Source organism: Mercenaria mercenaria, chromosome 9 (assembly GCF_021730395.1).
Source record: "Mercenaria mercenaria strain notata chromosome 9, MADL_Memer_1, whole genome shotgun sequence".
In the NCBI taxonomy this organism is placed as follows: Eukaryota; Metazoa; Mollusca; class Bivalvia; order Venerida; family Veneridae; genus Mercenaria; species Mercenaria mercenaria.
Genome location: NC_069369.1, coordinates 4688792 through 4820276, shown reverse-complemented (window position 1 = coordinate 4820276; position 131485 = coordinate 4688792). Strand labels below are relative to the sequence as shown.

The following is a 131485-nucleotide window of genomic DNA, read 5'->3' as shown; positions in this document are numbered from 1 at the left end:
AACCTGTGAATAATATCATGAGACTTTCGAAAGAAACAGCATTGTGCAAATGTACACAGTTACGTTTAAATGAATCTGTGTTCTTCTTAATGTATATTCATGTCATTTTTTATCCAAAAATTACTAAAATAGAGTACTCCGATTTTTGCTTACTTACAAATACACACTATCTCCATGTTTTGTATATATGTTTTGCTACTGTAGTTTTAGTTTGATCTTTGTTGTATTAAAACCGCCACACACAGTTGTTAGGTATTGAATAAATTCTGTAGTTTTCATGTACTGGTACTGATGATAAACCCAAACAGAAAATGAGGTTTTCTACCTGTAACTTTTTTACTTCTGCAAATTGTAATCAATGGTCGGTATCAAAATAAAGCTTAACATTTGCTGAAAACTTTACATAATTCAAAGTTATATTTAGTAAGCAAACTCGCACGAAAAGAGGCCCTGATAGAGGTTTGTAAAATGGGGACTGTATGAATGTTGACTGATGATAAATTCGACCACTTTGTCATTTACAAAATTTTCTTCGTAGTATTATATTGAAACTTTCCCCGAAAAGCTGCAACAGTCATTCCTGATCAAGTAATGAAAAGTGACCCAGGGTTCTAGCCAGGCTATTATCGCCTGTCGCGTGCGACATGCCTTTAGGCTTTGAGTTGTATATTTGTCATCCCTTATTTCCCCCGTCATCCCTTAATTGCCAAAGCGCCATGTCTTAAACGCATTCCAATAAACACCTCGATTAATCCGACAGTGTATTCGAAAGTTTACCATGTGCTCACCCGATAGTTCAGGTAAAGCGATGTCAGTTATGATATACGATAAACCAATGACAGCTTCCTATGTAGAAACGTGTGACGTAAATTTCATCGTAGCTCCGCCTTTAGACGGTATCTTGTGATGTGTACATGAAAGTGTTTTAAGATTTTTTATGTAATCAGAGATAATGACAGATGACTTTCAACAATTATTGTCCAAATGTTTTTCGCAATCAAGGAAAGACAATGGAAGGTACTAAGTCAAAAATTGTGCAACACGTTAAAATGATTTTGAACAATTCTCGGCCAAATATTAATGTTTTTCACATGTATGATATATATCGAAAAGACAATGCCAGAATTAATGTTTTCTGTCGTCACTTTCAAAATAGAACTTGTAGAGAAAAGTTTGAAATATTGTGGATTTATTACTTAATTATTGATGATGCCTGGAAATAAACGTAAATCAGAGAGTGGGACATTGTTAAATATGAACTGTTTCAAGAAGAAGGAGAACAGTGTTTTATATACTCAGTAATAGAGGAGCAGTGAGATGTGAAAAGCGAGACGAATCTGTGAATGACATTCTTCCTGGACCAGGTACACCTGAGAAAACGGTCACAAATTCAGAATCCCACCCAGACACGCCGGATGGCCAAAGGAAATCAGGCATTGATCCAAAATGGAAACAAGCGTTTCCCTGGATGACAGTCTCAGAGAATGGTAATTTAAATCATTTTTAGTAATCCCAAAAATACTGAACGGTCTATTGAATGTATCATATCATATGTATCAAGCGATCTGTGAACGTATTTTAAAAAAGTGCAAACTATCAGTTGTTAAACAAATTATAAGAAGACCACATTTTATTTTTCAAATCTGATTCCTTTGGGGAGAAAAAATATTGGACATGCATACTTAGAAAATAGGGAGGAAGAGTTGATGACTAACTAGAAATTACGTTGTCATGGCTTTACACACAGGGCTATGTTTTATGTGTTTGTGTCTTTTTTTACATATAAGTTCTTGAAATTCATTAAAAAAAAAAACAATTAGATCTCTTATCATAGCAGTGACAGATCCCTTTGGCTATGCAAAAAACAAAATTGTTTTAAATTCTTTACTTCAGGCCAAGTTATGTTGTGTTCAGTATGTGTAAAGCACCAGAGAAGACCAAAGGAGTGTGTTCCTGATAGAGCCGTGTGGGTGGACATTCCATGTATTTCAATAAGGCAATCATCTTTAGTAAATCATAAGGACTCGGACTCACAAGAAAGCAGTGGTATTTGACGTTGCAGAAGCAAAAACAGGTGGTAGGATCGAGGCTTGTTTTGTGAGGGAAGAACATGTGAACAGTGAGGCAATGACAGCATGTATGAATATTGACACTGCTTTACTTTCCGTGTAAGGAGGAAATTCCCCACACCACCAAACACAAACCTTTAGTTGAGACATTAGGAGTGAATGTTCTAAACAGTTTGGAGAAAGGGGATAACACCAAGTACACAAAATTTATAATTTAACGTTGTCATTCAGCGAATAAATTCCACAGGAATAGAAGACTGAAACTTTAAAGTGCAGTGCTAAAATTGTGTTGTTGTATTTAAAGTAAAATAAATAGTGAACATTTTCAGAAACTTAAAATGGATAAGTTTACATTGTCATTCAGCAAATAAACTCCAGAGGAATTTTTTATGACACATTATCTCTATTTGTTCTTGTTGAGCATGTAAATGATGCTTATTAAACATTGAAAATCACACTGTGTTTTTCACTCTGAAATGCACCAGAATGCACCAAAATGAGTTGTAGTAATACCAAACAGGAGGGGATACCCCTCCCGCACCCACCCCTTTGTCGTCTACGCTCTTTTCAAAAATACCCTTCAGCAACATGCCTTCAGAAAATCCTGGCTAGAACCCTGTGACCCAATGTCAGGCCTTCATGTGTCGACAGTGAGCATGCGCAAAAAACACCCTCGTCCCTAGTAATTTTGGAAAAATAATTTTTATACAGATAAATGTAAGTCATTTATTTATACAGAATATTAACCAATTTTGTTTTTGTTTACACCAGTTGGTGTTGTAAGTGGAAACTATTAGATGGTGTGTTCAATTTTATAAATAACTGATTGCCATCGAATATTTCCAAGGTGTTCGACTTTATCATCTGTCCGGGTTTATCATCAGTACCAGTATATATTACATCTGTTTGTCTATAAATACAACAAGAGGGCCATGATGGCCCTATATCGCTCACCTGTTATCATTGCACTTGAGGACAAGAAGGTCCTCAGAAAAAATATCGAAGTCCAAAGGACAGGAACAACAAAGGGAACAAAATAAACCAAAAAGAAAAAAAAAATCTTACAAGGTATAGATATGTCAAAATACACCTAAAAAGTGGAGGTACCATCCATGTTGTACCACAGAAAAGTGGTCTAGGTTTTTCCCTATGGCCAATAATAAAAAAGTTACTATAAATAAGCTATTTATAGTAACGTAAAAGAGAAGTAATTAAAAAAAAAATGATTGTAAGTGAACAAAAGAAGGATCTGCCAAATAAATCTGTTGACATAAATGAAATTTCAGATCAGTATCTTCATTAGTTACGGAGATATACCCATTTTAATTTGAAATAAAGGGAGGTAATTTGACATAAAATCAGTCCATAGTTATCTACCCTCATTGACTCAGTCCAACTAATGACAATAATGAAATTTCAAATAAGTCCTATAAGGACTTACTGATATAAATCCATTTTGATTACAATCAGGGGAGGTAATTAGATATAAGATAAAATAACTCTGGAACCTACGAATGGATCTGATTTGTCATGGAATCCAAGATTTATTGTTGTTGAAGATATTTTGGAAGTTTGTATCAAATAAAACAATAAATGAAGTCTCTATATGGCTGCAAAAGCCAAAATAGCCAATTTTGGACATTTAAGGGGCCATAACTCTGGAACCCATGATGGAATCTGGCCAGTTCAAGAAAGGAATCGAGATCTTGTTGTGATACAAGTTTTGTGCAGGACTGGTTAAAATCAAATCATAAATGAAGCTGCTATTGTGCAGACAAGGTCAAAATAGCTAATTTTGGCCCTTTCAGGGGCCATAACTCTGGAATCCATTACGAGATCTGGCCGGTTCAAGAAAGGAATCGAGATCTTATGGTGACACAAGTTTTGTGCAAGTTTGATTAAATTCAAATCATAAATGAAGCTGCTATTGTGCAGACAAGGTCAAAATAGCTAATTCTGGCCCTTTCAGGGGCCATCACTCTGGAACCCATAATGGAATCTGGCCAGTTCAAGAAAGGAACAAAGATCTTATGGTGATAAAAGTTGTGTGCAAGTTTGGTTAAAATAAAATCATAAATGAAGCTGCTATTGTGCAAACAAGGTCAAAATAGCTAATTCTGGCCCTTTCAGGGGCCATAACTCTGGAACCCATAATGGAATCTGACCAGTTCAAGAAAGGAACCAAGATCTTATGGTGATACAAGTTGTGTGCAAGTTTGGTTAAAATAAAATCATAAATGAAACCACTATCGTGCAGACAAGAAATTGTTGACGGACGCACGAGACAGACGGACGGACGCACGGACGGACTGACGACGGACGACGGACGAAGGGTGATCACAAAAGCTCACCTTGTCACTATGTGACAGGTGAGCTAATAAAGCATTTCTTCTTCTTTTTTGTGTGTTTAATATAATTATCCCCCCTCCAAAGGCGAAGGGGATATTAGAAATGCTCTCCGTCCGTGCGTGCGTGCGTGCGTGCGTCCGTCCGCAACGATCTTTGTCCGGAGCATAACTCCAAAAGTACTGGAGGGATTTTCTTCAAACTTCATACACTGATAGAACACATTGGGAGGAAGTGCAGTGTGCAAGAACAATAACTCTACCTTGCCTATTTTTTGAGTTATTCCCCTTTATCTTATTTTCTTAAAAAATTTTGTCCGGAGCATAACTCCAAAAGTACTGGAGGGATTTTCTTCAAACTTTATACACTGATAGAACACATTGGGAGGAAGTGCAGTGTGCAAGAACAATAACTCTACCTTGCCTATTTTTTGAGTTATTCCCCTTTATCTTTTTTTCTTAAAAAATTTTGTCCGGAGCATAACTCCAAAAGTACTGGAGGGATTTTCTTCAAACTTTATACACTGTTAGAACACATTGGGAGGAAGTGCAGTGTGCAAGAACAATAACTCTACCTTGCCTATTTTTTGAGTTATTCCCCTTTATCTTATTTTCTTAAAATTTTTTGTCCGGAGCATAACTCCAAAAGTAATGGAGGGATTTTCTTCAAACTTCATACACTGATAGAACACATTGGGAGGCAGTGCAGTGTGCAAGAACAATAACTCTACCATGCCTATATTTTGAGTTATTCCCCTTTATCATATTTTCTTTAAAAAAAATTGTCCGGAGCATTTCTTCTTCATGCATAGAGGGATTTTGATATAACTTGGCACAAATATTCACCACCACGAGACAGAATGTCATGCGCAAGATCCAGGTCCCTAGGTCTAAGGTCAAGGTCACAATTAGAGGCCAAAGGTCAGATACAAGAATGATGTTGTCCGAAGCATTTCTTCTTCATGCATGGAGGGATTTTGATGTAACTTGGCACAATTATACATCATCATGAGACGAAGTGTCATGCGCAGTTCCCTTCTTTAGAATTACCTCCCTTTGTTGTTACTTTAAATAGCTTTTATTGTAACTTTTTCATTACTAGTCGTAGGGGAAAATCGAGACCACTTTTCTGTAGTACAACATGCATGCTACATCTAATTTTGAGGTGTATTTTGACCAATCTCTACCTGGTAAAGATTTTTTTGTGGACTTACAATTTTTTTTTTTTGTTTTTTTTTTTTTGTTTTTTTTTTTTTTTTAAGATTAACTTCTCTTAGTTGTTACTATAAATAACTTATATTGTAACATTTTTATAATTGACCGTAGGGAAAAAACAAGACCACTTTTCTGTGGTACAACATGGATGTTACTTTCCAATTTTAGGTGTATTTTAAGATATCTCTAACTGGTAAGGAGTTTTTTGTGGACTTAGAAAAACAAAAGACTTACAATGATTACTAAACAACCACAAAATTAAAATTCCATTTGCAAATACAGCTGCTAGAGTAAAGAAATTTGCTGTGACGGGCATATATTGTGACATTCTGGCACTCGTGTTCCCTGTTAGCTTTCCATTCCTTCTTTTTACAGTAGCCATATAGAAAAACATCATAGCTATACTGTTCATGAAAATTAATAAAATTTAGCAGTAAACCACCTCACCACTGACTTATTTTTTCTTCCACATCTTTAAAACCCCTGATGCGGACCACAACTAAATGGTTCTTCAAAGCTTCCACCAAAATTAATACTTTCAGACACTAACTTGCCAGGAACTTTAGCCTTCAATTATAATATGCCCGGCGGGGGGATTGGCCATGTCTAACATGGCTCTTGTTATGCTTACTACTGTTATCATTCTCCAAAACCTCAATACCGCATAAATCTCCCCTATCTCAAGTCGTAATTCTCAATGGACTGCCTTCGCTGATACCATGGACTTCTATACCCTTACATTTGTATATCAGGTATGCATTGAAACAACCTATCCAAGGGGATTATAGAATAGTGTGAAAATGTTGAAGCTCCATGTATAATTTAAATTTAAATTTCTAAATGTTCAGCAAAATGCCTTCTTCTGAGTAATATAAGGCAACATTTTTTCTGTTCAATGGGCGTGACTTAAATGAATTTCTTGCTTGAAATTCCTCTAAAGAATATATCTTGCCGAAATTTTAGAACTTAAGTTTAAATCATAAATTTTGTACACGTACATGTACAATGTATCTTCCCTACAGAGGAGCCAAATATCTAGATTACTACCAGAAAGATGTTTTTACGACGCCGGTCCATGGTGCATTTGGTATACATATAGTTTGTCACCAAAAGACAATTAGGTTTGCTAGTGGTGGAGCGGGGGCCATGCCTGGACCCCTGGATTACCGAACATGAATCAGTAAACAAGAGGGCCATGATGGCCCTATATCGCTCACCTGAGTGAAAGAGAACATATGCAATACTTAATCAGATCTGTGTTATTGCTAATAATAACTGTGCCCAGTGATAATCCAGAGGGTGACTGTTCATAACCAACAGGATATCATTTCTATGGCAAGCAAAATTTTAAACATTTCAGACCTTTTTGACTCAAATATGACAAACTTCATTTATCAATTTATATTATTTTATTTATAGACAATTTAACATTTTAAACTTATCAACATATTCACAGATGACACTAAACTTTCAGAGACATACATGCTTGTGGTAAAATATATTTGTTAGTCATAAATACTCAAGAAAGTAGGTCAGTAGGTCAAGGTCACAGTCAGGTGACCCCTAATTACTTGGGGTCATCAGGTAATTATAATTAAACAGTCTAGGAAATATGATCTGATAATTTTTCGAAGTATTTTTTCCTATATAAATCATATAAAAAGTGACCCCTAGGGCAGGGCCTCTTTTCACCCCAGGGACATAATTTGAACAATCTTGTTAGAGATCCACTAGACAATGCTACATACCAAATATCAAAGGCCTAGGCCTTGAACTTTCAGACAAGAAGATTTTTTTTAAAAATTCCTATATAAGTCTATGTAAAACTTGGGACCCCTAGGGCAGGGCCTCTTTTCACCCCAGGGGCATAATTTGAACAATCTTGGTAGAGGACCACAAGGCAATGCTACGTACCAAATATCAAAGGCCTAGGTCTTGTGATTTCAGACAAGAAGATTTTTAAAGTTTTTTCCTATATAAGTCTATGTAAAACTTGGGACACCCTGGGTGGGGCCTCTTTTCAACTCAGGGGCATAATTTGAATAATCTTGGTAGAGGACCACTAGGCAACGCAACATACCAAATATCAAAAGCCTAGGCCGTGCAGTTTCAGACAAGAAGATTTTTAAAAAAAATTCCTATATAAGACTATGTAAAACTTGGGACCCCTGGGGCAGGGCCTCTTCACCCTAGGGTAATAATTTGAACAATCTTGATAGAGGACCACAAGGCAATGCTACATACCAAATATCAAAGGCCTCGGTCTTGTGGTTTCAGACAAGAAGATTTTTAAAGTTTTTTTCCTATATGTCTATGTAAAATTTGGGACCCCCGGGGCAGGGCCTCTTTTCACCTCAGGGGCATAATTTGAACAATCTTCGTAGAGAACCATTAGATGATGTTACATGCCAAATATAGAGGCTCTACGCCTTGCGGTTTTGGACAAGAAAATTTTTCAAAGTTTTTCCTTTTGGTTGCCATGGCAACCAGAATTCTGTATGGAATTCAATTCTTTGAATAATTTTTAAAGAAGACCATCCAAGGAACATCCCTGTGAAGTTTCATCAAAATTGGCCTGTTGGTTTAGGAGGAGATGTTGTTTAAAGGAAAGTGAGGACGGACGACGGACGGACATACAACGGACGTTCCTACATATGGATACTTATGTGGCTACTCTTTTGTTCTCTCTATTGTTCTTTTAGCCACGTTAGAGAAAAATAGCCACATAAAAGCCTTACAGAATGAATGACATCAAAGGAAAAGTACAGTTACCTATTGTTCCTATAGCCACCTAAGTATGCAAATGTGAGCTCGGACAGACGGACGCACGCTGGACGGTGAGCGATCACAGTACCTCACCCTGAGCACTTTGTGCTCAGGTGAGCTAAAAAGCTAATAACTGTAATTAACCAACAATTAGTCTAAACAGGTGTAAATGAACAGAACACTACAGTTATCAAAACAACACATGCACTGTACATAGTGTTTGATCAAAAAGCATATAATTATAATATGCAGGTATTTACGTGTTCCATTATCAAAAGCAATAATCAAATTCAATTGACTTTGATTAAATCAATTTCGTAAATATTTACAGCTCTTAATTATGGGTATAAATTGTGTATATAATATTTTCCAGTGTAAGAACGACAAACTTTTAATGCATTTAAGTAGGATTTAAATTGAAGTCTAACTTTGTGTAATTAACTTGAATTTAAGTATCATTTAACGAAACATTGGATTTGAGTATCATAATGAAACAACCTTTAAATAGCAAACATGCGAAAATGAACTGAAATTGAATGAGAACTCAAACATGCAAACAATGATAAAGAAATTATCAATTCAAACATGCGAAAACAATTGAACGAAACAAACCAAAGAAGTATAAAATACACAGAATGGCAACTGGCTGTAATCTCGCGTCAGAGCGTGAATCGGCATTATCTTAGTAATAACAAACATCGGTGAGCATGGAGTTACAATTTGTACCTTTAAAACTATAGTTAAAATACATGTTAGCTTCTAAAACAACATTAGTTTAATGTGAAATAGTCTTAAGACACAAAGTACACGTTTCTTACCATCAAAAGAAGCGTGGTCATACGGTGATAATTAATTTACCGATGAATAATTGCTTTCACATACAAAATGGCGCGTGGAGAACGCGTCACTTCCGGTAAACGAGATCTCATTCAGTAGTCACAGGATGTTGACGAGATTTGCTCTATATGCCTTTCAATTTGCTGATCTATTTATTTTTATAGCTCTTTGAACAAACTTAAAACTATATGAAAACTCAAACATGATAACGAAACTGTCAAATAGCAGCAGACGTGAAAGCTTTTACAATTAGAACGGAAATTGTACTAAATGTACATAATTCAAATATATCTATTAAAAATTATGCAAATAAAGACACATTAATTGAATGCGCGTTAAACTGTGAATATTTTCATTTCACGGCGGCTGCTTAACTCCAATACACTTGTAATATACCGTACCCCAATAAAAAAGAAATTATAAATAACTTTTTTTTTTAAAAAAAGCCAGTTAAATATATTTGTACAAAGCACTTTATTTATCTTGAACTATTTTTTTTCTAACAAAATAATGTATTCATTTCCTATAGATATAAACCTCGTGACCACCGCAATTCCACCGCAACGGACACCGGAAAACCACCACGGTAATTTATTTGACGGTCGTGTTTATATAACTGACCGTGGTGGTCAAACGGGTGTCCGACCACCGCAGTTTGACAAAATGAAAAACAACCACCACGGTCGGGCGATTTATGTAGAGTACACGCTGCCTGTAGTGTACCTTGAATTTGTAATGTGCATTTGAAATTATGTCTACCAGCAAAACTTTAAAATTAATGTGCTACTTGTTTAAAGTCAACAAATATATTTTTCCTTTAATAGGTTTTTGAGGTTAAGGAATAGAAATAACATAAAATTTGGGATTTTGTCTCCAAGTTTTGCATTCACACCTTTAATTTTTTATGTCAATAAAAATCTTCCAGTTTTGAGACCCTAAGTCCCACTGTAAAATGGCAAACCTCCAATTTTAGGATTCTAACCTTATCACATGAATGGCTTCACCTCCATAGGAAAGCATCTTAGCCCACTCAACCACTGCATCCACAAAAAGGAACTATAGTAACTACTTGGCGAGTGCATGGTGTGAATTTTTTTTAAGATACAAGATACAAATTTTTATTTATAGTCGGGTTGCAAACAACATAACATTAGCTATGAACAGCTATTAGCCGACTTACACCCCTAGTTAGACGTTTACTAACCATTTACCAGTAGTCCAAATAATTAGATGAAAAAGTTGTCATTTGACATTCAATATTCTGACATTTTACATTTATACTATCAAAGCATTTTTCGGCATGGAAGATAAAAAATGTAAAATATCAATTAAAATGAACTAAATTATAAAGTGACATAACTAACGCTTCAGCTGTTCAGAGACTTGGTTATGTAGTGTACGCCTACAGATCACCAATAAAAACCCGTAAATAAAATGTAGTGGAAATGTGTATACTAAAAAAAAAACAAAGAAAATATCAAACGGGATAAAAGCAGACCAAAACGCAGCCCTCATATAGATACCCCCCAGAGGGAAAACAGACGAGTCAGCTTTGAAATCAGGGCAAAGCAAAAACACAATATTTAACTTCAGCAAACATTTTTAAGGAAAATTCAACAAATGATAATAACGCGATAAAAGTCAAATTCATTGTTACATAAACGAGAAAACAAATTAGACATCAGAGATCGCTGAATTTAAGGGGCAAAATTCACCATGGGGCTTCGTTTTGCTCCTGAACCCAACTTATATTGTATCCCACATGCAAAGACATAGGATCAGTGTAAAAAAAAGAAACCCAACCAGAATGAATTTTCTAACACACGTAATGTGAAACAAATAAATCATAAAACTGCAAAATGCTCGTATAAATTTCTTCCAAGTGTTTCCGCGTCCGTAAATCATATTGTTGCCGGTTTTCTAACAAACATAAAAACATAAATTTTCACTACTTATAAATGCTAGGTTCTTCCCTTTCACCATTAAAATTTTGTCCTTTCTGTTAATTAAAAGAAAATTGATGACTCAAACTAATTATACCATTATATCCCCATATCGAGTGTTTTCACCTTAGTAACAGTTGTAACCTGTTTTTAACGACAAAAACATTTCGTTATAATTAAAATTACATTATTACTAACTTACGATTATGACTATATTGTTTATTTTTAATTACATTAATAAACACTTCATTTCACTTACGTTAATTACGTTTGATGCGTTTTCACGTAGCTAACTATGGACTGGCGTATTACTAATTACAAAAAAACTTAGCTAACTTTTATATATGTGCACAACTAGTCCCGGCAGATCGCATATATTGTAACTAAAGTCTTCATTATCAATTACATAAAAATGATTTACATATTATACAATTGCACATATTATCATTGTAGCGGTTTTCCTATGTAAATACGTCTGCGTTTCCTTTAAAAACAAAAACAGGGGTCTTACTCACTCATTTTTAAATTACTCGATAAGCACTAGTTGCCTACGTCCATATTTCATAATATAATTTATCGGCTGCATTAGCTAATTAATAAAATGACTAACTGATATTTTATTCACCCGTATAAAAAGATCACGTTGCGTCCATATAACTATTTGTCTGCGTTTTTACACAAAAACCTACAAACTTTATTACGCATTAAGTTACAGATATATGAAAATCTAGTGCCTTTTCTATTTTGACATATTGTTTTTTCACAAAAGAAACTAATTTCTGCGTTTGAAGGTGTATCGTCTGCTACTAATAAACGACATGTAGCCTTAATTTTAAAACCCCTAATTTTGTCCTGCGTTTCCAATTAAAAATTACACAATAACGTTTGCGTTTTCATGATAACATACGAATTAAAATTTTTCTGCGGAACTAATATGAACTTTATCTTGCTTTCCAAAACAAAGGGCTGTTTTTAAATAATAAAAAATTTACTAATCGCAAATGAGCGTTTACCGGGGTATGTGACTACTCTGTCGGGGGTTCTTTCCCTATATAATTAATGCTTTTTCTAAAAAAAAAACAAAAAAAATAATGACTGCCGTTATATTTGGGGTCTACGCCCTACCATACTATGGACACTGTGCTCATTTTTAACGTACGGGATTCTGTCTGGTTCCTAACTTATGATAATCGCCATATACGTGAATAGGCGTTTTCATCTGACATTCAAACTGTTTTTTTTTGCTATCGGAATGCTTTTTAAGTATTTCAGTCGTAAATAATTATTGACTATAGTTTAAAACCTCAAGGGCCATATTTCTGCGCACCGCACTGTACTGGCATTTGCCCAAGTTGTACAATCTCTTTGTATCATTACATTAAGTAAGTATGAAACACAATACAAAAAAAATGGGTCGAAATTGATTTTTCGCTGTTTTAATGCGACAAAATCAGATCGTTTTTTATATTGTTGTTGGTGTGTTGTTATAGGTGTGGTGGAAAATATTGGGATCCCAAAAAAAAATCGGGAACCTTTATACAAGCACAGAGCACCAAAAAAATCAACTTCAACACACACAAAACAAAACACCATTTCGTATAGTAATTCTGAAAAATGTCTCCTTTGTCCGAATATCCATAATAAATAAATCCAATTTTCAAGTTTATCGCATATTTCTTGTAAGAAATGTTTTCCCTTTTTAATAAAATTCTATTAATATCGATTTTCATGCAATCAACCCACTGGCCACTTTTGGTCGAATACGGAAGTAGGTGATTTCACGAGAGCAAAAATGCGCCTTTTTAGGGGCAGACCCAACTGACGTCATTTCACTCCAAACTAAAACCCGAATGGCCTTTTTGCTTAATTGTGATTAGAAAGAATAAATATAGGAAATTGATGTATCCTAAAGTCATATAATTTTAACGACCCGAATTTTTTTTTTAATATGCAACTCAAGGAAGATTTGAATTACACCTTTAAAACTTTGAAGAGCTAAATAAGACTTTCTTTAAAACAATCGAAATTACTAAGAAGATCGGGAATATGAAGAAAAAAAGGGGAGTTTCATATGCAAAATAACTAGTAAAATTTGAAAAAAATTTTCGAATTTTATATATTTTGGTAGCATGCGTTATTCAACGATTTCTGGATTAAAAGCCAATTTTAGTCTAGAAGAGAAATGCACGAAATGATCCTTTTCCCTTTTTTGCGAAAGGATGTATGTTTCTGAATCCAAGTTGAAAAAAAGTAAAAAAAACACCAAAGACCCAAATTTAAAAAATATTAGTGCCAAAATTTAAGTGGCATTGGTAGGGGTTTGGTTTTAGTTAAAGTATGATTATTTTCTACAAAACCAAATTTCAATAAAAAATATTGGATATGTTGGTATCTACAGTATCTTTTCGATTATTTTTTATTTTCCTTTATTAAAATATTATATTTTCGCGTCGAAAAAGTCATCGTGTTACATCGATAAATCCAAAAAAACAAACCAACCCATTTTTTACGCATTAAAACACCGAAGTGTATATACCAATTTTACAACAGAATACAATTTGCTTGAAATGATGACTTTTAAATGTTTCAAAACCAAGTTTTGCGATATAAACCGGTATAGGGTTTTTCTGACAGACAATTACAAGGATCGAGACCCCAACGCGGCCACTGGTATTCATCATCTCCCTTGTTCGTTGATCACGGTGAAAACTGGGATTGGCACTTTTTGTGTTGGTATTGAAACAGTCATTTTTCATTCTAATTATTTTATGTCATTTATGTTTTAAAACAAAATTAAACGAACACCAATTTTTATCCAAATCATCTTTTCATGATACTTAAATAATAATTTTAAAAGCACAGTGCGTACAAATATAAAAGAATTATTAAGCCAAATAATCCTTTTTTTCTTTAGTAATACAATAAAATAGAAATGCATTTACAAATTATTAGTAACTTGTCATTTAATTTAGCTTAGCAAAACTTCACTGTTCAAAAGAAAGGGGGCTCTCACGATACGATCGTTTAAAATAGTTTGAAAACAAGCCTATTTCTTTCATTTTTTTGTAATTTTGGTGATGAATTCATGAAAAATAGGTTAGGAACAAGTTTTTCTAGACACATTCGACCCGATTGGTTTTTATGATTGGAAAAGAGATGGTTTGTTCTTCCTTTAATTAAAGGCCAGAAACAGGAAAGAAAATATAACATTTTCTTGATTTTAAAATGATCGGTTCAATTTATCAACAGGAACGCAAAGACCTTAAAGAAAGCTGATATTTTTATTTTTGAACGCTTAACTTAATTCATTTTAAACTTTCAAAAAATCTACAACAAATGGCATGTAACAAAATTTTTTAAGAAGCCCAAAAAAATTCCAATGTAATTGATGTTATACCAATAAATATTGTACTTTTAGGCTGTAAATTCCCCTTTTTTTTTAAATAAATCCAATTCAAAATGTTTAATTTACTTCAGATTTTAACACTATTCCATTGAAAATGCATTTGATCAGAAAGCGTTTGTTTCTTATATATAGTAATGCTGTCGTTTCACTACCCGTCTGCGTTTACTCTTTCTTCTATATTTGTCTGTCGTGAATTAAATCTTACGCCCCCTTTTTATCTGCCAAAATAAACATGCGATTTAGCCACGAATGCAAAAGTGAGCCTCTCAAAACGCGCCAGGGACGCAAAGGGGCACTACAACAACACTGAAAAGATTTACACTTATAGGACTACTGGACTAGACCGCACTACACTATTTGAAGGATCAACACATAAGACAAGACCAAATAATAAGCATACACCCACACCGTTGCCCTGTTTTGACAATCAACACACACTTGCAAATTAACATAAAAAGTTAAACATGGTCACACCTCTTGGAAAGAATCAGTGGCAAAAAAAAAAAACCCACAAAGTGAAAACCGGTTTTTGGTGGACCCAACCTCATCTCTCAACCCCACTGCAAAGACATTGTCATTTCTAAAATAATAAGTAAACCCCCCAGTTCTCACATCACTTTGGACAAAAGATTTCAATTTTTACCAAATGTCAATCTTTAGAAGGAGGTTAATTAAACAAAAAAACTTAAATTTAGTTGTTGTTCTTTATTCATATATAAAATTGAACCCTATTTCCAATGGGCCCCTACCAGCACAAAAACCAAAAGGGCACCCATTTTTAAATGGTCTTTGTAACTTTCTAATAATACTATGAAAAATTTAAGATACCCCAAATTTATTTATAGTCGGTGTTAATTTCTGACTGCGAATTACTTTATGTAAATAGCCGTACTTGACCGACATAAATAACAAATAGCATTTTAAAAAAAACCAAAAATAAAAATGGGTTTTCCCTAACAAAAGAAGTTAACAACAATTAGCCCCAAAATTCAGTTTATTTTTAAATAGTTTAACATGAGGTTTTAAAAATTACAAAACAAACTGGTTTAAACTAACTCGATGATACAAATTTTTTCTGTTTTAATCTTGGCCTAGGAAAAAAAAAACCTAAAAACTTAGTTAAATAGCAAAAGAAAAATTTGGGTTTTAAAACAAAAAGAAACTGAAAAAGAACCCCCCTAATGCGATGTTTAGAAAATGGTTTTAAAAGTTAAGACATCTACCAGATCAAATCAGATTTGTTATGGACTGATTAACAGCTGTATTTCAGAAGTCAATAAAAGAAACTTAAGGACTACGTAAGAGCAGACAAACATGCTACAGACCGAAAATAAAACAAAACACTGAGCAACTAAAACGTGCATAATTAAATACAAGCAATCAGCACATTAATAATACTGAATAAACTAAACACAACATGTTTGACAGAGGGCGGAAAAAGCAATAGTGAACATAATAGAAATTATATGGGAGCAACAAGAACAAAGCAAACAGCACATGCAAAATATTAAGCACACTAGGAAAAACAAGAACAGAACCATATTGGTTTGCAGAGGGCGAAGTGAAAAATAACAAATATAATTTAATTAGAGCAACAAGAGCATCTACAATTCTGCCCGTCCCACGAGCTAATCAGCCTCCGGAACTGATTTAGCCCCGTAACATCTCAGAAATGTTGGGGTAATGAGTTCCAGAGTCTGGGTGCCGCGGAACGGAAAGATTTGAGACCATATCTTGTGCTTCTTACCTGTGGAATTTCAGCAGTGTTGGTATATCTAAAAGAATAAGAATTACTTTTTTATTTTAACTAAAACATGAAGATAAGATGGTGACTGCTTGTTAATAATCTTGAAAGTTTCTATAGCCATATATCTTAGACGTCTAATTTTTAAAGTTGGGAGTTGGGATTTACTTAATAGCTCTTCGTAATCTGAATGATAGTCGTTGTAGATGAATCTAAATGCCCTTTTCTGAATGTTTTCTATCTTTTTTGGTATTTAATTCCCACAGAAATGCCATGTTAAAGGACAAAAGTTGAAATTTGATAGAATGAAGGAATAATACATATTTAGTTTCCCTAATTTGCATAGATGCCTACCAAAACGTTTTAAAAACATTTAATTGTCTGGAAGCTTTCTTACAATATTTGAAATATGAGTCTCAAAGTTTAACCTAAAATCAATAGTAACACCTAACAGATTTACTTCATCATCACAGTTTATTTTATTTTCAGCCAAATCGAAAGTAATATTACATTTCTTAGTTTTAGGTCCTATAGCTACTGCCTGAAATTTGTCTGGATTGGCTTGCATTTTATTATTTGAAAACCATTTTATCAAAAATGTGCTGTCACGCTCTAAGGTGGATTTAACTGTGTCTAGGTCATGATTTGCAAAGGATAACGTATTATTATCAGCATAATTATAAAGTTGACTATCTTGAACAAAATGAAATATGTCGTTAAAAAAGATATTAAAAAGCACAGGACCTAATACTGAGCATTGAGGAACCCCTTTATATGTTTCTTGAAAATCACTTTTGACCTGACCTAATTTGATACACTGTTTACGTTCACTTAGATAGCTAACAATCAAGTTCAATGAATTACCAGATACACCATAGCTTTTTAATTTAAGAATAAGTAAATCATGTGGTAAACAGTCGAATGCTTTGGAAAGGTCATTAGAACTGATGCTATATATTTATTGTCATCAAGTGCTTGTTTCCAGTCCTCAATTAGCCTGAGTAGGGTTGTCTGACAGCCATACCTGATCTAAATGCTGAGAGATAAGTATTGAAATGTTGGTCAAAAAACTGAGATAACTGTGTATTTATTGCTCTTTCAAAGATTTTTGATATAGCAGGTAGTATACTGACTGGACGATAATTTCCTTTGTCTAAAGTACTCTTTTTCTTATGTAAAGGTGTCACTTGTGCTATTTTTAAATTATCTGGGAATGTTGATGTTTCAAAGGACTTATTTACCATAGAGGTAATATGGCTTGAGACAGTTTGCTTTGATAACTTAAGCAACTTTGGGGAGATACCATCAATGCCAGTGGCTTTTTTTATACTTAGTTTATCTATTTGTTTATCTACAAAAGAAGGTTCAACTGAATGGAAGCAAAGTTCTGACTGAACATTATTATTTGATTTTATTGCTGTTATACTAGGGTGTTTTCATCTACTGGTATTGTATCATTCCAATATTTTGGGCAACATTTACAAAAAACTGATTTAAAATATTACTACTTCTTGTTGGTCTGTAATTATATTACCTCCCTCACTTAAATAGTACCTTTTTGAGTTTTCATTTCCTTATTCGTTAAGAAAGGTTTTACAGTAGACCAAAAGTCAGAAGATTTACAGCCCCCCACACAACGATCAATGAAATATTTATTCATGGATTTTCTCCTGATGCTAGTTACCAAGTTTCTCTGTTTTCTAAAGTTTTCCCAGTTTTTCGATGTTTTGTGTTTGTTATATTTATTTAATAACATCCTCTTTTTGTAAATTGCATTTTTTAATGTTTTGTTCATAAAAGGAGATGGTCTTTGTATTACTCTCTTCTTTTTTATGGGAGCATGTAAGTTTGCAGTTTCCAGAAAAATATCACTGAATTCACTGTACATTTTGTTTACATCCACTTGAGAAGTATCTAATTTTAAAAGATTGGCTTTAAGATCAGAATTAAAATTTTCTTCGTTAAAATGCTTAAAACTTCTGTAGGAACACGTTTTTTTTACTTTTGGATCTCCTGTTGAAATTTAATACCAATAAAATTATGGCAGTCACTTAGTCCGCAGTCAAAGTTACAAGAATTACCTAAAAGATTTTTACTGTTTGTCAATATAACATCAATGAGAGTAGGATTAGCTTTGTTTGAAAAACAAGTAGGTTCTGATATGATGTTCACCAAGTCAAAAATATCACAAGAGTTTTTTAGAGTCTGACATTTTTCATCTATTGACATGTTGTAGTTAAGATCACCTATAACCATTACATTATCATATTTACAAAAATCTTTATCTAAGGTATTATCAAAATTTTCCTGAAAAACTGAATTTAACATAGATGGTGGTTTATTTGTACCAAAGATTAACCATTTAGTTTTATCAAAATACGTTTTCTTGAAGAATATTGTCAGTGCTAACTAAGTATCAAAAGAAAAGTGGGGGCCATGTTTGATGCAAGAAAAATAGCAAAATCAGCTAAAAATTAGACCCCAAATTATACTGGTGGTGTATGATCTAAGTTTCCATGAAAAGTTTTGTCATGCTGTTTGTAATGTATCGGAGTGTTACGTTTTTACTCCAAGATATAGGAAGACAACATAGTTGGTTTATACTGGTTTATTTACATTGTTTCTAGTTCCGCATTTCATGACTACCACCGAACTCATTAACTCTGGTCAGTGGCATGCATGCATTACATTTAAGCCACGCCTGCTAGTACATGATTGGCTATAGAGATATTACATCCTTCTCTTGTTTTAAATGAAATGACTATCATTTGTTTTTTATATTCCACAAAACGAAGTTTGGGGGGGAATATAGGAGTGAGCTTGGTGGTCGTTCGGTCGGTCAGTCGGTCTGTTGGTTTTGCATGGTTTCAGGATGATAACTCAAGAAAGGCTTGACTAATTTAAATAATTTTTGGTACACAGGTGTAACATCAGAATATACAGGTCAAGTTCGAATTTGGGGTTAGCAGGTCAAAGGTCAAGGTCACAGTGACCCTGAACAGTTAAACGGTTTCCGGATGATAACTTGAGAACGCTTGGGCCTAGGATCATAAATTTTGGTACACAGGTGTATCATCATGAAATGCAGGTCAAGTTCTACTTTGAGGTCTGTAGGTCAAAGGTCAAGGTCACAGGGACTCGGAACAGTTAAATGGTTTCCGGATGATAATTTGAGAATGCTTGGGCCTAGGATCATACATTTTGGTACAAAGGTGTAACATCATTAAATGCAGGTCAAGTTCGAATTTGAGGTCTGTAGGTCAAAGGACAAAGTCACAGGGACTCAGAACAGTTAAATGGTTTCCGGATGATAACTTGAGAACGCTTGGGCCTAGGATCATAAATTTTGGTACACAGGTGTAACATCATGAAATGCAGGTCAAGTTCGACTTTGAGGTCTGTAGGTCAAAAGTCAAGGTCACAGTGACACGGAACAGTTAAATGGTTTCCGGATGATAATTGAGAATGCTTGGGCCTAGGATCTTAAATTTTGGTACACAGGTGTAACATCATGAAATGCAGGTCAGGTTCTACTTTGAGGTCAGTAGGTCAAATGTCAAGGTCACAGTGACTTGGAACAATTAAACGGTTTCCGGATGATAACTTGAGAATGCTTGGGCCTAGGATCATGAAAATTGATAGGGAGGTTGGTTATGACCAGTAGATGACCCCAAATGATTTTGAGATCAGTAGATCACAGGTCAAGGTCACAGTGACCCGGAACATTTAAAAGGGTTTCGGACAATAACTGGAGAATGCTTGGGACTAGGATCAGGAAACTTAATCTGGAGGTTGGTCATGTCAATTAGATGACCCATATTGATTTCGAGTTCCAAAGGTCAAAGGTCATTTAAACCTTTTACGGACAATAACTTGAGAACGCTTGGGCAGAGGATCATGAAACTTCATAGGGAGGTTGATCATGACTAGCAGATGACCTCTATTGATTTTGTGGTCAGTAGGTCAAAGGTCAAACAAGTTGATTAAAGTGCAGGTAATTGTAAACCATAATAATGAATTAAAACATTGTGCACTTGAAGAGTCTTATAAAGTTTCTCTGGATATTATCCCGTGTCTGGTTTTGATAAATTTTGCACTTCTAGAGTTAATGTCCTGTAAACATAATACATTAAACTGATAAACTGTCTGTCTTTAAACATTTCTGGATTTGTTATCTGTTTATTTTCCTTCTTTTAACAAGTAAAGATCACAAAAGTTCGGTTCGCATGTCCATACGTTGGTGTAATGGCTATTAGTTTAATTATTTCCATATCTTTGAACATGAAAATCTTTAAATTTTGACGGCAAATTGGTTTTGCGTTGTAACATTCTGCTGTTTGACCGGTCATTTTGCCTGTTCATGCGATGATTCCCGCCATAATAAATGATAAAGTTTTTCACAAAACGGTCTGACATGAGATACGTGGCATCGGGTAACCGTGCCATCCGCTGATTTTATGACAACACATGTCCCTTTTTGACTAATTATTTCCATTGATTTGTTTTCCCACACTGAAGAGGTTTTATTCCTTTGTTGTTTTAAGATTAAATTTTTTTTGTTCTAGATTAAGCATTGTCACTCTACAGTTTTTTGTTTTGTAAGCATTTTGATTGATTTTTTTGTTTGCGCTCTTTGTCTCTTGACTTTAACTGTTTTTGGCACTTTATTATCAAACCAACTGCTAAATCTTCGAGAAAATTACCGTTCAAAATCAGAAAGGATTTTAAAAACAAAACTGATGAGTTAGAGAATGTACTCACGTGTCGCGCAAAACAATAAGGCATACTACAGAACTATTATTCAATAAGAAAATAAAAAACCAAGTTACCAGTGTGCATTGATCGACTGATCGATATCGATTTAAATTGAACATCTTTCAATTTTCCTATCCCCTTGAATCTGTCCTGAAATTACTTTAGGATTTTATCTGTGTTTGTTTGACCCGAGATGTTCCGGTACTATTGAACTCTGCACATTGTTTAACATTCCGATGCGTAATAATCCCATTAGCATCCTAGTTCAGGTTGATTTATGAGTTGAAACTCAGTTTCACGAAATGTGTTATTGAACTGGACCTGCAACTTTGTTTTCCCAAGAATTTTCAATGGTGACCTGCTGCCATATGGATAGATTTTTGCATTTGCCTTTTCAATGATTGGTTTCGGCTTGATTAAGCTGTCATAAGTTTGTTTATCTATAACATTGATTGAGCTATCTGAATCGATTAAGATATTTGTAATTTTACCGTTTATACATAAATCCATAGCAGCGGGAGTGCTTGTGCCCGACATGTTGAATAGCTCATATTCGTCGCACTGTTCCCGATTTCCAAGATTATTTACTCCTTTTGTTTTACACATTTTTGCGAAGTGTCCGATATTTTTGGGACAGGGTAAAACGCAGACCACATACAGATAGAGTGACTGCAGACCATATACACAAAGAAGGGTTTTTCTCTAATGCAGGCCAGATAGGTAAAGAAGGGTATTTGAAAACGCAGACAACATAGAATGTGTTAAGGTGTGAAAAACTGACACTATGTCATTCTTTTATAAAGAATTTTATTTTTATGCATTTGAAGTTGTAAAAGTATAAATTTTCAATATTAAAAAAAATCTATCATCACTATAACTTGATCAATTCGCATTTATTTCAGTACTGTGCTTTTTAATTCCGATTCACTGTATTCAATTATTTTCATGAATTAAATAAGCAAATATTTCGAAAATGTCAGAATTGACTACCTTTAAAATTATTTTTGACTTCTACGCCGAGGAAATTAAATCACTTGATATTTTTTAACTCTGTTTCCTACAATTTTCAGCAATATGCGATATTCAGAGAAAAAAAAAGATTTTGCACAAAATTTGTTTTAGTTAAAAAAATAAAGAAATAGAGTTATAAGACTGAACAGAAAAGCAACGGGATGATACATTTCAAGGCCGTAGTATGTCTATATTGCCATTCAAGTAAAGAAAAGATAACTTTTTAGTTATTATTATTTATTTTTTTAGTTTTTCCTCGGGCAGTCGAGCAAGGGGACAGATGTTACATACACATATTAAATGTTATATTCTGAAGAGGTTTTCTGCTGTTCAGATGTCAATTTCTTACTTTTGTTGTTATATGGGTTCTCCTTAACAAATAAAACAGAAATATTTCTGATATTATATTCAATTACAAATATTACTAAATTAAGTTAATTTTCAAATTTCAATAAAATATCTTACTTCGTTTCAGTTTTTCTCTCTGGCGTCTCTTTTATCTCTTTTTCTCTTTTAGCTTGTTGGTCAATGTTTGAGAACTTTAGTAATACTGTTTTTTCAAACATATGAATTTATAGGCTCTTAGCTTGATGAAAAAAGTGTAAAAAGATAGTATGATTTCGAACGGTATGTTCATGCAAATAATCAATTAAGAAACAAAAAAGAAATTTAAACTACAATAAAATGTCTTCATTATATGCCTATTAAATAAGTGGACGGATGTTACAAAAAAGGGACAGATGTTACATTATTTCTATGTCAAAGTATTTTTCAATTAAATCTATATACTTAAATAGGTTAAAGCCATGCAATTATTTCCTATGAATTTTAACATTTTAGTCTTAATGAGGCAAAAAAAATCAAATTTCTCGGGGCAGAAAAAGTTTCAGATTAATAGGTGTTAAAAACACCTTATCAATTAGTTATAAAAACATTAAACTTCAGGGGCATGAACTAGTAAACAAGTTAATCCCCTCTCATAAAATTGAGGTCAAATGACCTTTTTTATTCGGCGACGCCGTCTAAATTCGTTTTCGTTACCTATGCCACGTGACTTCAGTCTGCAAATCAAACCTCTTGATAACGCATTATAGATAATTTATCAAAATGGAAGATTTATGCAACACTCTGCCTGATTGGACGAGAGTGTCAATTTCTTTCACTCTGTTGATTGTGCTACGCTGAGTGAAATGTAGACAAAGTGTTTATCCTAAACGACGCTGTTCACAGTTTTAAAGCTAACTTTGGCTCAGTATATTTAGCAAGAATATTGATATATCTCATAATGATAAGTAAGTTTATTAAGTATGATAAAAACCTGTTCAAATACCAACATATATCAAATTAAAGAAAGAGCTGAATACGGTCTGCGTATCACATGAATAAGGGTGTGATAAGAGTCTTTTATGTAGAAAAGTGCTTTTTAAAAGATTTTCCTGGTTACAGTTGTCGTCTGTATATGAAAAGGTTTCTTGCTTTTGTGACTTATTCAGATTGCATATTAAAATGAGTATTTGTTTGTTTTGATATATTTGTTATAAATTATTTAACTGATTTATTATATATGAATATTTTTCTTTAGTATGATATGCAAATATTGAACTCAGTTGAAATCTGTTTTATTATATATATGCTATATAATGACTGAATCTCATTACTCTCAAATGAAGGTACGCTGCATACAGTTTATCTATGTGATATGACTACGGTCAAACTTTGCTTATGAAACAGAAATATTGAAATAATTACAATTGTATGTTTCGCTTGACCTTCACTTTTTTATAGGTGTGACGTCATTGTCGAAAGATTCATGAATAGCAGCGAATATGCATTTGTTAAAGCGGGATCAGTTGGCCTATTTTAGAAATAAATAAAAATAATAAATAAAAAAATCCTTTAATTGATTTTTCTCATATATTCTAATCAAACTTGATTTGTAGCATCTTTATAAGGCCCGCAGCCAACTTTGTTCAGCTGGAACATTTAACCCCTTTTAGGGGCTGCTAGAGCTAAAACTAGAAATGCCGTTATACAGCGTCTCATGAACAGCTAGGTGGATCTTTGTCATACTTGGTCTGGAGCATCATTATAAGGTCCTCTTCCAAATTTATTTATATAGGAACTTGGGCCCTATTAGGGACCACTATAGCTAAAAGTAGATATGCCTTTCTTCGCATTAAAAACTAAAATGTAATGGATTTTTATCAAACTCGATGTGTAACAATATCGTAAAGTCTCCTGCTATTTTGTTACAAATGGGGATAGGGACCAATTTAGCTAAAAATATAAACACGTTTAATGACCTCTTCTCATGAACCGCTTAATGAATTTTCATCAAACTACTGCTGTAATTATTCGTCTAAGGATAAACGAAACAAAATTGCAACCCTACGAAACCTTTGCGAAATATTAAAAGAGAACCATTTAAATTGTTAAAGTGTGGTGTTTAGTTTTGCAATTTGAAACACATCGTCTTACTGTGTCACACATTCATGCATAGTTATTTTAAAATCCATGCATGAATGACAAAGATATGGACCGGACATCCCCATCAATGCACTATCATGAAAAATGATCTTTAACGTCTAAGTGTGACCTTGACCTTTGAGCTACGGACCTGGGTCTTGCGTGTGACACGTCGTCTTACTGTGGTACACATTCATGCCAAGTTACTTGAAAATCCATCCATCGATGACAAAGATATGGACCGGACACGCCCATCAATGCACTATCCTTTAACATCTAAGTGTGACCTTGACCTTTGAGCTACGAACCTGGGTCTTGCGCATGACATGTCGTCTTACTGTGGTACACATTTATGCCAAGTTATTTGAAAATCCATCCATCGATGACAAAGATATGGACCGGACACGCCCATCAATGCACTATCCTTTAACGTCTAAGTGTGACCTTGACCTTTGAGCTACGGACCTGGGTCTTGCGCACTGCACGTCGTCTTACTGTGGTACACATTCATGCCAAGTTATTTGAAAATCCATCCATCGATGACAAAGATATGGAACGGACACGCCCATCAATGCACTATCCTTTAATGTCTAAGTGTGACCTTGACCTTTGAGCTACGGACCTGGGTCTTGCGCACTGCACGTCGTCTTACTGTGGTACACATTCATGCCAAGTTATTTGAAAATCCATCCATCGATGACAAAGATATGGACCGGACACGAAAATTGCGGACAGACCGACAGACTGACAGACCGACAGACCGACAGACGGTTCAAAAACTATATGCCTCCCTTCGGGGGCATAAAAATTCATAAACTTCTTTCCTTATTACAATTCGCCGACCATCATTTTTAAAGATATTTCTTGTTACCTAATTGGATTATGGTTAACAATAAATGGACCCTGACCTTGCTCCTGTAAAAACAATATTAAAATCTTTGATTAGACAAATGGGTCATATCTCACCAAAGGAGGGGGAGGAGCTACCTGTCGAAGTAAATAAAAACCCCACCCCCTAAAAATGTATTTTTTAAATTTGATTTTAAATTGCTAATTATTTTTTAATGAGACATTATGACCACAAAAAAGTTATCATTTTGATGTATTTTCTCTTGGTTTTGTAAACATAAGTTAAACAAAGTTAATTTAGCCTTTGAAATAAAGTAGATATACAATTTATTAGCTGCCATGCTTAGATTATGATGGATGTTACGGGGACAGATGTTACAGACAACTTTTACACATTAATAACAAGACAAGTCAAAGTCAAAGTCAAGTTTATTTGCAAATCGGCAGTTATCTGCCTTTGGCAATATACAATTATGAATATGGCAAACATACAATTCGTACAATATAAAATAGTTTTAAAGTGTTAACAAAGGCTAAACACGTAATATTTCGCGATTTCCGACATTCTTTTCCATAATGTCCCTTGTTTCCACAACGATAGCTAATTGCTGTGTGTGCACTATATAATTGTTTTTCCTGTATCCTGTGATTTCCCAGACTATTTACACTTTTAGTTTTACACATTTTAGCGAAGTGTCCGATTTTGGTACAGGCAGAACACGTAACATTTCGCGATTTCCGACAATCTTTCCCATAGTGCCCCTTGTTTCCGCAACGATAGCAAACTGCTGTTTGTGCACTATATTGTTTTTTCAAATGTCTGTCTGTCTACTTGGTTTGATATTTTGTCTGTTTGGTTTGACAGAACTGTATTCTGAGTTCCGTCTTGTTTGCGTTTGGATGTTGTTTACTGCGAAGTTGTTGTTTTCTGTCATTTTTTCTGTATGTTATGCCGGCAGTTCAAATGTTCTTGCAATTGTTTGGACTTTTTCTAAGGTCAGTTCTGTTTCTTGTAATAGTTTTCGACGCAATGCACTACTTGAGCATTTTTCAATTATTTGATCGCGAATCATGTCATTTTTCTGGGTCTCTGGAAATTTGCACGATATTGCCAATTTCGACAGCCTCACCACGAAATTATCAATTGTTTCATTTTGTTCTTGTCCCGCTTGACGGAACATGTCTCTCATACGCCACATTGTTCTTTGGTGCAAAATATTGGTTAAGTGACGTAACTGCATCGTTGTATGATGTTCCTGTTTCTGGCAATGTTTCGAATATTTCCTGAATTTGTTCTCCCGATACGTGTAACAGTAAATTACGTTTCTGTTCATCTTTGGTTATATTTGCGGCACTGATTAAATAATTAAAACGTTTGATATATTGTTCCCATTGTTTTGCCAAATTTGTGTGTTGTCCTGTAACTATGAAACTGTGGTGCTGTTGACACATCAAGTTTTGCAGCCATGATTGTCTTTGAAAATCATTGATAGTCCTGCTTCACTAGTATTAATTTTTTATTGTTTTATGTTGTTAATTCCATTTTGTCTTTTTGTTGTTTTTAACACAGTTAAATCCTTCATCCTCGTCGCCAATGTAATGTATCGGGGTGTTATGTTTTTACTCCAAGATATAGGAAGACCACATAGTTGGTTTATACTGGTTTATTTACATTGTTTCTAGTACCGCATTTCATGACCACCATCGAACTCACTAACTCTGGTCAGTGGCATGCATGCATTACATTTAAGCCACGCCTACTAGTACATGATTGGCGATAGAGATATTACACTATTACTGCATTATCAAAATGCTACCTACATGTCAAGCATAGATCTGCCATGTGATTTTAGCAAAAAAATTGCAAAGAAAATAAGGAAAATAGCTTTACAGAGCAAAAAAAAACTTTTTCGCGCCATTTTTCTATTTAGTGTCTGCATGCCTTTTCACCCAAGGACTTTTCCTCCCAAGACTTTTTACCCCCATTTTTACAAACCCTAGACTTTCTATCCCCAATGTTTATATACAGTAGTAAAGATATTGTGAAATATTTTGTTATTTGAGACTTAATTTATTTTTATTATCATTTCTTTTAGATTGTTAGGGCATTTATGAAGATAGCTGTTACTTTACTGACCATAATTCTAGAAATTATGGTACCCTGAATTTAGGGTAATATAGTCTACTTAATCAATGGATCTTTTTAAACTTCAATTTGTTCTGTGACTTCTTAATGATTAAACTTTTTTTCTATATTAATGTTAGTTATTATATTACTATTTGAGACAAAGTCATTAGTTTCATTGTAAGTCATTATTTTAAACTCTTCACGGGTGTTGTGATTTAATCAACACCTTTTGATTGACAGAAATAGACCTTAGTGTTAAAATATAAATCATGGATTAATTTGCTAACCTGTAGTATATTATTCTTTAATTAAACACGGTCACGTCATGTATAACAGGAATCCACCTATAAACCGGAATACACTTTCCATAACCTGAATACACCTGTATTTCTGTAATTTATGGTATTTTTGACAGAATTCAATCATATATAACATAGATAATTAATATACGAAAGGAAAATAAAATACATTTGCGCAAAACAGTTTTACATGAGATTGAAATTCGGTGAGTCTACGAGAAATTTCCATAACCGAAATGCAGCCGTATTTTAAAAAAAAAATAAATGGTATTTTTGTATGGTTTATGGCAGAATTCATTCGTATATAACATAAATAATTAATTTACAATAGGAAAATAAAATATGTTCACGCAAAACGTATTTATACGAGATTGAAATTCGGCGAGCACACGGGAAATTTGCGTAGCATTTTTGTAAGATGCACAACCCTGATCAATTAGATTTAACATAAATGAATAAAATTGAGAGAAGTTTATTAAAAGTTATTTCTGTATACAAGATTATAACTTTACACGAACGACTGAAATAAAGAGTAGATATCTCCAAGAAATAAATGTTTATTTATTAATGATTTTGTCCATTCGGGTTTATTTTGAAAGATTTTTGATACCCGTCACATGCTTTTTAGTTAAATATTAAACTTTATCATGTACTGATGTTTGATAAAAGACCGATTCAAGGCATATTCTTTGAAAAGTTCGAATCATTAATGTTTTTATTCTAGAATCATTTTTATAACGTTTAATATATATTAAATAATTGTAATTAATCATAAAAGTTGGCGCATTTTTTGGTTTCATTTAAATTCAAAATCTGTCTCTTGCCCCGTGTCTGCTCTGTCACACAAAACAGTGGTCTATAACCCTAAAATGCGTCATATTGCGCATGCGTATCAATAGCGTTGGAAGTCCAGCATCTACTTTCGGTTTCACGAAAGAAATTTTTAAGAAAAAATCAAGGTTTTAAGAGAAAACAAGTTAAATAAAAATGACAGAAGGTAAAACTAGTTTTTACATTGACCATTTCCTATAAAACTGTTTTAATGATCAAATATATTTTGCAAGTTTTATTCGTTTAATTTGCTTTTCATTGAATTTCAAAGAGAAAGTTGAAACATTTCTTGAAAATTCTGGCAACATTTCCAAGGCAACTGATGTACGATATAGGATTATCCTTTTTCTGTTTAATACATTGGATAATAGTCTTAATAGGACGTGACAGCGGGATAACTGTTTGATGTAGCTGACCTGTCGCGCCCTAATTGAAGTTATTCTGCATATTTCTGTTCCTTATTCTGCATATTTCTGTTAAGAAATCACCAATGAAATCTGTTAAGAATGTTGTTTGGTGCATGTACAATGTATTTTTAATGGTTTTCTGGGAGAGAATACCATGATCGATACTGGAGCTCGAATCCAGGACCCCATGATCTGTAGGGGGACATTCTAACCACATTATTATTATTATTTATTTAATATCCTCCATATATATATGAAGATTACAATATAAATACAATTTCAGACAATACTGATTATATCCAAGTAAACACATATAAACATATTAGCAAAATAACTGATCTTTGGCTACTAAATTCTACGTATGTACATATACATAATTGCAACTTTTAATCAAGAATTAAATCTTGTTAATTTAATAAAAAAAAAAAAAAAAAAAATATATATATATATATATATACATACATATATATAAATATACATATAAATCAATCAACGACTATACACAGCAACAATTCTGAAAAAAATGAGTTGTCATGCAAATCTTATAAATATTCATACCAAAAAAAAAAAAATATATTTAAAAATCATAACAAAAAAAAAACGACACCTAAATTTCATACAAGTCAAACATTAGGTCTCCGCCATTCTGATATCCCTTTTACCGAAACGAAATATAAGAGATTCAGACAAACGTATTCTAAAGAGACTTTTACAGCATATGTTTAATTGCATGACTAGTATAAATACAACACATATTTACATCGCTTTTCCTCCATTTAGTATCTCTTATATCGAAACGAAACGAAATGTAAGAGATACAAACGGACAACTTCACGGGTATTATGTAAAACATAACTTAATATGTACAGCCAGTTTTCCTTAATAGAATAAATTTATGGTACTAACATTTATTGAAACAGTCTTTTATAAATCCTATTCACATATATCAAAAAGGCTTAAGAATATTGATTCAAACATTCTCATTGATTCGAGCCCTTGTGTTTTAGTAAAATTCATGCTCATGTAGCATGGTCTTCCATCAGAAACTTGTGTCATTTACATTTTAAAATGCCTTGGAAAGTATTGGCCATGAAACCACTAAAAAAATGAGTAAATACGTAATGTTTTAATATTTTGCATCATAAATTGCTTATTTCAAAAGGAAATTACACAGTGGGTAATATAATTTGTGAGCTCAAATTTCAAATTAAAAGCATACTGAGCATAATTCTACTGTTGTAACGAGTGAACATGAATTCAATCTTGATAGAAATATTCTTTATGGATATAGACTGTGCAAACATTAACACTTTTTGACCTACAAAAAGAGGGCTCGAATCGTTGAGAAAGTTTTTAAATGATGTGGAGTTTGAGTGACATAGTCTTGTGCAAAAAAGTACATATTATAAAAGATGATAACATTTGTAATTCTAAATGTCCATTGATCAGTCAGGGGTGTAACTGTTTTAAGTTATGTAACCTAATTCAGTTACTTTTTCAAACATTTTAGAAGGCGTAAAAAAAAAATTGTTTGTTTCCGGTATCCCGACCTACCCTAAATTTTTGACCCGACCCTAAATGTTTTTATGGCCTTAGAGAATATTTTTTTCAACTTTTTAACAAAAAGATGCAAAACTGCTTTTTTTATGCTTTAAACATGGCCAGTGATGTTAGAAATCAACTTACTGATGCTCTAAAGGCATATCCCCTTATTTGTAATAATTTTTTGACAAAAAAATAATTTCCGAAAAGTCTCCCTTAAAGCGACTCGTCCACATCAAAGGGGTCCGACATGGCTGAACTGTGTTAAAATGTGGGTGAATTGGGTTTAATGACTTATTTTTGGGTCCTAGAGCTAAAATAAAAAAAAATCCCATACTACTATAACTACTCCCTAGTCTAGGTTAAAAAAAAATCCCATACTACTATAACTACTCCCTAGTAGTATGGGATTTTTTTTAATTTTAGCTCTAGGACCCAAAAATAAATCATTAAACCCAATTCACCCACATTTTAACACAGTTCAGCCGTGCCGGACCCCTTTGGTCCACATAAAAGTATCAAGGCTTTTTTCGACATTACATTGTAAATAAAAAATGTAAAATATATCGTTGACAATTTATATCATATCAGTTGATAGTTTTGTCAAGTCTTCTGTTTAGGACTACAGATATGTGGGCCTACATCAGTCCAAATAATAGGCTGTTTCAATACACAGCGTACAGCTCCTGACACATAACTGCAGAAACAAAACACAAAATATTCATTTAAAAAATGTTAGCGAGGTAATTCTATGCTTTAATGTCAACATAAATTTATTAGTAGGTTTATAGGCCACTTCCAACAGCCTTTTGTAGGGTTAACCCTTCAGCGATGTGGTTATAATGTCTGCCTATGGATCACTAGGTCCGGGGCTCAAGCCCCAGCAGGGACCTTGGTTAGTCAAAATAATTTGAAGTTCAGATTGTTTTATATTTGTGACGGGCCATCTAAACATCAAAACTTTAAAGAATTGTGTATAATATGCAGATTTTTGTTCAAAGTCAATTTCAAGATCCAGAAAAATTGCAATCTTTTCAGATGCATAGCAATAATGATAGGCTACTATGCTTGCCTGGAGGGAAAATGAACTTTGTTCAGAATTTAATATAAAATTAAAAAAAAAACAGAAAAAAACCACCTTTAAAAGTTCTTGAGAGAGTAAAATGTTAGAAACAGCTATTTGGCATATTTTAGGGATATGTGACCGTCGGTTCGGCAGCTCCAAATAGTTGCAGGGAAATTATACTCAAGTGGTAACTGACCACCGAAGACCGATCAGTCAACAGATATTTTGGAGTGGGGTCATTGCCCCTGTATGGATGCACAAATGATGAACTCCATGTTTAGTTCAGTAATTAATTGATTTATTTTATGATGGACACCAATATGTAGTTTATGTAATGTTATTTCAATATTTTAGTATAGTCCAGTATTCCAAATGTTATCAAAGTTCTATGTTCAAAATAAGTTAAAGACAAACACATCCAAGACAAGCACCAAAGTTAATTCTAATGTCAAATTATTGTAGATGTTTCTTAATCGAAATTTCAAAGAAGACTGATTTTAAGTTCTAAAACAAAATTATAGTTTCCAAGGACAATCTCTAGGGTAACCATATTAGCCAATAAAAATTTAAAAGTAATTTTATATCTAAACCAATGAAAATTATTGTAACAAAAAGGTGAAATCATTTACTTAAGAATTTAGAAGTTTACTTAAGAACATGCCTGGGCTTCACACTTAATCAGCCAAGGAAGCCAAGGTGTTTGTTAACAATAGCACCTAATGCAAAGTGCTAAAAGCAAAATCTGTTTTATAATCAAAATTGTTTAGAAAGTGATAAAATAAAAATTTCTGACATGTTTAAGCAGGAAAAAAATAATAAGTTAAGTAACACTTGTCCAAGCAAAGAATGTTACAAAATAGAAAAATCAATTTTGAATGATTTTTACTTAATTCACAAAATATTGAAATTAAAATTTATCATTAAAATTTTATGAAAGAATTTGGCTAATTTTATAGCCTGGTTACACATTACCCCTCCTTGAAAAAATGATTGTCCTCAATCATAATATTTACTGAATAACAAATATAACAATAGCAAATAGCATGTTATATGCTGTAAAAGAAAAATTGCATACAAATATGAATAAAGACAATAATAAACATACAACTCATTTATACAGTGACCGGTCAAATTCATACATCATACATTCATTCATTTACACATCTTTTTTTTTTATTTGTATATTTTTTTTTTTTATTATTTGTATAATATTATTATGTAATATCAATAAAACAAGTTAGAGCTCTTTAATTAGAAAAATATATGGTATGCCTATGAAGGAAAACAAGTTAACTTCAAATTTTCTATAAAATTACATGTATCTTGGCGATGACCAGTAATAGATTATAGAAAATGTTGCAGTTGTCGAAAGGACAACAATAAAATGAAAAAATATTGAAGTTAAAAAGTAAAACAACAATAATGTTTATTGTAGCCTCCATATACATAAAATTGTCTATAGTTTGTGGCTTTATCGCAAGTATGGCATAAAACTTGACTTTGAATAGCCATGTGATTTTGGAATCACTAAAGTAATATTGTAACATTAATTGCATTACGTTGTGTAATTGCTTTTGCAACTTGTCCGATTGTGGATAGATTCTAAGTATAATAAGTAACATTAAATAATAATCTACCACGGAAGTATGGTTATCTGCTCATTGGCAGTCATATATAATGTTTCAGTTTTTGTGTAGTATGCACATTGGCATTATAATGTTGGTTTTGTAACTTCATGTTGTGGACTGATGCAAGTATATCATGGAACAGTAATTGTTCAGCCACAGTTAGTATGGATGAGTGAATCTTTTAGTTCACTATGTAATATTTTTATAAATTCATGTATAATTATACAATTTCAATACTGAACATTTTGATTTGTGAGAGACAGCAAGTATGACATAAAACTTTAAAGTTGTCATCACAATAAGTATAGTGTAATTACATTTTGTTGTTTGCTTCAAATAACATAATTATAATAGTTTGAAATATTTTTAGTATATTGGCAGTGAGTGACTTCCAGTATCCATAATATGTAACATATTTTGGTCCTCCTGCACTATTTGAAGTTGAAGATTCAAGTATTGTTCACTGTCCTTCAGCTTTATATATTTTCACTTGTGTTCATTGACACTTTAATATTTGGAAGCCCATAGTATAGTGTTCTTTGTCCATATTAATAATATCTATCTTGGTAAAGTGAAATTAGAACATTTAGTGGGACATTGCCTCACGCACATTGAAACAGTTGAACCTCATTTTATTTGCAGAGAAACCTGTTTATTCTATCAGAACAGCATTGCTCATTTACCTTTTGGTATATGGTAAAATTAGATATTGTAAAAATTAAATTAATTAAAATGCTTACATATCTTAGAGAAAATATCATTGACTTTTCTGAAAACATCTGCCCTTATCATAAAATAGTACTGTTATTATTAAAAATTTAACTGCAATTTATTTTGTGCTGGTAACAACAAAATTGACTGTAGAGTACAGTTCAGCTCACAAAAATATACATTAATTACTATGCGTAAAACCTGAATTATTATTTAGAACCTTTGTTTGATTTGAAAATTTTACCAGGCTGCTTGATCTTGGCTGCCATTCTAAACAAAAACTGTCTAACACACTTGATTGGAGCTTGAGAAAATGGAAGCCATACGGGTTCACGAGAGTCAGAGAGATAGACCTTGAAGTATGTTGAATCAAGGGGATCTGATTCATCATTTGTCATGACGGCTCTGATCATTTTGGCTTCGGCTGGTTTTCCATCATCCAACAAAGCTGTTGTGCTCTGCCACAATTCATGGTCTATTTCTTGTAGGCTGTCAAACAGTGAGTTTAGGTATGGTTGAAGTAGTTCTTTTCGTTTTGATATTCTGAAGGGTACACCTTGATGAGAAATTTGATTGTTGCCATAAATAGAATAGATTTCTTGGTTGGATAAGTCGTAGGTTTCACCATATCCTACAACAGTATCCTTTACGGGTTTAATACGGTGTACTGGAGTGGGCAGTCTGTCGAAGAATCTGTGTTGCTTCAGCAGAGGACGCTTTCGTTTCTTTCCACTCATAGTTTTGTTGATGTGGTACTCTCTAATGAAGACATCAGGGATGGAAGATGCATATTCCCAGGTGCTGGGTTTGTTTGGAGCCTTCCATTTGATTCTGTAGTAGAGAGTATCCTTGCTGCGTTTTGATGTAATGATTTTTTCTATGTCCTCTGCTGAAAATTTGTGTGTTGGTGTTTGTGCTGTTGTGGATGTTTGTGCTGTTTGTGGTGCTGTAGTAGTTTGCATGTTTGATGTTGCTTGCTGAGGATCTTCTTGTGTCTGGTTGGGCTCATGAGGTGGTGATGGTGTTTCCTGTTGTTGTGACTGTTGCTGTGTTTGTGCAAGTTGTTGCTGATTGTGATTTGTGTTGTTTGTGTCTTGATTGTTTGATGATTTTGACCGTTTGACCTTTGCTTTTGATTTAGGATTTGCTGGTCTTTTACCTTTGTCCTGTGCATTAGATGTGATAGTGTCTGTGTGTGTGTGATCATCTGTGTGTAGTTCTTCTGCACTCAAAGGTTCTTCAGGATGTCCATACCCTTCAGGTGGATTTGTTGGCCTGGACTCAGGGTCATGGTAGGGCTTGAGGCGAGTTGCATTAACAAGTACCTTTACTTCTTTGTTGTCACTACAGCGCCTCAGCTTGTATGTGTTGTGCGGACCATTAAACACAATGTAATATGGTCCTACCCATTTCTTATGCAATTTAGGGGCCATACCTGGAGGAACCTTTGTGCAAAATAACCATACTCTGTCAGCTGGCTTGTATTTGGGTTCTTGAGACCTTTTGTCATATTGTTCCTTATACTTGTCCTGTGCAAGTTTAATGTTTTCTGCAGCTATTTTCCTGGCAATGTCATGGTTATGCAGAATCTGAGAAAGATGAGTCTTGAAAGAAGCAGAAAGAGTAGTTTTTGGAGTGAGGGCTGTGTCTATAGGCAGACGCATCTCACGGCCGAAAAGTAAGAAGAAAGGAGAGTGTTGAGTTGATTGGGTAGCAGGAGTCATGCGATATGCCATCATAATTGAAGGAAGAAGTTCTGGCCAATCATCCTGCTGTCCCTTACAGTAAAGGCGAAGAGACTGAAGGATTACACTGTTCATTCGCTCCACAGATCCATTAAGTAAAGGCCTGTAAGAACTTGTGTAGAACCGTGTAATTTGGAAAAGTTCACAAAGTGCCTTGACAAGCTTCGAAAGGAACTGCTGACCTCTGTCAGACACAAGGACATTAGGGGCTCCATAGCGACATATGACCTCCTTGAAGAGAACGGCTGCCACTTCAGTAGCCTCTTGTGTGCGAAGTGGAAAGGCTTCGCACCATTTAGAGTAGCTATCCACCACAAGAAGTACATACTTGTATTTGTCCTTTGTTGTTGGAAGGCCTCCTAAAATGTCAATGTGCCATCTCTGAAAAAGGTCAACAACAGGCATAGGTTGAAGGGGTGGTGGTTTGCCATGGATGTCCCTCTTCACCTGCTGACATTGGTTACATGACTGTATGTATTTCTGGCAGTCCCCGAACATGGTGGGCCAATAATATTTTTGTCTGAGTGCAGCATATGTGCGCTCAAATCCCTGGTGCATGCCACCAGCTAGACTGTCATGATATGATTTCAAAACATCATCACGCAGAATAGATGGGACACACACCTGTGTAATAAGTTTCTGGTCCTTTGGGATGCCTTTTGTCCTAGGTGTATATAAATGTAGTAAAACACCATGTTCAGAAAGTTCATACTGTTCTGCCTCAGCTACTACCTGTTTTGCTTTCTTAGGTTCGTCTGGGAGTTCCTGTTTTAATTTATAATTGAAAATGTTTCTGTAAAATTCATTATCCCTTTGTAGAAATATCAGGTCCATGTTTTGTGTAATAGGGTCTTCCATTTTCTGTTGTGTTTGGGAGTCTTCTTTGTTTGGTGCTGCCTCAGTGCAGGCAGTGGCTGGAGCTACAGATGGAGTGGGAACATTGTCGTGACTGTAAACAAGTGTCACAGCTGCCAGTTCTCTAGACTTGGTGTCGGAGACCGTACAGACCAGTTCACTTGGGTCACTTTGTTCCTTGCCACTTTTCTCATTTGCTTCATGGTAGAGGCGACGCGAGAGTCCATCTGCATTTCCGTTAGCACTAGAAGCCTTGTGAACAATCTCGAAGTTGTAGCCCTGAAGTGTCAGAGCCCATCTACCGAGACGTCCTTGACAGTTCTTAATGTGCTTCAACCACTTCACAGAAACGTTATCTGTGTACACTGTGAAGAAGTTGTTGGCAAGGTAGGGTCTGAAATGTTTCACAGCTTCTACCAGAGCCAACCCCTCCTTATCTGTGATGTGCCATCTTAACTCATGGCCATGTAGAGTTCTTCCGCCGTATGAAATAGGATGTTCAAGACCGTTATCATCCAATTGTGACAATACATAACCAATGGAATGATCAGAACTGTCTGTTGCTAGAATAAATGGTCTGTCAAATCTAGGGAAGGCTAGAATAGGCGGAGAAGAAAGAGCTTTCTTTAAAGTCTTAAATGCATTTTCACATTCAGGTGTCCATTTGAATTTAGAGTCCTTTTTAAGAAGCGCTGATAGGGGATTTGCAATTTTGGCATAAGATTTAATGAATTTCCTGTAGTAAGAAGTCATACCGAGAAAAGATTTGACTTGTTTCACATTTTTGGGAGTTGGATACTCATCAATGGCTTTGGTTTTATCTGGGTTGACTTTGATACCATGTTTTGAGATGACATGACCAAGATATTCAATCTCACGGGTTGCAAATTTGCATTTTGCCGGCTGAAGAGTAAGATTTGCTGAGCTTAGATTAGAAAAGACTTGAGATAAGTGATCAAGGTGTTCTTCAAAGTTGTGAGAAAAGACAAGAATGTCGTCAATGTAAACAAGAGCAATTTTCCAGTTAAGATGTTTCAAAACTTTGCACATTAGATTTTGAAAGGTGATAGGAGAGTTCATTAAGCCAAAAGGTAAGCGAGTCCAAGTGTAAACAGATTGATGAGTGACAAAAGCGGCCTTGTGAGCTGTTTCTGGATCAAGAGGTACTTGCCAAAAACCACTCTTAAGGTCAAGAACAGAGAAAATTTCAGCCTTAGCATCAGCAATGGTATCAAAGACGTCAGATATATGGGGAATGGGAAAAGACATTGGTTCCGTGGTCTTATTCAAATCGCGGTAATCAATAGTAAAGCGGTATTCGCCATTCTTTTTCTTAACAAGCACCACAGGGCTATTCCATGGTGAGTCAGACTCTTCAATGAAACCATGGTCAAGCATTTCTTTGACCTGCCGCTCAGTTTCACGGCGCATATCAGGACTTTGTCTGTAGGGAGCTTTCTTAATGGGCTTAGCATTTCCTGTTTCAATTCTGTGGGAGAATAGATTTGTGAGACCTAATTCAGAGAAGTCCTTTGCAAAAGACTTTCTGTTTTTACCAATGAATATTAAGAGTCTTCTCTTCTGGTCAGAGGTGAGGTCAGAGTCATTAAGGCTGATTCCAAGATCTTCTGCAATTTCAATATAGTGCTCGTCAGTTAGTGTGTCAGTATGAATAGAATTGACAGATGTAGAAGCTTCAGAATTTTCAGAAGTAGGAAGATCAGTAACTTGCGTGACATTAGCACAGTTAATTTCAGAAAGAACAGAAACTCTAGCATTAGATTTTAGAAAGACAGGAAGAGCAGTTGGATTCATGAGACGGTACTGTATTTTCCCATCCACAACTGTAGAAAGACATTTGCCTCCTGCCAGTTCATCTTTTACTAGATTTTGTGGTGGCTCACACAGCACAGTCGCACCATCCTTAAATTTGTTAGTTTTTAAGGGAAGGATGAATTCTGAGTGTGGAGGTATGACATGCGATGTTAGGGTTTTACCAAAATCAGTTTTAGCAAGATCTGGTGAAATTAAAGAGATAGTGATTTGGTTAGTGTTTTCCTTGTTAATTGTTATACTGTTAGACTGGAAGTTCAGCTGGAATTCTTCTTTCTTCATAAAATCTCTTCCAAGAATGACTGGTTCATGAAGTGTCGAGAAGACATGGAAAGTGTGTTGAAAGGGGAAACCATCAATAAGAAAAGAAAGATTGATAGTGCCTAGCACTGAATGGATCTCACCACATACACCATAAATATGAGCAATTTGGGCAGGGTCATACTGAGGGTCTTTAGAAAATTTCTTGACAATATGTTCACTAATACAAGAAATTCCAGCACCAGAATCAAAGAGTGTTTGGTACCGTTTTGAATGGATTTGAATAAAAGCCCTACAGTTTTGGTCTAGAGAAGAAACTAAAGAAATAGTGGGTTTGACCTCACAATCATTGGTAATGTTAGCACAGGTTTGTTTAGAGCACTGCCAAGGAGCCTTATAAGAAGCCATTTTAACTAGAGCACTTTAAGTCTAAATACTAATACAATGGGGAAAAAATACAATCTTTACAAAAATTTACTTAGTCTAGTGAAATAAGTTATAAATGCTGAACTGTTTGAAATAATGGTAAGTGAAAAATACTCAACTTTAGGTTAAGTTGTTTTAAACTTTAATTGTAAAACTTGTTTTCAAGTTCAAAACTGTACAAAACAATAGATTTTTCCAGCACTTGGAAAATGTGTTTTCAAAATATAGATTATAAATAAATTTTACTGAAAAATGGTAAATAGCTTTGAAACAACAATTTAATGTAAAAGTTTATTATATGTGTTCAAATTTTCTACTTTCTATCGTGTAAATACAACAAAAATAGGTGAAATTGAGCAAAAGCTGTTCTGAATAGAATAAAGTAACAAATCAATTGGTTAACAACAACTGTTTCAAATACACGAGAAACAATATAGCACTAAATGTTGAAATTTCACTTACCAAAATGTAGCACTTTAAGAATTTTCAATTGCTATTATACTGGTTGTTACATCATCTGTTGTATTCTGGCTTCTTCTGGTCTTCTTCTGGATGACGGCTCTTCTTCACAAGTGATAGCTCAAATGTGGCCAGTCTCTGACTTCAGTAGGTTCCTAATGTTAGGTTACGGTGGTTTGTTTTGAATGTTTTTGAAATATTAGCCCTGATCCCTCAATTACATTGGCAATTCTAGGATTGTCTGTTGCAGTTTATTTTACGCAGTTTTATCCCCGATTCAGCTTTATTCAGCACTTCTTTTCCTAGTTTTGATGTTCAAGTCCAAAATAGCACTTTCACAAGATTCTATAATTCTTATTCGAAGTTTAGTCCATTTCTCATATGTTATGATCGTACCCGGATTCTCCACCACAAATCTGTGACCGTCGGTTCGGCAGCTCCAAATAGTTGCAGGGAAATTATACTCAAGTGGTAACTGACCACCGAAGACCGATCAGTCAACAGATATTTTGGAGTGGGGTCATTGCCCCTGTATGGATGCACAAATGATGAACTCCATGTTTAGTTCAGTAATTAATTGATTTATTTTATGATGGACACCAATATGTAGTTTATGTAATGTTATTTCAATATTTTAGTATAGTCCAGTATTCCAAATGTTATCAAAGTTCTATGTTCAAAATAAGTTAAAGACAAACACATCCAAGACAAGCACCAAAGTTAATTCTAATGTCAAATTATTGTAGATGTTTCTTAATCGAAATTTCAAAGAAGACTGATTTTAAGTTCTAAAACAAAATTATAAGTTTCCAAGGACAATCTCTAGGGTAACCATATTAGCCAATAAAAATTTAAAAGTAATTTTATATCTAAACCAATGAAAATTATTGTAACAAAAAGGTGAAATCATTTACTTAAGAATTTAGAAGTTTACTTAAGAACATGCCTGGGCTTCACACTTAATCAGCCAAGGAAGCCAAGGTGTTTGTTAACAATAGCACCTAATGCAAAGTGCTAAAAGCAAAATCTGTTTTATAATCAAAATTGTTTAGAAAGTGATAAAATAAAAATTTCTGACATGTTTAAGCAGGAAAAAAATAATAAGTTAAGTAACACTTGTCCAAGCAAAGAATGTTACAAAATAGAAAAATCAATTTTGAATGATTTTTACTTAATTCACAAAATATTGAAATTAAAATTTATCATTAAAATTTTATGAAAGAATTTGGCTAATTTTATAGCCTGGTTACACATAAAATTTATCATTAAAATTTTATGAAAGAATTTGGCTAATTTTATAGCCTGGTTACAGATACTGATCATATATGAAACAGAAATCTGTGCAAGAATGGTATGGTTTATGGCAATTTTTCTGTGAATGTTGAAGCTGAAAAATGTTGTTATAAAAGCTTTTGTTCATCCAGTGCTCCAGTTTCAGAGTTTCAGAATTACATTTTAAGAGCCGTGGTGTATGGTAAATGAACATAAATTAACAGTATGTATGTATGTACGAATGTATGTATTTATCATTTTATGTATGCAAGAATGAAGATTTACATGTCTGGGATACATACACCCATTACACAGAAAAATATGCTCAAAATCAAAATTATGTTGACAGTTTTTATTTTGGGGTAAAGTAATGTTAAAAGTGAAAATAGTTAAGTACATACCTGTAATATGTATTGTGTAACATTCGGTTGTGGACACAGACAACTGTACATGTGGGATCGTAAGAAAATAGAAAAGAAGCTGCTATATGTTTTATTCATATTGCAGTTTATATTACTTCTGTTATACATTACTGGTGTTTTCCAACTTTCCTCAATCCCATGTCACCAGTAGTTTGGATTTCTCCAGGTGTAACATCAAAATATGATAATGCTGTAGTCATTTCTCATAATTAATGGTTTTTGAACTGATTTTGATTGGACCAGATAAAAAAAGGCATTTGACAAATATTAAAAAGCTGTATAAACTGTTCCTATGAACAAGAATAATAAAAGCTGTAATTTTCCTTAAAAGTTAAGGCCTAATGTAGATACATTTCTGTAACTAGTAAGATTCCAAAGAATTTTAAGAATGTTATATTAATAAATACATGTCTGTTTTGCTTATTTTGACTACATTTTACATGAAGTGGTATTGATGGATCAAAAATAAATATTTGATAAAGTTATTAAGTTTCAACTTGAATTTAGTTGGAAAAGGAAGTTGTTTAAAACCTGTTGTAGATTTTTGGATGTTTGCCAAGTTTTTCACATGACATAAGCTTACAGATAAATTATCAGTTCAAGATAGAGGACATTTAGTTTGAAAGCCAAGTTGTTTTAAGTATGGCCTATTTATCCCACAGGGAAGGTCTTAAATACTGTATCCCACCAAATAAATGCCCCATGGGGGCATTGCTTTTTGTAAAATGGTTGCATTTTTTATGTGCCCAGTTCCTTTTTAGCTTGGCTATTTGAAGAATAAATAGGGCCATTATATTTGCCTTCCACTGCATTCAGGGTAAAGTTCTATCACAACTTTCTCAGTTTCACTATATCGTCTTAACTACTGCCCCAATTATCACCAAACTTCAATAAGGATTGATCTTTTTAAGCATAGACATCTTTTGGTTAAGGCCCAGGCACCTCAAAATGCAATATACTGGTTGACAAAATGCACTTCAATGTTGAACAAAAAAAAATAGGCCTTTGATAGTGTTAAAAAGATTTACTTCATAAAAGGCCCTTTGTATGAAAGGCCTCATATTCACTATTTGTTGTACATCTGTCTGTCCTATTTCATCTCCAGAGCATAACATAATTCAAGGTTTTGTCCCTAAACTTGGCATATACCGGTAGATCGTGATGAGACAATCTGCAAAGCACATGTCAATCAGGTTGATAAGTCAAATATCACAGTGACAAATGGAGCTCAAATGTCAATTTAATCCTCTTATTTTGTGTCTAACAATTCAAGGTTCACTAATTTATTCTTTGCTATAGACAGATGGCAAAAAGATTCTTATAGGCTGCTGGAGAAATTCCACAACAGATCTGTATATCTGTGGGACATTAACATTTTCGTTCTTCATCAGTAACATCATTGCCTTTTGGAGATGTGTACATGGTGTAATAAAGCATTTCCAGTAGATTACAAGGAAGTTGTATTCAAGGTACAATATATATTCAGTATATCAAAATATATTTAATTTCAGGTTTGATATTTTAAGATGGCAGATTCAGGTGGGATCACACCACCAGGTACTGAGAGTCATGCAGGAAGTGGACAAGATGAGACTAAGGCTAAGGCAACAGAAGGAACCCCACAGACAGCCAATTTGCCACCCCCCGACCAAACTGCATCTAGAAGCAGTTCTGCAAAGAACCCTCCAGGGCAAAGTAGAGGTAAGTGAAGTAACAAACAAATCAGATATATTGCAAAAGCTTACATGTCTTGGTTAGAAAACAAGGCAGTTCTGAAGAAAATGTATTCCTTTAGCCTTACAAGAACAGGGCACTACAGATTGAAATACTGAATCAGTATCAACCAAACTTCACAGGCATGTGCCTTGGGATGTCTTCTTGCAAAGCTGTTCTAACAGTTCTGCTACACTGCACACAGGGATTGCTGTAGCTACAAAATGAAAATTCTTTCAACAGCATCTTCTAAACTGTTTGGCTGATTTTGATTCATCTTTCACAAATGTTCGTTTAGCAACCTTCTACCAAGATTATTCAAATTATACTGATTCATCAAAAAACATGGTGGCCAGGGTGCATGATCACTTTTCCCAAATGTATATACTGGTAGTGGTTTTGCACAAATAATTCTTTGTAGACTCTACTGGTTGGGAACCATTTTCCGGACACATTTTCATATTTCGGCTCCATTAAGTCTTAAAAAAAATATTTGACATAAATGAAGTCCACACTGCACAAACTTCAGCCCCTTCTGCATCCGATGTTGTAATCAGCATCGCGTTGTGACGTAAAATATGGGTTCCGTGGGGCCTCAAATGGGGTCACTAAAATGAGGTATTTTTCCCGTCAGGTAAACCAATTTCCGGACAAATATTTTGACGGTGTTTTGTTGTTAATTTCATATCAAAATAAGTAATTAAACTATTTCTACACATTTTTTAATCATTCATCTCTTCAAAATTGCACTTGAAACATAACCCGACGTTCAATAGCAGCTATGAAAGCAAACCGAGGTTGACTATAAAAAACTCGAATTTCGTCTAACACGAATCCTTGATAATTCCAATAGAAATAGAATAAAATTAGTGCAAAAATCGACAGCCCTGCATTTTACGTAACATTTAGCGTGAAATTAAAAGTAGAATAAGTTATCAGCAGACAATCATTATGTAGTTTGATTATTTCTTCCACACTTGATATCTCAGCATGTGTGAACTACCGCACATGCGCAATGCTATCTTCATGCCCCGTTAAGACAGAAATATGTTTCGTAAACGCAGGTGAGTTATCATCAAAAACCCAAACATTACACAGCCTTATAAAATAATGGTTTGTTGTAGACATGAAGAACAAACATCTAAATGTTCTAGATAAAACAATAACATGAATAACAACGAAATAAAGCGGATATTGCATGTGTCCGGAAACTGGTCCTGTCCGGAAAAGGGTTCCTAACCAGTACCAAGAGTGTTCAAATTATTCTGGTTTGTTGGAAGACATGGCCATTAGATGTCGATGTCACTTTTCCCAATCTGTTAATATGGTAATGAAGACTAAAACCTTTTTGTGATAAACTTGCCTGTCTGATTTTATTTAATAAATAAATTTCACACAAACGTTTTTGGGTGATTCTATATCAACACTATTATTATTGTAATTATTCTTATTCATAAAAAAAATGACAACCAGAGTGAAAAGTCTTTTTCTAAACCACTGGCCTGATTACGGGAAAGTTTTACAGAAATGTTCTTTGGGTATATAATAGCTGTTCAAGACATAATTTGCTAAACCATTGGTCTGGTTTGAATGATTTCAAGGAAATTTTGCTTTTAAATTATTACCTGTCTACCAAAGCTTAATATTTATCTGTTTGTGTGAAAAATGGCCACCAAGCTAAAACTAGAATATATTCAAATGCATCTTCTAAATTATTTTAGAAATAAATGTGCAGAAATGTTTTTTAAAGTTGGATGACCCTCTAATAAAAGTGTTAAAGCCATCTTGATTTTTCAAAGCAAAGTTTTCTTCTTTTCCCTAATAATATATTGTTCTATGAAATCTACAGGCCAGTCTAGTTACTGTGATTTTGTCCATTGCATAGGGAGGTGTGCACAAAATGTTGTGAATATGAACTGGAAGGTAAATGGTCAGGTTTTAGTAGATTAGAAGTGTGTGATATGCTTTGAAAGCTCATGAATCTGAATTTGTTTTTGTGTTTGTTTGTACAGTGTTTGTATTGAATATAGGAGCTTGGTCATGTAGAAGGTCAGTAAACCACCATTTAGTACTCAAATGAAATGTTTTGAAAATTGGCATCAAACAAAAAAATGCTATACATTTAAGGCAGTGTTGATTAAAGCCTTTCTGTACACAGGTTTATGTACTGAATCCTTTATCTTTCAGATGGACCTTCTAAATTGGCAGACAGTGCATCTGGTTCTGTGCAAAAAGATCCTGGCAAAGTAAGTAGACAAAAGGTTAGATATATTTAAGAAGTATTTAACAATTTGGAAACAAAAGACCTCTTTTACCTTTTTTAGACTTAACAATGGCAGCATGTTATTGATGCATTGAGGAAAATATTGTGTATTTCCCTTGTAAGAAACAGATCAAAATTTGACAACAGTTTAGTCTGACATCTATTAATGATTAATAATAAAAAAGGTAAAGTCTCTTGTTTAACGTGCCTAGTCAACGAAAGTCCCCACCTGGAAAGGATGGAACAGCTTATTTCCAGCCGAGCCCATGGCAGGCGTCATATTTACCTCCCCAGCATCCAGTCTAGGCTGCTGGAAACAGTAGCCTTTTTTAAGTAAATCACCAACCAGTGAACACTAGTCGGGATATCAGCTACGACCGTGATTCGAACCCAGACCGTTGGCGTTGTAGTCCAACCTGATAACCACTGCGCCACTGACTCCCTTGTGAAGTAATATTGATAGCGCTGTTAAATGTAAGTACATAAGGTTGTATGTAAAGAAATGATTTTTTTTTCATAAACAAGAAGTTATGCCCATCTTTCACAGAAACAAGGGCTTATTGTTTTGCTCTTGAGGGTGGGTCTGTCTGTCAGTTCATCAGTTAGTGGACACTGTGTTCGCATTTAGGTTCAGTAGGTTAAGGTTGGCGGTCACAATAACTTAGAAATTTAAGATAGCTTCACCCCTTGAATAACTAGAGAACTCCTGCTTTATATATAATACAGTGGTCAAACTTTAAAGGATGATTGCATTATTACGGAAGGTCTTTTTTATTTGTAAATAAGTGTCTTGAAATATCTAAGTTTCATTAAAAACATTTCTCAGGAAAGTGTTTTTATTAAAGTTTTCTGGCAATAATATATATTTCATTTTGGTATTTTAATATATCAGAACAAGAATAAAGATCGTATGGAAAATGCAGAACAGGCAGAACCCACTTTAAAAGTACATACAGAAAAGAGTTCGGGAGGGTTTGTTCAAGTCTTGAAAGAAGAATATGAACAAAAGCATAATTCAGAGCAGAGGAAAGAGGAATACAATGAACAGAAAATACTGAAAGAGAAATCGACTAAAACTAAAATAAAATCAGATTCAGAAACAGGAGCTGTTGCAGATAAACAAGACAATAAGACAGAACATCTTGATGGTAAACAAAATGAAGAGCAAAGATCATATGAAAAAGCAGCCAAACAGAAAAAAGATCAGCACTTCACTGGAGCTAATGGCCAGCAAGCACAAACATCTCATACTGATACATTTAGGGGAACTAAAGATGAATATGAAGGTCTTGGAACTGAGGATTTGAGTTCAACTACTGTTCTTGTTAGCAACAGTAAGTTATAAACTTTACATATTAGTAGCAGTAAAAATCTCTGTGAGCACCAAAATTTTAAAGAAGGATGCAGCACAGTGTCACATGGTTCCAGATTTTCATGAAAGTCTGAGGACTTGTTGTTATTCCTGCACATATGAGATATTAAGTAATTTTAACATACTCTTTTATATTCCCCGTTAAGTTACACTGGTACCGGAAACTTCAATATTTTTCCGTACACTGACACCTGAATTACATATCGGGTGCGTGACGTAATTCAGTGTGCTGTTGCACTATTTTTTAGCTCACCTGAGCATTGCTCAGGTGAGTTTTTCTGATCGCTTGATGTCCGGCGTCCGTCGTCTGTCTGTCTGTCTGTCTGTCGTCTGTCGTCTGTCAACATTTAGCTTGTGTATGCGATAGAGGCTGTATTTTTCAACTGATCTTCATGAATATTGGTCAGAATGATAACCTTGATGAAATCTAGGCCGAGTTCGAAAATGGGTCATCTCGGGTCAAAAACTAGGTCACTAGATCAAATCAAAGAAAAACCTTGTGTATGCGTTAGAGGCTGTATTTTTCAATTGATCTTCATGAATATTGGTCAGAATGATAACCTTGATGAAATCTAGGCCGAGTTCGAAAATAGGTCATCTCGGGTCAAAAACTAGGTCACTAGGCCAAATCAAAGAAAAACCTTGTGTATGGGATAGAGGCGGTATTTTTCAATTGATCTTCATGAATTTTAGTCAGAATGATTATCTTGATGAAGTCTAGATTGAGTTCGAAAATGGGTCATCTCGGGTAAAAAACTAGGTCACTAGGTCAAATCAAAGAAAAACCTTGTGTATGCGTTAGAGGCTGTATTTTTCAATTGATCTTCATGAATTTTAGTCAGAATGATTATCTTGATGAAGTCTAGATCGAGTTCGAAAATGGGTCATCTGGGGTCAAAAACTAGGTCACTAGGTCAAATCAAGGAAAAACCTTGATTATGCGCTAGAGGCTGTATTTTTCAATTGATCTTCATGAATTTTGGTCAGAATGATTACCTTGATAAAATTTAGACCAAGTTCGAAAATGGGTCATCTGGGGTCAAAAACTAGGTCACTAGGTCAAATCAAAGAAAAACCTTGTGTATGCGATAGAGGCTGTATTTTTCAACTGATCTTCATGAAATTTAGCCAGAATGATTACCTTGATAAAATCTAGGCCGAGTTTGAAAATGGGTCATCTGGGGTCAAAAACTAGGTCACTAGGTCAAATCGAAGAAAAACATTGTGTATGCAATAGAGGATGTATTTTTCAATTGATCCTCATGAAATTTGGTCAGAGTGATTGCCTTGATGAAATCTAGGTCGAGTTTGAATATGGGTTATCTGAGGTCAAAAACTAGGTCACTTGGTCAAATCAAAGAAAAAACTTGTGTATGTGATAGAGGCTGTATTTTTCAATTGATCTTCATGAATTTTGGTCAGAATGATTGCCTTGATAAAATATAGGTCGAGTTTGAACATGGGTCATCTAGGGTCAAAAACTAGGTCATATCTAAGAAAATGTTTGTTTTATCGCAAGAGACCAATTTTTTGGTCCAATTTTAATGAAAATTGGTCAGAATATTTGTTTCCATGAAATCACTAGGTCAAACATGTTTTACACTGTTATGGTGTGTTTCTTAGGTGAGCGACCTAGGGCCATCTTGGCCCTCTTGTTTTCTATTTAGTTCAGTATTGTCAGCCCTATTCAGGCTATTGAACAAATTTATGATATTTGCATTATATTTATACGTGTAGATGTGTATGTAATAAAAAGGTTATTATCTTTGCATCGGGAAATATGCACTCGTTCTTCAGTGGAAGAATATTGCGCTCCTAAAGTCGCGCAATATTTCCACTGAAGAACTCGTGCATATTTCCCGATACAAAACTAATAACCTATAATTATTTATTCCAAACAAGCTTGGTTAACATACACAAGTATGTAGCAACAGAAATTAAAGTTTTTGGCAAATTTCTACCAAAAATAGCACTAACATTTTTAAACAAATGCAAAGTTTGTCTAGAAACTGTTTAACAACTGACTAGTAGTGACTTCATATATAGATTTTGTCTTTGTTTTAGATGAAAGACAATATTTTATGTATGTCTTTAGCTCACCTGTCACAAAGTGACAAGGTGAGCTTTTGTGATCGCGTGCCGTCCGTCGTCCGTGCGTGCGTGCATCCGTCCGTAAACTTTTGCTTGTGACCACACTAGAGGTCACATTTTTCATGGGATCTTTATGAAAGTTGGTCAGAATGTTCATCTTGATGATATCTAGATCAAGTTTGAAACTGGGTTAAGTACGGTCCAAAACTAGGTCAGAAGGTCTAAAAATAGAAAAACCTTGTGACCTCCCTAGAGGCCATATTTTTCAATGGATCTTCCTGAAAATTAGACAGAATGTTCATCTTGATGATATGTAGGTCAAGTTTGAAACTGGGTCACGTGCGGTCTAAAACTAGGTTAATAGGTCTAAAAATAGAAAATCCTTGTGACCTCTCTAGAGGCCAAATTTTTCAATGAATTTTCATGAGAATTGGTCAGAATGTTCATCTTGATGATATCTAGGTCAAGTTCGAAACTAGGTCACGTGCGGTCAAAAACTATGTCTTTAGGTCTAAAAATACAAAAAGCTTGTGACCTCTCTAGAGGCCATATTTTTCAAGGATCTTCATGAAAATTGGTCAGAATTTTTATCTTGATGATATCTATGTCAAGTTTGAAACTGGGTCAAGTGTGGTCCAAAACTAGGTCAAAAGGTCTAAAAATAGAAAAACCTTGTGACCTCTCTAGAGGCTATATTTTTCAATGGATCTTCATGAAAATTGGTCAGAATGTTCACCTTGATGATATCTAGCTCAGGTTCAAAACTGGGACACATGCAGTCTAAAACTAGGTTAGTAGGTCTAAAAAAAGAAAATCCTTGTGACCTCACTAGAGGCCAGATTTTTCAATGGATTTTCATGAAAATTGATCAGAATGTTCATCTTGATGATATCTAGTTCAAGTTCGAAACTGGGTCATGTGTGTTCAAAAAGTAGGTCATTAGGTCTAAAAATAGAAAAACCTTGTGACCTCTCTAGAGGCCATATTTTTCAATGGATCTTCATGAAAATTGGTCTGAATGTTCACCTTGATGACGTCTAGGTCAAATTTGAAAGTGGATGACGTGCGGTTAAAAACTAGGTCATTAGGTCTAAAAATAGAAAAACCTGGTGACCTCTCTAGAGGCCATATTTTTCAATGGATCTTCATGAAAATTGGCCTGAATGTTCACCGTGATGACATCTAGGTCAGGTTTGAAAGTGGGTGACGTGCGGTCAAAAACTAGGTCATAAGGTCTAAAATAGAAAAACCTTGTGACCTCCCTAGAGGCCATATTTTTCAATGGATCTTCATGAAAATTTGTCAGAATGTTCACCTTGATGATATCTAGGTCAGGTTCGAAAGTGGGTCACGTGCGGTCAAAAACAAGGTCAGTAGGTCTAAAAATAGAAAAACCTTGTGACCTCTCTAGAGGTCATATTTTTCAGTGGATCTTCATGACATACCTAGATATCATCAAGATAAAAATTCTGACCAATTCTTACCCAAAGTCTTAAACTAGGTTACCAGGTCAAATAATAAAAAAAATATTTACACTCTAGAGGCCACATTTTCTATTTGATCATCATAAATGTATGTCTTAAAATTTGACTCCATGAAATTTATGTCTTCTTGGTTTTTGTGATACTTTGATACTAAGAATGTTTGCCTGTTTAAAATCTAGGATACATTTGTTACTTGGTCCTTGGTCGAAAAACTAAATCAAATTATTGAGAGAAAAAACTTGGTCAATAATCAAGTGCTAATATTTCATGAATTGTGCTTACTTTTTAGCTCACCTGAGCCAAAGGCTATTGTGATCACTCACCATCTGGCGTCCGTCCGTCCACACTTTCCTTTAAATCCATGATTTTCATGGGTGGGGGGGTTTGGGGGGGAAGGTGGGGGAGTGGGGATCAAGTCAACTCGACCCCTAGTTATTGTTCCAGTGCGGTCGTCTATCAATGGCAAAAGATTCATATTTTCCAGGATGCTAAAAATAGCGCTGATTGCAACAATTGCATCGTCCTTTTCCGTTAGGAATACCGTACGTAACATTATTCAATAGCCGAAAATAACCGAAGGCTGGCGATTATTCATCCAAAAATATACTGTAGATCTGTTATTTCCGCGGATAAGACTGAAGATTCTATTTGAAATTTCCGTGTGTAACCGTTTGTATCCAATGGTTAACGAATCATTTCAGCACGCGTGCTACTTTATGACCTCCTTTTATGACAACCAAAAACCTGTTTACTGGTTCGAGTCGTAAATTCGGCCAGGTCGTAAATATTCGGCCACCCACATTAAAGCATTTTTTCGAGCCAGATGCTTGAGAACGCATATGTGTCATCACAAGCACTTGCGTCAGCAACAATGTCGGCAAAAAACAACAAGTTGAGGTGACTAGAGAAAAAGTTGTCATTCCCTAAAGTTGTGTACTCTAAGTAGGAAATATTTTGTCTGGCGGGTCGCGTGACGTCATCGCACGCGCTCGTTTCTGCTGAGGCCCGGGAAGGGTTAATTCAGATCTAAACTTTATAACACGAAAAGAACATGCGCTTACTAGCATAAAAACGCGTTATTACCAAGAAAACGAATATATTATCCCTTGACGTCATTAAATTTTCATGTCTACGTTGTTTTTTCACGTTGACGTCATATCCTTTTGAATTATCCTTTTCGGGGTCGTAAAACGTTTATTAGAGACCGTACCATAGCTCTTCGTATTCTTCGATTTTTCAAAAAAAGTGGTTTTTACAAGAGCACCGGTTACGATTAAAAATGTAAACAACGGACTCTGTCTATAAATTATTTGAATGAATGAATGATCGTCGATCTTAGTCATAATATTGATTGACAGTGAATGCTAATGACTCCATGTGTTGCAGAAAGGTATTTAGTTTGTAGCTGTAATTTCCTATCAATTGATATCCTCTCGAAACTGGTAAAGTAATTGCTTATATTTGGACAAAGCCCACTGACTTTGTCATTCGCCAGCTGCTAAAAAGGCAAATATATAAGATTCAGTGTAAGTTATATTTCACTGGTGCTACCAGTTATTAAGTTCATACTCTAAAAAACACGTCAGAGAAATTTGGGCAGTTCTGATTGATTAAAACGTTTACAGCATAGATTATATTTTTTCTTTACATGAAAATTGCCGTTAGGTAACAAAGCCAATACGCGATAATCTGGAGTACGCCGATTATTTGTTATTGTCACAAAACTGTTCCAGGTCACGTAATGTAATCGGTGCACTTAAACTGCCTAGCTATAGCTACTGCTGTTATAGGGAAGTGGTAGAATGTCTGCCTCAGGTGTGAGAGGTCCTGGGTTCGAGTCCCAGTTACAGCTTAACAATTTTCATTCTGCTACAGCATCTTTTTGCTGTTAAAGGACTGTTCCAGTTGTTCTATATTTTTAGCACACAGTATCATGGATCATTATTTAGAAATCCAGCTCACAATTGAATGTTAAATCAAATGCACCCCCAAGAAGAAAATATTCGCTATATTATGTCCCTTTGATGTTTCTGCTCTCCAGGTTCAAGAAGAGTTACATTTTCTTGATCACAAAATTTTCTTTTACATGAAAAAATTAAATGCTCATAACTCTACGTTTCTGGTTAAAATATTGTCAATATATCTATTTTTGAGAAATATATGAACATTTGTTTTCATTTCAAAGCTTTTTAACTTCATACCTATGATTTGAAAAACTTAGGTACTATCTCTATGTTTATGCTTTGCCACGGAACGCGCATATATAAAAAGGTGTAATATAACAGCACGTGAGCGCGAGAATCTCTTTAAATCTCATGTTAAAACACCCCCGAAAAGTGAGAAGAACAGCAGTTTTATGCTAGAATGTGTGATAAACAGTGACATAAAAATTAAACTACGTCATGCTGGTGTGAGAAGGATGATGGGCGCTTTTGAAATCTCTGTTGGCAAATATTTCCAATGAGGTATGCTATTGAAAATTGATTGCAGTTTGTTGAAAAAAGAACAATCTGGCTGTAGCATCGATTTATTTCCAAGACAATGTTGAAAATATAACAAACTTTATGTTTAAAAAGTGGCCGAATATTTACAACCTCTAGAAGGTAAAATGTGGAGGCTAAACCTGTCCGTTATTTTAAGCTCAGTTTTATTGTTTACCATACTGTAAACGGCCGTTAATGATAACAATCAATGTTGCTTGTATTAAAGCACATATTATGGTAGAAATTTTGTACAAATCAATCGTATAAAGAAAGAAATATTTATGAAAAAACGCAAAAAGTGGCCGAATTTACGACTCGAACCAGTATTTACTGCTAATTGGAGGTAGAAATTTCGAATGTTCACAGTATTGAAGTAATTGACTGATCTGACCATCATGAAGTTTCTACCAACGGGTTAAAACACCAAGGAGATTGAGAAACAAGCCAAGAACAAAATTTAACGGTGATGCCAGTTGTCCGAGTTAGATTCTGAGGGGTTGAAATTGTCCGATAGTGACAGGTAGATATTTGCTGTGTTGCATATTGCACAAACGATTAATTACAAATCCAATGGAAAGAAAGGCATCAGACTTCACTGCGAGGACGCCAAACACCAGAAAAAACACTCGAGTTGTGAAAACAGGGAATGAGGTGAGATGATTTTTCATTTAATATCTGTTTATAAATGCTTAATCTATATGGAAGAGGTACTAACTCACAAGCATCCATGACCAGTATGCCTCAAATTCAAATAAAAATAAGGGTATTAAACATACCCCAAAAGACTGAAACACAGTCTTTAACAGTGATACCTGAACTTCATACATTATTGTATCCTTTATTCAGGCAATTTTGGCATGGATGTGACCCCACCCTCTTCCTTTCTTCTGTCTTCTCCTTGCTTTACTGGCCATATACACTGTTGCTTGCTGGGACTGGTCTGTTAATTCTGAGTAAATATTAGTTTAACTTCCCATGAACTTATGAGCCCAGCAGCAAAGTGTCAGTTTAAACCAAAGAAGCCAATTTATTAGGGGAACCGATGCCCAATTTTTAAAAAAAAAATATATATATGGTGTATACATTTGGGACTGTTCTTGATGTCTTTTATGGCTCTACTGTATAGTTTTGTATGTCATTTAATGATTGGTCCATTTGTTTACTTTCAGGTTCTGCCGGGTTCTTCTAATGGTACTAAGAACACTGAATCTATGCAAGACGGGGTGGATAAACAACACGCCATAACCGGTGGCACATACGTAAACACACATAGCATTGCCAAAAGTTAGAAGGATGACTTAAAGAAAAATCTTAAGGAACAGATCTTATCACTGTATACCAATGAGGCAACAAACAATAACAATGATAAGAACTTGAATATAATCACATTGTATATTGTGAAATAGTGTGGAAATAATAAAATTACAAATTAATTTTTGAAAAATAAGGTCTTGAATTGTTGTTTGCAGAAATCTCCAAAACTGAAATACAGAGGACTCTACTTATCAGGAAAAGCTTTGTGCAGTACTTGGAAATTGCTGTATTTCAGGAGCTTCCGGGGCCTCCGGCCCCCTGGACCCCTGATATTTTTTTCAGTTTTTAGCAAAGTGACAAGGTGAGCTTTTGTGATCGCGCGGTGTCCGTCGTCCGTCCGTGCGTCCGTAAACTTTTGCTTGTGACCACTCTAGAGGTCACATTTTTCACAGGATCTTTATGAAAGTTGGTCAGAATGTTCACCTTGATGATATCTAGGTCAAGTTCCAAACTGGGTCACGTGCGGTCAAAAACTAGGTCAGTAGGTCTCAAAATAGAAAAACCTTGTGACCTCTCTAGAGGCCATATATTTCACAAGATCTTCATGAAAATTGGTCAGAATGTTCACCTTGATGATATCTAGGTCAAGTTCGAAACTGGGTCACGTGCGGTCTAAAACTAGGTCAGTAGGTCTAAAAATAGAAAAACCTTATGACCTCTCTAAAGGTCATATATTTCACAAGATCTTCATGAAAATTGGTCAGAACGTTCACCTTGATGATATCTAGGTCAAGTTCGAAACTGGGTCACGTGCCGTCAAAAACTAGGTCAGTAGGTCAAATAATAGAAAAACCTTGTGACTTCTCTAAAGGCCATATTTTTCATGGGATCTGTATGAAAGTTGGTCTGAATGTTCATTTTGATGATATCTAGGACAAGTTCGAAACTGGGACACGTGCGGTCAAAAACTAGGTCAGTAGGTCTAAAAATAGAAAAACCTTGTGACCTCTCTAGAGGCCATACCCTTGAATGGATCTTCATGAAAATTGGTCAGAATGTTCACCTTGATGATGTCTAGGTCAGGTTTGAAACTGGGTCATGTGCCATAAAAAACTAGGTCAGTAAGTCAAATAATAAAAAAAACCTTGTGACCTCTCTAGAGGCCATACTTTTCATGGGATCTGTATGAAAGTTGGTCTGAATGTTCATCTTGATGATATCTAGGTCAAGTTTGAAACTGGGTCAACTGCGGTCAAAAACTAGGTCAGTAGGTCTAAAATTAGAAAAATCTTTTGACCTTTCTAGAGGCCATATTTTTCAATGGATCTTCATGAAAATTAGTGAGAATGTTTACCTTGATGATATCTAGGTAAAGTTCAAAACAGGGTCACGAACCTTCGAAAACTAGGTCAATAGGTCAAATAATAGAAAAACCTTGTGACCTCTCTAGAGACCATATTTTTCAATGGATCTTCATGAAAATTGGTCAGAATTTTTATCTTGATAATATCTAGGTCAAATACAAAACTGGGTCACATGAGCTCAAAAACTAGGTCACTATGTCAAATAATAGAAAAAACGACGCCATGCTCAAAACTGGGTCATGTGGGAAGAGGTGAGCGATTCAGGACCATCATGGTCCTCTTGTTAAATAATTTCACACACACCAATGGTCCTTGTGTGATCCATTACCAAGATTGGCAAAATGATACTGATTCCGCAAAAAACATGGCCACCAGAGGGCGTGGTCACTTTTCCCTATATGAATATAATGGAAACTTTAAAAATCTTGTATGTAACTGCATGCATGATTTTTAGCTCGACTTTTTTGCAGAAAAAAAAGAGTACTATCAAAGCTTTTGACTTTAAACTTAAACATTATTAATAGTTATTTACTATCAAAGTCTACACCAGGAGAAACAATCTTCATAACTCTTATTTGAATTTTGACAGAGTTATGCCTCTTTTTAACTTAAAATTTTTTGGTTAAAGTTTTTCAAAGTTTTTACTGGCAAAGCTCTAATTCAGAGTTAAGCACTGAGAAAAGTCGAGCATGCTGTCTTATGGACAGCTCTTGTTAAATAGTTCCACACAAGTGGTCCTTGTGTGACCATCTACCAAGATTTTTTAAATTAGATTATATGGTTTCTGCATTTAGGTTCTACTAGAGCTAAAAATCAAAAAAAAAAAATCTTGAAACAACTCAACAGTTAATGTCCTGTGTATATGTAGTAGAAAATTTTAAGTATTCTTGTCAGAAAACATTGGCAAGATTTCAAAATAATTTCACAGACATTTTCCTTGCATCTACCTAGCAAGCTGTTGAAACAAACAATGTAACTCAGGTGAGCAATCTAAGGCCATTATGATCCTCTTGTTATGACAAAGCTTTACATTTTAGAAATACCCATCAGCGTGAAAACACTTACTGGAAAGGTAATCACAGTAAATGTCAAAGGAACTGACACTATTGAAAAGGTCATGGAGAAAATTAAAGATGAAGAAGGCATTGCTGCTGATGTTCAGAGATTGATATTTGAAGGGAAACAGCTAGAAGAAAACCATACATTGTTAGAATACAGCATTGGCAAAGGGTCTACTATACACCTTGTTGTAGGTCGTAAGACAGGTACATCGTTAGGAATTTTATAAAACAGGTTTTAAGAGTTTTAATTACCTTGTCCTGCCTATATTTCCTGGTAGATGCATACCAAGCATTATGATAATAAGTGTGGTTTGAAAATGAAATTATTATATAACCAGATTAGTCTTTTTGCTTTTTAAATGGTTCTTGTTTTGATTATTTTCTACCATATCAAAGATCAGAAAACCAGTTGTTTCCTTCGATAATGTATTAAAGACAAAAAAACAACTTACTTATTTTATTGAAACAGTTACAAGATAAAAAAAGCGTACAAACCAGCAACATTTACAGTTATATATTTAGCAGAAACATTTGAATCCTCTGCATTATATGAAACCCCAACATGGCATTTAAAATAACTAAACTCTGAAAAATGGGGAACAAAATATCTTATTTAGATATGTATCTACACGAACAAAATAAAACTTTAAAATTTATATGCCCCCGGCATCTACTGATACGGGAGGCATATAGTGATTGTCCTGTCCGTCCGTTCGTCCGTCCGTACGAGGTTAACCAAATTGGACAAGTTTCGTCTATCATCAATACCCCTAACTAGAATGACTTGATACTAATGCAGATGTATCCTGTGATCATTCCTCATCTTCAGACATCACCTGACCTCAGTTTGACCTTGACCTTGAACTTGACCTCGTTTTGGACTTAGGCTGCTTTGTATCGACAAGGATGCCACCGGGGGCATCAAGCGTTTATTGAACGCAGCTCCTTGTTAAATATATTTTAAAGACACTGGCCAGTTGTGAATATGCTATTATTAGTCCCCTACTGGTTGAAAACCAGTTTCGGGGACTATAGGAATGCGCTTTTCCGTCATTCCGTCCATCCGTCCGTCTGTCCGTCCGCAATTTCGTGTCCGGTCCATAACTCTGTCATCCATAAAGGGATTTTAATATTACTTGGCACAAATGTTTCCCATGATGAGACAATGTGTCAGGCGCAAATCCCAGACCCATAGCTCAAAGGTCAAGGTCACAATTGGAGGTCAAAGGTCAACAGGGCTTTTTTCCTGTCCGGGTCATAACTCTCCCATCCAAGAAGGGATTTTAGTATTACTTGGCAAAAACGTTCCCCATGATGAGATGACGTGTCATGCATAAATCCCGGACCCCTAGCTCAAAGGTCAAGGTCACAATTGGAGGTCAACAGGGCTTTTTTCCTGTCCGGTCCATAACTCTCCCATCCATGAAGGGATTTTGATATTACTTAGCACAAATGTTCCCCATGAGGAAACCACATGTCATGCACAAAACCTGGACCCCTAGCTTAAAGGTCAAGGTCACAATTGGAGGTCAAAGGTCAACAGGACTTTTTTCCTGTCTGGTCCATAACTCTCCCATCCATGAAGGGATTTTAATATTACTTGGCACAAATGTACCTCATAATAAGACGATGTGTTGTGCAGAACTTTCAGACCCCTAGCTTAAAGGTCAAGGTCATACATAGCAGTCAGATGTTAACATTGCATGAACAGGGTCCGTTTCGTGTCCGGTCCATAATTTGGACATTCATTAAGGGATTTTAATATCACTTGGCACAAGTGTCCCCCATGATGAGACGACATTTCATGCGCAAAACCGGGGACCTAGCTCAAAGGTCAAGGTCACAGTTGGGGGTCAAAGGTCAACAGAATTTTTTTTTCCTGTCCCGTCCATAAGTCTGCCATCCGTGAAGGGATTTTAATATTACTTGGCACAAATGTTCCCCATGATGAGACAACATGTCATGCGCAAAGCCCAGACCCTTAGCTCAAAGATCAAGGTCACAATTGGAGGCCAAAGGTCAATAAGGTTTTTTTCCTGTCCGAACCAGAACTCTGTCATCCATCAAGGGATTACAATATTACTTGGCATAAATGTTCCCCATGATGAGACGACATGTCATGTGCAACACCCAGTACCCTAGCTTAAAGGTCAAGGTCACACTTTGAGATCAAAGGTCAAGAGGATTTTTTTCCTGTCCAGTCTATAACTTTGTCATGCAAAACAGGATTTAGATATCACTTGGCACAAATATTCCCCTGTCATGTGCATAACCCAGGCCCAAGGTCTAATGTCAAGGTCACACTTAGAGACCAAAGGTCAGACACAAGGATGACTTTGTCTGGAGCATTTCTTCTTCATGCATGGAGGGATTGTGATGTAACTTGGCAGAAATGTTCACCAACATAAGACGAATTGTCGTGCGCAAGAACCAGGTCCCTAGGTCTAAGGTCAAGGTGATATTTAGAGGTCAGAGGTCAAATTCAAGAATGTCTTTGTACGGAGCATTTCTTCTTCATGCATGGAGGGATTTTGATGTAACTTGGACCAAATGTTCACCACCATGAGGCACCCTTGTTTTTAGAATTACGTCCCTTTGTTGTTACTATAAATAGATTTTATTGTAACTTTTTTATTACTGGCGGTAAAGAAAAATCGAGACCATATTTCTGTGGTACAACATGCATGTTACATCCAATTTTTAGGTGTATTTTGACCTATCTCTACCTGGTAAAGAGTTTCTTGTGGACTTATATTATATAGTTTTTTTTTTTTTAAAGATTAATTTCCCTTTGTTGTTACTATAAATAACTTATATGATAACTTTTTTTATAATCAGCCAAAACAATTCAATATGAAAACAACTGTGGGTTTTTATATATGCACATTTTAATCCAAGTGTGTTGTTATAACATATTGTATATATAGTACAATATTGTTTATACATAATTGACAGATAACAGTTCATTATGTTATACTGCAGTAGAGAAAATTAGGTGCCTTCCAGCAGGGGACTTTGTATTGCATGGCAATACTTCATTCACTTGTTTTTCTACTGTGATGTCATTTGAATTCGCTGGCAGGAAATCTTGCTTAAATACACACATTTTTAATTTCAGAAAGAAAAAATTTAGAGATAGTACCTATTTTTTTCCAAAGCATAAGTATGAAGTCAAAAAGCTTTGAAATGAAGGCAAATGTCCATATATTTCTTAAAAATAGATATATTTACAATATTTAACCAGAAGTTTGTAGTTATGAGCATTTAATATTTTCATATTAAAGAAAATTTTGTGATCAAGAAAATGTAACTCTTCTTGGACATGTATAGCAGAAACATCAAAGGGACATAATATATTGGATATTTTCAATTTGGGCCTATCTGATTTTACATTCAACAGTGATCTGGATTGCTAAACAATGATCCAGTATACTGTTCACTAACAATATAGAACATTTTGAACAGTCTGATAACCATCAAATACATGCTGTAAAAGAATTCAAATATTTAAGCTCTGACCAGGACTTGATCCCAGGACCTCTCACATGTAAGGCACACACTTTACCACTTTGCTATGATAGCAGTTATCTATAGCTAGGTAGTGTTAGTGCACCCTTATTCTCTACTTGGCTACATTACATGAACTGGAACAATTTTGTGACAATAACATGTTCGGAGTTCTCCGGATTATCGGCATATTCACTTTTTTTAGCTAACAGCAATTTTCATGTCAAGAAAGAATATAATCTTAATTTTGCCAACATTTTTAGCTCACAGTGACAAGGTGTTTTTGTGATGGCCTTCGTCCATTGTCTGTCGTTGTCCACAATTTCTTGTGAACACGACAGAGACCACATTTTGCAATCAATTTTAATCAAACTTGCACACAACTTGTATTGGTATAATATCTCACTTTCTTTCGAAAACTGGCCAGATCCCATCATGGGTTCCAGAGTTACGGCCCCTTAAAGGGCCAAAATTTGCTTTTTTGGCTTGTGAACACGATAGAGACCACCTTTTGCAATTGAATTTTATCAAACTTGTACACAACTTGTATTGGCATAATATCTCGGCTCCTATCGAAAACCTTAAAAGGCCAAAATTGGATATTTTAGCTTTTGCAGCCATATAGAGGCTTCATTTCTGGTTTGATTTGATACAAACTTGCAAAATATCTTTAACAACAATTGATCTTGGATCCCATGATGAATTCTTCAGATCCAATCATAGGTTCCGGAGTCACGGCCCCTGATTGACCCCTGAAAGAGCCAAAATTTGTTAATTTTTCCTTTTACCTTGTGAACTTGATAGAAGTTCATTTTACATTCGATCTTAACCACACTTACACACAACTTAAGTTGCAATAAGATCTCAGTTCCTTTCAAAAACCGGCTAGATTCTAGTGTTTCATAATCGGACCCAAAGTGCTATCGATTATCAAATCGAATCGGAAGGATACAATGGATTGTTTATTAATCAAAACACTCATATATATCATACATGGTAATGTTAATTGGTTTCACCACTGTCTACACTTTAGAACAGTAATAACAGTATGTTGTTCTTTAATTTATTTCAGTTGAAATGTATATAGAATGTACATGTAATGGCAAGAATAACATTCAAAACAACAAGAATCAATATTTGTCTGTAAAATTGTATTGTCACACGTTTCGAACTAACAATTTTCTTCAACCTTAGTATATTGATCTTATTATCTCGAGATAATATTTAAAATGGAAATATGAAATGCATTGGTCACCATTCTTGTTTTAGAGCTTTTTCCACTTGAAAATAGCAAACAATCAACAAAATATCTAAAAACATCTTGAAGAGGAGATTTTTTCAAAACAAAAACAGTGATTTGTGATCTTTATCAGTGATTTTTTTCAGTTTTGGGGGAAGGGGGTCGGTGCCCTTTGGAGGGGGAAAATACGACGTAAAACTAAGAAAAGGGGAATTTTCAATTGTGTTGAAATAAACTAGTTATTTAGTTTCAAGTTTATTGATAAATTCAGGGCCCATAAGAGCATGTGACATGACATATAACACAATGTAGCATATCAATACCAGAAAACCAAATAGGTTTTTCAAATGTGGAGGATAAGACATCCATAAGACTACCAAAATTTACAACAGACATTAGGTCCTTGCCTAAACAAGTCGGTGAGTGGATGTTTTTTTATTTCTGTCAAATTCTGACATTTGCAGTCACTGTTACATTTGACCTGTCACAATAAAAAAACTATCTGTAAAAAAATGTATGCGTTGGACTAGTCCCTTCCAAGAAGACGGAAAACTCAACACTACCCGGCCAAACAAATAGAACACAGACACTTGGGGGTCAGCACCCCTCTCCCTCCCATGCCGCCCCTGACAACCTTCAGTCAATACATTTTTTTTTTAAAACAAACTGAGCACATGTCTGGATCATCCAACGACCTCTGTTACCATTTCAACATGTTTGAAAAATTCCCATACTCTATCAATGCTCAAAAAGCATTGATAGTACATGGGAGATTTTTTCAAACATACTGAAATGGTAACAGAAGTTGTTGTATGATCGAGACGTGTGCTCAGTTTGATTTAAAAAGCGAAAATATATTGGTTGAAGGTTGGCAGGGGCAGATTGGGAGGGGGGACAGGTTCTGACCCCCAAGTGTCTGTGAAATAGAATGCAAATCATTTACAGAGTAACATTCAACAGCGTTGTTGTGCAGAATAATAAAGCGCTTCGATGATTCTGATTTATCAAGGGAAGTTACTCCAACCGGTGTCGATGTAAACAAAACGCGAGATACCGCGGTGAACTGTTTTCTATATGAAAATAAATAAAATAAACTAGATCTAGTGAATCATGATTTAATTGATCGACATTTTATTTTTATTTTCAGAGGGGAATTTTAGGCATCTGAAAGGGGAAAAAAAAACATACTATTTTGAGGGGGGAATGGGGCCGAATTTCGCCGAATATTTTGGTGAAAAAAAAACGCTGTTTATTTCACACTTCTATTTTCTATTTCCTCCCAAGTGTTTGTACACACTCACAATACAAAAATATTTACAGTAAAATGAACAAAAAAAAAACAACAACAAAAAAAACACACACACACTAGCTGTTGGCACATGTATCTCCAGGAATTATATTTCTGCTCGTAAAAACCAACAAGTCCACTATATTTTTTTAAATCACACCACAAGTGACCTACAGAGATATCTAAAGAATAGTGCATCAGGTCAGCAGTCCATTCATGTCAAAGATCAAAGTGGTACACTGTTTGAAGTTTAAGAAATTTGATTGACAGGTAGAAGTGGTTACATCTGGGTTACACTGTGTATTGCAAATATTAGGAATCTTATGAATTTGAATCATGAATTTCTTTCGCCAGTTAGGGTTATTGGATTAACAGGATGTTTTATAAATTTTTACGGTATGAAAATTTTGTTTGTGAAATATTTTGACACATTTATTTGCCTTGTGAAATATCAGTGTAGTTTTATCCCCGGGGCAGATTGAAAAAATTATGCAGTGAAAAAAAGATTGAAATTGAAATTAAAATTTGTTTGTATCATTGTTTGAGAAATTGATTGTAATAAATTCACGATTGTAACATATACGCAATTAACAGAATGATAGCATCTTGCGATCAGTCAAATAGTTGTTTCTAACTATCCTTTGTGATGTGTGACAAATCCATTCAAACAAGAATATAATTATATTTCCCCTCGATTTTTCTCACTTTTTTGTTGGTAAACAATTGCTTCACATACTATCTGAACTTACAGGAACAGAAAATTATCCAAGTTCCCGGTATTTCAATGCAAACGAGTGCTCTTCCTTGACCAAAAATTTTTGTAAAATGGCGGAACAACTCCCGTCGTCAGAATCGGGTCCTGAATAGGTGTAGCCCTATTCAGCAAGTAAATTAATACATTGAAAATAGATCTATTATTACCCATCTCACACATTTCACACAGTCGACTGTCGCCAACCTGGAAAAATTAACAATGATTATTCGATTGTCGGTGACAGTCGGGAAATTACTACTAGATTCCATCATGAGTTCTAGAGTTATTGCCCCTGAAAAGGGAAAACTTTTCTATTTTGACCCTTTCAGCCATATAGAGATTTTATTTATGCTTTGATTTGATACAAACTTGCACAGAATGTTTATCTTGATAATCTTTAGGCCAAGTGAGAAACTGGGTCATGTATGGTCAAAAACTAGGTCACCAGGTCAAATAAAAGGAAAAGCTTGTTAACACCCTAAGAGGCCACATTTATGACCCTATTATGACCCTATCTTCATGAAACTTGGTCAGAATGTTCATCTTGATGATTCCTAGGCCAAGTTTGAAACTGGGTCATATGGGAAACTGGGTCATATAGGTTCAAAAACTAGGTCACCCGTTTAAATCAAAGGAAAAGCTTGTTAACACTGTAGAGGCCACATTTATGACCCTGTCTTCATGAAACTTGGTCAGAATGTTCATCTTGATGATTTCTAGGCCATGTTTGAAACTGGGTCATATGGGAAACTGGGTCATATGGGTTCAAAAACTAGGTCACCCGGTCAAATCAAAGGAAAAGCTTGTTAACACTGTAGAGGCCACATTTATGACCCTATCTTCATGAAACTTGGTCAGAATATTTATCTTGATGATTCCTATGCCAGTTACGAAACTTGGTCATGTGGGGTCACAAACTAGGACTAGGACTCGGTTAAATCAAAGGGAAGGCTTGTTAACACTTGAGACCACATTTATGACCCTATTTTCATGAAACTTGGTCAGAATGTTCATCTTGATGATTCCTAGGCCAATTTCGAAACTGGGCCATGTGGGGTCACAAATTAGGTCACCCACTCAAATCAAAGGAAAAGCTTGTCAACACTGTAGAGGCCACATTTATGACCCTGTCTTCATGAAACTTGGTCAGAATATTTATCTTCATGATTCCAAGGCCATGTTTAACAGGAAAGCGATATAGGGTCATCATGACCCTCTTGTTAATCAGTTGAAACTGCCCAAATTTCTCAGATGTGTTTTTATGCCTCCCCATGAGTGGTGGGGGCATATAGATTTGCTCTTGTCTGTGCATCCGTGCGTCTGTGCATCCATCCGAAGTTCATGATGCGCCAAGCTCAAAAAGTATTTGATATGAATTGATGAAACCTGGCATGAGTCTTTATCTTGATATGAATTTGCACATATATAGGAAAAAATACTTAAAAAATTATCTGATCATATTTCCTAGACTGTTTAATTATAATTACCTGATGATCCCAAGTAGGGGTCACTTGACTGTGACCTTGACCTACTGACCTACTTTTTTGTTTTTTTTAAAATACAGCCTTGAAATTTGGATGTTATATACAGTTTTGCACACCGATCTTAAGACTGACTTTCAGTGACCATGAATGTGACCTACTGACCTACTTTCTTAATATTTTAGCATCGTTTGATATTTGAAACATGTAGCTCATATTACTCAGGTGAGCGATTTAGGGTCATCAGCATAAAGTAAAAAATGAAGAGATTGTGAATTTGTTTAATTTTTCCTCAGATGGTAATACGACTGAAGTGGACAATGACAAAGGGATGTCAGATAATTCAACAAGAGCGTTAGATATCAGTAAAAGTCTTCTACAAGAAAAAACACAAAGTCCTTATGAAAAGGTTAGTATGATAATACTAAAAAGAATTGTAAAATGTTTTGATTACATTTAATTTATTGAAACTGAAACTATTTTATTTGATAAAACATCTATTTTTTATAAAACTATATATTCAATGGCATTGTACAATAAGTATTAAAACATAAACACGTTGTTACAATACATGTAGATAATCATAAGATACAATAAATATTTCTATGCTAAGTAAAAAGAGTACATAAATTCAAATTTAACATTGAAGGAAAAGAACAAAAATATAACTGACACAGCTCTGCAAACCACTATACCTTACTGCTGTGTGCTAAAACAATGCATAAAAATCTCTAAAACAGAACAATTTCGGGTTTAAAACAAGTTTTGAATATATGTTGTATTTTGCTTATTTCGCTCTCTGCTATACTATACATTAGACATGATGTGACTACATGTGAGAAAAGAAATAATATTGTAAATGTGTATGTCAGAGTTATGACTAATCTTTAGAAAAAGCTTACTTGACTTAATGAAATCGAGCCTGCAACATTTTCATTTTTGTCATGTTTGGCAACCTGTGGAGTTAAAACTTTTTCTATTAAATTATTTATCTAAGCTTAGAACTGATACACTGTATGATTATTAACATATTTTGAATTGAAATTCTATACATACTCCAATCTTAGATTGTTTTTGGTAGTGGATGTAAAATTGGTATGCAAATATTTTTTCAGCTGTTAAATGTCAGACTGTTTACCATTTTGGAAGTTTCAGTAATAAATCCATGAATAAAGATTAATCAGTATTTAAAAAATTAAATTAGCTCCTTAACCACTATGTAGACAATTATTGATGAATGTGTGTTAGGGAGAAATCTGTTACAAAATATATGAATCAGACAACAGAATATTTTGATATTGCAGAAAGAAGTAAATGAAGAGATAGTAGAAGGACAGCCTGACATTAGCAAATCACCTGCAGTATCTACTCAAAAGTTAGGGGAAAGCAATGAACATAAAGCAGATGATAAGGATAAGGATGACTTGGAAGATAAAATAGAACATGAAAAAGAAGATATGCAACCCACAGGTCATGCCTCAGTTACACCTAAAGAAGATTTTCAGAAAACTGCTGAAGATAAGGGAGGTACCAAGCATGATGATAGTGCAGGTAAGAAAATAAGCAGAACAGTTGATAGGAAAGGTTTTACAGCACTTTATTTACCAAACTTGCTCTCTGGAGTTACGACCCTTGAATCACTAAAAAATTGCTCAGTTCTTATCCAGTATTCACCAAACTTGGTTACAATGTTCATGGTCATAATATCTCAGTCAGATTTGATAACCACTGGATTGTCCTAAAAGCTCTGAAGTTACGGTCATTGAATTACTGAAAATTGTGAAAATTGACTGTGTCTGCTCTGTAAGTAGTAGTTCTTGTAAACCACAATGTTACCGTCTTGACCAGGCTCTTTAACCAGCAGGATACTCCAAGTCACTCTCAAGTTATGCCTTTGAATTACATGAAATTGGAAAATTGACAGTGCCCACTTAATAATTTAATTAAACAGGTGTTATCCAGTGTTCACCAAACTTAGAATGTTTGTGGGCATATTATCTTTGCAAAGAATAAGAACAAGGTGGACTGTCTTTGTTGCTCATGAGCTATGGCCCTTAATTAGTCGAAATTGAGAAAAATTACAACTTGTATGCTCAATAAAATTAATACAATCTTTTAAAAATCAAAGTGGTTTTCTTTGAGGGGCATATTTTTTGACAGTTTAGCACTAGTTCTTTTTATAGATGATGTATTTCATATACAGAGGATGGAGCCAGTTTGTATCCTAGGTTCAGAATGTTTTCTTTCAAATATTTCTCTGAGAACATTTCCTGAATAAAGTGGCTTTTGACCCCTACATTGATGAAGGTGAAATTTGCAGTTTTGATGACATTTTTGGTATCAATAATTTGAAGTATTGGAAAGTGTATAACAAAATCACATGTCATTCAGTCTGCTGTGCTGGATTTATATCTTAGTGAAATATGCAAAAATACATGGGTGCCACCATTTTTTATTCGCATATACTTTAGCTCAATGAGAGTACAGATCTAAGGATCTTGGAGTTATGAGCTCGATCCCCAGGTGAGGTATATGTTTTCTGTGATGATTTGAAGAAAGACATTGTGTCTGAAATCATTCGTTTTCCACCTCTGATTCATGTTGGGAAGTTGGTAGTTACTTGCATAGAACTGGTTTGTAATGGTGCAGAATCCAGGAACACTGATTAGGTATACTGCCTACCGGTACATAACAAAAATGCTGTAGAAAAACGGCATTAACAATTTGCTGTCATGTATGTGTGTTGTTCAATAATATTGTATGGTAATTATTAAGCAGCCTTCAAAGATGGTGACACAGTGGGTGACACAGTGACTGCTTAAGGCAAGTGGCTGCTTAGAACAAGTTGAAGTTAGAACAGAAAATAAATTTGGGATGTTAGATAACTAGCTGCTAAAGGCAAGTGGCTTCTAAATGCACTTGGCCACTAAGACAGGTTCAGTTGTATATGTAAATATTTTCATTATATTCAGGCCAAGAAGACAATACAGTGGATTCTGAGACTTCTGGGAAACAAAAGGTTGAAGCTGCACCTGCAGATACAAGTGCCAACAAAGTAGAGCCAAGTGATGAAAGTATTGAAAAAGGTGAATTTCTTTAAGAGACATCATCAATTCCTAAATTTTAATAGTAATACAGCCCCCTAATTCACAGACCACAGGATTTATCAAAGTCTTTACTTCAATACTGGAATTCGGATACTAATGCACACAGGTATTTTAGCGTCTGGGAGGTACAATTTTTCATGCATTTTAGTGATTAATGTTTACAACCTGATTTGCAAGCAAAACACAGTTTCACTTCTTTTCTAACCAACATTATAAGATAAAGTGCAGCTTGCAAAAAACATGTCACCAGCATAGAGATTCATGTTTGTCTCTGTTTGTTTGTTCGGTTGCGGACCAAGTTGAGAACTGTAAAGGAAAGGTCATAGTGCAAGTCAAATTGCCATTATTTGCAGGACACACTTTTGTGTCTATACATCACATGCTGGTGGCATTCGCATTATTAATTAATTATCTGGTTTTAAAAATTGACACGTTAATTTATAACTGATGATCAGTTGTTATTAATTTACTGTAAAGTAAATCTGAATAATGTGATTTTAGATGATGATAATACCAAGAACTTTACAAACAACTTTTCCGAAGTTGAGGAGCAAGCAGAAGAACAAATAGGAGGTACATATTTAGAATTATAATTATATTGTCTGTTTTTAGCTCACCTGTCACGAAGTGACAAGGTGAGCTGTTGTGACCGCTTGATATCTGTCGTGCGTAGTCCGTCATCCGTCAACAATTTCTAAAAAAATCCTCTTCTTGAAAACCACTGGGCAGAATTACACCAAACTTCACATGAATTATCCTTGGGTGGCCCCCTTTCAAAATTGTTCAAAGAATTGAATTCCATGCAGAACTCTGGTTGCCATGGCAACCGAAAGGAAAAACTTTAAAAATCTTCTTGTCCAAAACCACAGGGCCTAGGGCTTTGATATCTGGTGTGTAGCATCATCTAGTGGTCCTCTACCAAAATTGTTCAAATTATCCCCCTAGGGTCAAATATGGCCCCGCCCTGGGGGTCACATGGTTTATATAGACTTATATAGGGAAAACTTTGAAAATCTTCTTGTGAAAAACCACATGGCCTAGGGCTTTGATATTTGATAAGTAGCATCATCTAGTGGTCCTCTACCAAGATTGTTCAAATTATCTCCCTAGGGTCAAATATGGCCCCGGCCCGGGGGTCACATGGTTTATATAGACTTATATAGGGAAAACTTTGAAAATCTTCTTGTACAAAACAACATGGCCTAGGGCTTTGATATTTGGTATGTAGCATCATCTAGTGGTCCTCTACCAGGATTGTTCAAATTATCCCTTATGGCCAAATATGGCCCCGCCCCAGGAGTCCCAAGTTTTACATAGACTTATATAGAAAAAAAAGTTAAAAAATCTTCTTGTCTCAAACCACAACACTTAGACCTTTTATATTTGGTTTGTAGCATTGTCTTATGGTTCTCAACCAAAATTGTTTAAATTGTACACCTTGAGTGAAAAGAGGCCCTGCCCTGGGGATCCCAAGTTTTATATAGACTTATATAGGAAAAAGCTTTAAAAATCTTCTTCTCTGAAACCATACAACCTAGGCTTTGGATATTTGGTATGATGCAATGTCTAGTAGTCCTCTACCAAAATTATTCAAATGTTGCCCCTGGGGTTAAAAGAGGCCCCACCCTGGGGTCACTTAGTTCTTATGTGAGTTATATAGGAAAAATACTTAAAAAATCATCTGATCCTATTTCCAAGACTGTTTAATTATAATTACCTGATGACCCCAAGTAATATGATGTCACTTAACTGTGACCTTGACCTACTTTCTTGTTTTTTAAGATACAGCCTTGAAATTTTGATGACATACACAGTTTTGCACACAAATTGAAAACTGAATTTCATTGACCATGAATGTGACCTAATGACTTTCTTAATATTATACGCCCGTTTGAAAAACGGGACGTATTATGGGAACGCCCCTGGCGGGCGGATGGGTGGGTGGGCAGCGTCCACAGACCTTGTCCGGAGCATATCTTCTACATGCATGGAGGAATTTTGATGAAACTTGGCACAGTTGTTCACCATCATGAGACGGAGTGTCAAGCGCAAGAACCAGGTCCCTAGGTCTAAGGTCAAGGTCACAGAGGTCAAAGGTCAAATTCAAGAATGACTTTGTCCGGAGCATATCTTCTTCATGCATGGAGGGATTTTGATGAAAGTTGGCACAATTGTTCATCATCATGAGACGGAGTGTCATGCGCAAAAACCAGGTCCCTAGGTCTAAGGTCAAGGTCATACTTTGAGGCCAAAGGATACAAGAATGAAAAATTCAAGAATGACTTTGTCCGGAGCATATCTTCTTCATGCATGGAAGGATTTTGATGTAACTTGGCACAGTTGTTCACCATAATGAGACGGAGTGTCGTGCGCAAGAACCAGGTCCCTAGGTCTAAGGTCAAGGTCACACTTAGAGGTCAAAGGATACAAGAATGAAAACTTTGTCCGGAGCATATCTTCTTCATGCATGAAAGGACTTTGATGTAGCTTGGCACAATTGTTCACCATCATGAGACGGAGTGTCATGCGCAAGAACCAGGTCCCTAGGGTTAAGGTCAAGGTCACACTTAGAGGTCAAGGATACAAGAATGAAAACTTTGTCCGGAGCATTTCTTCTTCATGCATTGAGGGATTTTGATACAACTTGGCACAAATGTTCACAAGCATGAGACAGAGTGTCATGCGCAAGAACCAGGTCCCTAGGTCTAAGGTCAAGGTCACACTTAGAGGCCAAAGGTCAGATACAAGAACGACTTTGTCCGGAGCATTTCTTCTTCATGCATGGAGGGATTTTGATGTAACTTGGCACAATTGTACACCATCATGAGACGGAGTGTCATGCACTGGTCCCTTCTTTTGAATTACTTCCCTTTGCTGTTACTATAAATAGCTTATATTGTAACTTTTTCATTACAAGTCGTAGGGAAAAATCGAGACCACTTTTCTGTAGTACAACATGCATGTTACATCCAATTCTGAGGTGTTTTTTGAGCTAGGTCTACCTGGTAAGGATTTTTGTATGGACTTTTAATTTTTTTTTTTTTTTTGTTTTTTGTTTTTTTTCTCTTTAAAGATTAGCTTCCCTTACTTGTTACTATAAATAACTTACATTGTAACTTTTTTATAATTGACCGTAGGGAAAAACCAAGACCACTTTTCTGTGGTACAACATTGATGTTACTTTCAAATTTTGGATGTATTTCAAGGTATCTCTACCTGGTAAGGATTTTTTTTGTGGACTTAAAAAAATGAAAGAATTACAATAATTTCTAAAAAAAACAAAAACATTGTAATAACTAGAAAATTAAAATTCCATTTGCAAATACAGGTGCTAGTGTAAAGAAATTTGCTGTGACGGGCGTATATTGTGACATTCTGGCACTCTTGTTTTATTATCAGTTTGACATTTGAAACATGTAGCTCATATTACTCTGGTGAGCGATCCAGGGTCATCATGACCCTCTTGTTAGATATATTGGCATAAGGTGTACTATACCCATCACTAACTGCTTTAGAAGATTGAAACGCTACTCCAAAATGATTTAAACAAACTAGTTGAATGGAGCAATATGTGGCAATAGGTGGCAAATGATATTTATTGTTGACAAGTGTGCTGTTATGCATTTTTCTAGTCAACACAACAAAAGTAACTTTTATTATAAAATGAAAGTTCAGTCATTACAGGTAGTAGATCACAATCCGTATTTTGGAGCTGAACTGTGGATACATTGAAATACAGTCCAACCTCCCGAGAGCAAACACCATTTGGACTGAAGGAAAGTGTTTGTTGTAGAGAGGTTGTTGCTCTGGGGAGGTTCAACTAATCTGAATAGTTTTCAAGCATAAACTGCTTTATAGTTGACTGATTTTATTCTGCCTTCATAATCCTACTCAATTACACAAGAGGAACAACAACCAATTTTTAACTGCTTTTTTAATACAAAAAAAATGACAAAATCATTAATTAATTTCCACAAAATGACAGTACTTAATTCATAGTCATGAAATGTTCGAAATATTTATTTTCGAACTTTTCATCCGATTTAAATAGTAAATAGCTGAAACACAATTTATAATATGCAATATGCACAAACTGTCATATGTATTTAAAAATACTGAATTACATTTCTTGCTGAGATAAATATCAAATTCTCTTATACCATTTACAAATTTACCATTTTGATTTCAAAAGCATGATTTTATCAGGGCTTTGATATTTGGTATGTAGCATCATTTAGTGGTCCTCTACCAAGATTGTTCAAATTATTCCCCTAGGGTCAAATATGGTCCTGCCGGGGGTCCCAAGTGTTACATAGACTTATATAGGAAAATAAGTTTAAAAATCTTCTTGTCTCAAACCACAAGACATAGGTCTTTGATATTTTGTTTGTAGCATTGTCTTATGGTCGTCAACCAAAGTTATTCAAATTATACCCATGGGGTGAAAAGAGGCCCTGCCCTGGGGGTCCCAAGTTTTATATAGACTTGTATAGGAAAAAACTTTAAAAATCTTCTTGTCTGAAACCACAAGACCTAGGCTTTTGATATTTTGTATGATGCATTGCCTAGTAGTCCTCTACCAAAATTATTCAAATTATGCCCCTTGGGTTAAAAGAGGCCCCGCCCCGGCATCACTTAGTTATTATATGAGTTATATAGGAAAAAATACTTAAATAATTATCTGATCCTATTTCCAAGACTGTTTAATTATAATTACCTGATGACCCCAAGTAATATGATGTCACTTCGCTGTGACCTTGACCTACTGACCTACTGACCTACTTTCCTGTTTTTTAAGATACAGCCCTGAAATTTGGATGACATACACAGTTTTGCACACCGATCGTAAAACTGAATTTCATTGACCATGAATGTGACCTACTGACTTTCTTAATATTTTAGCATCAGTTTGACATTTGAAACATGTAGTTCATATTACTCAGGTGAACGATCCAGGGTCTCTTGTCCCAGACTAGTAATTTGATAGCATTAACTCGCTGTTCAAGAGTAAAAAAAAAAATATTTTTTTTGTAGACATTGCAAAATTTAAGTTGAATTTAGCATACAAGTTTTAGAACAGGGGCATAGACAGGCTATAAATTAAAAACACTGGAAGCAAGTTTAATAAACCCACTGTTTTAATTACATGTGCTCAACTTTCAGTTAAGGGGAATTTCAAAGTGTCAAACTGCGAAATATAGACTTTTACTACTACCTTTTTAATTGGATTCGAATTTTCGCACTTCATTATTTCTGCAAACAACCAAACTTCAAAGCCGGTGAATGACGTAAGACCGACAATCCTAATTAAACTAATGGCACAAATAGCGAATAATTTCAGTTTCATTATCATTACACACCTGCACTGCATGTTTGTATAAAGAATAGCATAATAACCCATATTCTCAGGGTTATCCGCTCAAATTTTAAGTTTTCTCCAACAAAGTCTGCTTTTCTCTTTGATCAACAAAAATGGATGCCATTCTGTATGGTTCCCTTATTTAGTGCATACAGTACATACTGAGAACCAGAGGGTAAATAGTTTCTGGTTTATTTTTAGATTTCATGAAAATTTAAAAATCATGCGACTTTTTTTGGAAACACAGAGATTCCAAATTTTTGTTTACTTAGCGGAGGTTTTCATGTGTTATTGGGAAGAAAAATTAGTGTTGTTGTTTGTTGTTGAGAGGTGAAATAACGTTCAGTTCTAATGGGGGGAAATAAAAATGCCGTTGTAAAGAGGGTGATGCGCCTGGGAGGTGACGTTTAGGGAGGTTAGACTGTACAATCAACATATAGACAATACCACATTCAAAGCATCCTGAGTACTAGGCTGCTTAAAAAGGAATCTCATACATTGTTCATCAAAAGTCAAGGAACACGTTTATCAGACACTAGTTAGGCCAAAATTAAAGTATAGTTTCCCAATTTGGAATCCACATTAACAAAATCAAATGGAACAAATTGAACAAATATAAAGAAATGTCACCATATTTAGAGATAGACCCTAACATTTTCATTGATAGAAATACATTAAATAAAGTCTAGAAACTGATTTCCAAGTCCTTGAAATTAACAAAAATGATTTCACAAATGTGCAATGTATGATAGTTTTGCTAATATCAATAACAGAAATTTTAATATTTAATTCAAAGTTGTGATCCGCAAAGAATGTCAACTCTTGCCTTGGGCTAGTACTTTAAAGCAGAGATATTTATTAGTTTACTTCCCTTGCAATTACACAATAGAGTAGAAAACGAAAACGGTTTAAGACATAATATTATACATTTTTGCACAACAAAATCGTTTAGGATTTATTAATATGTGTTTGATTAACCCCTGAACCATTGGTTCCTATGATTTTGTCAACTTACTTATGGTAAAAATTAACTTTTAACAAGCCGATAATAAAATGAAATACCAGTAAGTATTTTATAGTGCAGATAATACAGTTTTGCTTGTATCAAAATGTCACAATAGAAGCACTTCTGTAATACAGGATTAGTAAAGGTGCAATTATATTGATCTCTTTTTCCTATGCCTACCATATTTAACTAAACCAATCCTTTAAGTACAAAATTCCAGGAAGTGTGTCTGGTATGTTAGAGCAGCTTGAATGGAAATTACTTGCACACTGCAGGACTGCATCTGATGTGACTTGTTAATAACTCAGTAGCAACCCTCAAGGAATGCATCCTCAACCAGCAATATTTAATATCAACTAGATACAGTCATCCACTGAAATTCAGGACATTTCCATGTAATTTGAAGGTTTATCTTGACTCATTTTTAGCTCATCTGATTTTTTGAAAAAAAATGATGAGTTATTGTCATCACTTGAGCGGTTGTCGGCGTTGGCGTCGGCGTCGGCGTCGGCGTCGGCGTTGCCTGGTTAAGTTTTATGTTTAGGTCAGCTTTTCTCCTAAACTATCAAAGCTATTGCTTTGAAACTTGGAATACTTGTTCACCATCATAAGCTGACCCTGTATAGCAAGAAACATAACTCCATCTTGCTTTTTGCAAGATTTATGGCCCCTTTTGTACTTAAAAAATATCAGATTTCTTGGTTAAGTTTTATGTTTAGGTCAACTTTTCTATTAAACTATCAAAGCTATTGCTTTGAAACTTGGAATACTTGTTCACCATCTTAAGCAGACCCTGTACATCAAGAAACATAACTCCATCTTGCTTTTTGCAAGATTTATTGCCCCTTTTGGACTTAGAAAATCAGTTTTCTTGGTTAAGTTTTATGTTTAGGTCAGCTTTTATCCTAAACTATCAAAGCTATTGCTTTAAAACTTGCAACACTTGTTCACCATCATAAGTTGACCCTGTACAGCAAGAAACATAACTCCGTCCTGCTTTTTGCAAGATTTATGGCCCCTTTTGGACTTAGAAAATATCAGATTTCTTGGTTAAGTTTTATGTTTAGGTCAACTTTTTCTCTTAAACTATCAAAGCTATTGCTTTGAAACTTGCAACACTTGTTCACCATCATAAGCTGACCCTGTACAGCAAGCAACATAACTCCATCCTGCTTTTTGCAATAATTATTGCCCCTTTTGGACTTAGAAAATCATTTTCTTGGTTGAGTATTATGTTTAAGTCAACTTTTCTCATAAACTATCAAAGCTATTGCTTTAAAACTTGCAACAGTTTTTCACCATCATAAGTGGACACTGTACATCAAGAAACATAACTCTATCCTGCTTTTTGCAAGAATGATGGCCCTTTTTAGACTTAGAAAATCATGGGTAGGACAATATTTCTATTACACAAAAAAAATCAGATGAGCGTCAGCACCCGCAAGGCGGTGCTCTTGTTCCACAGTACAGTAGTGACCTAAAATATTCTGCCAGCTACAATTGTTTTACAACCATTGTCCAAAATTTTAAAAGGGCAGTACAGCTCCCTGGGCTTTTCTGAGAACCTTCAGAAAGAACTGTATGTAAATAAATTATTTTTCAAGGTGCACATTTCAGAATAACTAGCAACTGACCAATGTATAACACAGCTTTTACAGCTGTCACCTCTAACCTCAGCAGACATCCGTTACAGGATAAACTTAAGTACCTGCTTTGAAGCTTAAGGTTAACATTCTTTTTTGGTTCGCCTGTCTGAAGTGCAGTTGAAGTGCAAAGGTGAACTATAGTGAAAACATTTCATTTGTCTCCTGTTCATACACCCTCACTTGATTTTTAAAAAATTCTTTTTTTAAACACTTGGATGAATTATAGAATTTTTAAAAAAAAAATTGATAATATTTCAGCTATGTTGCTTTAAGTTCGAGGTCAAACTATATGATGATCAGTCATGTAGGTACAAAAAAAGAGTAAAGAATTTAATATATTGTAAAAAATTATTGTACAAAAAGTAAAAAAAAGAAAACTTAAGCAGGAAATTGTCATTGAGGAAAAATCCACATCTATATTAATGCAGTTTTGAAATAAATATTGTTTTACAATGTAGAATTTTATTAAACCATATTTTTTCAAAGCATCATTGTATCTGAAGGAAATTCTGCCAGTAAAAAAGATAGGATCATGAGCTTGATTTTTAGCTCACCTGAGCACTGCTCAGGTGAGTTTTTCTGATCGCTCGATGTCCAGCGTCGGGCGTCTGTCTGTCGTCCGTCAACATTTAGCTTGTGTATGCGTTAGAGGCTGTATTTTTCATTTTATCTTCATGAATTTTGGTCAGAATGATTACCTTGATGAAATCTATGCCGATTTTGAAAATGGGTCATCTGGGGTCAAAAACTAGATCACTAGGTCAAATCAAGGAAAAACCTTGTGTATGCGATAGAGGCTGTATTTTTTTTCAGTTGATCTTCATGAAATTTTGTCAGAGTAATTACCTTGATAAAATCTAGGCCAAGTTCGAAAATGGGTCACCCGGGATCAAAAACTAGGTCACTAGGTCAAATCAAGAAAAAACCTTGTGTATGCGGTAGAGGCTGTATTTTTCATTTTATCTTTATGAATTTTGGTCAGAATGATTACTTTGATGAAATCTAGGCCGAGTTCGAAAATGGGTCACCCGGGATCAAAAACTAGGTCACTAGATCAAATCAAGGAAAAACCTTGTATATGCGATAGAGGCTGTATTTTTCAATTGATCTTCATGAAATTTTGTCAGAATGATTACCTAGATGAAATCTAGGCCAAGTTCGAAAATGGGTCACCTGGGGTCAAAAACTAGGTCACTAGGTCAAATCAAGGAAAAACCTTGTGTATGCAATAGAGGCTGTATTTTTCAACTGATCTTCATGAATTTTTGTCAGAATGATTATCTTGATGAAATCTAGGCTGAGTTCGAAAATGGGTTATCCGGGGTTAAAAAGTAGGTCACTATGTCAAATCAAAGAAAAACCTTGTGTATGCGATAGAGGCTGTATTTTTCAATTGATCTTCATGACTTCATTGCCTTGATAAAATCTAGGTCAAGTTTGAATATGAGTCATTGGGGATCAAAAACTAGGTCACTAGATCAAATCAAATAAAAACCTTGTGTATGCAATAGGGGCTGCATTTTACACCGGATCTTCATGAAATTTAATCAGAATGTTTGTCTATATGAAATCTAGGTGGAGTTTGAATATGGGTCATCTGGGGGTAAAAAACTAGGTCACCCAGTCAAATTAAAGAAAAACCTTGTTTATGCAATAGGGGCTGCATTTTACACTGGATTCTCATAAAATTTAGTCAGAATGATTGCCTTGACAAAATCTAGGTCAAGTAAGAATATGGGTCATCTGTGGTCAAAAACTAGGTCACTAGGTCAAATCAAAGAAAAACCTTTGTATATGCAATAGAGACTGTGTTTTTCAAGTGATCTTCATGAAATTTGGTCAGAATGCTAGCCTTGATGAAATAAAGGCCAAGTTTGAATATGGATCATCTGGGGTCGCTAGGATATATCAAAGAAAAACGTTTTGTATGCGATAGAGGCTGTATTTTTCAATCAAGGTTGATGAAATTTAGTCAGAATGATTGCCTTGATAAATCTAGGTCAAATTCGAATGTAGGTAATCTTAGCTCAAAAACTAGGTCACGGTCAAATTGAAGAAAATGCTTGCTTACACTTAATGAAAATTGGTCAGAATATTTGTTTCCATGAAATCACTATGTCAAACATGTTTACACTGTTATGGTGTGTTTATCAGGTGAGCGACCTAGGGCCATCTTGGCCCTCTTGTTTGTTAGACCGATTTGAAAATGTTGGTCCTCCAGTCAGTTTTAACAATGGGCTTCTTTTTGAAAATCACACTTGATGACAGTTTTGTGTATAGGAAAAGTTCCAAACTGTAGACTGTGTCCATCGTGCATGCGTCTCTAAATTATACTATGGTCGTCCACCTGTTGTTAGCAATTTCTTTAAACCACATCTGCCGCAAAACCACTGAATAGATTTTGATGAAACTTGGCCTGGATGTTCCTTGGATTGTCATCTACCAAAGTTTTTTAGACAGTTCTGCTTGGTGGCACATAGGGGCCATCAGAGCTAAAAATAGAAAAATCAACAAATGACCTCTCCTCCAAAACCACTGGTATGATTTTGAAATAATTTCACACAAATTGTCCTTATGTAATCTTCTACCAGAGGGCCTGCTAACTTTCCTTATATGTATATAAAATAATTTCACACAAATGGTCCTTGTGTGACCTTTTACCAAGATTGTTCAGATTATTTTGATTTGTAAAAAGACATGGCCCCCAGGGGGCATTGTCACTTTTCCCTGTATGTTGTAGAAACTTAAAAAATCTTCTGGTATGAAACTGTTGGCCCGATTTTAAAATAATTTCAAACAAATCGTCCTTGTTTGGCCTTTTACAAAGATTGTTCAGGTTGTTCTAATTCATGAAAAAACATCCCGTCTGTACTTTTTCCATGGAAAGCTTGGAAAAACAGCTTGGAAAAAAACCATGGAGTATTCGGACTCTTTTATTTTGAAAGATTTTGACCAAAGAAAAAAAATCAGGGAATAAAACCTCGGAAACCTTGGCGAAATAACCTCGTAAAATGCACATGCATGGAAACCTTGGAGTATTCGGACAACTTCTGTGGTACTTAACCGTGGATATTTTCTGCAGCAAAAAACCTTGGATTTTTTCCATGGATAGAAACCTCGGAAACCTTGGAGTATTCGGACAACTTCCGTGGTTTTAAACCTTGAATATTTTCCGTGGTAATAAACCTCGGAAACCTTGGAGTATTCGGACCAAATCCGTGGTACAAAACCTTGGATATTTTCCATGGTACAAAACCTCGGATACTTTCCATGGTAAAAAGGCCCGGCACTCTTGCAGTTCTCCGTGTTTTTTTTTCAGTGGTCTATAAACGAAAACCACGGAAATCCTTGTAAAATATCCAAGGTTCTAAAAACTGAGAAGCATATAAAATGTTCTCAGTTTAAAAAAACCACGGAAACCTTGGAAAATTTCCAAGGTTGAAATTTTCTTTGAATTTTTGAGTAGAGAAGTCTGAAATTTAATTTGAATTTAAATCCACATACCCAGGGGAACATGCAGTTGAAAATCGGCATGAAATTCTTTGAAAATTCATTGGAAATCATTGCAGTAAAGTTCAAGGAATTTCTAAGCATTCTTTGCAAAAGTTTGGAAAAGTTTGATGGAAAACCATTGGAAAACATTGCTGGTATTGACACAAATTTCCAGTGAATTCCATTGAGATTTGTTATGAAAATCCAAACAATTTCAAAGAATTGCAACCTAGAAAAAGATTGGAAATCTTTGGCATTTCTGAATTAGGCCTGGCACTGAGGAAAAGTGGAAAGAAAAAAAAAAAGAAATATTATTACAAAATTATTTTAATAAAATATTGAGACAGGTCTGGGTTTCAAAAACACAAAAAGTATAAAATTCAAAGGGGAATAACACATCTGCCAGCAGCTTTTACATCTGTGGTTAAGAAAAATAAAAATTTACTTAGCTTAAACTTGAAAATTAAACTAAAAGATATATTAAATATCAAAATAATTTGATAGAAAATTTTTGGAGTATCGTAGGCTCAATACAAGGTGGCATCAGAATGTCTCTTTGCTTTTCCAAAACCGTCACCAGTGTCAGGAACTTCTTTCCAGCCATTTCTGAAAATGATATAACATAATTATAGAAACAAATTATATTAGTAATTGCGATTAAAATACTATTTTAGGTAATACAGTATTTGTAACCTAGTATAGTAGTATGTGAAATGACAACTCTAAAGCCAGTTTTAATTTGTATATATAGTTACCATTTAAACATTCTACATGTATCAAAACCATTTATTTATTTATTTATTGGACACTGAAAAGAAAATATTGAGAGCACCGCCTGACTGGGTACTATCCCTCATCAGTGTAAGTGCTTGTCCATACAATAATGCAAGTTTATTTTTTAATCAGACATTTTTTAGCTTAAAAAGAAATTTTAGAATTTAGAACTGACAAAAAAATAATGTCATAAAATGTTGGTGTAATGATCAACCTGTTAGTGTGATGTTAATACCAACAAAATAAATAATTTATCAACCTTTTATAGTAATTGTATAGTATAAGACAGTTTGCAAATTTTAACTTACAAATTATAGTTGAAATATTCTGTAATTTATGCTTGATCCTTGATGAAATTTCTGTCTGTGATCTCATATCATCCTGTAGCATAGTCACTGAAGCCATCTGATTTCTCTGACTACATCAATTCATACATAGGCATACTTCAAATAACTAGATATGCACACTCTTTCATCTGAAAATGTTTAGTCAGAGGTTCAAAGTGATTTTACTAACATATTTGTACTTATTACAAGTAATTAATTATTGAAAACTGCAACAATTAAGTATGCATAAACTGTTTTCTCAGAAGCAGTATAAATTATCATTCAGTCATATACCTGAAAAAGTTCTGTAACCAGGTGAAAGTTCAATTTACTAAGATGAATAAAGTTCCTGCCTCAGTCTGTTTATTCTAGACCTGTGACATATAGCTTTAAAACTTAAATTTTACATTAGAAAGTTTGATGTTCTTACCTGATATCTCTCTAAAAGCATTTTAGAGTTTCAAGTTAGCTCTATTCCATTTGCCTCCAACGACATGAACAAAGAACTTCCTGTTTACATTCAAATTTTTGTATTCATGAGCCATTTTCTTTGGTACAATATAGTTACTGAAGGGAATATATAGAATGTTCTTAAAATATATAAGTATACAGTTCATGGGGAAATTTGACCATTTATTTGCTCACAGAATTTGCAAAGATCACATTAAAAAAAAAAAAAAAAAAAAAAAAAAAAAAAAACAAGCAGAAATATTGGGATTATTTTTTGGGGTACAGGTGTAAAATGGCTTCAGAAGCCTGTATTTTCATTGGTCCTTATCTTGATCAGATAAGCTATATCTCTGTGTGTTAACACATCTGTATACATTGAACAGCAGTATATTAATTGGCTGTAAAAGCAAGATAATTAATCACTGCCAATCATCAAAAGAATAGACTTATTCAGTTATGATGATGTAACATTATATTAAAAGCAAAATATCATTTACAATTTATTGTACTTATGACATGTCTTTTAATGCCTATTATCAGGTGCAGTTGTTTGAGGTGTTCAATAACCAAAAAATAAATAGCTTCAATATAAATAGGACCTTAATAATTTTCAATGATATATCTTGTTACATTAATTATAAATAAAATGATAGAATTCTAATTTACATCCTTTTAATATACAAAATGTAAACATTGACATAAATTTTAATTAGTTAGATTCCTTGTTTCATTTCAGTTAATTTGAATACCTAAGTATAATCCAAACAAATCTTGAGATTTTCAAAATGAATGAATTCTTTGCTGCAATTTAATATTATTTTAAGTGGTCTTTGTTTACAGATTGTCTCTCTAAACTGGTTAAATAATTCATTGATAATGGTCTGACTGGAGAAAAAAAATAATGGTCTTTTCAGACAGGTTTTGTAAAAGTGGTCTTTGTTTGCAGGTGGTCTTTTAACACAGGTTTTGACTGTATTCACAATTTCCATAATTGTGAAAATTGAGGGCTGGCTTAAATAATAATTATGTATGAATATATGCATGTGCAAATAATGCATTATAAATGAGAATATATAGAACAGGATTTTCATGTTCACAAAATTTCAATCTTGAAAGGGTATCTGATTTTACAGTATTTGAATGAATATATTCTTTTGAATGAATAGCTGCATAAATATTGCACTCCATGGTTAAAATATGTCTAAAATATCTAGCTAAATTCTAGCTATCAGTGTGGACTTAGTCTAAATTTTGCACGGAAACATTCCGTGCCAAATTTTGACTAAGTCGAAATTCTTTGTGCTAAAATTTTCCTAAGTGTGAGTTTCCGTGCTTAATTTTTTCTAAGTGTTAGAATTTCTTCATCTTAAATTTTCTAAGTGTCAGATTCCAAGGTTTTTTCCCAAGCTTTTTCAGTTTTCCGTGGAGTTTTGATGGCATTGCCAAGGATTTTTTCCGAGAATAGTAAGAAAATGCATGAAAAATAGCAACCACGGCAAAAATCCATGTAAATCTTACATGAAAACCTTGAAATTCCATGGAAGTTTTATTACTTTCCATGGTTTTTTCAACAAGACCACGGAATAAGTACAGACGGGATGGCCACCAGAGGGTGGTCACACTCCCTATATGTATATAGTGGAAACTTTAGAAATCTTGTGTGAAACTGCTTGCCCAATTTTAAAACAATTTCACTCAAATGGTTCTTGTGTGTCCTTCTGCAAAGATTGTTCAGATTATTCTGATATGTCAAAAAAGATGGCCCTCTACCAAGGTTATTCATATTATTCCGATATGTCTAAAAGCATGGCTGCCTGGTGGCATGGTCACTTTTCCATATATATATGTAGTTGAAACTTTAAAAATCTTCTTGTATGAAACTGTTTGCCCAGTTTTATAATAATTTCACAAATGTTCCTTTGGTGACCCTTTTTGAAGAGTGTTGAGATTATTCTGCTTTGTCAAAAAACATGGCCGCCAGGAAGTGTTGTCATATGCAACATGCTTATATATAAGAAACTTTGAAAATCTTCATAATAGGGTTTGACTGTCTACCATAATTGTTCAAATTGCCCTAGCGTCAAAATGACCATGCCCCTAGGTGTGACACACACACGCAAGCACGCACGCACACACACACACACACACACGCTTATGTATAAGAAACTTTGAAAATCTTCTCTGAAGCCATAATAGCTAGAGCTTTGATAGTTGGCATGTGATATCAGGGTTTGACTCTCTACCATAGTTATTCACATATTGCCCTAGGGTGCTAAAATGATAGCAGTAAGACTCTTGTTTTTACAAGACATCTGTTGTTACTAATATTGTGGAAATATATGAGCTTTGTATTGTGTTTTTCCAAGCAATTATTTTATTAAGTTATGTTACTTCTGCAAAAAAAGGAAAAAGAAACAATACTGGTACTGATGATAAACCCGGACAGATGATAAAGTCGAACACCTTGGAAATATTCGATTGCAATCGGTTATTTATAAAATTGAACACACCATCTAATAGTTTCCACTTACAACACCAACTGGTGTAAACAAAAACAAAATTGGTAAATATTCTGTATAAATAAATGACTTACATAAATTTGTATAAAAAATATTTATCCAAAATTACTGGGGAAGAGGGTGTTTTTTGCGCATGCTCACTGTCGAAACATGAAGGCATGACATTTGTTAACTTTTCATTACTTGATCAGGAATGACTGTTGCAGCTTTTTGGGGAAAGTTTCAATATAATAACATCAAGAAAATTTTGTAAATGACAAAGGGTTCGAATTTATCATCAGTCAACGTTCATAAAGTCCCCTGTTTACATACCCCTTTCAGGCCCTCACTTCGTGTGAGCTTGCTTACTAAATATAAATTTGAATTATGTAAAGGTTTCAGCAAAGGTTAAGCTTTATTTTGATACCGACCATTGATTTCAATTTGCAAAAATAAAAAAGTTACAGGTAAAAAACCTCATTTTCTGTTCGGGTTGTTCATCAGTACCAGTAGGGACTTTTGATTTGAAGTAACGTTGCGCATTTGTTGAAGGAAAGTCATGTATATTTCAGATTACAGTGGACTATTTCCTGAAATAGTAGGTGTTGTCTGCATTAGAAATTTAGGTTGTGACATCTAGTGTTGTTCCAGCTTCTTGTTAGATAGTTTATAAACTGTGCACTTGAAGCATAATATACAAGATAGTCAGTCATGAAAATAATTTCAAAGTTAATCTTATTATAAAAGTCAGTGATAAGTGTATTTAACTTTAAATTAGATCCTATGACAGAAGAGCCAAGACAACAAGAGTACAACAGCAGACAACCTTTAAACACTTCCAAACTTGTAAAGACAGATCCAGGGAAGCCACCTATAGCAGCTCCAAGGAAGAAACACCAAGGTATGCTTATTCAAATGTTTTGGTATTGCGCATTTTTATAATAATCAATATGTTATTTTGCAATACGTTTAACTTGACTATACAAAATATAAAGGACAGCTGTCCTGTTCACCCTTGTGTCTGCATCTGCAACCAGGTTCCTAGCTTAAGTTTTGAAGCACTTACACTGTATCTGTGTAATTTAATACTGGATGGATTTGCTTCAGACTTGAAAAAGTTGTTTTTCAACATCACCAACATCATATGACACCATGGACACAACTCTTGCACCAATATTCCATGAATTGTGCCCCGTTTAGCTTAACTGAACTTTGTTTAGGCTGGGCTAATAGTATAGGTAGATTGTCCAGCGTCCTGCATCCTGAGCCAACATATTTATATGTCCATTGAAAAAATGGGATGTACTATGTTTTCACCCTTCTCCTGTGTTTCCTTGGGGTCCTTTTGTTCTTCAAAGTCAAGTTTACCAGGTGTTCTGCATAGACCAATGAAGTCTCTTGTATATCTGAATTCCTGTTCAATATTTCCCAAGTAAAAATTTGTTTGTTAATGCACTGTATCTGGACAAAGGTTGTATGGAGTTTTTCAGGGGCTCTAGTATTTCCTAAAAATTGGATTAAGTCATTGGATTGGATTGTTAGGGACATGTCATTTTAGGGCAAAACTGCTTCTATGCATTGATGACAGTAAAGGTAGCAAAAGCACAGGGCACCCCAAACACAGCCATAGAGCCATGCATCGCAAAGTAGGCCTGCACCAAGAAGAAATTGTAACAGAAAAATATAGCATAGGGGCTGCTTCATAAATCCAACAAGTACATTTTATTTATATGCAGAATACAAAATGAGCAAGGGGTAGATATAAGGGCAGGGTGTTGGGGAAAGTGGAAAAAAGCAAGGATGAGTATTCAACAGGGAAAGACACGCTATAAATTTAAACGCAGTCTCTCTGCACCGCAAACCACAGCAGCGCAAGTGCACACATACACAAGAAAAACACACAGACACAGACACACACACACAAACAACACAGTGGGACACTGCCTAGGAATGGCTCCAAACAAGAGAGAAGGTGTAATTGGAAGGGGCTGAGGGGGTAGGGGTGGGAAGAGGAAAGAAACACCAACAAGAAACAAGACAGTATATGTAATGTTAAATACAAAAATGCCAAAAAAACAAGTTGAAAATAGGGGCACTTCCCTGGAACAGTCAGTAATCTATACAGAGGAACATACATGTCAAGTTTCCCGGATCATCCGGGAGTCTCACAGATTTTTGTCAATTTCCCGGACATACGGAAATCAATTATTTCTCCCGGAAATCCAAAATTCCAAGCTAATGGTTTCCTATATCCACATTAATCCCTAATTACACACTGTGCCTGACGTAATCTATCACTCTACTGGTATATTGATAAGAGTTTAACAAGGTCACGCACTGATGACATTCTGCAAACAGGTGTGTACTGTGCTATTTTTAGATTGTTAACTGGCGAGTGCTGATACTGACATAATATGATGATAAGACAGGAACTTGTTTATTGAAGATTTTAAGTGTGAAAAGAGATATTTTGAGGATACATTTGAGTAGATTAAAGAGCCGACCTTTATTGGATTGATGGCAATCATTACCACTGATGGAGAAAACAACTAGAGATAGGTTATAACATTCTTTCAACAGCTATGATTTTCAATTTCATTTTGATGAGTAAAAAGTTTTTTTCAGTATAGATTCAAAAGGGTGAAATAGATTTATTTCCATTCAATGTTAGCTTCTGTTCATTTGCAAAAAATCTAAGAATGTAAAAAAAAAACCTGCAGATTATTCACATTAAAGAAACTCGCCAGTATAAAATTTCATCCAAATTCCAATTCCTCTGCTCAAACCATACTGTAATAACTGAATAAAGTTACTATAAATCTATATATAATTTTTTGTTTACATTGCAGAATTTCTAAAATGAACTTTTCCAATCTTTCATTTTGGACAGTACCGGTAACTGTTAAAAGCTAAGGGTGCTTACAAAAAAGATACTGATATATGGCAAACAGTGCAGATCATGATCAGACTGCATGGACAATTTACTCTCGTCGCAAAGGCAGAATCAATCATATTCAACAGGATTAAGATTAAAATGTTTTAAAATGCAACTTAAGCACCTAAAAACATTGATCAGATCTTATCTGTTATACAGTTTTATAGAATCGACCAAAAATTTCCTAAAAAATGCTCGTCGAAAATATCTCCTGGATTTTCATCAAATATCCTGGATTTTCAACTGAAATCTCCTGGAAAATTGTCCACGGAACTTGACATGTATGGAGGAAACTGGAAGTTTAAACATGTTCAGGGCATGCCGACCTTGCACTTACCCTATTTTCAACAAGTTAGACAAGACACTAATATTAGTGAAAAATTTCAGATTATATAAAGTCAAACATAAAAGGATCAATCTAAGGTGTAATTACACCAATTTACTCAACAACTTGTCTGAAGTCGGAGCATCAAGAGCCTAATTTTCAAGGGCACAACTAAGCAATCTGCAAGACAAAATTCCATTCCCTCCATCTGTTTTTTTAGCTCACCTGTCACATAGTGACAAGGTGAGCTTTTGTGATCACCCTTCGTCCGTCGTCTGTGCGCCCGTCCGTCCTTGCGTCAACAATTTCTTGTCTGCACGACAGTGGTTTCATTTATGACTTTATTTTAACCAAACTTGCACACAACTTGTATCACCATAAGATCTCGGTTCCTTTCTTGAACTGGCCAGATCCCATTATGGGTTTCAGAGTTATGGCCCCTGAAAGGGTTAAAATTAGCAATTTTGACCTTGTCTGCACAATAGCAGCTTTATTTATGATTTGATTTTTACCAAACTGGCACACAACTTGTATCACCATAAGATCTTGATTCCTGTCTTGAACTGGCCAGATTCCATTATGGGTTCCAGAGTTATGGCCCCTGAAAGGGCCAGAATTAGCTATTTTGACCTTGTCTGCACAATAGCAGCTTCATTTATGATTTTATTTTAACCAAACTTGCACACAACTTGTATCACCATAAGATCTTGATTCCTGTCTTGAACTGGCGAGATTCCTTTATGGGTTCTAGAGTTATGGCCCCTGAAAGGGCCATAATGAGCTATTTTGACCTTGTCTGCACAATAGCAGCTTCTTTTATGATTTGAATTTAATCAAACTTGCACAAAACTTGTGTCACCATAAGATCTCTGTTCCTTTCTTGAACCGGCTAGATCCCATAATGGGTTCCAGAGTTATGGCCCCTGAAAGGGCCAAAATGAGCGATTTTGACCTTGTCTGCACAATAGCAGCTTCATTTATGATTTGATTTTTACCAAACTTGCACACAACTTGTATCACCATAAGATCTTGATTCCTGTCTTGAACTGGCGAGATTCCTTTATGGGTTCTAGAGTTATGGCCCCTGAAAGGGCCATAATGAGCTATTTTGACCTTGTCTGCACAATAGCAGCTTCTTTTATGATTTGAATTTAATCAAACTTGCACAAAACTTGTGTCACCATAAGATCTCTGTTCCTTTCTTGAACCGGCTAGATCCCATAATGGGTTCCAGAGTTATGGCCCCTGAAAGGGCCAAAATGAGCGATTTTGACCTTGTCTGCACAATAGCAGCTTCATTTATGATTTGATTTTTACCAAACTTGCACACAACTTGTATCACCACAAGGTCTTGGTTCCTTTCTTGAACTGGCCAAATTCCATCATGGGTTCCAGAGTTATGTCCCCTTAAAGGTCCAAAATTGGCTATTTTGGCTTTTGCAGCCATATAGAGACTTCATTTATGGTTTTATTTGATACAAACTTCCAAAACATCTTCAACAACAATAAATCTTAGATTCCATGACAAATCAGATCCAATCGTAGGTTCCAGAGTTATTTTATATCTGATTACCCCCCCTGATTGTAATCAAAATGGATTTATATCAGTAAGTACTTATAGGACTTATTTGAAATTTCATTATTGTCATTAGTTGGACTGAGACAATCAGGGTAGATAACTATGGACTGATTTTATGTCAAATTACCTCCCTTTATTTCAAATTAAAATGGGTATATCTCTGTAACTAATGAAGATACTGATCTGAAATTTCATTTATGTCAACAGATTTATTTGGCAGAGCCTTCTTTTGTTCACTTACAATATTTTTTTTATGCCCCCGAAGGGAGGCATATAGTTTTTGAACCGTCTGTCCGTCTGTCGGTCTGTCAGTCTGTCCGCAATTTTGTGTCCGGTCCATATCTTTGTCATCGATGGATGGATTTTCAAATAACTTGGCATGAATGCGTACCACAGTAAGACGACGTGTCGCACGAAGACCCAGGTCCGTAGCTCAAAGGTCAAGGTCACACTTAGACGTTAAAGGATAGTGCATTGATGGGCGTGTCCGGTCCATATCTTTGTCATCGATGGATGGATTTTCAAATAACTTGGCATGAATGTGTACCACAGTAAGACGACGTGTCGCGCGCAAGACCCAGGTCCGTAGCTCAAAGGTCAAGGTCACACTTAGACGTTAAAGGATAGTGCATTGATGGGCGTGTCCGGTCCATATCTTTGTCATCCATTGATGGATTTTCAAATAACTTGGCATGAATGTGTACCACAGTAAGATGACGTGTCGCGCGCAAGACCCAGGTCCATAGGTCAAAGGTCCTAAACTCTAACATCGGCCATAACTATTCATTCAAAGTGCCATCGGGGGCATGTGTCATCCTATGGAGACAGCTCTTGTTTTTAATTACTTCCCTGTTACGTTACTATAGCTTATTTTTAGTAACTTTTTTATTATTGGCCTTAGGGAAAAACTGAGACCACTTTTCTGTGGTACAACATGGATGGTACCTCCAATTTTTAGGTGCATTTTGACATATCTGTACCTTGTTTTTTCTTTTTGGTTAAATTTCTTCCCTTTGTTGTTCCTGTCCTTTGGACTTAAATATTTTTACTGAGGACCTTCTTGTCCTAAAGTGCAATGATAACAGGTGAGCGATATAGGGCCATCATGGCCCTCTTGTTGTAGGATTTAGGAGAAAAGCATCACAGAGTCTTTACAATTTATTATTTAGTCATCACACCAACATATAGGAATGCCTAGGGACTAACTGTAGACATTCAGTCACCAAATATGCTTTGTGCATAACAATTTTTAAATTGTATCCTCTTCTGATAAATTTTTGATAAATTTTACAAATATTTGACTAAATTAGGCTTTATTTTTAATTTTCCGAAGTTTATAAACTACATCCCCATAATGTGAGGGGTGTGTAAGACCAAGTTTTAGAAGAGTTTTAAAGTTTGTGTTATTTTTCTTTAAAAGTTCAGACAATATGTTGTATAATTTAGTGAAAGCTTTCAAGTCCATAGTTTATAATATTGGTAACCCTATTGTAATAACTTTTTGGTAATATGAAGATTTCTATCATTAAAATCCTAAAACTTTGAGCAAGCTCTTGCAAAACAAATAAGTTTTTGTCCGTCCGTCCTACCGTCCGTAACAAAATCGTGTCCGGTCCATATCTCCTAAACACCTGAAGGATTTTCATGAAACTTGGGTCAAATGATCACCTCATCAAGATGATGTGCAGAACCCATGAGTCAGCCTTGTCGGTTCAAGGTCAAGGTCACAACTCAAGGTCAAAGGTTTGAGCCTGCCATTTTGTGTCCGCTCTATATCTCATAAACCCCTTGAAGGAATTTTATAAAACTTAAGTCAAATGATCACCTCATCAAGACGATGTGCAGAACCCATGAGTCAGCCATGCCAGCTCAAGGTCAAGGTCACAACTTAGGGTCAAAGGTTTTGAGCCTTCCATTTTGTGTCCGCTCTATATCTTCTAAACTCCTTGAAGGATTTTCATGAAACTTGGGTCAAATGATCACCTCATCAAGACGATGTGCAGAACCCATGGGTCAGCCTTGTCAGCTCAAGGTCAAGGTCACAACTCAAGGTCAAAGGTTGGTGCCTTCCATTTTGTGTCCGCTCTATATCTCCTAAACTCCTTAAAGGTGGTCAATCACATTTAATCAACATTTAATGACATTTTTTACTTTTTGTATATTCTGGTAGAGAATTATTTAAGGAACAAAAAGACCGATTACATAGAGTTAGATTCCTATTTGAAATGTATATTTTATTATTTCTATAAAATTTTGTAATTACTCCCCTTTAATATGAAAGTATATAAAAAGCTGGGTATTTCTTTTTATTTCGACACAATGTCTAGTTTTACATTTGCATTTGATAGACATATCAACTATTGAACAATCTGAACCAAAATGCAAGTTTTAAAGCTGTGTGTAGCTTCTGAATTCATTTATTTCCAACCAAGATAGGCAAAGGGAGGTAATAATAATTTTTCAAACTTGCGTTTCTAATGAATTTCATTTAAATACATAATTTTTAATGCAAATATTTTACAAATATATTACAATATGTCTAATATTTATACATTTCCTTAAGCAAAGTATGTTTATCAAATTTATACTTATGATAAAACAACTCTGTCTTGGTTGGGCAACCAGGATAGGAAAATGAAATTTTAAAAATACCTCCAGTGAAAATCTAATTTGTATTAAGTGTTAAGTGAACATAAATGAGTGTAAATGATCAGATGCTAAAGTTTCGAACAAATCCGTTACATGACCAAAATCTGATTATCCACCTTTAAAGGATTTTCATCAAACTTAGGTCAAACGATCACCTCATCAAGGCGATGTGCAGAACTTATGAGTCAGCCATGTCGGCTCAAGGTCAAGGTCACACTGAAGGTCAAAGGTTTGAGCCTTCCATTTCGTGTCCGCTCTATATCTCCTAAACCCCTTGAAGGAATTTTATAAAACTTGGGTAAAATGATTACCTCATCAAAATGATGTGCAGAAATTATGAGTCAACCATGCCAGCTCAAGGTCAAGGTCACAGCTAAAGGTTGAAGGTTTGAGCCTTCCATTTTTTGTGTCCACTCTGTATCTCCTAAACCCCTTGAAGGATTTTCATCAAACTTGGGTCAAATGATCACCTCATCAAGAACTCATGAGTCAACCATGCCAGCTCAAGGTCATGGTCACAACTGAAGGTCAAAGGTTTCAGCTCTGTATCTCCTAAACCCCTTGAAGGATTTTCATGAAACTTGGGTCAAATGATCACCTCATCAAGACGTTGTGCAGAATTCATGAGTCAGCCATGTCAGTTTAAGGTCAAGGTCACAGTTAAAATCAAAGGTTTACCCTTTCACTATCCATAGCAGTGGCGGGGGATTTAGCTGTCTTTCAGACTGCCTTGTAAATAATATTGTAGCCAGTACAAAAGGAGGTCAAAATTAAAACTGAATGTTATAATAATTTATGGGACAGTATCCTATCCTTAAGAGTGAAAAGAGAAACTTATTGTGACTCCAGTCAATTGCATGTGAATTCTGTGCATTTTTGTATTATAATATAAAAAAACAATATATCAGCATTTTAACAAAAGTTTTATACATAAAATGATACAAGAACTTTCACAGTATTATAAGCAGTACAACTTTTGTATATGATTAGTACATGAGCCATAGGGTTGATTGGTACCATCTCGGGGGATTAATTCTCATAGTGATTTTTGGAAAGGTATACAACCCTGGAGTAAGATAATATATGATAGCAATGTATCGACGGTAGCTTTTGGTGTGATATCATCATGTTATATACCTACACTTAGATACAAGGTCAGGTGAGCTAAAATATATCCAATGTAGACATACGAATTATGGAACATATGCTATTCAGTTTGAATAATTGATGTATTTGTAACAAGTATTTAAGAACAAATAAATAAAAAATTTCCTTAATTTTCGACATTTTTTGTGTTTGCTTCTTTGAATAAATGTTAATTAGAATAATGATTATAAAGAACATCTTAACAGCATGGACAACTATTAAGCACAATTACAGTTCATAATTAGATTTTCTTCAGATAGATGTTAGACCTTGAGGTACCATTTCCCCCTGCCTTCCCTTAGGAATTCCACATTATGGCTTTCGGAAAGTACATACTGAATGCTTTTTATTCCTACATAAATGCCGTTTGATTGTTAGGGCTTTTGTAATTTACGGGACATTTAATATGTTTCCTAAAATCATGTAAGATGATGAAATAGTGTTACACAATGATTAAGAAAAAGTGCATTCTGTAGTTTATTAACAGTCTTATTTAACCATGAATTGAATGTGCTTGAAAACAAGATTTCTTTTACGCACACGTTAACATCTAAATTAGTGTAATTTACGTAACAGTGATTTTATTACCAACATTATAGATATTTTACTCGTACTAATAACCCATAATCATAACCAAGATGTTATGGTTCTTCAAACAAACATGAAAGTACAGACTAAATAGTGTTTCTTATAACTTTTTTTTCTGCGATGGAAGGAACTTTTCCATGATGTAATCTCCGTATAAGTTTGTATATCACCAAAATGTTACAAAACTGAAATTTCTAAAGTGAAGAAAATGCCCTACACAGATCGGGGGAAAAAATTATAACATTTTATAATAACTATACATAATTTGAATTGTTGAACTAGATATTTACTAGAATGCAGTGAATCACCATCTCATTGCAATAGTTGTGCGAATTTTACGTTACAATAATATGTGTTACCGAAATCAGTACAAAACAATTATAAATGTTCAAGAACATAATTTAAATGTATATATTGTAATACGTTTTAAAATTAGGTTTTAAACAAATAGAAAACAAACAGATACTCATTGGAACACCATGGCTTCATAGGGACACTATCATTCTTAGTTTAAATGTTAGAAATCTTCTGACACTTACTTCTTAAAAGATGACACATATATTCAACCATAATTATTTGACCTTCAACCGATGTTTATGTAAACAAGTAAAGGAACTTGCTGAACATCCAAGCCTTGAAAATCTGTTGAAAGTCAAACAGCGTTCAAAGAGTACTTTCAAAAGTACCAACACTTCAAAAGTGTCAGAGACAGACATTACGGAAAAGGGCACACTTCTGTATATACTTTAATGATACCATTCATTATATACTGGCATTAATAGAGGCCACTAATGTCAACGACCTGGATGTGCATATAGGAGTCTGGCACAAGTTGTGCCCACTATCATTTGCGTCCAATCATCTGAACGATGCAATGTATTTACCTGCTTATCCGTTAGTTTATACTATTTTGTTTTAGCTCGATTGTAATGAAAGCGTCAAGCCTATTGGTATCACTGTCGAGTCCGCTTCCTGGAAAACCAGTACTGGTGTCAATAGAAAAGTCACCCACGACTCCTGGAGCCAACACCTTATCCACTAGACCACCGCTTCCCTATCTGTTCCTTATGATGAATCTTAAGTAACCCACCCTTGTGCAGAAAAGCTTTTGAGGGGTCGTGGCTTCAGTGTGTCTAGATCAGCCGTACCAGCATCACAGAATGCTGTAAAACTTACTATAGAACAGACTATCAACCTTCATGCCAAGAAAAAGAAAAGCATCATAAGTTTCAGCAGAAAATGTTCTTCATTCTACAGGTGTTATTTAACACAGCACATGCGAGCTAAATATGTTGAAGCTACACAACTGAAAACAGACATGACTTTAGAAGACAAATCCACACACAAAGAAATGGAACCTGCGAAAATCAAAGCCGATTATGCGGATGTAAAAAAGTGATGACAGTTGTAGAAAAAATTATGTTTCCATTCAAAGCTGAAAGAAATGTGTCTGGACTATTCGTGATATTAGTTGTTGAACTCGCATGATGTAGACATAGAATTTCCTGTGTCCTTGGCAAAATACGGAAACAAATACAGACAAAGCCAAACTATTATACTACATTGGAGGAAGTATCGAGCTGCAACAACCAAACCATTCTATTGAAAATGTATCTAGCATCATTGATGGTGATGCTTTCATAGTAGATTTCGTTGCACATGCTTTTCCAAAACGATCTAGTCTGTCGAAAGAAAACGACGTGGAACTGCACCAACACTTCTGTTTTCTGGTCAAAAATACCAAAACATCCGCAGAATTGGAAATATTTTATGAGCAATGATGACAACAAAACTCAATTATGTTCAGTCAGCTTAACTTGTGAGACGTCAAGATGTGTGCTCCGACGACGTTTTGGAGGACGGAGAGTCATTTGTATTTGCAGTATAATGGTCATCCAAAATATCGGAACATCAACAAGGTTAGGTACGAAATGTTTGTCAAGAAGAACGGCAACCAAGACGGCGTTCCTGAACGTTCCGACGGCATAGACATGACCCTGTTGCCACCATATCAGACCAGTCATCTATCAGTTACTTATTCATTTACTTATATTAATCTAAAAAAAAATTAATAAACATATTTGCCTAGCTATTGTAAAAAAAATAGGAAAACTTATTATAATAGACTCAAATTTGATACAATCCCTTAATGTTTTTCTACATTCAATTAATACTTTTGTAGTTTTATTCATATAAAATTAAACGACCTTGATCTTTTCTTTAAGGTGTATATTTGGCTACATGCCTATGAGAATAGCCTGTATCTTCCTGGTGTTGATAAAAATTGCTGGAACTTGTGTGACAAAAAGATTGTTCCTGATAAACTTGTTGACATATTGTGTAACACTGACAAACAAAACCAGTGAAACTTATGAGCTAACCAATATTGACGATATCTTATAAGATTCAGACGGTGATAAAGAGTCATAACTAAGAATGTTCTAGTATGTTGAATACATAGAAAATGTGGTTTATTGAAAACAAAGAATAACCTTGACATGATATACAATGACTGAAAATAATAACAGCATCATATTAACGATTATGGTAACATATTGTAACATAAATTACACTTTTCCATTCAATTAATTTACATGACATTTGATATCTAATTGTAGAATGATTTTATTGATTAGTTAAAATGTTTCTTTTCTAAACATCATACTAAATAACAATCACTTTATCATGTTTATATGAAATATTATGAAAATCTTGATTTGATGGTAACGTATTTTACTGTATAAAAGTACCATCTGGTATTATGCAGCATAAAAATGTTTACTGTTTAAGCATAAGAACATTGATATGATACAGAAGTAGGCATGAGTATGCACCTTTTAGATAGATCAGATAGTAAAACATCATGTTTAAACAACATATTTTGTATTTTGCGTCTACATGTGTATTGTCACGTAAATTACAATAACAACAAGGTGACTTTGATATTAAAAACTAATGGCCTGCGAATAACTGTCTAATTATAGATTTAACATATCAAAACTAGTTCAGAAATTGCTTTGATTTAACGATATTTATACTTTTCTGTTCCATATCATTTATAGAAGTATTAATTAATTTCAAACAAGTAGGTAACGCACATTAATAGGCCGTAAATTACAAGCGCCCCAACAGCCAATGGCAGACAACTTGATTTTGTGATCTGTAGAATTCTACTGCCTTATACTCTATGTATTTAAACATGTCATATTAGTTCAATTATCACAATACCTTTCTAACTGCATATTATGAAACAATATTTGTGTTCTTTAATTATGTTTAAGCACTGGTCTATGTGTGTCTGTAATTGCAATCACTAAACACTAAAGAGGCAATAGTTCAACAACAGTTCTATAAAATACATAAAATACATAAACTGAGCTGTTTGTCTATCAATTTCGAAGCAAATATAGTCAAAAATAAGATAGAACCATTAATTTGAAATAGAAAGTCTTCTTATGTATAACAGAAGTTTGATGAAAGTCTATTTTGGGATGGGGTTACTGCACGGCTAATAACTCACAAGAAGCTACCACCACTGCAATGCTATCACACAGTTTCTGAATTGTCAGATGCTTACCTATCCAAAAATAGCATTGAGCTTTAATCCCCTCGGATGGTACCGGTGGCCAAAATTACTGGGTCTGGCTCATGGACTAAATAATGGTAATTAAGTTTTAAACCAGTGTTGAAAACCTAGATACGTTGTTCACCTGTCTATAGTGGCCATTTTCAATCGGTCTGATGACCACTATAAACAGGTTAAATTGTAACTTTCACCAAGATTTTTTATGCTCCCTGAAGGGGGAGCATATAGTTGCCGCTTTGTCTGTCTGTCCGTCAGGGCAACCAAAATGAAAGAGAGGGCCATCTAACAGTAAAGAGAACAAAAGAGAACAATAGCTTCAATCCGTTAACAGTAGATTAAAGGGCCAGGGCCCCCTATTCAGACAAAAGAAAATAACAAAAGAAATGGCCCCCTCCTTCATTTCCATCGTTCGTCCATCCGTCCATCCATCCGTCACACTTTTGTCAGGAGTATAACTTGAAAAGTATTAATGGCATTTGATTGAAACTTTACATAATCATAGAGGCCATTGAGACAAAGTGCATTGTCAAAGAATCATAACTCTACCTTACCTAGTTTTTGAATTATCTCCCTTTATTATACAAAAAAAGGCTTGTCCGGAGCATTACTTGAAAAGTATTAACGGCATTTCATTGAAACTTCACAAAATGATAGAGGCTATTGACAGGAAGTGCAGTATCAAAGAACCGTAACTCTACCTTACCTAGTTTTTTATTTCTCTCCCTTTATTATAGGTTATAACACACTAAATAGCCACCACTATATATTCTATATAAAATGACAAGTTTTCACAATGCTGCAATACACACCTAGACCCATTTTAAATTTCTTTAGCTTACATTTTCTTGTAGATCAACATTAATACTGTAAAAATATCCAAAGAAAAGTAGGGGTCATGTTTGATGCAAGAAAAATATTTCTGGTCAAACGGACACACCGTAATTTTTACACTGAAATGACAATCACAATTTAGGGTAGGGGTGTATGAATAAATTTCACATGGTAAATCAGTTTGGAGTCTTTTTTCAACATGCAAATGCTACCAGTATGTCAAGTATAGACATGCAATATGATTTCAACCAATATATAGCAATGATTTCAAGGAAAATCCTTCTTACAGCAAAAAAAACTGAGAACTATTTGAATCCGCCATTATGCGACTACCATTTTTTCATAGGTGCTCAGGCTATTTAGTGTCTGTATGCCTATAAGGAAATATGAATTTTTTTTTTTTCAGCTTTTTTGCTCTCTATGTGAAGTTTCATCTATATTCAGCTTATAAAACAAGTTTCAGCCCAAACAAACCAGTAGTTTTCTCAAAATCACTATTTTTGTACAGCCATCATTTTGTCCAAAGACTGCGGTTTAAGCCGTTAAATTTGGCTGAATCACATAATTATAGTCATTAAATGCTGTTTTTTCAAAAAACCCGTAAGATATTACATCAAATATACCACCAGCAAGTGCGGAATAGACAACCACACTGAAAAAAACTTATAATTATGCAACTGTGATAAAATATAGAACAAAATTAGTGTTTAGTGAATTTTTTTTTGTTAAAAAAAAGCTTATTTTTCAGTAAAAAATGGGAAAATTGTCTTTTTTTTCATCTCAAATGCAACAATACTGCATATTTTTGCATTCTATAGCTAAAGTCATATCTCATGGCCATGGTATTCAAGTTCTCTCCAACTATTCATGTCAAAATGTAACTAAAAAGGTGTTGATACTGCACACCTGGTCTCTGCTCAAATGGAATGAAATGGTATCTAAGGATATTACTAAGGATCTTCAGATTTCACACCACACAGGTGATGGAGATTCTAAAGGTCATTCTGATGTAGACAAAGGTCAAGGAACTAAAACTGTGCACTTGAAAGATGTGAGGCACCTAGCAAATTCTCTAAAAAGGCAAATTAACCAGGCACCATTTAGTGACAAAATGTTCCGTGGTAAACAGAAGTCTAATCTAAAAACAGATTTGCTCTATCTATTAAATCTAGGTGTGTTTCAGAGCTATCAAGTGCACATAAGAAGTACAAAAGCAATTTGAAAGTAATAAAACACAAAATGCCTAATATAATTTCAGAAATAGTACTATGTTTCAAGGGTTACTGTGGTACCTCATGTTCTAAATACAGCTTGGTTTGTTCTGGCAACTACAGAAAAGCAAAAAACTATATGCTAGACAATGTCAGGCTTAAAATGACTGATGATGATGAGACTTTACTCAGGAAATGTATTGAAATTCTCCTTGGTCCAGAAAGCATAGAAAAAACTAAATTTTTAACATCTACACAGAAATGTGAAGCAGTGAACAGATCCTACAATGCATGCTTGCCCAAAAATGTTACATTTCTCCGCAACTGCCATGGCCGTATCCATGGCCAGATTCTAAGACTAAATCATGGCTTGCTGACACTGTTATCCTTAAAGCTAGGGTAAATGGTGTAAAACTGTCACATGGCTCTTCTGTTATCAGACACCTTTTAAGAACAGAGTACTACGACAAGTTGCGTAAAACTACTAGGTACATATCGCGAGCAAGACGCAGTCGTTTTGCATCACGCCAGTATAGGTACAAATTACATACAGATTTACACTATTCAAAGGTCTCACTGACCCCAAGCCTGACTTTTCTAGCACCCCACACCTAAAAGATCATGCTTATGCATAGAGTGTGATATTAGGATGAAATAAAGATGGTTATAAGTAAAATTATTGTGCTGCCTTGTGGCCAGCTGAGCCGGCACTGCACACATATAACAAGTTATATTAACCGCACAAATGTAAATAAGCCTTGTATAAGTTGTGTATGTAATAGTGCTATATTTATCAAAAATATTATACAAAAATAGTAAACTACTGTATACCACAGAATACAGTCCTTGAAAGAAAACTCCCTAAACTTATGGCCTGAGCATTGGTCCCCACATTTCTGCTCAAATGTTCCGGGTTCACACAAAGAGAAAAATGGCATATATGCGACACGTGTAGGCCTTCGGGTATTTTTAAAATATTTCTAGTGGCCTGACACATAAGTCTGTGCACATAATATTGTTTTCTGACAGTTTCTCCAGGCAGTTTTGTGGTTATTTTTCCATAGCTAGGATTTTTAGCCCACCATCATCAGATGGTGGGCTTTTCAAATCACTCTGCGTCTGTGGTCCGTCGTCCGTCCGTCCGTCCTTCCGTCCGTTAACAATTTCTCGTTATCGCATCTCCTCAGAAACTACCTGGGGGATTTTGACCAAACTTTGTCAGAATGATGTATTGGTACCCTAGTTGTGTCCCCCTGAAAATCAGACTGGTTCAACAATTTCTTAGTAAGTTATGGCCCTTTGTTTATTTCTATAATTTACATAGATTTATATAGGGAAAAACTTTGAAAATCTTCTTGTCCAAAACCACAGAGCCTAGGGCTTTGATATTTGGTATGAAGCATCATCTTGTGGTCCTCTACCAAGATGATTCAAAATATTTCCTTGGGGTCTAATATGGCCCCGCCCCGGGGGTCACATGGTTTATAAAGACTTATATAGGGAAAAACTTTGAAAAACCTCTTGTTCAAAACCACAGGGCCTAGGGCTTTGATATTTTGTATATGACATCATCTAGTGGTCTTCTACTAAGATTGTTCAAATTATCCCCCCAGGGTCAAATATGGCTCCGCCCTAGGGGGTCACATGGTTTACATAGACTTACATAGGGAAAAACGTTGAAAATCTTCTTGTCCAAACCACAAAGCCTAGGGCTTTGGCATTTGTAATGTAGCATCATCTAGTGGTTCTCTACCAAGTTTGTTCAAATTATCCCCCTAGGGTCAAATATGGCCCCGCCGTAGGGGGTCACATGGTTCATATAGACTTATATAGGGAAAAGGTTTTAAAATCTTCTTGTCAATAACCTACAACATTCAAATTTGGACCACATGTATGATTTTGAGTGGCAAGATGAACCTTGACATGAGTTGACCTTGATTTTGACCTAGTGACCTATTTCACATTTCTGTAGCTACAGCCTTCAAATTTGGACCACTTGCATAGTTTTGTGCACTGAAAAAAACTTTGACCTTGACTTTGACCTAGTGACCTACTTTCACATTTTTGAAGGTACAGGCTTCAAATTTGGATCACATGCATAGTTTTGTGTTCCGAATTGGAATTTGACCTTGATTTTGACCTACTGACCTACTTTCACATTTCTCAAGCTACAGCCTTCAAATTTGGACCACATGCATAGTTTTGTGTACCGAAACAAACTTTGACCTTTACATTGACCTAGTGACCTACTTTCACATTTTTGAAGGTACAGGCTTCAAATTTGGAACACATGCATAGTTCTGTGTTCTGAAATAAAATTTGACCTTGATTTTGACCTAGTGACCTACTTTCACATTTCTCGAGCTACAGCCTTCAAATTTGGACCACATGCATAGTTTTGTGTACCGAAATGAACTTTGACCTTAAGATTGACCTAGTGACCTACTTTCACATTTCTGTAGCTACAGGCTTCAAATTTAGACCACATGCATAGGATTGTGTACCGAAACAAACTTTGACCTTGACATTGACCTAGTGACCTACTTCCACATTTTTGAAGGTACAGGCTTTAAATTTGGACCACATGCATAAATTTGTGTTCTGAAGTGTAATTTGACCTTGATTTTGACCTAGTGACCTACTTTCACATTTCATCCTTGAAATTGATCTAGTGACCTACTTTCACATTTCTCAAGCTACAGCTTTCAAATTTGGACCACATGCAAAGTGTTGTGTACGGAAATGAAATTTGACCTTGAGCTAGTCAGTAAGTCTTGAAATTTGGAACACTCAAAAATGGCACATTGGTGGGCGCCAAGATCACTCTGTGATCTCTTGTTATTTACTGTCGTACAACCAAGCCATTTCCGACACCCTTTTCCCCCACCGGTATAGAATTATCATTTATTTTTTGCTTAATTCTTTCAAAAATCAATTGTCTGGGTCGATGTGCAATGTTTACAAATTTTTTTTTATTTGCAGACGACAGAAAATTTTAGTAATTCTACCGGGTGACAATTCTTATAGGTTATAACACACTAAATAGCCACCACTATATATTCTATATAAAATGACAAGTTTTCACAATGCTGCAATACACACCTAGACCCATTTTAAATTTCTTTAGCTTACATTTTCTTGTAGATCAACATTAATACTGTAAAAATATCCAAAGAAAAGTAGGGGTCATGTTTGATGCAAGAAAAATATTTCTGGTCAAACGGACACACCGTAATTTTTACACTGAAATGACAATCACAATTTAGGGTAGGGGTGTATGAATAAATTTCACATGGTAAATCAGTTTGGAGTCTTTTTTCAACATGCAAATGCTACCAGTATGTCAAGTATAGGCATGCAATATGATTTCAACCAATATATAGCAATGATTTCAAGGAAAATCCTTCTTACAGCAAAAAAAACTGAGAACTATTTGAATCCGCCATTATGCGACTACCATTTTTTCATAGGTGCTCAGGCTATTTAGTGTCTGTATGCCTTATACAAAATAATGCTTGTCCAGAGCATTACATTAAAAGTATTAATAGTATTTCATTGAAACTTCACAAAGTGATAGAGGCTATTGACAGGAAGTGCAGTGTCAAAGAACCATAACTCTGCTTTACCTAGTTTTTGAATTATCTCCCTTTATTATACAAAATAAGGCTTGTCCGGAGCATTACTTGAAAAGTATTAATGGCATTTCATTGAAACTTCACAAAATAATAGAGGCAAAAGTTACACTTAATGATATGTCCCTTGCTTTAATTATCTCCCTTTATTAAACATTAAAATCACTCTGCATCCGTGGTCCGTCGGTCCGTCCGTCATTCCGCCCGTCCGTCCGTTAACAATTTCTCGTTATCGCATCTCCTCAGAAACTACTGGGGGGATTTTGACCAAACTTTGTCAGAATGATGTATTGGTATCTTTGTTGTGTCCCCCTGAAAATCAGACTGGTTCAACAATTTATGAGTGAGTTATGGCCCTTTGTTTATTTCTATAATTTACATAGATTTATTTAGGGAAAAACTTTGAAAACCTTCTTGTCCAAAACCACAGAGCCTAGGGCTTTGATATTTGGTATGAAGCATCATCTAGTTGTCCTCTACCAAGACGATTAAAATTATTTCTCTTGGGTCAAATATGGCCCCGCCCTGGGGGTCACATGGTTTATATAGACTTATATAGGGAAAAACTTTGAAAAACCTCTTGTCTAAAACCACAGGATCTAGGGCTTTGATATTTTGTATGTGACATCATCTAGTGGTCTTCAACTAAGATTGTTCAAATTATCCCCTAGGGTCAAATATGGCCCCGCCCTGGGGGTCATATGGTTTACATAGACTTATATAGGGAAAAACTTTGAAAATCTTCTTGTCCAAACTATAAAGTCTAGGGCTTTGATATTTGTAATGTAGCATCATCTAGTGGTTCTCTACCAAGTTTGTTCAAATTATCCCCCTAATATAAAATATGGCCCCGCCCCTGGGGTCACATGGTTGATATAGACTTACATAGGGAAAAGCTTTTAAAATATTCTTGTCAATAATTACAACATTCAGATTTGGACCACTTGTATATTTTTGAGTGGCAAGATGAACCTTGACATGAGTTGACCTTGATTTTGACCTAGTGACCTACTTTCACATTTCTGTAGCTACAGCCTTCAAATTTGGACCACATGCATAGTTTTGTGCACTGGAAAAAACTTTGACCTTGATTTTGACCTAGTGACCTACTTTCACATTTTTGAAGGTACAGGTGTCAAATTTGGACCATATGCATATTTCCGTGTTTCAAAATGAAATTTGACCTTGATTTTGACCTAGTGACCTACTTTCACATTTCTCAAGCTACAGCCTTCAAATTTGGACCACATGCATAGTTTTGTGTACCGAAAAAAGCTTTGACCTTGACATTGACCTAGTGACCTACTTTCACATTTTTGAAGGTACAGTCTTCAAATTTGGACCACATGCATAATGTTGTGTTTCGAAATGAAATTTGACCTTGATTTTGACCTAGTGACCTACTTTCACATTTTCTCAAGCTATACAGCCTTCAGATTTGGACCACATGCATAGTTTTGTGCACCAGAAAACACTTTAACCTTGACATTGACCTAGTGACCTACTTTCACATATTTTGAAGGTAAGGCTTCAAATTTGGACCACATGCATAGTTTCGTGTTTGGAAATGAACTTTGACCTTGATCTTGACCTAGTGATCTACTTCCACATTTCTCAAGCTACAGCCTTCAAATTTTGACCACATGCATAGTTTTGTGTATCGAAAAAACTTTGACCTTGATATTGACCTAGTGACCTACTTTCACATTTTTGAAGGTACAGGCTTCAAATTTGGACCACATGCATAGTTTTGTATTCCGAAATGAATAGTGACCTACTTTTACATTTCTCAAGCTACAGCCTTCAAATTTGGACCGCTTGCATAGTTTTGTGAACAGAAATGAATTTTGACCTTAAGATTGACCTAGTGACCTACTTTCACATTTCTGTAGCTACAGGCTTCAAATATAGACCACATGCATAGGATTGTGTATCGAAAAAACTTTGACCTTGACATTGATCTAGTGACCTACTTTCACATTTTTGAAGGTACAGGCTTCAGATTTGGACTACATGCATAGATTTGTGTTCTGAAGTGAAATTTGACCTTGATTTTGACCTAGTGACCTACTTACACATTTCTCAAGCTACAGCCTTCAAATTTCGACAACTTTCATAGTTTTGTGTACCGAATTAAACTTTGACCTTTAGATTGACTTAGTGACCTACTTTCAAATTTCTTAAGCTTCAGCCTTCAAACTTGATGCACATGCATAGTTTTGTGTAAAAAGAACTTTGTCCTTGAAATTGATCTAGTGACCTAATTTCACATTTCTCAAGCTACAGCTTTCGAATTTGGACCACATGTACAGAGTTGTGTATGGAAATGAAATTTGACCTTGAGCTAGTCAGTAAGTCTTGAAATTTGGAACACTCAAAAATGGCACTTTTGTGGGCGCCATGATCACTCTGTGATCTCTTGTTCAATTTTCTTCTTTTTATTATCTCCATTAATTTTTTGTCCGTCCCTCACACTTTTGTCCTGAGTATAACTTGAAAAGTGTTAATGACATTTGATTGAAACTTCACATAATCATAAGGGCCATTGAGACAAAGTGCAGTGTCAAAGAATCATAACTCTACCTTACCTAGTGTTTGAATTATCTCCCTTCGTTATACAAAGTAAGGCTTGTCCGTAGCATTACTTGAAAAGTGTTAATGGCATTTCATTGAAACTTCACAAAATGATAGAGGCCATTGACGGGAAGTGCAGTGTCAAAGAATCATAACTCTACCTTACCTAGTTTTTGAATTATCTCCCTTTATTATACAAAATAAGGCTTGTCCGGAGCATTACTTGAAAAGTGTTAATGGCATTTCATTGAAACTTCACAAAATGATAGAGGCTATTGACAGGAAGTGCAGTGCAAAGAACCATAACTCTACCTTACCTAGTTTTTGAATTATCTCCATTTATTATACAAAATAAAGCTTGTCCGGAGCATTACATTAAAAGTATTAACGGCATTTCATTGAAACTTCACAAAATGATAGAGGCTATTGACGGGAAGTGCAGTGTCAAAGAACCATAACTCTGCTTTACCTAGTTTTTGAATTATCTCCCTTTATTATACAAAATAAGGCTTGTCCGGAGCATTACTTGAAAAGTATTAATGGCATTTCATTGAAACTTTACAAAATGATAAAGGCAAAAACTACACTTAATGATATGTCCCTTGCTTTAATTATCTCCCTTTATTCAATTTTCTTCTTTTTATTATCTCCATTAATTTTTTGTCGGTCTGTCCGTCCGTCCCTCACACTTTTGTCCGGAGTATAACTTGAAAAGTGTTAATGGCATTTGATTGAAACTTCACATAATCATAGAGGCCATTGAGACAAAGTGCAGTGTCAAAGAATCATAACTCTACCTTACCTAGTTTTTGAATTATCTCCCTTCATTATACAAAATAAGGCTTGTCCGTAGCATTACTTGAAAAATGTTAATAGCATTTCATTGAAACTTCACAAAATGATAGAGGCCATTGACGGGAAGTGCAGTGTCAAAGAACCATAACTCTACTTTACCTAGTTTTTGAATTATCTCCCTTTATTATACAAAATAAGGCTTGTCCAGAGCATTACTTGAAAAGTATTAATGGCATTTCATTGAAACTTCACAAGATGATAGAGGCCATTGATGGGAAGTACAGTGTTAAAGAACCATAACTCTGCTTTACCTAGTTTTTGAATTATCTCCCTTTATTTTACAAAATAAGGCTTGTCCGGAGCATTACTTGAAAAGTATTAATGGCATTTCATTGAAACTTCACAAAATGATAGAGGCAAAAATTACACTTAATGATATATCCCTTGCTTTAATTATCTCCCTTTATTTAATTTTCTTCTTTTTATTATCTCATACATGCCATAATTTTTCCGGACCTTTCCGGGATTCTGAGTTAAAATTTCCGGGATTTTTACCCTTTGTCCGGGACATACACCGTGACATTAGTATTCGTCTGTTTCATGCATAAATATCATAAAATTATATATATGCAGTTTCCGGAGATAAACATTGTTCCCTCGCTTAGGAATAATTTGTTGCAAATGTCGTCTAGCTTTCTAAGGGAGGTAAATAGGGTAATTTACGTCTATAGATCGGCACGTGAATTGGTTGCGTTCCCGAGGTGAACTGAATTGGGAGACTTGCTATATACGAAGAATTAACCTGGTCATCGTGATTTAGAATCCAGCTTATTTGGTATCTTTTTAAAGCTTAAAAGTTTACCTAATCATTAATAAAATGGAATCCTCAAAGGAATTAAATAAATCTTGTAGATAAAATCGATATAAAATATTTCGGGTTGGGTCAATTTTCAAGGATCGGCCGGCAAAGGCATTCAATAGTCAAAAGTTTAATTTAGAATATGTGTGACAATCAATCTACATTTTAAAAGATTACAACCTTTTAAAATAATTATGGTTTAATTGACCGTTATCAGCCATTTCTTCCAATCAAGGCTACATGTAGCTTCACCGCCTACGTGCTAACAACAACGAGATTTTCGGCTATTGTTCCTAATATTAAATTATCATAAAACTGTTATTGATTGCATAATTTTGTCAATTCATAATCAGGGTCATCAAAATAGCTGACTGTAAATTAATCTGGGTCATCAAAAGATCGCAGTGCGCAATATGAGTGGCGATCGGAGCTAGCTTAATCAACATGTGTCCCGCTCGAGGGCATGAAACTGATTATCGGATAATTAGGAATAAACAATGTGACACCGGTGACTGTTTATTTTGTTTTATTCATGTAAAATTCAACAATTTATAGGCAAAAAAACTACTTTTTTGGGGGGTTATTTTTGTTTTTCTGTATTTTTAATTTTCCGGGACATTTCAACACTGTCCGGGCCACCGGGATGAGTATGTGATTTCCGGGACAATCCCAGACAATCCGGGAGGTACGACATGTATGATTATCTCCATTTTTAGCTCACCTGAGCACAAAGTGCTCAGGGTGAGGTATTGTGATCGCTCACCGTCCGGCGTCCGTCTGTCCGTCCGTCGTCCGTTCACACTTTCCTTTAAACAACATCTCCTCCTAAACCAACAGGCCAATTTTGATGAAACTTCATAGGGATGTTCCTTGGATGGCCCCCTTTCAAAATTGTTCAAAGAATTGAATTCCATGCAGAACACTGGTTGCCATGGCAACCGAAAGGAAAAACTTTAAAAATCTTCTTCTCAAAAACCAGAAGCCCTAGAGCTTAGATATTTGGTGTGAAGCATTGCCTAGTGGACCTCTACCAAATTTGTTCAAATCATGACCCCCGGGGTCAAAATTGACCCCGCCCCAGGGGTCACTTGATTTTACATAAGAAAATCTTTAAAAATCTTCTTCTCAAAAACCAGAAGCTTTAGAGCTTAGATATTTGACGTTTTGCATTGCCTAGTGGACCTCTACTAAAATTGTTCAAATCATGACCCCGGGGTCAAAATTGACCCCGCCCCAGGGGTCACTTGATTTTACATAGGAAAATCTTCAAAAAATTTCTTAAAATAAACCAGAAGGCCTAGAGCTTAGATATTTCACATATAGCATTGCCTAGTGAACCTCTACAAAATTTGTTCAAATCATGGTCCCCGGGGTCAAAATTGACCCCGCCCCAGGGGTCACTTGATTTTACATAGGAAAATATTTAAAAAAATCTTCTTCTCAAAAACCAGAAGCCCTAGAGCTTAGATATTTGGCATGTAGCATTGCCTAGTGGACCTCTACTAAAGTTGTTCAAATTATGACCCGGGGGTCAAAATTGACCCCGCCCTAGGGGTCACTTGACTTTACATAGGAAAATCTTCAAAAGTTTTCTAAAAATAAACCAGAAGGCCTAGAGCTTAGATGTTTCACATGTAGCATTACCTAGTGGACCTCTACAAAATTTGTTCATATCATGACCCCCTGGGTCAAAATTGACCCGGCCCCAGGGGTCACTTGATTTTACATAGGAAAATCTTCAAAAATTTTCTAAAAATAAACTAGAAGGCCTAGAGACTAGATATTTGACATGTAGCATTGCCTAGTGTACCTCTACAAAATTTATTCAAACCTTGTCCCCCGGGGTCAAAATTGACTCCGCCCTAGGGGTCACTTGATTTTACATAGGAAAATCTTAAAAAAAAATTCTAAAAATAAACCAGAAGGCCTAGATCTTAGATATTTGACATGTAGCATTGCCTATTAGACTTATACAAAGTTTATTCAAATCATGACCCCTGGGGTCAAATTGACCCTGCCCCATGGGGTTACTTGATTGTACATAGAAAAATCTTCAAAATTTTCTAAAAATAAACCAGAAGAGCTTAGATATTTGACATGTAGCATTGCCTAGTGGACCTCTACAAAAAGTTTTCAAATCTTGTTTTTAAAGTTACTTAAAGAAAATTTCAACTATATTTTCTCATAATTCTTTTGATTGATTTCTATTATGATCTTTTGACCTTGAAGACTTGGTCTTAAGTTCAATGATAACAGGTGAGCGATATAGGGCCATCATGGCCCTCTTGTGTTTTTTTGGTTTCTAATACGTTATTCCCCATATTGGGACGAGCACATGCATCGGGGAGCATCATTCGGTTTTACCGATTCCTTGTTTTGCTTTATGTAACAGTTTTCATTACATTAGGCATCTGTGTAATAAAAGGCAAATTATTTTGCATGCTGTTATAAACTTCCATGAAACTTCTCATGAACTGCTTGATGGGTCTTCATCCAACCTTATCTGGAGCATCATTATAACATCCTTTACCGTGTTTGTTCAATTGGGAGCACTTGGCCCCTTTTAGGGGCCACTGGAACTTAAAATAGAAATATTCATCAAACTTGGTCTGTAACATCATTGTAAGGTCTTGTGCTAAATTTGTACATATGGGGGCAGAAAATAAAATGCCTTTGAATGATTTCTTCTGATGGTTATACATTTTTGGTGTGTGACAGCAAAATATAGGAAAAAAAACTTTAATAACCTTTGTTTAAATGAACAGCTTCAAGGATTTTCACCAAACCTATTTGGAAGCAAATCAGATTGTTAAGGTTTTCTCCAGGTGAGCAACTTCGGCCCATTTGTTCCTCTTGTGTTTAATTTTTGTTGATTTGTTATGGTTGCAATCATCATTCCAGATTTTGTTGGGGATTTTCCTTTCTGTTTTCACCAAAAATAAACTTGCGTGTCAAACATCAAATTTGTTTTAATTTTTCTTCTTTTCTGTTTTCAAACAAATATATTTGAACTGTGGCCAGAACAGTTGCATATCAATTTGCCCTTCCATTTAAATGAACATGCTATTACTAACAGCAGTCGCTAATCTACAAAATCGCAGTCTTACTGTTTACATTATTGATATCATAGGAAGTATTTTTATGTTGATAACTATGATTATAGTACAATATAATATAACATTATCTGTCATTCAATAAAAGAACTTATAACTGTTGAAGAAAAAAGTATTTTTCTATTAATTATAGTCAAAATACTTAAGTTTTGTTTCATAAGAGTATCATCATCAAGAAAAAACAAGTAAAATTAATAAATAAACTTTTTAGCTCACCTGAGCACGAAGTGCTCAGAGATGAGCTTTTGTGATAGCCCTGTGTCCGTCGTCCGTCCGTTGTCAACAATTTGACTGTTAACACTCTAGAGGTCACAATTTTGGCCCAATCTTAATGAAACTTGGTCAGAATGTTACCCTCAATAAAATCTTGGACGAGTTTGATATTGGGTCATCTGGGGTAAAAAACTAGGTCTCCAGGTCAAATCAAAGGAAAAGCTTGTTAACACTCTAGAGGTCACAATTTTGGCCCAATCTTAATGAAGCTTGGTCAGAATGTTACCCTCAATAAAATCTTGGAGGAGTTTGATATTGGGTCATCTGGGTTCAAAAACTAGGTCACCAGGTCAGATCAAAGGAAAAGCTTGTTAACACTCTAGAGGTCACAATTTTGGCCCAATCTTAATGAAACTTGGTCAGAATGTTACCCTCAATAAAATCTTGGATGAGTTCGATATTTGGTCATCTTGGGTCAAAAACTAGGTCACCAGGTCAAATCAAAGGAAAAGCTCGTTAAAACTCTAGCGGTCACAATTTTGGCCCAATCTTAATGAAAATTGGTCAGAATGCCTTTAAAAGACTTCTTCTTATGAACTGCTTGAAGGATTTTCATCAGACTTTGGCTTTAGCATCATCATAATGTCCTCTCTCAATTTTTTTCTAATGGTGGCACATGGCCCATTTAAGGGCCCGCCAGAGCCAAAATTAGAAATACCTTTTAACAGCTTCTTCTTATGAACCACTTAAAGGATATTCATTAAGCTTGGTTTTTGGCATTATTATTAGGTCCTCTCACAAATTTGTTCAAATTGGGGCACATGGCATCTTTAAGGGGCCACTAGAACTAAAAATAGAAATGCCTTGAAAAGACTTCTACTCATGAACCGCTTGATGGGTCTTCATCAAACATGGTCTATAGCGTCACTAAAAAGTCCTCTCCCAAATTTAAACATATGGGGCCAGTTGGTCCTTTTTAGGGGCCACTAAAACTAAAAATAGAAATGCCCACAAAAGAATTATTCTCATGAACTGCTTAATGGATCTTCATCAAACTTGATTTGTAGCATTGTTATATTTACCAAAATTTTTCAATTGGTGACACTTTGCCTCTTCTAGGGGCTGCTTGACCTAAAACTAGAAATACCTTTAAACAACTTCTAATGAATGGATGGATGGATTCTCATCAGACTTGGTATGTAGGAATATTATAAGGTTGTCTCTCAGTTTGTTCGAATGGGGGCAGTTTGCCCCTTTTAGGGGTTGCTGGGGCTAAGTGTAAAATACCTTTTAGTGACCAATTCACATGAACCACTTAGTGGATATCAATCATACCTGGTCTGTACCAGCAATATGATGTCCTCTCATAAATTTGTCCAGTTTGGGGTACTTGGCACCTTTAATGGTCTGATGGTTAAGGTCCACTTCAGATGAGCAACTTAGACCCATTTGGCCTCTTGTTATTTAAATCATCTGGGAGATTTTTTTACTAAGACTAGTATGTTTGAATGTGGTATACTTGGGTTTGGTCTTAGTAACCTTTACCTTGTCACAAAGAGCAATAATACAGAGACAAGCGACTTCAAAAGCAATCATTAGTTTATCATTAATTATTATAATGCTTCCACAGATAAACCATCAGCTCCTAAAAATTTGACTGTTGGTGACTTAACATCACGATCATGTAAACTTTTTTGGGAAAAGCCTGAGAATGATGGTGGTAGCAGCATAATTGAATACATTGTCCGGGGGAGAGAAGTAAATGGGAAAGAATGGACTCAATTTACTTGTTCTACAACTGAATGCATGATAAAAAATCTGAAAGAAAGCACACAGTACATGTTCCGTGTGGCTGCTACAAACAAAATTGGAACTGGAGAATTCACTGCACATACAGAGCTTGAAGCCAGTAAGTGCAGCTACTAAACAATGCCTTGAAAGTTATAGCCATTAATTTTTTAAAGCACATGTAAATTAAATGTAAATATTTGAAGATTGTCTCACTCAGAAGCAGATAAGCAAATTCCCTCAGTTTGCTTGTATAAATCCTATACATACCATTTAATCTTGACTGGAACTTTTAATAAAGTAACTATGTAGGAATTAAAAGATGTTTGATCTATCACTTAATGTTAGAATTACAATATCTGCTTTGGAGTGAAAACAAGACAAGCTGTGTCAAAATAACTGATGAAGTCATTTTAAAGTGTAGCAGAAATAAACACAAAATATTCTGCATACAAAGTCATTGTTATATTACATTTGTTAGTATGACAGTAAAGTCATCATCTGCAGTAATAACATTGAAGTACAGAAGCAGATAATTTATCAAGAAATTCTAAGAGATAAGCAATCAAAATGACAGTAACAAATGTTTTGCATATATTTCTCTACCATTTTAATGTGTGTGACAATTGTACATTTCAATTAATATATTTTTCCTGAACAGAATGGAGTTACAATAACGAAGGAAGTATGACAGTTAACTCTGGTAAACCAATGCTCCTTGAGATGAAGTTTAAAGGTCAGGAACCATATGTTCATTGTCTGTTCAACGGGGTTGAAAATCTGGATCAAAACAGGACAAGTATTCAAATAAAAGACAGCAAAATTATTTTCAAACTTGAAAATGTTGTTCCCTCAGATAAAGGAAAGTACACATTAACTGCAGAAAACAAAACTGGGAGTGGATCTGTCAGTACCACATTGTATGTTCTAGGTGAGTCTAAAAATGTTTCTTCACATAGTGACAGGGTGAGCTTTTGTGATCGCCCTCCGTCCGTTGTCCATCCACAATTTCTTGTGAACAAGATAGAGATCACATTTGGCAAGCAATTTTGATCAAACTTGTACAGAACTTGTATTGGCATGATATCTCAGTTCCCGTCGAAAACTGGCCAGATACCATCATGGGTTCTAGAGTTATTGCCCCTTAAAGGGCCAGAATTTGCTATTTTTGTGCGTCAACAATATCTTGTCTGCACGATAGTGGTTTCATTTATGATTTTATTTTAACCAAACTTGCACACAACTTGAATCACCATAAGATCTTGGTTCATTTCTTGAACTGGCCAGATCCCATTATGGGTTCCAGAGTTATGGCCCCTGAAGAGCCAAAAAGAGCTATTTTGACCTTGTCTGCACAATAGCAGTTTTATTTATGATTTGATTTTTACCAAACTTACACACAACTTGTATCACCATAAGATCTTAGTTCTTTTCTTGAACTGGCCAGATTCCATTACGGGTTCCAGAGTTATGGCCCCGGAAAGGGCCAGATTTAGCTATTTTGACCTTGTCTGCACAATAGCAGCTTCATTTATGATTTGAATTTAACCAAACTTGCACAAAACTTATGTCACCATAAGATCTTGGTTCCTTTGTTGAACCAACCAGATCCCATAATGGGTTCCAGAGTTATGGCCCCTGAAAGGGCCAAAATTAGCTTTTTTGACCTTGTCTGCACAGTAGCAGGTTCATTTATGATTTGATTTCAACCAAACTTGCACACAACTTGTATCACCACAAGATCTTGGTTTGTTTCTTCAACTGGCCAGATTCCGTTATAGGTTCCAGAGTTATGGCCCCTGATAGGACCAGAATTAGCTATTTTGACCTTGTCTGCACAATAGCAGCTTCATTTATGATTTGAATTTAATCAAACTTGCACAAAACTTATGTCACCATAAGGTCTTGGTTCCTTTCTTGAACCAGATTCCATTATGGGTTCCAGAGTTATGGCCCCTGAAAGGGCCAGAATTAGCTATTTTGACCTTGTCTGCACAATATTAGCTTCATTTATGATTTGATTTTAACCAAACTTGCACACAACTTGTATCACCATAAGGTCTTGATTCCTTTTTATTCGCCTGAAGGGACATGTTATGTTAACGCCTCAGTGTCCGTCTGTCTCTATGTCTGTTGGTTAGCAATTTCCCTTCCACTCTGTAGCTCTTGAACCCCTTGAAGGATTTCAAAGAAACCTGACACAAATGTTCACCTCATCGAAACAATGTGCAGAGCGCATATTTTGGATGGCTCACTTCAAGGTCAAGGTCACACTTAGGGGCCAAAGGTCATATGACTTTGTTTTTTGTGTATATTGCTCTGCATTTACGTCGATTGCAGTGCTCTTGTTTTTATTTGGTAGATCCTTCTTTTGTTCACTTACAATAATTTTTTTTAATTACTTCCCTTTTATGTTACTATAAATAGCTTATTTAAGAAACTTTTTTATTATTGGCCGTAGGGAAAAGCAGAGACCACTTTTCTGTGGTACAACGTGGATGGTACCTCCAATTTTTAGGTGTATTTTGACATATTTGTACCTTGTAAGAATTTTTTGAAATTTTGGTTGAATTCTTCCCTTTGTTGTCCTTTGGGCTTTATCAGTCAAAATTTTGCTCCTAACCTCCTCTGATGTAATCCTTCAGGCATGAAACTACTGGCCTGATTTGAAAATAATTTTATTTGAAGTAACTTTAAGAAAATTTCAGCTATATTTTCTCATAATTCTTTTGATTGATATTGATTATGATTTTTTGACCTTCTTGTCCTTAAGTGCAATGATAACAGGTGAGTGATATAGGGCCATTTTGGCCCTCTTGTTGTATAAGGAACCCAGCATCTGAAAAGAAATGGATATGTAGGAAAATATGATCTTGAACAAGATGCAAACAAACCTATTTGACTCAAATAATGTGTGCCTAGAACTGATTCTTTTTCATGAATTAAGAGAAAAAATGATATACCTTTTCTGTTCAAAACTGGGTCATATGGGGACAGGTGAGCGATTCAGGACCATCATGGTCCTCTTGTTTCATAGAATCATTTGGGTTTGTTTCTGAAAAATCGACCGAAAACCTAATGCAGTGCAGTTTCGAGTGGGTTGCTATGCAACGCAATCAAGTGGATACCATTCTGTGTCTTACTTGCAAAGTCTTATCAGTCTTAAAAAAGTCATTAGAGCCCCACAATAATGAATTTAGAGCGTTCTGTATCATTTTAATGATCCGGCCATGTCTAATGTATTGTACTTTTGCATTGTTATTGTCGCTCAACATTTAACATTTTTTTTGTGGACAGCAACACAAAAGCATAAAGCAAGGAAACCGTTCTGTGTCTTACTTGCCGGGCCCTATTTCTCATATAGAAAGTCGTCAGTGATGTACGTTAATACCATCTGTACCATTAATGCATGCTTAATTTCATGTAAATGTAAAAAAAAACTAATAATAGTTGTTTTTCCTTCTAAAATCAAGTTTTCCGTTCAACTAGCATTGAGTATGGCATTATCACACCCTGATACGGGCGCTCCCAAGTACAGGTGGCACTCACACATACAGCGCTCGATAAGCGATTTTGGAGGAGCGGTGGTGTAAGTATTTCTTATTGTATCTCCGGTAATTCAAAATTTTTTGTAAAATGAAAGATATCTGCGCCCTGGTGAATAATTGATGACTATGTTCTGTGAGTGTCACAACATTTCATCTTGAAATAAACAAACTACGGCGAGTTAAACGTGAACGTTTGAATCAAAAATGTCAAATGTCAAAAAAACACGTAAAATACTCAGTAAATACACCAAATGTATTCATTTTTGATACAGTATTGTATAGTCATATCTTCCTACAATAACCAGTTCCAATTCCAAGACTTAATTTGTTATATTTAAAGAATTTCTCGTGTTTAAAGATGGTAAGGGGTTTCAAAACGGCACTCACATGGCACAGGTGTGTATTTTTTTGACGCTCACCAAGTACAGCTAGAGAAAGGTCTTCAGAAATGTGGAGAAATCGTCAGCTGTAAGGCAACTACAACGGAAAAGAGATGATTCGGACTGGTTAGTTATGTGTGGTAGAGATAACACCACCAAGAACAGTCTGATGTTGGATTAAACAGTAGTTAATGGAACTAGTCATCACGTCTCATGTCTGCTATTAAATCGGAATGATTCACATCAATTCATGAGAGAGCCAAACAAGAACTCAGTAATTGATAAATTCATTGAATGAATAAGATATTAAAATATGAGCGTCTTTTGAACCTAACAGACATTTTAACAAAATTCTTTAATGGCTGATATATGCCATTCCGTCTTTCCGCTAATTTTGGGCGCCGATTTATAACGTAAATATCGACTTTTCGCTCAGCGCCCCCACTAATTATCACATTTTCAATCCACGCTCCCACCCTTTCTTATTCCTAGTATTTTCTCTATGGAGAATCGCAGACCAAAAGTTTAGATTTAAGATGTAAATCGTTGGGGGGAGTCGAGCGAAAACTGGCTGATCAGCGGGCTCCGAGCAAGGAGTTGAGGTTTGAAAGGCATAACATTGGTGGGCACCCGGGCACCCATTCGCTTTACATCTTGAATCTCACTCAACGCCAGCCCCCCCCCCCCTCCCCCACCCCCCTCATCCCCATAATCGTGTTTTTGCTCCGCACATGTTATCGAATTTTTGCTCGCTAAACACTCCGCGTTTAACTTTTTTTAATTCTCGTGTTTTCCCTCGACGGGGTCGCGTGGCGAATTGATGAAATGGTATAAATCAGCCACCGTAAAAATCTTCCATTTCTCTGTTATGGGTGTTTACTGAATCTTAAATCTTATAATACAAATAAAATATTGTTCGTAAGAAGTTCAACATTTATTATACATTCAATGTAGACGTATGGTAAGTTGTTAAAATAAAGAAAAGAATAGAAAACTTGTCAGTCCGTTATAAATGAGTTTTACTAACTCTGTAATCAAACATTTATTCCACACCCCAACAAAAAGTATCGATCTGGCTCTGTATATATATATATTTCATACGGATGCTCATAGCATTATACTGGTACTCAAAAACGTTGAGATTAACCTGAAATATTGTTTAGTAACGGCGTTTAATCAAACGCATACGCACGCACAAACGCACGCAAGCACACACATATCTACTTGCAAACCTTACCGTCCACTGATCCCACTGAGAATGTTTTGAAGCACGTTTATCATTTTTCAACGAAATCCTAGGACATATCAAATTTCAGCATTTATCAGTTTTCAACAAGCTTTTTCATAAAAAATAATGTTAAAATATTGTCGCCGTAAGTTTTAACATAAAAAGGTTGACTTCTAGAGTCAGTTTTTTAACGGTATAAAGATTTATGATCATATATACAGACACAACACTGAGAGTAAACAACAACAAGGTCTACATTTCTGAAGACTTTTCTCTAGCTGTACTTGTTGAGCGCCAAAAAAATTAACACCTGTGCCATGTGAGTGCCGTTTTGAAACCCCATACCATCTTTAAACACGAGTAATTCTTTAAATATAACAAATTAAGTCTTGAAATTTGAACTGGTTATTGTAGTATTGTAGGAAGGCATGACTATACGATACTGTATCAAAAATGAATACATTTGGAGTATTTACTGAGTATTTTACATGTTTTTTTTGACATTTGACATTTTTGAGTCAAACGTTCACGTTTACCTCGCCGTATTTTGTTTATTTCAAGATGGAATGTTGTGACACTCACAAAACATAGTCACCAATTATTCATCAGGGCGCAGATATCTTTCATTTTAAGAAAAGTTTTGAATTACAGGAGATACAATAAGAAATACTTAAACCACCGCTCCTCCAAAATTGCTTAACGAGTGCTGTATGTGTGAGTGCCACCTGTACTTGGGAGCGCCGGTACCAGGGTGTGATTATCTGGAACATTTTTTATACGCCCGTTTGAAAAACGTGACTTATTATGGGAATGCCCCTGGCAGGCGGGCGGCGTCCACAGACTTTGTCCGGAGCATATCTTCTTCATGCATGGAGGGATTTTGATGAAACTTGGCACAGTTATTCAACATTATGAGATGGAGTGTCGTGCGCAAGAACCAGGTCCCTAGGTAAAAGGTCAAGGTCACACTACGAGGTCAAAGGTAGGTCAAATTCAAGAATGACTTTGTCTGTAGCATATCTTCTTCATGCATGGAGGGATTTTGATGAAACTTGGCACAAAGGTTCACCATCATGAGGCAGAGTGCCGTGCGCAAGAGCAAGGTCCCTAGGTCTAAGGTCAAGGTCACACTTAGCGGTCAAAGGATACAAGAATGAAAACTTTGTCCGGAGCATTTCTTCTTCGTGCATGGAGGGATTTTGATATAACTTAGCACAAATGTTCACCACTACGAAACGGAGTGTCGTGCGCAAGAACCAGGTCCCTAGGTCTAAGGTCAAGGTCACACTTAGAGGCCAAAGGTCAGATACAAGAATGACTTTGTCTGAAGCATTTCTTCTTCATGCATCAAGGGATTTTGATGTAACTTGGCACAATTGTACACCATCGTGAGAAGAAGTGTCATGCGCAGGTCCCTGCTTTAGAATTACTTCCCTTTGTTGTTACTATAAATAGCTTAGATTGTAACTTTTTCATTACTAGTCATAGGGAAAAATCAAGACCACTTTTCTGTAGTACAACATGCACGTAACATCCAATTTTGAGGTGTATTTTGACCAATCTCTACCTGGTAAGGATTTTTGTGTGGACTTATAATAATTTTTTTTTTTTTTTTTTTTTTAAGATTAACTTCCCTTAGTTGTTACTATAAATAACTGATTGAGTCGGCTAAATGTTTTAAAGCGTTTGACGAGTTTTTGCTATCGCCCGATTTCTCATTCTTATTAAATAGCCTCACAACACAGGGAAGTGATGTAGTTCCATTAGATTGTCTCTAATTTCAAAGAGTTCATTGATCGAATGAAGTTCAGTTATGTCAATCCTATTTGCTATGACCAATATACGATGTAATCTGTCAAATATATGACTTGTAATTGTGCAATACTCGAATAAAGCCACGTATTTTCTTCCGCAGTAACACATTAAGCATAAACACGCATAACGATTCTGCGGGATTTGGTAATACATTTGCGCATATGATTATGGTGACGAATTTTATGCCCTTTTGTCACAAAATAGCAAATATGATAATCACAAATTCAAATAAAAACTGCATAATAACTTATTAGCCAAATTATCTATTTGTTACCCTGTCCGTTTAAAAAAATAATCTTTAAAATCATTGCGCAAATAACAAATTTATTGTGCTGTTCATTTTATGATTTGCGCAGGCTTACCAAGCTTGCGTAACATCCAGCGAAAGACAAAATATAGTTCCAGAACATACTGCTAGTATTTTATTGAGTCGGGTACCTCTGAAAGCATTGGAATGTCCCTTATCAAAGAGTTTACCACATCGATGAAATTAAATTATGACAGCTTCATTTTAAATGACACGAATAAGATATGTGCAGTACGTTAATTCTTCCGCGAGACTTCGCGGATGAATCCTAACCACATTCTGGACACTTGTCGGCGAACTCGCGTGACCTGTTTATAACAACACTTCTACGACTTTGCGTGGGTTGAATTTTGCAGTCAGTTAGCGGATAAATTATCGGAAGAAGAAGCTCTTACTGGTTTGTTTAATTACTACTGATATTGAAAATTATTTTATTTCTTATTTTTCGAGAAATAAACAAATCGGCGAAACATTAAATGAAATCGAAAGTAGATCGTCTATGTTTGGCTGTTTTGACGAAACGAAACAATTTTTAGCTCGACTATTCGAAGAATAAGTAGAGCTATCCTACTCACCACGGTGTCGGCGTCGGGGTCACACCTTGATTAAGTTTTTCGTACCAGTCCACTTTTTGACAAAGTCTTCTGAGATAAAGCTTTGAAATTTTCAACACTTTTTTACCATCACCATGGCCAGTTATATTCAAGAGCACATAACTCCATCAAGGATTTTGGCTGAATGATGGCCCCTTTTGACTTAGAAATCATGGTTAAGTTTTTCGTACCAGTTCATATTTTGACAAAGTCTTTTAAGATAAAGCTTTGAAACTTTCAACACTTGTTTACTATCACCATGGCCAGTTATAGGCAAGAGTATATAACTCCATCAAGGATTTTGGCTGAATTATAGCCCCTTTCGACTTAGAAATCTTGGTTATGTTTTTCGTACCAGTTCATATTTTGACAAAGTCTTTTGAGATAAAGCTTTGAAACTTTCAACACTTGTTTATCATCACCATGTCCAGTTATAGGCAAGAGCACATAACTCCATCAAGGATTTTGGCTGAATTATGGCCCTTTTTGACTTAGAAATCTGGATTAATATTTCGTACCAGTTCATATTTTGACAAAGTCTTTTGAGATAAAGCTTTGAAACGTTCAACACCTGTTTACCATCACCATGTCCAGTTATAGGCAAGAGTACATAACCCCATCAAGGATTTTGGCTGAATTATGGCCCCTTTTGACTTAGAAATCTTGGTTAAGTTTTTCGTACCAGTTCATATTTTTTGTAAAGTGTTTGACATATGGCTTTTAAACTTTTAATACTTGTTTAGTATAATAGCCTCTATCTGTAGGAAAGAGTACATAACTCTGTCATCTATTTTGGCTGAATTATGGCCCTTTTTGGACTTTGAAATTGGTTCTGTTTTCATACAAGTCCACGTTTTGTCAAAACTATTTGACATATGGCTTTTAAACTTTGAACACTTGTTTATCATTATGATTTCCATCTGTAGGCAAGGGTACATAACTATTTTGACTGAATTATGGCCCTTTTTGGACTTTGAAATTGGTTCATACATTGCCATTTATTGCAAAACTTATCGAAATCAAAGAAATACAGGAACATTGTTTGTCTTATCTATTTATTTCTTTTGTCTGAATATCCCTGGAAATATTTTGACCCCATTCTTCAATCAATTCTTCGAATAGTCGAGCGCGCTGTCATCAGACAGCTCTTGTTTTATGAAAAGATTTAAATAAGAGGTAATTTAACCATAAACTTCAATGTCAGATACTGCCAATTGCTGCTAAATGTCTTCGTATCATCACAATTTGTAAAACATATTGTTGAAACTGGAGGTTTAGAAAAGTGTAATCGTATCAGGATATAATATTTTGGGTAAATATCGAGCTGTGTTAGGCCTAAATTAAAATTAAGTTTGTTTGACCTTTACCGACCCAGTATTTTTACAGTGGGTAGGTAGGTAGGTAAATAATTTTATTATATTTTAGTTTTTTAAATGTTTGTTGTCTCAGTAATAAAGTCTATTTATTAATACCTATTGCTTGTAGATAATCTCTGAAGATGCTCTGTTAAATGTATGCTTGCAATATATAAACCCCTAGCCCTATTCATGCACCCACAATATGGGCACAGACTTAATTTGCACATAAGGCAAAGTTCACCAAGTCTTTGAGTATCTTTCATGTCTACACCTTTTCTTTATATATATATCAAAAGTGTTTTCATGATTGTTTTCACTACATCTGCGCTTAAATGTACAAGCCCCATGTGGTTCTGGGATGATCTGTGTATGAAAAGAATTGGAACCACTGCCTTACCCTTGCATGATCGTAAGAGGCAACTAATAGGGTCTTAACACTTGGTTTTGCAGTAAATCTCTGATTCCAGCAGGTATGCAAATTTTAACTCCATACCTCATGTTTTTATTTCGATGTAAATGAGATGTGGAACCAAAATTTGTAGTCCTGTTTGGCGCCATATAACCTATACTGTGTTGGCGCGCCGTAAAACCCAAATAAATAAATTTATTAAAAGTACAAAACAATATAGTCGCGAAAATACGCGATATTTGGCATATAAACACCCTTAATTTTACAGCTCATTTTCAACAAGTGTTTGATGCTAAATTCAATAGATAATAACTTTAATGAGTTTTAGAAGGTTTTTACAACGGTTATGGCAGTATGCAAGCAAAAGTGATGATTTTTTAGCTTCAAGCTACTTGCACGTATTGGTCATGTTACTAAGAACAGAACAAGATTGGGTTTTCCGACATCAGACATTTATTATGCCATTGTCCTGGCAAAAGAAGTATAAGATTTTTATAGCTCTTTGTTCTGGCATAACAAAATTAAAATATTTAAACTATCTAGCCTGTAATATTTCAACACATTTACGCTCTTGTCAATTTCTTGAAATTCGAAAACTGAGATTTTCTCACTTCGAACAAATGCATTTCAAAACGATATCTGATTAAAGACATTTTGAAATCAACAATTAAGTCAGTTTATAATATATTTTCACAGATAATTAAATTTCCCACCACTCGCCTGTCAATTGCCGCAATTCTGTCACTGTTATGAAAGCAGTATTATGTAAAAGCAAATTTCAAATATAATTTAACACATAGTAGACAAATAATATTATCATGTACACTATGTTTCCTTTGTAATCTTCTTAAATTTCCTTTTCACAGCAGACATTTTTTCACTGTATTTTTGTAATCTCCACCATCTAGTTGCTCTCCATAATGACTGCATCGATAGTATTAATAATCAAAGTCTACCGTATTTTCCAAAAGTGGTAGGACTAGTTATTTTCACTTTCTCAAGACTTATTTCCCGAAAAATGATTATTTTGTAAAGTGTCTCAAAAATATGGACACAATAATCATAATCCACCCAATGTTGAAAGCGAAATAAAAAGCATAAACGATTATCGGTAATTATTCTGTTGATAAACTTAGTCATTGTCCTTGTTTTCATCATCAATTAACACCCCCTTCCAAGAGCTAAGAGAAGTGTCGGTATCATGGCATCTGAAGTGGAGCTCAAAGCGGTATAGTTGCCCGAGATTGTCATGGAATTACGTCATGTTTTCGCGCCTTATGACACATCACTGTTTGATCGTACCGCCTCGGTTCTTTAAATTAATCAATAAAAAAGTTTCTTCTTTAATTTGTTAAAGCATATTCAATATCCTGTATAAATTGACAGGTAAATGTGTCAAACGATAATTGTGGATATCCTACCTCTGTGAGCTATTTTGCCACACTAACATAAATCTGTTTGCCAAAAATCATTTTATGCCCATTTCAAAATCTGACTGCAATTTAAAACGGAAAGAAACACCCCTCCCGACACCCACCCTGCTACCGACCACGTAAAAATAGCTCAAACATTTTTCAGCCCAATCTGGGCCTGTCTGTCTACATGAATCAAAATGGATAATTGAAAGTGCATGGACTTCGGGATTACAGACATGATTTTGAAGGGGTTAACAGGTCTGAAAGAGAATAAATGATGGTTTTAACAAAAAAGAATTGCATTTATTAATATCGGTTACACTATATATTGACACTCAGCAACATTTACTTACATGTATCTCTAAACGCAAAAGTAAGTATACTCTAAATTGACACCACTTATAATATGATTGAACAATACCTAATATACGACACGGTTATCGCCAGGCCCATTATCTGTAAAATATCTGAACAGTTCTTTCGTCCATCCATTTTAAATTGTATGTGGCAATCCGCGCTGTAAAATTTTAATATATAAATTGTCATATTCAAATTTTACCATGTGCGAATATATACCAGCCTATAATTGCCTCTTTTGGCAGTGCCGAAGGCAAATGTTGACTGGAAAAATATATATAGTCATGGGCAGTATCTTAGTGTCAGCTGTCAAATTGTAGTTTGTACTTTCAACATTTTTATTTCTGCGAACCACTCTTCAATTTTAGAGAAATATATTGGGTTTAAATACTTGTATAATGTCAATCAAAGTTTTACTAGGCATCGACTGAAAGTTCATTTCATTTATTGTAACAAAATCTCTGTTTAGTTGGGGGAAAAAACTAAAAACAAACTGAAACTGGTAGACTGTACTACCAGTACATCAATCATTAGCCGACTCTCAGGCCCTTCAGGCCTTTGGTATTGTAAGTTTTTTTAGCTCACATGTCACAAAGTGACAGTGTGAGCTTTTGTGATCGCGCAGCGTCCGTCCGTGCGTCCGTGCGTAAACTTTTGCTTGTGACCTCTCTAGAGGTCACATTTTTCATGGGATCTTTATGAAAATTGGTCAGAATGTTCATCTTGATGATATCTATGTCAAGTTCGAAACTGGGTCACGTGCGGTCAAAAACTAGGTCAGTAGGTCTAAAAATAGAAAAACCTTGTGACCTCTGTAGAGGCCATATTTTTCACAAGATCTTCATGAAAATTAGAATGTTCACCTTGATGATATCTAGGTCAAGTTCGAAACTGGGTCACGTGCCTTCAAAAACTAGGTCAGTAGGTCAAATAATAGAAAAACCTTGTGACCTCTCTAGAGGCCGTATTTTTCATGGGATCTGTATGAAGGTTAGTCTGAATGTTCGTCTTGATGATATCTAGGCCAAGTTCAAAACTGGGTCAACTGTGATTAAAAACTAGGTCAGTAGGTCTAAAAATAGAAAAACCTTGTGACCTCTCTAGAAGCCATATTTTTCACAAGATCTTCATGAAAATTGGTCAGAATGTTCACCTTGATGATATCTAGGTCAAATTCGAAACTGGGTTATGTGCCATCAAAAACTAGGTCAGTAGGTCAAATAATAGAAAAACCTTGTGACCTCTCTAGAGGCCATATTTTTCATGGGATCTGCATGAAAGTTGGTCTGAATGTTCATCTTGATGATATCTAGGTCAGTTTCGAAACTGGGTCAGCTGCGGTCAAAAACTAGGTCATTAGGTCTAAAAATAGAAAAACCTTGTGACCTCTCTAGAGGCCATACTTTTGAACGGATCTTCATGAAAGTTGGTCAGAATGTTCACCTTGATGATATCTAGGTCAAGTTTGAAACTGGGTCACATGCCATCAATAACTAGGTCAGCAGGTCAAATAATGAAAAAAACGTTGTGACCTCTCTAGAGGCCATATTTTTCATGGGATCTGTATGAAATTTGGTCTGAATGTTCATCTTGATGATATCTAGGTCAGATTCAAAACTAGGTCACATGAGCTAAAAAACTAGGTCACTATGTCAAATAAGAGAAAAAAAACGACGTCATACTCAGTTCAAAACTGGGTCATGTTGGGACAGGTGAGCGATTCAGGACCATCATGGTCCTCTTGTTGTAATTGACCGTAGGGAAAAACCAAGACCACTTTTTTTCTGTGGTACAACATAGATGTTACTTTCAAATTTTAGGTGTATTTTAAGGTATCTCTACCTGATAAGGAGTTTTTATGTGGATTTAGAAAAACAACAGAATTACAATAATTACTAAACAACCACAAAATTACACAAATACAGGTGCTAGAGTAAAGAAATTTGCTGTGACGGGCGTATATTGTGACATTCTAGCACTCTTGTGTATGTCTGGCTGTTCCTTATTTCTGATGTTAATCTCATGTCTTTATCAAAAGTGAGAAATTTTAGCCCAGGACACGATGAAAATTGTTCGATTTATACTTACTGGGTTGAGCTCAGTATACGTATACAATACGACCGTCTGCAAAAACGATGTATGTATGGAACACTTTACGCATGTTACTTTACCTTTTTGTTCTTAACCTGAGGGAAATATTGATTCAGAAATGGAATATCTGCAGTAATTGTTGTTTTATATATACGGCAAATGCATTTCGGATGACAATGATAAAATGACATGTTGATTCCTAAAACAAGACTTTACGCATGAATTGAATATATATATATATTCAGTATACGCATGAATTGAATGAATATCATCAAATCTATGTAATACCTAACCATAACCTTTACATCTAATAGGGGCAGTTTAATGTTGGCGCTAAATAACTCTGTTGACCATTAAAGCGCGCAGTACTGTGAATGCCTTTTAGAGGAAAGAATTTTCAAAATGTACCAACATTTTTTTATTCCACTTCAAACGGTTTGTTTGTCTGTCCAGCTTTTGGTCCATGCATCCTTCCGTCAGAAATTGTAAATGCTTATAACTGAAAAAGTACTTGTCTTTTCCTAACAATTTATTTGTAGTTTAGAAACGAACAAACAGTGGTTACTAACACTCAGGAGTTCAAGGGGGCCTCGAATCGCTTCCGGCCTCTAGGACCTTCGGGCCCACCGGCCCTAGGCCTCCTGTCTGAAAAGTATGATCCTATGCCTGTGCTGTTCGCTTCACCTATCATGACGTTGCCAATTTGATATATAATATGATGTAATTATTTCAACCTATTCATTCTGAAATCATTTCTTTATGAAATTTTATTCAAGATATATTTCCTGTCAGGATGCAGTCATGGCTGCACCACATTTCCTCAAGCAAATTTCACATGGACACTTAGTGTCATCAGCTCTGAGGAAATATTCCCAAGTTCATGAAGAGAACAAGAGCTGTCTCCATAGGATGACACATGCCCCCGATGGCACTTTGAATGAATAGTTATGGCCGATGTTAGAGTTTAGGACCTTTGACCTACGGACCTGGGTCTTTCGCGCGACACGTCGTCTTACTGTGCAGCACATTCATGCGTAGTCATTTTAAAATCCATGCATGAAAGACAAAGATATGGACCGGGCATGCCCATCATTGCACTATCATGAAATATGACCTTTAAGGTCTAAGTGTGACCTTGACTTTTGAGCTACGGACCTGGGTCTTGAGTGCGACACGTCTTACTGTGGTACACATTCATGCCCAATAATTTTAAAATCCATGCATGAACGACAAAGATATGGACCGGACACGCCCATCAATGCACTATCATGAAATATGACCTTTAACGTCTAAGTGTGACCTTGACCTTTGAGCTAAGGACCTGGGTCTTGCGCACGACACATTGTCTTACTGTGCCACACATTCATGCATAGTTACTTGAAAATCCATCCATGGATGAAAAAGATACGGACCGGAAATGCCCATCAATGCACTATCATGAAAAATGACCTTTAACGTCTAAGTGTGACCTTGACATTTGAGCTATGGACCTTCATGCCAAGTTATTTGAAAATCCATCCATGGATGACAAAGATATGGACCGGACATGAAAATTGCCGACAGACAGACAGACGGTTCAAAAACTATATGCCTCCCTTCGGGGGCATAAAAAGAGTGCGACAAATGTTCCAAGCACTTAATAAATCATTGGTCCTCCACCTCTGATTCATGTGGGGAAGTTGGCAGTTACTTGTGGAGAACAGGTTTGTACTGGTACAGAATCCAGGAACACTGGTTAGGTTAACTGCCCGCCGTTATATGACTGAAATAATGTTCAAAAACGGCGTTAAACCCAAAACAAACAAAAACATCTTTAGAAATGAACACATCACGTCATGCGGACTAAACATGCATTGTGAATATGAAATTTATGGGAAAATTCAAAGAAAAATGATTTATAAAAGAAAAACATGTTGTGTGTGCACAGACAGCTTGAACTTTGAGTGCAAAAAAAATGTAGAAATAAATATAACCACAGAGCATCATTATCACAAGAAAAAATGTACATAAGCAAGTCATCCCTGTTAGAAAGATGTCTACGTTTTCAGTCTTGTTCATTCTAATTGATGTGTTAAAAATAGATACTGATTTTTATTCAGTTTTATGAAGATAAGCTACTGTGCATGTAACTATGGCTTATTTTATATATGGTAGTTTGAGTTCTAACTACTTAATAAAGAATAACCAATGTTGTTTGCGTGGTTCGAAATGTCCTTTTTATTATTTATCAATTGTATCACATTTTGTATCACATCCTTATATTGTCTTTGACACTAAACAGTCTGGTATTTATTAATCCCCCGCCGTGGCGGAGGGATTATAGGAATGGTCTGCGTCCGTCCGTCCTTCCGTCCTTCCGTCCGTAACAAAATCGTGTCCGGTCCATATCTCCTAAACCCCTTGAAGGATTTTCATGAAACTTGGGTCAAATGATCACCTCATCAAGACGATGTGCAGAACCCATGAGTCAGCCTTGTCGGTTCAAGGTCAAGGTCACAACTCAAGGTCAAAGGTTTGAGCCTGCCATTTTGTGTCCGCTCTATATCTCATAAACCCCTTGAAGGAATTTTATAAAACTTGGGTCAAATGATCACCTCATCAAGACGATGTGCAGAACCCATGAGTCAGCCATGCCGGCTCAAGGTCAAGGTCACAACTTAGGGTCAAAGGTTTTGAGCCTTCCATTTTGTGTCCGCTCTATATCTTCTAAACTCCTTGAAGGATTTTCATGAAACTTGGGTCAAATGATCACCTCATCAAGACGATGTGCAGAACCCGTGGGTCAGCCTTGTTGGCTCAAGGTCAAGGTCACAACTCGAGGTCAAAGGTTTGAGCCTTCCATTTTGTGTCCACTCTGTATCTCCTAAACCCCTTGAAGGATTTTCATCAAACTTGGGTCAAATGATCACCTCATCAAGAACTCATGAGTCAGCCATGTCAACTGAAGGTCAAGGTCACAACTGAAGGTCAAAGGTTTCAGCTCTATAACTCCTAAACCCCTTGAAGGATTTTCATGAAACTTGGGTCAAATGATCACCTCATCAAGACGTTGTGCAGAATTCATGAGTCAGCCATGTCAGTTCAAGGTCAAGGTCACAGCTAAAATCAAAGGTTTACCCTTTCACTATCCATAGCAGTGGCGGGGGATTTAGCTGTCTTTCAGACTGCCTTGTCTAATTAATATTTTCCTAATCAAACGGTGACTGAAACACGGTGACCTGAAATACACAATTAGCAATAGTAAATAGGATGCAACAATAGAAGCTTATACCTGAAAACATACATGTATCAAAAGTTCTTATGTAGTGTTATACATGCACATTTTACACTTAGTAAATATACATAAATCTGTGGGTTCAGTGGTCTATAAATACTTAGATGAAATCCTGTATCATATGTAATACACATGAAATACTCGTCTCACACACTGCATATAAAAATATCTACTCAATAAAGCACTACACAAAATAGTTTACACAAACTCACCAAATTATGGACTTGATCACACTAGCTACCTTACACAACACATCTTTGCCTGTCTCCCGTGAGTGCTTTACTGTATTAAACTGCAAATTTAAAAGAACAACATGTGCAAAGGTTTTCATAGTTGTGATATGGTTAAACATAAGTTACGAGGTTAGAATTTCTACTGCCATTTTGAACGACATGTACATTACTCATGTATACGGAAATTATGCCAAATATAAATCTTTTACTTAGATAATAAACAACTCTTCGTTTAGAATGAAGTGATCCGCAAACAGAAACATTTGAAATAAACACAATACCTATTAAATAATTCCATTATTTAAGTTCCTTTTTAAACAACTCTACAGAATAACCAACATGTCTGCTCTATCAAACTGAAAACGGCGCTCTGCCCCGAGACAGCTGATCACGAGAACCAATAAAAATAGAGTTCAAATAAGGTCAACAATGTCAAAGGTAAAAACTGGAATGGAGGTCTCACATAACAACAACTGAGAGGTCTCACACAATTGATGGTATCAGAACCCTAAATTATCACCCTGTCACATGCACATGATTGAAAAAATATATGTATACATAACTTTTTACTGTTATTCAAAATGCTATACATCAATAGTTTTAGTATAGAAATAAAGCAACGTTACAAATAAATACCTGGTGCGTATTATATGCAAATAACTTAATACAGGCTTAAGCTTTTTATGTCCAGACTTTAATGACTTTTAAAGACGGATAAGACTTCGCAAGTAAGACACAGAACGGTATCCACTTGATTGCGTTGTGTAGCGACCATCTCAAAACTGCGTTGCATTAGGTTTTCGGCCGATTTTTCAGAAACAAACCCGAATAATTCTGTGAAAATACACAGGCTTGCTTGTAAGAGGTAGCCCTTTAGAAGTGTTCTAATAACTACTTGTTCCTGATAAACATAGTATTTGATTTGATATTGGCAAAAACTGTAAATAATTAAATTCCCCTGCCGGACTGTACAGAAGTGTTTGAATAAACGGCATAAATCTCAGCTAAATGGACACATGGGCTAAAAAATGGACACACTTGCGCTTCAGGTGCACCCATCGTGTTCATTTGATTTGTTATCTAACGGGTAGAAATCTCTTTAAAACATACAAGACCGGAAATTTGTAGTATCGGCCATATTTCCCCATCTGATCTGCGTAAAATTCACTGCTCAAACAATGTTGGAACCACTTGATCTGATAAAGCTGTGGCCAGTGTGATTATGCCAATTTGCATATTGCTTGGGAAGTTGTTAAGCTCCAATATCAAACAACAAATACATGGTATGTTTCATTGCAAAGAACAACAGACTCAGACAAAAGAATACATTGTATATTTCATTGCAAAGAACAACAGTTAAATTTTTATGATTCAGAGGATTATTTATAATAGCCACTGGTAGGGCAACTAGTCTAATGGTTCCTGCAAATGTTCACCATCATGAGACTGAGTGTCATGCGCAAGAACCAGGTCCCTAGGTCTGAGGTCAAGGTCGCAGAGGCCAAAGGTCAGATACAAGAATGACTTTGTCCAGAGCATTTCTTCTTCATGCAAGGAGGGTTTTTATGCCCCCGAAGGGAGGCATATAGTTTTTGAAACGTCTGTCGGTCTGTCCGCAATTTTCGTGTCCGGTCCATATCTTTGCCATCCATGGATGGATTTTCAAATAACTTGGCATGAATGTGTACCACAGTAAGAGGACATGTCGCGCGCAAAACCCAGGCCCGTAGCTCAAAGGTCAAGGTCACACTTAGACGTTAAAGGTCATTTTTCATGATAGTGCATTCATGTCCGGTCCATATCTTTGTCGTCCATGGATGGATTTTCAAATAACTTGGCATGAATGTGTACCACAGTAAGACGACGTATCACGCGCAAGATCCAGGTCCGTAGCTCAAAGGTCAAGGTCACACTTAGACGTTAAAGGTCATATTTCATGATAGTGCATTGATGGGCGTGTCCGGTCCATATCTTTGTCATCCATGGATGGATTTTCAAATAACTTGGCATGAATGTGTACCACAGTAAGACGACATGTCGTGCGCAAAACCCAGGCCCGTAGCTCAAAGGTCAAGGTCACACTTAGACGTTAAAGGTCATTTTTCATGATAGTGCATTCATGTCCGGTCCATATCTTTGTCGTCCATGGATGGATTTTCAAATAACTTGGCATGAATGGGTACCACAGTAAGACGACGTATCACGCGCAAGACCCAGGTCCGTAGCTCAAAGGTCAAGGTCACACTTAGACGTTAAAGGTCATTTTTCATGATAGTGCATTCATGTCCGGTCCATATCTTTGTCGTCCATGGATGGATTTTCAAATAACTTGGCATGAATGTGTACCACAGTAAGACGACGTATCACGTGCAAGACCCAGGTCCGTAGCTCAAAGGTCAAGGTCACACTTAGACGTTAAAGGTCATATTTCATGATAGTGCATTGATGGGTGTGTCTGGTCCATATCTTTGTCATTCATGCATGGATTTTAAAATTATTGGGCATGAATGTGTACCACAGTAAGACGACATGTTGCGCGCAAGACCCAGGTCCCTAGGTCAAAGGTACTAAACTCTGACATCGGCCATAACTATTCATTCAAAGTGCCATCGGGGGCATGTGTCATCCTATGGAGACAGCTCTTGTTGATTTAACTTTGCACAAATGTTCACCAGCATGAGATGGAATGTCATGTGCAAGAACCAGTCCCTAGGTCTAAGGTCACACTGAGATCAAAGGACACATTTAGAGGTCAAAAGTCAAATTCAAGAATCACTGTCCGGAGCAATTCTTCTTCATGCATGGAGGGATTTTGATGTAACTTGGCACAAATGTTCACCACTATGACACAGAGTGTCTTGCACAAGGACCAGGTCCTTAGGTCTAAGATCAAGGTCACAGAGGCCAAAGGTCAGATACAAGAATGACTTTGTCCGGAGGATTTCTTCTTCATGCAAGGAGGGTTTTTGATTTAACTTTGCACAAATGTTCACCAGCATGAGATGGAATGTCATGCGCAAGAACCAGTCCCTAGGTCTAAGGTCAAGGTCACACTGAGATCAAAGGACAAATTCAAGAACGACTGTCTGGAGCATTTCTTCATATATGAAGGGATTTTGATGTAACTTGGCACAAATGTTTACCACTGTGACACAGAGTGTCGTGCACAAGGACCAGGTCCTTAGGTCTAAGATCAAGGTCACAGAGGCCAAAGGTCAGATACAAGAATGACTTTGTCCAGAGGATTTCTTCTTCATGCAAGGAGGGTTTTTGATTTAACTTCGCACAAATGTTCACCAGCATGAGACGGAATGTCATGCGCAAGAACCAGTCCCTAGGTCTAAGGTCA

General features: G+C 35.3%; 1 protein-coding gene and 1 long non-coding RNA gene across 2 annotated transcripts; one reads left to right on the top strand and one right to left on the bottom strand.

Moving 5' to 3' along the window:
* The first annotated feature begins 28726 nt into the window (after positions 1 to 28726).
* On the top strand, positions 28727 to 116706 carry LOC123546390 (twitchin-like). The gene is made up of 13 exons (XM_053551960.1): positions 28727 to 28830; positions 42803 to 42992; positions 45192 to 45250; positions 46160 to 46601; positions 56353 to 56580; positions 64943 to 65055; positions 65951 to 66197; positions 67619 to 67732; positions 68255 to 68326; positions 84083 to 84205; positions 110971 to 111249; positions 111790 to 112059; positions 116699 to 116706. Exons 2-13 carry the CDS (start codon positions 42818 to 42820, stop codon positions 116704 to 116706), a joined length of 2130 nt encoding a protein of 709 aa, XP_053407935.1. The 5' UTR covers positions 28727 to 28830; positions 42803 to 42817.
* An 11105-nt stretch (positions 116707 to 127811) lies between these two features.
* On the bottom strand, positions 127812 to 128659 carry LOC128559373 (uncharacterized). The gene is made up of 3 exons (XR_008372293.1): positions 128418 to 128659; positions 128116 to 128195; positions 127812 to 127847 (listed from the first exon to the last, which is right to left on the bottom strand). It is a non-coding gene; the product is annotated as an uncharacterized LOC128559373 (long non-coding RNA).
* Positions 128660 to 131485: the final 2826 nt, after the last annotated feature.

Excerpts from the sequence above, each read along its gene's own strand:
- LOC123546390 (XM_053551960.1), top strand. The coding sequence starts at position 42,818 with ATGGCAGATTCAGGTGGGATCACACCACCAGGTACTGAGAGTCATGCA. Across the intron at positions 45,251-46,159 it reads TGCAAAAAGATCCTGGCAAA|AACAAGAATAAAGATCGTAT; the intron begins GTAAGTAGACAA and ends TTAATATATCAG. Across the intron at positions 56,581-64,942 it reads TGTTGTAGGTCGTAAGACAG|ATGGTAATACGACTGAAGTG; the intron begins GTACATCGTTAG and ends ATTTTTCCTCAG.